The sequence below is a fragment of the Haliotis rubra genome, unplaced genomic scaffold (genome assembly GCF_003918875.1).
Source record: "Haliotis rubra isolate DU_JTF1 unplaced genomic scaffold, ASM391887v1 Scf107, whole genome shotgun sequence".
NCBI classification, from domain to species: domain Eukaryota; kingdom Metazoa; phylum Mollusca; class Gastropoda; order Lepetellida; family Haliotidae; genus Haliotis; species Haliotis rubra.
In genome coordinates, this window is record NW_025764970.1 from 517,472 (window position 1) to 641,051 (window position 123,580).

Here is a 123,580-nt window from a genome sequence, read left to right on the forward strand (position 1 = left end):
TGTAAATAGTGTGATCGTTGTAGTAGTTTTTGAAGTGGTATTTTTTAAAACATGATATTGATTATGAGTAAAAGTATTGTAATATGTATGAAGTATAAAATATGCTGAGGTTATTGACGTTTTTTAAAAAAAAAGCATTAACAGTTGAAATGGACTTTCCTTTGCCCATGTTATTGTATGGTGTATACAAATCATTCACCAGAAACAGAGTCAATTGATGATAAATATAATGTTATGCCTTGACTTTTTACTCCTGTTGTCTTTTTTTATAAAATCATTTGGGAAACCCAATCCTGGGATTCAGCAATCTGTGCTTCTCGTACGAGGAATCGGATGGTCAGGCTGCCTGGCTTGGTTGCTTCTTGTCACTGTATCCAACTGTATCCCAATTGCATGGATCAATGCTCATGTCAATCACTTTTTTGTCTGGGACATACTGTCGTATTTAGCGTAAATATTGCCGAGAGCAGCATTATACACCAATACAATTTCAAATGTGTGCATAGCGTAATATGTGTGTTAATGTGACAAGTGTTTGACGTAATGTGGCTGATGTAACTCTCTTCAATTATTGGCCAAGAACGGAGATGTTATTTATTCACACACATATCATGACCCATATATAATCCAGCCTGGTGCAGACAAACCAGTGGTTGATAGTATGAGCAACTCCTCCATCTTGTATTAGTTGTTATAAATTGGTTTGTCAGTTGGATTACAATAAGCATGGAGGATTTGGACACACTGTGCCAAGTATACCAATTGGGTGGGTTCGCCCTTGACAATCGATTCAAGATCTGATACTGGCAACTCTCCATAGAACTGCAGTTGTTGTGTACATATTTATGAAGCCTGTTGGTATGTGTACAGCAATTTATTCAATATTGCAGCAAAGATGTGTCACTTTCAGTACATCAAGGAAATAAATTAAACAGTGATGTTGTTTGCATGTTGAACACATTTCATTCTGGGCTCTCCATCACCTTGAGTCCAGTGCTGCACCAGGAGCCATTACAAAGAGACATGCATTCATGAAAGTGTCAGTAAATAGAGAACCTCTCAGATATGCAAGAAACAATATGGACATAACAGTAATCTCATTGTTCAGATGTTCTTGGATACATCAGTTAAAGGATCAAGGAAACTCCCTGAAGAGCAATCGTGGTCCAAATGGAGACTGTATGATTGACAGTAAAACTGCAGACAACAACACAAACAATGAAGCCATAATAAACAACATGAGGAAGTTTAAACGAGTTCTGCAGATGATGGAGATTTTGAGCAATGAAATATTCAGAAAACCCATCAATACATTGAATTTAATTTTTCTTTAAGAAACTGGTCCATGATAAGCCTGGGTCATGTAACTCAGTCAGAACTAAACTCTGGCATGATTACATTCCGGATGAAAAGATTCACTAACAAAATTTATTCGCAGCATCCAGTCTTGTAGTTTCCAAACACCATAATAATCCAAACTAATATTTATAAACGTAGCATATAGTTCCAATATAATACACCACCTTCCCACCTGTAACTCTAATTGACAGCCATTCACCTATAGCCTACTGTTTGTTGTTCAACACAGCACTCAGCAATAATTCCAGCCATTCAACTGTAGCCTAATGCTTCCACTGTTGGTTGTTTAATGCCAAACTCAGTATTTCAGCTATGACAGTGGTCTATGAATAACCAAGTATGGACCGTGATTACTGTTGGTTGTTTAATGCCAAACTCAGTATTTCAGCTGTGACGGTGGTCTATGAATAACCAAGTATGGACCACGATCACTTATTTATGTAAGTTGGTTCTAGTGAATCACACCATGTGGATCAACGGATACCTGGACTCCCAATCAACCAAGTCACAGAATCTGACAATCTCCTCCATTAAATCACCTTTAACATAAACTGATTTGGACCTTAAGTACTCAAAATCCCAACAGCATTGTGGCCTTGCAAAAACAGGATAGGTGGAGCTTCTTCAGTTGGAATGATAGGCTGGAATGTTGCTGAGAGAGGTGTCCAACATTATACAAAACCATCTAAAACTATATTCCAGGGAGAAGCTTCTATGCTTGTGTGAGTACACTTGTACTCATGTTACTGACAGGAAGAACTTCCTGCTTCAAACAGTTTTCTTCCCAAATTCCTAATTTGAAATCTAAGAACTGAGATTACTAATTCTCCATACATTGGGTCTGTTGAAACGTGTTGTTTTACTTCCTCCCATTTGAAGAAACATTTAAAATAAATAAATATATATATATGTATATATATATATCTGTAACTGGACAACCATGCTGGGTAGTAAATGTGACAATATTTAATTTGGTAGATATGATTTTCATAAAGTTGTTTTTGCACCAAAACACCAGTGATGAGTGCCAGATTATTACTGTCAAGTGAGTCAAGTTGTTGAAGACTGTAAAAACCATTTCAATAAGATCCCATACCACATTAGAAGGAAAGTAGACATGTTTTGTCTGGTGTGAGAAGGTATAACCTGCTGCATTTTCTCAGAAAATAATCAATATGAAAACTTATCAAAAAGTAGAAGAATGCTACAATAACACACCTTTGGCACAACTGTATCTAGTCTAACATTTCATTAAACAAAAAGTCTTCACCTAAACATTAGTAAAAGTCTATATGCTGCTTTGAGCAGTATTTCCGTGATCTCACTGCATCTACATATATTATTATAGCATATCAAAGAGTTACCAGTCAGTTCAAGGTTCCCCAATTGTCCTACCAAGAGACTAGACTTGTATATACAACAGGGCTCTAGACGATGTGTGTGCTGTACAGCCTGTGGTTCAAGGCCTACAGCGATCCACGAAGCGTGGGTACAAGCACACTTCACGGATGTGGTATCTGTTGAGCAGCCAACACAAGAAACGTTCCAGACCAAGACCATAGCCTCCATGGGGACAGGTACCAAACTTTCTCTGTGGATAGAAATGTTTTATTTGTTGGTTTAATTGGTGCTTTTGAATTTGTATGTGTTTTGCCAAAAAATATAGCTAAGTAGAGAGATACATATTTTAAAAACAGGTTTGAGTGGCATTATAGAAGCTGAGAAGTACAATATAGGACAAGTTTTTTATGGATAACAACTTTATTATTTCTTGAGTGCAACGTTTCGATACAGATTCTTGTAAAGGTAAAGGTACAAGAATCTGTATTGACACGTTGCACTCACGAAATAATGAAGTTGTTATCCATAAAAACTTGTCCTATAAGGTGTGACTTTGTTCCTCTAAGCAAAAAACTACAGCTGGCATGTCAACATATTGTATTGTCTAGCTTTAGTTCACTTTAAAAGATTCCAGTATTGGCACATGGCTGTAAAAATTTCTATGGCAAATACATGTTTAAGAAACAGACTTCCGTTCCACAATGCAACTAGTGCCAAGACAATTGCAACTCCCATACTTTAACAAAGACTGATAACACTTGTAGTGCTATGATTGTTTAGCCAAATGGAGCCCAAACTCCATCCAAGCACCTGAGGACAGGAGGCTTGGCATCAGCTCTTCATATGGACACGACAATAAGCATGTCCTACCTGATCAATGTACCAGTAGTAAGGCTTTGTGTCAATGCCTTCTCGTTTAAAGCCCTCCTCCATCTCCTCATGATGCCAGATCCTCATAGAGCCTCCAATAATCTCTCCAACATTTGGCATCAGCAGATCGACCTGTCACAACACAATTACAAGAGAACACGGGTCAACTTTGCAAAGCTCTAACCAGTTCTACCAGATTTATATTGGAGACTGAGCAGGGTATTTCACTGCCATAATACAGCAATGTCTACAACAGGACACAATATACCAAAGCTCTACCCAGTTCTACCAGATTTATATTGGAGACTGAGCAGGGTATTTCACTGCCATAATACAGCAATGTCTACAACAGGACACAATATACCAAAGCTCTAACCAGTTCTACCAGATTTATATTGGAGACTGAGCAGGGTATTTCACTGCCATAGTACAGCAATGTCTACAACAGGACTTCAAGAATTTTCTTCACACACAGAATATACCATGACCTATTAATGTAGGGAATCAAGCCTTGGTCAATAGCAAAACAAGCAAACACTTTGACCACCAGGCTACCTCACATGTAATTGATTACACCGGTGTTATGTTCATGATCACACAATTGATCTGAATTATTTTGTCATAAGGAAAGGATGCATTTAACAAGAATGTATGGATAAACAAAATGCATAAATGGCTTATGTGATGAATATATCCATACTCTATATTATGATGAGAAAGCTGTTTTAGGTTCTGTTACACTTACAGAGTCTGTTAGCCTGCGATCACCTTCAGTTCTCTGCATGTAGAATGACTTGATTTCAGCAGGGAAGCGACACAAGAATATAGGTTCGTTAATCTTATCGGTCATCTTCCTTTCCGGGGCTTCTGGGATATCCTGTAAACATTCATCTAAACGTTACTTCTCAAATACATGCAGATGTAGGGATAATTGTGTGTATACATTTAATGTTGTAATGAAATAATGTACTAACATTTACTGTGAAGTACATGTAGCAGTGCTTTTATTAACATTGCCCCAAAAGTAAGCTCAACTAGAAAGTATTTTACTAGTAAAAAGAGATGTCTCCCCCTTTCCCCAATTCAACGTTGAGACCTCAAACAATTCATTTGTTTCCTTCAATGTCAAAATCTGTAGGTATGAAAATACATATCATACATGTTTTATAGTAGTACATGTACCGGTATATGGTTGATGTTTCTAAGCTTACTAATAACAGGTATTTGTTTTAAGTATATAAAATTTAATGAAGATGGGTGAAGTGGTTTTAGAGTTTCAAACACAAACCCTACCCTTCAAAAAGACCAAGTCCAAATTTGTTGCCATTCAAACAGATAAATATAAAATTGAAAGAAAAGTTCAAACCGAAAAAGGCACATCTACAAGTATACCAATTTGGTGAAAAGTGTTCAAGTAGTTTTAGAGTTATGTTCTGGAAACAATGGGAATGCCGATGCCAATGCCAACAGAAACGCATCCTCTGGGCTTTCCCTATTCTATTTATAAGTCACATCAAAAGCTTCCTTTGATGTGTTAGCTGTCTTCTAATTGGCTATTGTGTCCTGTCTACTTCCTGTGGCATACCTGTCTTCCACCTCACTCCAATTGCTGTTGCTGAGGTGGAAACATCTTTTCTTTCTTCAGGTATGGCCATATTCTAATCCTTTTCCATCTGCCTCAATTTCATCTTAACTTCTATAATAAGGTGCTTAAGTTAATTCAAACTGTAATTTAAAACTATTGAGAGAAATATTTAATTTATAATCTTAACCTTTAAAGCAATTAATCAGTAATAACGTATATGCATTGTATTGACCATGTGCGTTCAATACATTTATAGATTTGTTTTGCAAGAACTTTATTTATTCCCTTGGCTAACTGTGATACTTATTTACAATGCATAATATAATATTTAATGTTAATTCAATATGAAGTGACTTATTTTATCACTCCTATTACTGTTGCTGAGGTGGAAACATCTTTTCTTTCTTCAGATACCTCGGCAACAGCCTCATACTCATAATAAACTCATCAAATCATCGCCATTGTCTTTGTCTTGTACCCAACGGCCCAGAGCCGATATTCCCAAGTGACCTATCTGGAAACTACTGCACTACAGCTATACAAATGGCTATGGCTACATACAGAATAAAATAAACTTGCTTTCTACTTAGCTCCTGGTTGCCTTATATATTATTTAACTGCCTTTGGGTAGCTGTGGGGTAAGATTGTACAGCTTGGGTCACACCTTTGTTTAAGACAGCTTAAGCCTGATTGGCCTTGTTCATAACACACACACAAGCCAGTGTAGACTGAGGCTGACCAGACATTACTACAGGTAAGTTATGTATTTTGTATGTTTTTACAATTATGTACTTGTATATAGTGCTGAATCAGTTATGGTACAATCATGTTTAAATATTATCTATATAATCAATATAGGTATAACCAAAATGTAATTTAACTAAAACAGTAAGTCTATACACAGTTTAATTCACCTAAACGTCAGCTTTTCACTTCCCTATTTCTGTCCTTGAGAATGAGTGAGCAAGTATTACTTTTTATCATTTATGTGTTTATCTATAACTATGTTGGCTATGTATCTATGTATGTTTTAAAGTGTTCATAGGTATGTCGTGGGTCATACATGGTATGTTACCCAGTCTGTCATTAGTATTTATATTTGTATATTTGTTTGTAATTAGATGCAGTTGATATAATCAACTGGTGCAGTCAGTCCATGACCCTGTACAACCCACAGGGTACACTTGTAACTCGTTTTGTGTATTCATAAAAAAACCTGGTCTATATGCATATCATATGTATACATAGCCAGTGTAGTTTATCCTTGAATGTACTTGATAAATGTATTGGTTAACTACATTATATCACGTCATCCGTTTGATTAAATGTGTGCATATAGATCATGACTGTGATTGTGAAGTACCCTTACATACCCATGTGTGTATATATATGTACTTATTGTTATGTATATGTTTCAGGGTGTTTGTTCTCAATTTGAATCCTCCGAAAAATAAATCCACTAAACTCAAACCCGACCTGTATGTCATTATTGAACACCCCGGGAAATAATGTAGTCAAGGTTGGTTGGTTTGTTGTTTAACATCGCACTAAGCAATATTGCAGATCTGTGGAGGGGGTCTGTAAATAATCGAGTCTGGACCAGACAATCCAGTGATCAGCAGCATGCGCATCATTCTACACAATTGGGATACCATGACATGTGTCAGCCAAGTTGGTCAGCCTGACCACCTGATTGCATTAGTTGCCTTTTACGACCAATATGGGTTGCTGAAGACCGATTCTAACCCGGATCTTCATGGGTCATGTGGTCAAGGGTGTGAAGAGATTGTATCATTTACAACATAAGTATACAGCTCTAAGATTATCATAAAAACAATACCCTTATAAATTCCAGACATCAGTCTTGAAACATCACAGTGGAATAAAATCGTATACATGAACTACAACCCAGTGTCAATGTGTGCAGTAACCTCTCTACCTCAGTGCACGCTCATGCTTTGAAAGTACTTCAGTGGAACTGCCTCCGTTTTCTAATGAATAGTGTTTCAGACCGGAGAGGAGGGCTGATGGTTCTCATGATTCCTAAAGATGGTACTTGGTACTGCCTGGGGCACAGCATTAACGATGTAAAGCATGGACTGGATGGTTTAGAGTCAGTGTAAGTCCATGTTAAATTGTTGCATGGTATCTCTGTGGGCCAGCATATAGTCTCGCGGAGTTTAAACCGTCACACAATATCGAGTATTCACATTGCAAAATACGTGCATTTATCAAGAATGTAACATTAAAATCCATTTCAACTCACCACAGTACAAAAGAGACACAAAAAACTCACCAATGGTACATGAAGACACAAAAACTCACCAATGGTACACAATGAAGACACAAAAAACTCACCTCTCCAAATTCATAGAAAGTCCCATCATCCTTAGTAATGTTATTTTCTTTAAGATAGACAATGGCATCTTTGTACTGCATTCTACGGAATGGCTTCTTTGGTGGCTTGAAGTCCTGAAGAAAGAGAATAATAATTATCACAAGCATGTTACCATGAGTTCACATAACTCTAAAATCATCATAGAAAATCAAAGATGCTGTCACCATTTAATTAAATACTTTGTCAAGCAGTCTCATGTATGATGATTTAACATGCACTCAGCAATATTCCAGCTGTGTGACTGCGACCTGAAACTATTTGACTCCAGACCAGATGTTCCAGTGATTGATTCCAGGTCATGACTGTTCGTGATTCATGCCATTTAGATATAATCATCCATGTCATCATCCATGTCTGACTATCCAATTCCATTAGTGACCTCTTTTGCCATGCTACCAGTGAAGATCCAGGTTAGAATTGGCCTTAGCAACCTATGCTTGTTGCAAGAATCGACTAACAGGATCAGTTGGTTAGGCTTGTTGACTTCGTTGGCACGTCATCGTATCCCAATTGTGGAGATTGATGCTCATGCTGATGATCATTGGATTGTCTGGTTGAGACTTGACTTACAGACGGCTGCATGGGTTGTTGGAGATCAATTTTAGCCCAGACCTGTACTAGAATGGTCTCATGCAGGGGTTGGTAGGTAGTAACGAGTTCTGCATGAAATCACAATGTTTTGTTGTACACCACAAATTTACAAACACCAACTTACAGGGTTAAGCTCATAAACAATCTCTCCATACGGTGTTTTAAGAACTCGATCCACGACATCACACACAAGGTCTTCAAGACGATCTAACAGACCATCAAAGTCTATAAAGCTACACTCTGCTTCCACGTGGGTATATCTGAAAAGGGAACATGTCATCTATACATTCAAACAGAACAAGATAATCTCTTCAACTTGTTCAGAGATTTGAATTTAATTTTCCATTATGCCCATGTGCAAACAAATGGAAATTGAGTGATGTATCATGGAGAGGATTTATCATGGAGAGGATGTATCATGTATCATGGAGAGGATGTATCATGGAGGAGGATTTATCAATGTATCATTGGAGGATGTATCAAGGATTCCGTGCCCTTAGCATTCAAAAGCAGCATTTTGGCCCAAACTAGGACTATTTCAAACTCCATACTTTAAGTTCAGTGGTATTTCAATATAATAGGTCAAAGTGAAAATGAGCACAAAAGCTCCATTTTGTCACCTTTGCAAAAGCCATTACATGAGTTACTGCTAGAATAACGTAACTTGGCACTCGCTCGATTCCAATTCTGGAACTTACGCTTACAACTGAATCGGTGTCATGGCCAAATGTCAGCCTCTGTGAAGGTCAACATAGACTGGCTAAAAGAGGTTAGCTGTTGTGAAAGGCCAACCAGACAAAATCCCAAACCATCATCTTGGGATGACAAATAATCGGACAGGTTACACATTAGCAACTTACAACACCTGGATGATACTAGCTACAAAACTGTCAGTGAAATGTTTAACCTTGTGTTTAACCTACTCTGCTAAGTGTCTCCTTGTCCTGGACTTCTCTGCCCTGTATGATTGAGCAATACAGAACACGTCTCCTAGCGACGGCAGGCAGGTCTCCAGATACAGCTGGGAACTCTGGGTAAGAAAGGCCTGGAACAACAAGTAGCAGTCACTGAGGAAAGTAACCCAGTTCTTGGTTAAACTCAATGACCTCGTGAATAGTCAATCATTGGGCAGTGAGTGAATGAGTGAACAAGTCAGTCAGCTAGTTAAGTCAGTGAGTGAGTATTGCAATATCAAGGCGGGGAACACCACAAATGGGCTTCACACATTGTACCCATGTGGGGAATCAACCCTGGGTCTTCGGCGTGACAAGTGAACGCTTTGACCACTGGACTACCCCACCACTCAAGTCATTCAGTGAGTCGATGGTTCAGTCAGTGGTTTTCAGTTATGAAAAAACAGAAGAGGTGATTGACTTCTTGGTAGTATCAGCATTAATGAAGGAATTTAAAATACAAATAATCAACTATACAAATATCACGATGTTTGTCATTATGCAAACTCAAGAATCCAAGCCGTGATTATTAAGTTACCTCTTCTCCGAAAAAGTCGAGTTTGAAAAGGGTAGCACCTCCCTCCACCTGTGTCTGTACAAGAGTGGGCGGGGTCACCTAAACAAAGAGAAATATCATCATGTTAACTCACTTGTATGGACATCTACTGAAACATGGTCGTATATATGTATATGTTTTTATTCAAGACACATCTAAACAATATAGCTGATGGATACTTTAACACACATAGAGGAGGGACACTTCTACTGACCTCGAAGTAGCCCCGGTCCATGAAGTGAGCCCTAAAGCACTGCATGACTACTGATCTCATCTTCAAAACCTTGGATGTCTGCAAACAGAAAACACAAACTGAACAATGTGTATACTAAATAAAGTGTATAATGCTTTCAATAGTATTTCAGCCATATCACTGTGTTCAGTCCTCAAGTAGAGCGGGTGAGTGAGTATGGTTTTACACCCCTTTAGGCAATATTCCGTTATTATAATGTAGGAGACACCAGTAAATTGCTTCACACACTGTACTCATAATGGGAATCAAACCTAGGCCTTTTGCATGACAAACGAACATTTTGACCCACTAGATTACTCCGCCACCTCAAGAGGATTGGTTGATTAGTTTTTGTTTAACGTCACACATAGCAATACATGGCAGCAGTCTGTAAATAATGGAGTCTGGACCAGACAATCCAGTGATCAACAGCTAACACAGATCATACCACTGACATGGAACCAGCAAGGACAGATGTGGATACATATTTGGAGGTGAATATTGAAAAACACTCTCCACCTCAAAGTTCAGTCAACTCACCACCCCAAGTAACATACCTAGTTGATATACACAAACATACAACAATCTACATAAAACACAAAGCTTATGAATCTATTTTTAGTCCATACCCATGTTAAGAATGCCATGTTGTTAAATTGCTGATATGCTTGCTAAGAGGAGGGTTATAAATGTCTTGGAACAACTGTCATGTATTACATTATGCATATTATGTACTCACATTTTCTCCTCTGATCATCATGTGTCGGTTGTCAAGCTGAACATCTACATGAGCTTCCTACAAATAAACGACAGATCAGCTATGAATCAATCTGCAATATAGAAATCACACTTGCAATATTGTTTGTATGTTGTTTAATGCACACATGGCAATATTTAACCAACTGACAGCAACCTGTAAACATTGGAGTGTGTCAGTATGTCTGACCTAGAGATCCATCACTTGACCAGTGAAGGCTGCTGGGAACACAATATGGGACAAAACTGTCAAACTGTAAAACTAATCTCCGTCTAACATTTATCAGCATAAACATTGTGGCATGAATATCAGACACGGCTCATATAATGATTGGTAGCAAAGTTTGTTGAAGTCATCCACTACCTCAATCAGTTTTTGTTGTCATCATTAAATTATCACCAAAATATTACTCTCCTCAAACTCAATGTTATTGTCAGAAGAGGAATGATCATCAGCCATCTTTATCCCACTGCCATTATTAATCATCATCAAATTAGCCCACTTGTCAATTACAGTGAAACCTGTCTAAACAAGCACCCCACGGGACCGAAATAAAATGCCGGTTTAGACAGGGTGCCAGATTAGACAGTTACGATCATTTTCCAACATGGCTGCCATTTGCACTCATCAGTCTCTTTATCTCTATAGTCTAGCGTGCCGAAAGAGGGTATTGGATTAAGGGACCTTGATTGGACTGCTTACACCCATGCCGGCTTAAAGCGTTTGATTCACCGCGCAATCACTACTTCCTAATTATCTAGCCTGCTAAGGGGATTAATTAGTGTGTTGGATTATGGGTCCTTGATTGGACTGCTCATACCCATGCCGGTTTAGACAGTGTTAATTACAGTTAAAATTGCTTGTTTGGACCGGAAAGTCGTGCTGGATTGGACAATGTTTTAATGATCATAATATCGTTATAAAATGGCGGGACCAAACTATTATGCCGGTTTTGACAGTTTGCCGGATTAGACAGGTGCCTATGTTGGCAGGTTTCACTGTAATTCAGAATCATTGACGTCAAGATCTTCCACAGACAAAATGCTAAACTTGGAACAAGGACACTTTAGAGACAGTAAGTCTATGTAAAGCTGTACAAAGACAGAAGCTATCAGCTCATCGGGTATTCTACAAGCAAACTCACTGAACTGGACCTCACTGAACTGGAATGTTCCAGCAGTCACTCACCTCGTTGAGCAAGTTGTCAGCACCCCCTGGTGGAGAGCCTCCCACCAGTTCCCAGAAGTCAACAGCCAACTCATGGTTATCTGGGGCCTGAAATACACATCAAGGTTAGACTTTACAGAGGAAGGTTAGACTTTACAGAGAGAAGTTAGGAAAGTTTAAGCAAAGAATGTTTTGCAGGCTTCACACCTACAGCAGTTCTACTCCTAAAGTTCTGTGTCACACATGTTGAAAGACATGTTCAGAGATGCCAACCCTATTTGGGGCCTAAGTGTAATACTAGATGTCAAAAAGTGTAATTTGGACCTAAAAAGTGTAATACTTGTCTGCCGATCGCTTCAACATGGTACACGTTTTCACGAAAGGAGGATTCTAGACAGAAACACATGTGACCAATCATTATGAATCTCCATACATCGAAAATTGTTGGTCATGTGACTCAACATACTTTAATTCCTTGCAAGTTAATTGGAATGAGTGCGATGCTTAGAGTAAGCAATATCCTATCGGTGCAAGGCCATTTCTGCACCCCTGCACCTGTGCGTTACGAAACACTTCCCTGTGAAAATTTATCCACTTAACTGATTTTTGGAAAACCAGTAGAAAAGCGTAATTTTCGCAGATTAAGTGTAATGGCGTAATTTAATGGTCAAAATCGTAATAATTACGCCTAAAGCGTAAGGGTTGGCATCTCTGCATGTTTCCCTAATTCACTGTATTACAAACTTGTACCGAAAAAAGAATACCAAGTGCAAGGTTTGGGAGAACACAGATGACTTTGTATTACCTAGCTAAATGAAACTAATAGGAACATTAACAAAGGATACAACTTTATGGATAACAACTTCTTGTTTATTGCACAGAGCAAACAAATCAAGCATCATTGCCCAATATTGATACTCCAAGGGGCATGAGAGTAACAAAGATTCCTGACTACCTACTGTCTTTCCTTCTGGGAGCTCCTTGATGACACCGTATACAGCAATGGCGGCTTCCGTTGACAGTGTCAAGGCATCGTATGTCTGGCACTAGAACAGAGACGTATACTCATCAATTTCCATTCAAATCCTATCGCATTATCATGATTATCCTTAGTGTACAAAAACAAAAAAACAACCCATTATCACCTAAACATCATCAAGTGTCATTTTGTGTCAGTATTTTTAACCAACAAACCAAAACGTCAAAGCCTGGTTGCAGCTGAGGGAAAACAAGCAGGTAGTCAGATCAATGAACATTCAAGTGAAGCAGGTACTGTACGTGTTATCTATTCTATAGAGTCAATCGTTCAATCATGAGCAATACACACAGTCCTTTTGTTACCTGACTTAAACTAACCCATCACATATTGCTGGATGTATTCACAGGAATCTAGTGAATGCAAACCAAAGAAATACTAATAATGAGGACCTATTTGTGCCAACATACTTCACAAGGTTTTATAACACTACCTGTTTGTCATTCATCACACACTGAACAAATCCGCTCCCATCACGGAGAACAACAAACATCAGGTTCTTTCCTAAAACAACACAAAACAAGAATCAGGATGTAGGTCTATGACTCCAACAGAACATCAAGATCTGTAGCTGCATGATGCACATTGTTAGTTGAACGCTACTGGGCCACTACCAGCTAATATGTGGGTGGGTGAGTGAGTGAGTGAGTTTGGTTTATGCTGCTGTCAACAGTATTCAAGATATATTACAGCATGTCAGGTCAGTGTGGAGGAGAGTCTGTAGTGAGGCAGGTCTCAGATGTGTAACACTCTAATGAAACCCAAAAGCACAGGTGGCTGACAAATCAGGGCTACCCAGGTTGCAACACCCATGATCGTTGGTCTCTGGCATTCCCGAGGGACTCAAGTCTGCAAGGGAGTGAGTATGGTTTCAGCCTGCTTTTAGCAATATTCCAGCAAGATCATAGCAGGGGACCCCAGAAATGAGCTTCACACATTGTACCCATGTGGGGAATCGAACTCTGGTCTTCGGCATGAAAAGTGACCGCTTTAACCACTAGGCTACTCCATCGTCCCTAACTCTGCAAGCAAATTGCTAAAGATAAGAGAATCAAACATTGAATCGTCACCTACCTTGACGCCTCAGCCGATGGACCCAACCAAATACCTTTACTCTGATGTTACGACTGGCAACAGAGTCTTGAATTTTTATCTGCAAGAATTAAAATTCATTCAGCTATTTCACATAAATGTTCACAAAAAAGGCATTATTCATAAGTGATTATTGGCACGATAATCATGGTAATGTGCTGAAAACTACCATGTTTCCACCTGGGCAATGTACAATGTACTTATCTCTGAAAGGAATCCATATATCTATCTTTTCATATTTACCTGCTTTGGTTCTGGCAAGGACTTGTCCATTTCAAGGACGATCTTTTTCGCTTCTTCAAGGTTCATGTCTCTCCTCTGAGCATCAGCAGCCTAAGCATACAAAGTATTTAGCATATGTATACCAAGGCAGTTATTAGGACACAAATCCCCAGGGCCTGAACGAATGTTGGCCTATATCCTTACCCAATGTTCTATGGAGCTGTACAGTACAAAAGTATCTGTTGCACATAATACGATCCAAATAATATGGTCATGATGATTTACTCTACCCCAGCATTACTATGAAAACATTGGTCAATGGGACACAGAATCAACACCATTATCACTGAGGAATATGCTGGTTCAGGGGACGGAATCTACCCAAGCATCACCATGGAAACCCTGGTTCCTGGGGGCAGAGTCTACCTAAGCATCTCAGAGGGAAAGAATGGTCTGGGGACAGGCTAAATTAGCCACAACACCAGACACCACCAGATTGAGGTGAAGATGGACTCACATCTCTCTCAGCCTTGTCCGTCTGCTTGTGCTGCTCTCTCTGCCAGATCTTCTGGATCTTCTTTACCTGGGACTTGGATACCACTTCATATTTCTGTGACATAAAGAGTTCAGGAGAATAATATCAGTGGTGACAGAATGAATATTGAGAAACTGGTGACAGTCATTCTCAACAATATATATGGTTATAAAAGAGGTTTTAATAAATTACAAAGACAAGTTAACCTCATCTATTTACGATATGCATTATGAAACAATGCTCAAATAATACAGCAACTGCCATGGGAACAATGAATTACTACAACTACAATACGATACAGAAGATTAATCAGTTAATACATGGAGTGATGATGTGACACATATGTAAAACACATTGCAGACAGCTTAGTCGACTCAACATATTTTGAAATACAGTACAACATGTTCATGCTATTTATATTACTGAATTAATCAACTCTACCAAACTACATAATTTTAATCACATACTTGTCCTTCTTTGCCATCAACATATATAGTTGGGAAGGGTTCTTTTCCAGCCTTCGCATGGCCTGTGAACATAGTGAACACATACATTATTGAACATTATAGACATGAAAAATATATCATCATGATTATTATGAAAATGATGGGGAAAAAGACATTAGTCTGTGGCATTAATCATGTTAACATGGCTAATAAGTAGTTATTGTCCATGATGTTATCGTACTAACCAAACAATATTAGAGGCAACAAAATTATACTGAGAGCTTCAGCTTGAACTGGTTCCAAACAATTGACATTTACAATGCTTTGTCAACGTGCTATATCTTCATGTTATGATCATGATAATAGTAAGTTTACATCTTATCAAGATCTTAGGTAACCCATAAAACCTGAGTATTTACCTGAAGGACAGTTTTGAAAGGCTTGCCTTCGGTCCCATCTCCTGATTCATCAGAACCAGTCTTTTCAGATGTGTAGATTTCAGCTGTATATAAAGTATGAAATACATCATTACAATGGATATCTATAAATGTTATTTACTAATCTAGTTTAGAATTAGTAAACTTACGGAAAGCATGTTCGCACATTTCTTCCCTGGTATGAATAATCTCCTATACTTAAACATAACGTTTGTCCAAATGTTGCATTCATTCTTCCTTACAATAGAATCTACATATAAATAACTTACCACTTTACTGCAAATAATTTGACATGAAAGTATGTATCAAATCTATCAAGAATGTTATCCAATTAAATTATCACTTCTCATATGGATATAAATGTTTGGGCAATAAAAAGGCACACCTCGACTCATTGTCAACCTGTGACATTTGATCTGCCATTAGACTACCAGTTTAAATACATAATGTACAATGGATATGTACTTATGTTTATTTACTAATTCAGTGCTCTCAGTTTGTATACGAGTCATTGAACTATTTGAAGTGTTTGGGTGACATACTGCCAGTAATTCAAAGTAGAATCAAACAAAGTGGAAACTTCAATTACATGGGAGTTATTCCAAACCACCTGCACATAACATCATCAGTAAACTTGAAGCATTTTCACATGTTCATTTCTTTCCTGGTATCTCCAAAATACTCAAATACTAGTATGACGTTTGTCCATATGTTTGCATTCATTCTTCCCTACAACAGAATCTACATATAAATCCCTTGCCGCTTTACTGCAAATCGTGTCAAATAACTCCGTATCAAATCCATACCCGATTAAACGACCAAGAAATGTTATCTAATGTAAATTATCAGCTCGAGACTAACAGACATATTATGTCGGCAAAATGCTCACCAAGACTCATCTTGTCAACTTGCGACTCAATCTCTGCCATTGGACTACCAACTTACAAATGATAGTTGTCACAAAGGGTTGCACTTATGTAGGAGACAAATTGCATAAAACTGAACGATGTGTCGTGTACACACACCCCTTGAAGTAGTGATGAAAACTTGGATGATGAAACTATCGCTAACCTGCCGGCCAAAACAGGACACGTGCGTGTTTCTAAATACCGAACGGGAATTTTCACCGAAACGAAGAAAGCGATTTATTTTATTTTCAAACAAAATCTCTCAAAAGACAAAATATATTAATTTTTAACGTATGTATACATTATAACATCTGAAAGGTACACCAAATGAACTTATTCGGTGAACATATTTTAATCAATCTATGACAGGTAAAAATATGTATGCATGTCAGTCTGATCGGTATAAATTAAATCAATTATCAACCCTTGTTTACAACCATATAATGTCTGTACCAAAGAATACCCAGTCTCGACTGTCCTAAGGAACGGATTCCTTTTGGTGTAAAGGGGAAAATAGCTGTGGAAATTTCATGGATGGACCGCTGAAAATCAGTGATGACACTTGGTGTTGGCAAAAACTGTAAGCATATCCTAATCTACCGGTAACATGCACCCATCATTCAGGCAATTTACCTAAAGATGGCAAAGGCACCATGAAGAATAATGTACTTTTCCTCTTACTGTTTTGGGGTTGGATTTGTTCATATGTTGACTAGATTTGTTTACTTTTATTAATCATGACCAACAGGTTTTTACACATCCTCAGTAGTCCAATGTATTATTGGAGTTCAATTTAAATATGCGAAGCTAATAACAGCTGTCCAGTCAGACACCACAATGTGCAAGAGAAGTTAAAAGTCAAGTTACCAATATGATAAGTGCAGATGTCTGCATCACTCGATAGACATTTCAGTAAATGTATGGTCCATTGCTTCTATTAACATGGACGAGGGATAATCTGCACCATCGAGGGTGGAGTTCATACAATAAGATTGGATATTTTATATGTTTCAAAAACCCATGGCATTAGTCAACAGAGGTAATTATGGAAACATGTACGCAATGAGTTTACATAAATGTAATGCAAGATTGAGAGCACATTTACAGGTGTAGAATAAACAAAATGTACAGATATGTACATATGTGTGTAATAATTTTATGTTCAGTATTGAGGAATATATATTGTTAGCCTATGAAATATGAATACCGAATATGAAATTACTAACTCATATTATTTCTTTCCGTATTGGTTGATTTTTTTACCAGTTGTAATGTCTTTGTTTATTATAGTCACATATATCTTTTCGGTATCTTTTCGATTCTACTTTTCTATAAATCAGTGTTTCATCCCGCGTGCGGTAACATGTTTACAACATCAGCTCATCCTACCGATAATTAATCAATATATTAAGTAGAAAAATAACTTTATTGTTCTATTCCAAGTCTATAGAATATCAAATATTGATTAACGAATCATTACAATGTAAAGACAATTTTTACGACACTGAAACCGCATACGATCAATCCATGCCCTCGCAGTTTTAGGAGAAGAACTGAGAGGCTCTCATTGTGAACTCGTACGTCGATCTGGTGCCACTGTGGCATCCAGTTCCTTGCAAAACGACAAATACACGAAATATATCGGCAACAGCCTCATGCATTTCACATACGAAGCGATAGGTGCTGCTGGAAGAGTCGGTCATTCTCTTCCTGATCCACTTTAGTTTTTCTACTGGCATTTCAGCTGTTCAGCGTACCTCTTAATTGATTTTGGATACCTCACTCAGAACGTGTTGAGGATCGAGTGAAAAAATATCAAAGTCGTAGTCTTGAACAGCCAAAAATATGGGGGATAACATTCCCCCATTGGCACAATGTGAATGATTCTTGATTTTGCTCTATGTGAAGATGGAAACTTTTTCTTCTGAAAAAACTTATGTTGTGTTTCATTTTGACATTAAGAATCCGGAAAGCATGTGATTACCTTCAAATTGGAGAGATATGTTGTAAAACTTTATGATCTGAAGTGCTTTGAAGTTGCAAAGAAGTATGACAATGGATACTGCAAAGCAACAGTCAAGAATGTTGACAACAAGTTCCATTGAACTGAAAGACGACCTGGACAAGGTGCTATATTTACTTTCTTCTACAAATTTTTCCAGCTTCCTCTTTTGTAGAGAAAGTATGAATTGTGTAGAGTAGCATTTTAATGTTAAGTGTACAGGTTTTCGTTAATGTCTGAAGCGATGCAGTGTCAGACATTTAGGTATATTTCTAAATGCCTCTCAAAGAAGTTATATTTAATTTGTTTCGAACATTACAAGCCAATGATTTGTCATTGTATATATTTTCTTGTGTTGGTTATATCTTCAGTATGAGTTATAACTTTGTAAACTAGTCATGCTGTTTCAGTTAATGGTACACAGTGACATTTGAAACTATCATTGCAACTTGTACAATTGCGATGGTGTAATGTTGAAAGAAATATTTTGATTGAACACTTAATTTCATCATCAGAATTTCATAAACCTTGAGTTGATAATTTCTGTTTTCAGAGACTAGAGAAATGTTACAGTTCTCTGACTTCACTTATAACTGGCCTATCAGAAAGAGAAATCAATGACACATTGAATGCACATGTAAGTACTGGTACACACAGAAGAGCTGGTGAAACAAGTGCCCCAATAAGCTGGAATATTGCTGAGTGCGGCGTAAAACTAAACTCACTCCCTCACTCACTCTCAATAGAACGGTGATAGTCTTGAGCATGACTATCAGGGCAGAAAGTTATTCCACATACAACATCATTACCGTGTCATCTTGCCGACCGGGCCATGTGGATAAGTCATCTAACATTGGACCAGAAGAACCATTAGTTTAAATCCTGTTCGATGGTCTGTTTGATTGACATTGTAGAGGTTGATAAGTACCGATGATAAGAAAGGTAGGATGCTTTGTGGATGGCAGATTCTTTATTATATTTTGATGCAACATATTGGTATAGATATTTAGCATAGATAATGTTGCATCCTACTATAAATATAGAGGTTTCCATGAAGCATGCTACGTTTCTATTGGAGGGCCCTGAAATTCTTGCCAGCTACACATATATGGCATCCAAACATTTCTGTTGCTAAACACATTTTTTGTCAACAAACAGTTGTACTGACAAGCTGACAGCCTCATCACTTGATGACATTGTTAGCTGATGAAGCAAGTTTCACATTACACCAGATCAAGGATGTATCTAGTTTTCCACACCTCGTGTCTTTGGTTGGGAAATTGGGAAATAGATTGATATTTTTAAAAATTTGATTTGTTTTATTGGGATTTTCTTTTATGAATTCTGAAAAGTTTGGGATTTATGATTCATTTTGGGACTTTTTACTGTCATTATTACTACCATTTACTGCAGACTTGAGGAATGAATGATAAATCCTGCCACAGCTAACACATTTATGTATGAATGTGTAAACCAGGCTTATATTAACAGAATAGTGGAGTATCAAGTTGATCAGTGTCAGCTTTCCAACAACCATGACAACAGATAGTTGTCCAATAACATTGACTGAAATATATGTAGATGGCCTAATTGTCATGTGGTCAAGTATTATTTTACATGATTGTTCTGCAAAACATTTGATAACAAGATTGACAGGCTGACTGTCGTTCAGTGTTCAGGCAACAGCCTCTGCTTTGCTGGGCCTAGAATTGAAGTCAGTATAATGTGTCTGAGTGGGGTATTCATGCTTCACTGCGGCATGGTATCTCAGTGGGCTAGCACTATAAAACCAGCTTAAGTCTGGGCTAGTACAAGCAGGTGCACATACACATACGCATGCACGTCGTCATATGAGCGAAATATTCTCAAGTACGACGTTAAACCCAGTTTCACCTCACCTACAAACATTACACTAATTGATAGGGCTGGCTATTGATACAGATCATAGGGATCGGTAATCAATCGGTTATTGATAAATATAAGGAGAAGCAACTTTGAGCAAAAATGCCAAAAACATCTGAAAGAAATTGACATATTACACATAATTGGTATGTGATGACATATTTAGGTTTTGATAACTAATTGAACATAATTTGGAGGTGAGGTGAAATGGGGTTTAACATTGCACTTAAGGATATTTCGCTCACACGACGACGTGCATGCGTATGTATGTGTATGTGTGGCTGCTTGTACTAGCCCAGACTTTAGCTGGTTTTATAGTGCTTGCTCACTGAGATACCATGCCGCAGTTAAGCATGAATACCCCACTCAGACACATTATACTGACTCCGAGCTGACCAGTCCTTGTTGTACCCATTAATGCCGAGTGCCAGGCAGGGACCAACAAGTACCATATTTTAACTTTTTTGGGTATGACGCGGACTGGGATCGAACCCACGACCTTCCACTGTCCGGGCGGACGTTGTAGCCACTACACCACGGAGGCAGTCAACATAATTTGGAAGTATCTCACGAATAAAGACCTAACTTTGTGTATTGTCTGTGTGAATTCAAACTCTATTTCATCACAATAGTGTATGTACAATACTATCGATGACACAATGCCCTTGTCGATAATCGTTAATAATTTTGTGCTGATAATTAACATGTGCTTATCACTAAGCATGCAAATGCCTACAACTGTGACATAGCATGGTTCCCCAGTATTGTTTGCCTGGTGACAGGTGAGCAAAGGCCAGCTTCAACATGAGGAGACACAACTTGGGCAGTTTTACTCCATCTTGGTGGACCCAAAGATTGCAGCTAAGGTCAGCAAGTATTCTTTCTGCTTTTATGAACTAAAAGATAGCGAATTTATTGAATGTTTCAATTTATTGTCCTTAGGGCTGCAACGATTCACCCAGACCTCAATTTGATTTGATTTTTTATATTGACCCCTCAATTTCGATCATTTTCGATTCGATTCTCTATACATGTAAAAACATCAGATTTCATTTAAACCTCAGACTCGGCTTTTTTAGTGTGGAATCCAACCAACATCAACTTGGCAATGTCTACTGACAGCAATTTTCATTGGATAATTAGCCCAGCATCAACCAATCATGTTCCGCCTTATTTCAGCACTCGAAACTGCTCGAGTTTGAGTCAATTACATTCTGGCTGTGGTAATGGAAAATCGAAAGTAAGGTGTCAGATTCGATTTTCGGTGAATTGAATCATGTCGTTGCAGCCCTATTGTCCTGGCTTGTTAGTATCTTGGATTGACTTATTTCATGATTTAATTATTGTAAAATTAAGTGATGATGATGTCTCTTCTCTCTCTCTCTCTCTCTCTCTCTCTCTCTCTCTGTCTCTCTCTCTCTCTCTCTCTCTCTCTCTCTCCCCTCCCCCATTGAATCATCATCTTCTTTTTTTCTCTCTCTGGTCCAAAAAAACCCCACCCCCCGCACCATAAATTATGAACGGTCCCTACTGGGAACCGAAACTTGTACCTTCACTAATGACTTTTACTCGTCTGGAACATAGTAACACTTGTCAAGGCAACCTACCTAGGATGGTAGACTCTAGGTTCTGACAGTCTAGAGCAACTGTGTCCGTGTTTTCAAGTTGTGGAAGGTCCAGGTTTGTAGCGTGACTGCTGTATTACTCTCATCACTGTTTCAGACATATCGCGACATGGTCCTGATATCTAGGGATGGGCTCACCATGGTGTTGACCAATGTCAACATGGTGATCCACGAAAAGTGGTTAAAACTTCAGGAAACTGCCAGAGCTCAGGTAATTGTTGTTAAAAGGTCATCATGAAAAATTTACGTGAAGGTGATTTGCTAATTGAAACGCAAACATTCAGAGACTCTAGATTAGCTTTACAAGTACATGAAGTTATACAGTGGGTAATATGTGGCCGCAGCTCAGGAGGCCCTACATTATGTTACTGCACTTGTAAGTATCCAGGCAGCTTCACTGCCTTGAGGACCCATGAAGATCCGGGATAGAATAGGTCTTCAGCAACCCATGTGCTTGCCATACAAGGCGACTATGCTTGTCGTAAGAGGCGACTAACGGAATCAGGTGGTCAGTTTCGCTGACTTGGTTGACACATGTCATCGGTTCCCAATTGCGCAGATCGATGCTCATGCTGTTGATCACTGGATTGTCTGGTCCAGACTCGATTATTACAGACTGCTGCCATATAGCTGGGATATTGCTGAGTGCGGCGTAAAACTAAACTCACTCACTCACTCACTGCCTTCAGTGAGTGAGTTTTAGTTTTACACCGCTTTTAGCAATATTCCAGAAATATCACGGCAGGGGACACCAGAAATGGGCTTCACACATTGCACCCATGTGAGGAATCAAACCGAGGTCTTCGGCATGACGAGCGAACACTTCTACCACTAGGCTACACCACCGCCCTGTCACTGTTTTGACTGGCCTGTTATTGTTCCTTGGATCTTGAATAGTTTTAGCAGCTATCTGGAATTCAGTGACAAACAGTTGACACTGCTCTGTAAAAAATAGGTACCGTCTCATCCTGACATATTTAGCTTAAAATTGTTAGCTGCCAAGACTACTTGGAACATGATTAAAAACCTCTAGGTTTCCGATCTGATCATTGTTCCTTAAGTACAGGTGCCTATATGTAAATGAGTGAGATAAATGTCATGTGAGTCAGTCAGTAAGAAAAGAAATAGTTCCTGAGTCCCTGTTTTCATTAATTTTTCTGGAATAATTTATATGAGGGAAATATTGTTGTCATTATTCCTTTGTCAGTGAATACAACACCAATGAGGTCAGCATGACATGTGTCTCAAAAGTGTCTGAGAACTTATACATATTTTCCAGAAAAGATCTTCCTATATGCTTTATCTGCAACTGAAAATGTCCTGTGACAGCCTCCAATTCGGAACCTGAGTCGATGGAGGTTGGGAATGTAGAGTGCTTTGAGGGTGCTTTCTGCTTTGCTTCAGCCTTGATTGAGGTGCTGCAACGTATAGCTGTCGTCCTACCTCAGGCTGCGGTACCGTTAGAAGGACATGACGAATTCCACCATCTGGGAGAGGCTCCTAGGCAGTCTACCCGGACTCAGCACCGCATTCTTCCATCGCTGGTCCGTGACGTGGTCGACCCCTTGCTTTCGGGCAACCGATTCCGCTTTGACTTGCCTTAGCTTGTTAATCATTACCAGCTTGGTGAAGATTCACTGTTTCTGGTTCCAGTGGTGGATAAATGTGTGTTGACCTTGGTCACCCTGGGGGAGTCTCAGCCTCCTCATCGGCTGCTCCGTCAGCTAAGCAGGGCAAATTGATTCCACCTTTTCCCCTTGCGGGGCCCTTCTGAGTGCGGCATATCGTAGCTTTGAGGAGCTCTTTCAAAACACAAGTCAGCAGATGAGGGTAGCGGTCCATGGCACGTATCTCTCCTCCCTTCAGAGATCCGCCCTGGAAACGGAGGGGAACCCCGGTGACGTTTCACCCAGTGGGATTCTCTTCTGGCAGTTAACTGGGGTACAGGTCCACTTGACGCGTGAATCCTTGAGGTCCACTGCGTCTCAGGTGATGTGCCAAGTCATGGGCATGCACAAGCTGTACATGCCCGGTACTCGGCAGCGACACAGCAAACCTTTTTGTCCCTTCCGTTTAGGCTGGGCACAACATTGTTTCTGGGGTCCCAGCAAGTGATTAGGGAGGCAGCTACGTCATTCAAGGACTCCTTGTTGGAGCAGTCGAGGATCCATGGCACCTGCACTTCCCTGGGAAGATCCTCCTCTGGGGCTAAGCCTTCGTCTGGTGCCGTCCTGTCTGGACAAGGCACGGATTCTCAAGGACGAAATCCAGGATCTGCAGGACAAGTCCGCCATAAAGCGTGTACCCTTGGGCGAGGAGCATATGGGCATGTACTCCACGTACTTCCTTATACCCAAGAAGGATGGTGGCTTCCGTCCCATTCACAACTTCAAGGGGTTAAATATCATGATACAGGTTCCATCATTCAAGACGGAGACACTTCGCTCGTTGATCTCCTCGTTCAGCCCGGCAATTGGCTCACATCAATGGACCTCAAGAATATGTATCTTCATGTACCAATACAGCCCTCGTTCAAGTTTTTGTTATCAGTTTCGGGTGCTCCCCTTCAGCATATCCACTGCTCCAGGGGTGTTCACCAAACTCATGTTGGTGCCGGCACAAATAGCACGGTTGCAAGGAAGGTGTTGCCGCCCTTACCTGGATAACTGGTTGCTGCAAGCACTGACTGAACCGGCAAGTCTGTGATTCTATGCATGTGGTGCTAGACATTCTAGTACGGCTGTGGTGGATTGTGAACCTCAAGAAATCCGACCTGGTTCCCACCTAGGATTTCGTTTTCTTAGGGGTGAGATTCACCACACACGAGGGTCTGGTCTCTCTCTTGCCTGATCGTGTCACCGGAGTACAGGAAATGGTGTCGTCGATCCTCCACGGACATGGCTCCTTCTGCTGGGTCCTATGGCGGCAACTGGGTTACAATGACATGCCAACCAAGTCTGCAAGCCTGACTACCAGATCCCATTAGTTGCCTCTTATGACAAGCATGGGTTGCTGAAGACCGATTCTAGCCTGGATCATCACGAGTCTTCAATGGATGGACTGTAGAACATTGCAGATTATTTGTTGTTGTAGTGTTGTGGTTGCAAGTGTTGTAGCAAGTGTTGTTTGTGTTGCAGCTGGTGTGGCTGTGTAAGGAGTTGGTGCGGAACAACGTGACGGGCGCTGACAGTGTATGCAGCTCTCTCATCAGACAGATTGCAGGTAGTCCTCTACGTCCTCATCTGTGCATTCCATTTTGAATATAGCTTTGTTACATCTACATCTCACCTAGCTGTGAATGGGACAGAAAAAGTCAATTATCTGTTGTCCTCTTCATACAATTACGATATTGCTGCCAAGACAAGATATACTGGAGGCTGCCAAAGACAGTGGATATGTAATACTTTTCCTTTATAGTGACAAAAACACTGTATGAATGGCATGAGGTACAGCTGTTAAGAAGGAAAATTTCTTCAGTCATCTGTTTCAGTGATGTTATTATGATTCCATGATTCTTGTGATGTGTTTTTTCTTCAGGTGGAGATGTCACTACAAAGAACATCTGGCTGTGTGAGAGCATGCTGGATATGTTCTTAGAATATAGGTGAGTTGACTTTTATAGTTACCTATTAAAACTGGTTGTTGTCCCCCGCCGCAACGCGGAACAGGGGACTATGTATTCAGCGGCATCCGTCCGTCCGTTATGTACGTCCCAATTCTTGTTAACGCGATATCTCATGAACTGTTGTACCCAATATCTTCAAATTTGGTGACAGCTTACATTGGGAGATTACCCACACACCAGTCGATTTGGGTGACCTTGACCTTATTTTCAAGGTCACCATGACACTTTGACCACTTTTCAAACTTGTTAACGTGATATCTCATGCACTGTAGTATCCAATCTCTTCAAATTTGGTGACAGCCTACGTTAGGGTATTACCCAGACACCAGTTTATTTGGGTGACCTTGACTTTATCTTCAAGGTCACCTCGACACTCTGACCGCTTTTTAAAGCGATGTCTCATAAAACATTGCACCCAATGTTTTCAAGTATGTTGACAGCCTACGTTGGGTGATTATGCAGACACAAGTCATTTCAGGCATCTTGTATGTGAACAAAAAATAAAAAGTAGTAAATATGGATATTCCATTCTTTAGCGGTTGGGGACATTGCCATATCAGTGGCAAACACTTGTTGACTTTGATGTCAGTGCGTCAAAAAAAGAGAAATGTATATCACTGTTATTTCCCATTTGTGTTATTTTTTGGGATTGAATTTTTGTGGATTTAAATCCCAGAGCTGCACATGTTATGTTAACAACCCTTTAATATCAGCTCCGAATCCCAAGGCCACATTTATTTAAGTGATCGAGTCACATTATAAATACGGAAAAACCAACAATAACCTCCAAGTGTCTAGCTTGTATTAAGGTGCCATGGTATTACAGGAGTACTTTGTAGCAGTGTAAATGAAACTCTGTGGTGTTGATAACCTTTGTGATCTTGCAGACAGTGGCTGGAGAAGAATCCTCAACTCATCCCAGGAGTGGTCTACACATTCTTGAGAGTCATTGTTGACCATGGGAACCCCAACCTGTCCATCGTCCGGCAGAAGGAGGTGGAGCTTTGTATTGGACTTCTCAGGGAGAAGGTACATCTATGTTCTCAACCTTAGCCCACAATTCTGAAGTAACACGGTAGCTTGGGGTATGTGGGTGGGGTGGGGTGGGTGGTGGTGTTGTGGGGTGGGGTGGGTGGGTCCAGATTAGATAAGGGGCAATGGGGTATCCTAGTGGTTAAAGTGTTCTCTCATCACAACACCTGGGATCAATTCCCCACATGGGCACAGTGTGTACAGGTAATTTCTGGTGTCGTCCCCTATGATATTGTTGGAATATTGCTAAAAGCAGAATTAAGCCTTATTTACACACTCACTCCAGGGTTGGGTAGTTTCCCAGTGCCCAATATGTGTAAGCTGACAAACGAAGATAGCAGCATGTGAGCTGGTTGACTGGAGCCACCATTGCCTGACTCCTTGGTCTGTTGCTCATGTTATCAATCATTGGTTTGCATGCCCCTGGGTCCCGATCCACAGAGCCTGTGGTAACTCTATAGTTTATCATAGGCTTACGAATGTCGTAGCGCTACCAACGTTTTGCGGATCGGGGCCCAGATCTGTATGTAGACGAAGTGTGGAAAACAACATGAGTAACTGTTTCTGTTGACTGACATGATGGTGTTGATGATGTTTTTGTTTCAGTTTGTTGATTGTATGGTGATTGGACGGGATCTCATCCGACTTCTCCAAAACGTTGCAAGGATTCCTGAATTTGATAAATTTTGGCGGGATATGATAAACAATCCAACAGCATTGTGTCCAGCCTTCACAGGTAGATCTGCTGCATCTTCTCATTGTCAGTAGTCAAAAACATAAATATCCAGTTGAAATATAAGTTAAGTTTGTGCTAAAAATAGTTGTGATGAGCTTTTCATGGCTCGATGTTGTTGCTGACCAGATAACTCACCAACTACTTACTTAATCTTAATCTGTCTACCTGTTTGGATTCCATATTATTCTGTGCCCTCCAACTCAAGCTTGACTGTTGCTAGACACTGTGAAGCCATCCGGATGGCGTTAGACCAACAAACTTGTAACTGAGAGTAAATTGTGTTTTCAGGCATTCTGCAGTTATTGCAAACACGTACATCACGAAAGTTCTTCATTGCACGTCTCACTCCTGACATGGAGAACAAGCTTGTCTTCTTGCTGACAAAGGTAGATATAATCCTGTCTCCTATCCTTTTTGTGTTGTGATGTCAGATACTGAGGAATTTTGAAACATTCTGACCACTATGAACAGTGCAGAGTTCCCTCCCATAGCACTTGCAGGAACAGCTGGTGATGGGTTTGAATCACAGAATCTTTTCTTTGATCCTTGGTATGTCAGCACCTTTCCTGTTTTAGTGATGGGAGTGATTGGTCTCTCCAACTCTCCAACCATGGGTTTACTTAATGTGAAGTTGAAACACCAGGATGAAACAGAAGTAATGAGGCTCTAAGCACAACTTCGCTTGTCGGCCGGTAGAAGATACCTTGTAAAAGAGGGCATGATTTAAGTTACAGTGTTTAATCATGATTCTCACTCGCACCATCATTCTTATTATTTGATTATTTTCTGACTTTCATTGATTTTACTATAGTTCCTTTCTGAATGTCTTTTATTCTGATTATATTAACAATTATCTTGCCTCACACATGAATGTCGTTTTCTGATTGGCTGAGCGCTCTTCTATTATTTTCAATGTACCCTGCTTACAAGTGAGTAACATTTTCTATGTACCCGATGGGAATGCCGAACTCATTTGGTACTTCGCAGCAGTAATTCTTTATCTCGAGTAACATTGCATCACGTATGATGTATGGAAATTACTGATGTTTTGCGAATGCAAATCGATGGAAGGGAGATAACTCTAATTCTTTTTCATATATTCCTTCTTGGGGTACATATAAGCATATAAGCTACGACAGTTGTAACAATATTTGAATAAAAATATTTACAAAACAAGAAACTACATTTTTGTCTTGTGAGACCACCCCTTCAAGGCCCCACGGACCCCTACAGCCAAGAGCAGGTAACTCTAGACTATAACCTCGTACCTCACTTTCCATGCTGTCGTTTGACTGACTAGACGTGTGTCCATATCAACAAAGAAAGTTGATTTTTGAAAATTCCCTGCTACGATGAGTGGTTCCGAAACAGCTACTGTATGTATGGTTCTCTTTTTTCCCTGCAGGGGTGATTTAGAGATTGTTTCTGAAATTTTTCATTCATCTTTTGTTATAACATTGTACCCGTCCCTGTCGGCTCGCCATGTGCTTGTCAAGATGGCGGATGGGTACCTTCGCTATGCTCACTTTTTTCATTGTATTCCCTTAGGGTTTATTCAATGTTTAGTGTAGTTATAGTGTGTCAATTGTATATTGGCGTTTTTACCTTTAGCTTGTTAGGGTGTTTTTTCCCGCTGCTAGCTTTTTCTATATACGCTATAAGTCGTATGTTGTAGTTATGTTGCGGTGGGTCCAGCCTATTATTATTTGCTGGTGTTCAGCTTAATGCTTACATTATCTGTCACATGTATGTGTTAGTTACATCAGCATTAGTTGTTATCGCCCATGCATGTTTTTATGTATATGTTATAAGGGCAGGTTGTTGCATGGTTTTTTTCACTTTTTGCAGTTTAAAACCTGCGCTTCGTGCCTATCGTCTATCCCTGTGAAAGACACTCACGATGTGTGTTTACGTTGTCTCACGGAGGTAATCATGAAGAAAGGGTTGCCCGGCGTGCGCCTGTTTTACACCCAAAACCATTAAGTCTCGAAGGGCAGATACACTGTTCTACAGCAATTTAATCAGGGCGGGGGGTGATATCTGGGCCCAGGATCCCCAGTCCAAGCGTTCGCACAAAAAGAAGGGGTCTTCTGGAGCCGCCTCCTACTGCACCTACTGTTGCTTCAGCACCTGTCGTAATATTTGATACTCTATCAACTTTGTTTCAGGAGCAGATGTCGTCCGTGAAATCTTTGATTGACACGGCGCTGTCTGGGTTCCGTAAGGAGCTCAGCACGCCTGTCGTCAGGGATGGATCGGACGCATCTGGGAGGGTTGGATGCCGCCCGAGTTTAGGCTCGGGAATGGCTCCTCCCTCCGGGCAGCTTGATCCGGGCTTGGGCTCAGGAGATAGTTTGCCTAGGGCACCTTGTGGCGACCTAGCTTCTGGCTCAGGTTCTTCACATGCGCCCGGCGCCGGCGAGTCTGGTCTTGACCTGTCTTCGCCTAGTGCCCCGACCGGCAGTCGCCCTGGCACTGACCGGGTCGGGGACACCTCGGCGCCCTGTGTGCAGTCTGGGTTGCCCGGGAAGCCTGTAGGGGCAGGTTCTTCTCGGGCACCTGGGCGCCCGGCTCGGGTTCCACCAGGGGGCAGGGCGACCCAAGCCTTCTGGCTCCACTTGACCTCCTGAGCACTTCGTGTTCGGCATCAGTGGCACCCTCGGCGACCTCTCTCAATTATGAGAGTACGGTAGCCAAGGAGTGTGTAGATGTCGACATGGAGGAGGATGAGGGGAGAGAGGAGTCGGAAGTCGGGGTCCAGTACTCCTTCGGGTCGTCCCTGCGGCAGGTTCATGAGCGTATCGCGGAGGTGCTGCCCCAGGTGGCTGTCACGGTACAAGGGCCCAATCCCGAGGAGTTTAGGCTCCCGGGGGAGGCTTTTGCGCCTAGCCGGGTCGCTGAGGTACGGTTACGCATTCTGCCATCACTGGTGGGTGAGGTAGTGAATCCTCTGCTGACTGGTGCACGTTCTCGGTTCGACTTGGCAAGGGGTATCATTTGGGAGAGGATGCACTATTCGAGCCGCCAGTGGTGGACGAGTGTGTGTTTGCCTGAGTTACCCTCGGGGGGTCTGTCCACTCTGCTTACCTGTCGGCCTTACAGGGGCAATTAGTGGATCAGAGCGTTAGCGCTGACGACTTGTCGGCACCCGTGCAAGCGCACCAGCTCACTGACGTTCACATCTCATCTGGATAGGGACAGCTTTAGGTGCTGTGCCAGCCTGATGATGGGTGCAGTCATGGGTATGCGCAGGCTTTGGCTTTCAGTGGCACGTTACTCTCCGGCCAGGCAACAGGCGCTACTTTCCCTGCCTTTCAGAATGGGGTCTTCCCTTTCTCTGGGGCTTTACAAGTAGTGCGGGAGGCCGCGGAGGCGGTGTCAACCTTCAAGGATTCTAAACCCTTGTTGGAACACCCCTCCACTTCTCGCCAAGGCCTTCCCCTCTTGCTGCCGCGTATCCTTCTGCCCTGGCGAAGGAGCCTGCAAAGTGGATTTCCCCTTTGCAGAGCAAGCAGAGCAAGAGAGCACGAGGCAAGGGCAGGCCTGCTCAGTCACAGCAGTCTTTTTGGGGCAAGGGGAAGCCAGCCTCGGCTTCCCGTTAAATCTTCCCTCAGAGCCCTTACTGCCCCCAACAAAAGCAAGCAGAGACTTGCCGACTGTGTGGGTGCATTGCCTTCTGCCAAACGTCCCTGTAGGCGTCCGGCTGTCCCTATTCCTTCGGAAGTGGGAGGCAGCCACTTCAAATCCCTGGGTCCTGTCCCCACTCACGGATGGCCATTTACCACAGTGGAGGCGAGATCCACCGTCCTTCTCCGGGGTTCGACACACACCAGTGCCAGCCTCCAGAGAGAAAGATGTGCTCCGTGCTGAGGTTCAGTCCTTACTGGACAAGGCAGCCATCGAGATGGTTCCGGAAGGTCAGCAAGGAGAGGGTTTTTATTCCACTTACTTCCTAGTGACCAAGAAGGTTGGAGGGTTCGGACCCATTCTGAATCTCAGAGGGTTGAACAAGTTAATAGAGGTACCGTCCTTCAGGATGGAGACACTCAGGTCAGTGATCTCATCCGTCGAGACAGGGGATTGGCTTTCGTCAATCGATCTTAAGGACGATTGAGCTTTCGAGGTTTTTAAGACTTGAACCATTTATCTGCCGATTTTAACTGGTGTCGGGTATCTAAACTTTCCTACCTATTCCCTTGGTGTCGGGTTTTATGGTGGTGGTTTTTATCCCATGTACTTTGCATTCCTCAGTACTGCTCTAGTCCTTTTGCCTTGGAAACCTTTGCTTGTATTATTCGGCAAAATTTTCTTGGGTTTGTTGATAAATTCCCGTATCTTCACTTCCGACTACTCAGGGAGTGGGAGGGAGGGGGGATTATCTGAGCAGTTTACATTAGCGAGGTTTTGCATTATCAACATAGTATGTTCGACCCCTGACCATGGCTCATGGAAAGTGAGCCATGGACAGCATGGAAAGTGAGGTACGAGGTTATAGTCTAGAGTTACCTGCTCTTGGCTGTAGGGGGCCGTGGGGCCCTGTAGGGGTGGTCTCACAAGACCACAAGAAGATTTGTTTTGTAAATATTTGATTCAAATATTGTTACAACTGTCCTAGGGATTTTAACTGGACATTTAAATGCTTATATGTACCCCATATGTACTATATTCAAAGAATCTGGAACCTCTACATGTTAGTTCGAATTTATTTTTCTTGTCGTCTGGTACTCCACACTATGATCCGATACCCGTGCTTCGATCAGTTCAAAATTACCATTGAGGTGTTCAGTAAGATAAATATGTTGTTCACCTGTCCCTCGTGGCCCATGGGTTGATGTACCCTCGATGTGTCTTTATATTCCCCGAGCCCATAAACAAACATCTAGGGTACATCAGCCCGTCCCCCTTGAGACCAGTCAGCAACTCACCATTTGGGTGATTGGTTGTTTACATGTGCCATGTGATATTTTCTAGGTAAAATTTGGGCAGCAGAAAAGATATCAAGATTGGTTTCAGCGACAGGTAGGTAACAATCTGACTTAGTACAGAACAGACGAACAAACAGATTTTTGCTCAAAGTATTATGAAATCATATATTAAATCTATTCATGTATATATGTAGAAGACTAATGATAAAACTGAACCACTGTATAAGATATAACACAGTAGGCAGTGTTTTATGCTATGGGCACATATCATACCTCAGTTCACAACATTGGTTTAGATAGTGTGTGGTCACATCTGACAACAGCTAATATGATTGGATTTGTAAATGGTGAGACTATGACCACTATACAGATCTCTATATTACCACACATGTAACTGTTAAATAGTAACATTTGACTCATTTGTCTAGTGTTACCCCAACAGTGGGGTAGCCTTGTGCAGCTAGTACACTATACATATCTCTTTATTACCACACATGTAACTGTTAAATAGTAACATTTGACTCATTTGAGTACACAGCAGTACTTGTCGTAAGAGTTACAGGATGACAGTGATACACTGATGTACACAGCAGTACTTGTCGTAAGAGTTACTTTCGATGACAGTGATACAGTGATGTACACAGCAGTACTTGTCGTAAGAATTACAGGATGACAGTGATACACTGATGTACACAGCAGTACTTGTCGTAAGAGTTACAGCATGACAGTGATACACTGATGTACACAGCAGTACTTATCGTAAGGGTTACACGATGACAGTGATACACTGATGTACACAGCAGTACTTGTCGTAGGAGTTACAGGATGACAGTGATACACTGATGTACACAGCAGTACTTGTCGTAAGAGTTACAGGATGACAGTGATACACTGATGTACACAGCAGTACTTGTCGTAGGAGTTACAGGATGACAGTGATACACTGATGTACACAGCAGTACTTGTCGGAAGAGTTACAGAATGACAGTGATACACTGATGTACACAGCAGTACTTGTCGTAGGAGTTACAGGATGACAGTGATACACTGATGTACACAGCAGTACTTGTCGTAGGAGTTACAGGATGACAGTGATACACTGATGTACACACCACTAGTTGTCGTAAGAGTTACAGGATGACAGTGATACACTGATGTACACAGCAGTACTTGTCGTAAGAGTTACAGGATGACAGTGATACACTGATGTACACAGCAGTACTTGTAGTAAGAGTTACTCGATGACAGTGATACACTGATGTACACAGCAGTACTTGTCGTAAGAGTTACAGGATGACAGTGATACACTGATGTACACACCAGTACTAATCGTAAGGGTTACACGATGACAGTGATACACTGATGTACACAGCAGTACTTGTCGTAAGAGTTACAGGATGACAGTGATACACTGATGTACACAGCGGTACTTATCGTAAGGGTTACACGATGACAGTGATACACTGATTTACACAGCAGTACTTGTCGTAAGAGTTACAGGATGACAGTGATACACTGATGTACACAGCAGTACTTGACGTAAGAGTTACAGAATGACAGTGATACACTGATGTACACAGCAGTACTTATCGTAAGGGTTACACGATGACAGTGATACACTCATGTACACAGCAGTACTTATCGTAAGGGTTACACGATGACAGTGATACACTGATGTACACAGCAGTACTTGTCGTGAAGAGTTACTGCGATGACAGTGATACACTGATGTACACAGCAGTACTTGTCATAAGAGTTACAGGATGACAGTGATACACTGATGTACACAGCAGTACTTGTCGTAAAGAGTTACACGTTGACAGTGATACACTGATGACGTAAGAGTTACAGGATGACAGTGATACACTGATGTACACAGCAGTATCGTCGAAGAGTTACAGGATGACAGTGATACACAGTACTTGTAGAAAGAGTTACAGGATGACAGTGATACACTGATGTACACAGCAGTACTTGTCGTAGGAGTTACAGCGATGACAGTGATACACTGATGTACACAGCAGTACTTGTCGTAAGAGTTACAGGATGACAGTGATACACTGATGTACACAGCAGTACTTAATAAAAGAGTTACAGGATGACAGTGATACACTGATGTACACAGCAGCAGTACTTGTCGTAAGAGTTACAGGATGACAGTGATACACTGATGTACACAGCGGTACTTGTAAGAGTTACAGGATGACAGTGATACACTGATGTACACACCAGTACTTATCGTAAGGGTTACACGATGACAGTGATACACTGATTTACACAGCAGTACTTGTCGTAAGAGTTACAGGATGACAGTGATACACTGATGTACACAGCAGTACTTGACGTAAGAGTTACAGAATGACAGTGATACACTGATGTACACAGCAGTACTTATCGTAAGGGTTACACGATGACAGTGATACACTCATGTACACAGCAGTACTTATCGTAAGGGTTACACGATGACAGTGATACACTGATGTACACAGCAGTACTTGTCGTAAGAGTTACTGAATGACAGTGATACACTGATGTACACAGCAGTACTTGTCATAAGAGTTACAGGATGACAGTGATACACTGATGTACACAGCAGTACTTGTCGTAAGAGTTACACGATGACAGTGATACACTGATGTACACAGCAGTACTTGTCGGAAGAGTTACAGGATGACAGTGATACACTGATGTACACAGCACTACTTGTCGTAAGAGTTACACGATGACAGTGATACACTGATGTACACAGCAGTACTTGTCGTAAGAGTTACAGGATGACAGTGATACACTGATGTACACAGCAGTACTTGCAGAGTTAGGCGATGACAGTCATACACTGATGTACACAGTTAAGTACTTGTCGTAAGAGTTACAGGATGACAGTCATACACTGATGTACACAGCAGTACTTGTCGTAAGAGTTACAGGATGACAGGGATACACTGATGTACACAGCACTACTTGTCGTAAGAGTTACAGGATGACAGTGATACACTGATGTACACAGCACTACTTGTCATAAGAGTTACAGGATGACAGTGATACACTATTCTGATTTCTTCCAGTATCTGTCAACCCCTGAGAGCCAATCCCTCCGGTGTGATCTCATCCGTTACATCTGTGCTGTGTTTCATCCATCCAATGAGCTCCTGTGTTCTGACATCATTCCACGCTGGGCTGTGATTGGCTGGCTTCTCACCACGTGTACAGTAAGTATTTAGTATCTTATACAGAATGATTACACGATTGTCTTTCAGCTTCTTTATCATGTGTTTGCAAATTGTTTGTATGTTTGTAACATGAGGATGATGTGGTAACTGTGACGGTAGTGGTAAGACTAGTTCCTCATGTCTACCACAAGGTACGTGGATAGCCCAGAGTGTGTACAGGCAGGTAAATCATCATGCCCAGCCATACAGCCATATTCAGGGTTAGGTTAGGGTGATATGAGAAGACCAAATGGATCATGTGATCAGACTCTATGACTTGCTTGATGGCATTTTTCAATACCATCCAACTGGATTATTAAGTCCAGACTGAAGTCTTTTCAGACTGCCATCAGCAAACTTGAATATTGCAGAGCATATTTGTGTTAATGAAGTTTGTAATCAGACCATCTTTCTCTTTTCATCGACAGTAATCATTATTTCACAGTCTGATTGAGCTGACATTTTAAAGTGAACTGTGATGCTATTGTTACTCCACTGAACCATTTTCCATTTTTAATGGGATGAACTAGACTTGAGCTTGTTCTTTATAAACACACAGTGTCCTGATTTTCCATCAAGGAAGAGGCCGCATATGATACATCAATGCAGTACTATGTTCCATTTTATATGTCCCATGTGTTTTATATGACTGTAGATAAGCCAAGTTAAGCCAATGTTGGAAATCTGTATCAGATTGGTATGTCAGACACACAATAGAAATCTTCTCATCCTGATATATCAGAAATAAAATAGCAAGAAATTGGTATTGAAATATGACGCCTGGATTACAGTCATCAGTCATATGAGTACTCTGTGGTATTGGTATGAGGTCTTGGTATGAGGTCTTGGTATTCTGTTCCAGTCCAACGTAGCAGCCTCTGATGCTAAGCTTGCTCTCTTCTATGATTGGTTGTTGTTTGTTCCTGAGAGAGACAGCATTATGAATATTGGTAAGTTCTCCAAACAAGCATGTCAACCTCTGATCCATTAATACTTGTAAACAATATTAGATAAAGATTTGTTCATGGAGCATAACTCCCTATCATGGTGAATGTGTTTGTGAGTAATGTGGGGTAGGGGTGGGGTGGTTAAAGCAATCGCTGGTCACGCCGACGTCTCAGGTTCGATTTCCCACAATGCATGATGCCCAATTCTGCCGGAACATTAGTAAAAGCTGCTTAAGACCACACTCACTCACGAGTGTCTGTATACAGAAATCCATTCGCAAAATCCTTTGAAATTAAAATAAGAACTTTAGTTGTTAGTTGTGAAATTAAGGTGATATTATGTTGACTAATGAACGTCTCTCCCTGCTGCAGAGCCTGCTATCCTGGTGATGTACCACTCAATGCGACCTCACCCTGCCATCACCGCCACGTTGCTGGACTTCCTGTGTAGGGTATGTGTTTTGTAGTCTTGTCAGTCTCCTGATTTAGTAATTTTAGGTTCATTGTTTTCATCTTGCATATTCATTAAGATCATACCTTTCAGTCAAAGTTGTGTTATCATTAACAAAAATGATTCTGTAACTTGGTACTATGTACATGATGTAAATGTAAGATTTAAAGCAGTTGTTTAAGCAGAAATATGTTTATCTACATGAGTAACAGGAGATGTGTGTGTTTCAGATCTTGACTAATTACTGTCCCATGTTATCGGTACAAGTTCGTCAGGGTATCTTCACATCTTTAAAAACAATACTGGAGAAAAGAGTGTTACAGTAAGTGTTAATGCTGAAAGATGTTATATGTGGTCTTGAATACTGTAATTCATAGACGTTATGCGAATATGAAATTAATGTGAAAAATGTCAGTTATAAAATGACACATTTTTATCCCCCTGGCATGTAATGCAGGGGGATATAGCCGACGCCTGGTTTGTCTGTCCGTTCATCCGTCCTTAATTATTTTGTTTCTGGAGCAAAAACCGTTCAGTATTTTTCAGCAAAAATTGGTAGACATATCTAACAGAACCTAAAGTGGTGCCTTTTGCTATTTAAAGATTTTTGTCGTTTTTACTTTTCCCGGTTTCCATGGAAACATTTTCGACAAAAGGGAGGGATAGGCCTCGTTTCCGGAGCACAACTCGAATAACTTTCATTATCTTTCAACAAAATTTGGTAGATGTATCAAACCGATCACCACAGAAGAAATGATTTGGACTTAGTCTAAAAAAGTCAAGTTGAACTTTAAGTAACTCTCAGATGATTTCTTGTTATATGAATATGTCAGAGTATATTGTCATATCATGTAAGAGAAAGCACAGTGAACGATGTAACATATGTTATATTTGGGATTACACTTTCTTTGTATAGTACAGATTCTAGTACTTTTGTTGGGTCGAGTCCCATCCGGGATTCGAACCCACACCCTCAGAGTTCGGCCGTGGGAGCCGTGCCAATTAACACTTATCAGAGGGGTACAAAAATTCCGCAGTCTAGACTACCAGTTGTCAGACTTCCATTTTGTGGAAGCCGCGGTGGCTGAGCGGTCTAGGCATCTGACTTTGTGTGCTGTCGATTAGGTGCCTGACTCTGAGGGTGTGGGGACTCAACCCAACAAAAGTACTAGAATCTGTACTTTACAAAGAAAGTGTAATCCCAAATATAACAAATTTTAAAACTTATCCTATCTCACGGTATGCACCTCTCTCTCTCTTGATTCGACACTGAGTGGAACGATGTAAACTTTTTCCCTAGGCCTCTCTTGTCCATCCACCCAAGCAGTCCATGCTACCCTCACTATAAGACAGCTTTCTAGCTCTCATGCAAAGCATGCAGCATGCACCACTAGCTGCCCACTCGTCTCTAGCTGCCAAATCATCATTCTCTTTTTTGTCGCACACGAGTGTGGATGTATTTTACTTTGCTCAATGTTTTCAACTTAGTCTACAACATGGGGAAAGTTGACCAGCCAAAGTAGAGGATAAACTGCTCCCGGTGTAATAAAGTGTTCTCCACGAGTGATCCACATGGGTATTGTGTTGACTGTATGGGACAGTGTAAATGGGAATCTCGTTGCGATAAATGCAAGGATCTTACCTTCGAGGCGTTTGGTGACTACACTCGGGCTTGCGCTCTTCGTGTTGCTGACAGGGTTCGTTATGCCGCTTCACTTGATGGACCCAGTCCCTCCAAGAAAGGAAAGTTTAAGCGTCTTGCTTTGTCTGCTTGGCGGTCACAGTCCCCTCACTCGAATGAAGAGGATTTCATGAGAGCGTCGTCAGATTCTTACTTATCGGGAGATGTTCAGCATTTGTTGGGCTCTCAACATTCCAGCCCCAGTCCTTCGTCTTTGACCACGTCCCGGGTAGTGGTTGTCAAGACTGCTACCACCCCTCAGGATACCTCAACACAGTGGGACCTCGAACTACGCTCTCTGTCTCTCGTTCACCGGACCAGTTATCTTGGCAACCTGGCATATCTGTTTCGGACAAGAATCAGCTGATCTCTACACCTGACTGCGCAGAACGCATACGCAGAAGCCGTTCTCGCTCTCGTCGTTCATCCAGTAGTGAGAGGAACCAGTCTACCTCGCTTCACCGCCTTTCAGTGGTTACTTCGCCGTCTCCTTCCCATTCAGCGAAAAGAAGTGTGTCTTGCGTCCAGCTACCTCGATCTTCTGCTTCGCCGAAGCCTGCCAGATCGAATCACAGTTTGTCGGATCACGCTTCGCCTGTCTGCTCCCCTCCACCTCGACTTTCGCCGAACTGTCCACCTTCCCCAGAATAAGACCAGCTCTCTACGAAACAGCTTTCACCGAACCGGTCTTCATCGAAACACCAGTCTAAGAGTCAGCATTCTCCGGATCGATCGTTTGCTAAACGGACTTCACCTAATCGTACTTTGTCGAAACAAAGTTTGCCGAAACGGAAGACTTCAACGAAACGGCATGTGGTGAATAGACTTTCGCGGAAACGGCATGTGGTGAATAGACTTTTGCCAAAACGGCATGTGGTGAATAGACTTTCGCCAAAACAGCCTTCTTCCAAGCGGTATTCAGCGAAATGCCTCTCTCCCGGAGTATTTCCCTGAACTCTGTTGGATCCTACAGTCACGCCTCCTCAGCACGGATGTGGCTTTCACCGAGTCGTCTGGATCAGTCTCCTATTATTATTCGGATTTGTTCACCGGATAGACTGATAAGGCTACTTCACCGCCGAGACGCCACTCTTCGACACATGCGCATTCAACTAAGCACACGCCTCCATCTGCTTCGTTGATCGGTTCTTCGTTCTAAGTCACCTCCTCGGAATTCGTGGGACTTTCGTGGGACTTTTGGTTCTGCGCACTCGACCCGTCAACCTAGATCTCCTACACAATTGACTGCTGCCTATCGTTCAAGATCCAGGGATCATCGTTATCGTTGCAATATCTCCCATCCTCGCTCCTGTTCTCCTTAGTGGGTCTCCATTTGTGTATCCTCTCCCGGTTTCATCTCCAGACATAGATATGGTTCTACGGATCGTCGATCTAATCAACGGTTTTCCGAGTTGCGATCTCAGCGTGCTATGCTTTCTGACGGGACTCCTGCCTCCTCGCGTCTCTCTACTCGGATTGTACCAGATTCCTGGACTCCGGCGCAGGAAACTACTCCTCTCCGTGATCTGGCTGCGATGTTAAGTGCTTTTACTACTGCATGGAATCAACAACAGGCTGCTCACTCTACAGGGAATGCTCCTCCCATCGGACCATCTGTTACGGCGCCTGGTCCTGGTGTTCCACCTGATCCTACGTCTCCAGCACATTCAGTTGTGGATTCCCCAGAGGGAAGTTTTGATTTTGTTGATGAACCTCAAGTTTTAGCTTGGATAGTGGAGAAACTCCACCTCCCTATGTCACAGAACCCAGGGGGATTTATCTCTTTCCTTCTCCATGAGACAACGAGACTTGACATCTATTGCTTTCCCATCACGGCCTTGTATTGCTCATCTCACTATGTCCTTGGATCATGCCTATAAAAACCTTAAACGGATTAAGGATGGCCTGTCTTCGCCTAGGTTTTCGCTACCAGCAGCTCACTCCCATGGTTTCTAGTCCTTGGCTACTACCCCTTCGGTGGATGAGGATGTCCAAACACTTTGCGGGAAGAGGACTTGTTCAGCTTTTCCAGTTGAAGACAGAGAACTGTCTCACATGGACACAGCTATTCGTCGTTCCTTACCCTCGATCAACTGCATCATCTCGGCGGTGGACACGGTTGCGGCATCAGTGGAGCACTCTTTCACCGATCAGGATGCTTACATCAGAGGCTGTATGTCCCTTATATTGGACCAATTTCAGATCGTACTTGACCAGCTGTCTCATTTCCTTGGCTATCTCCTGGCAGTTCGACGTCGCGGCCCACTCAATTTGTCTTCATGGGATGACAGGTTTAAGGCTGAACTCTTCCATCAACTGTGGTCTGCAGAATTCTTGTTTAATGGCATGATTGGGGAAGTTTCGACGAAGTAGGATCGGGACACTCAATTTCAAGTTTCAGTGGAATTATTGAAACTCCAAAAGTCTCATCTGCAAGTTTCCATGATACAGAAGAGGCCTCCATGGTTCGTGCTGTCTCATCCGGAACTGCATCAGGGTTTTCGTGGCCATTCGTCCCAAGCTAGAGGTAGCAGGTTCTCCCGTGGCACTTCTTCCCGACATCCTCCCAAGTCCGACTCCCAAGCTGGGAGTGGGGCCCCCAAGCAGTGATTCGTCGAAACAAGGGCAAGACTGGGAACTCCCACCTCCAGCCGTCCCCATCTACGACTCTCCAGTGGGCGGGAGACTAGGGAGGTTCGCTCCCAACTGGACCATCCTTGACGATCCTATCGTGACCGACCTCCTCGCCACAGGCTATCGCCTTCCAGTCATCGGACGTCCGCCGCTGACAGTGCATCCAGTACACCGCAGCTACCCGGCGGACCAGGTCGAGGTTCTTCACTCCACCATAGGTACGCTCATAGAGAAATGTGCAGTCCAAACTCTCAGTCCGGCGCCCAGCACTCCGGGGTTCTATTCCCCCGTCTTTCTGGTTCCCAAGAAAAACTCCACAAAGCTAAGACTAATTTTCAACATGAAACTTTTCAATGCCCACTATCTCCAGCGCCCACCTCACTTCTGGATGGTATCGATCGTCCTTCGCACCATCCTGAAGAAAGGGGATTTTCTTGTCAGCTTAGACCTTCAAGATGCTTATCTTCATGTGCCCATTCATCCGGATTCGCAGAAATTCCTCCGCTCCGTATTCCAAGGGATCCATAATCAATGGACCGTCCTGCCTTTTGGAATTTCCACTGCCCCGTGGCTATTTACCATGATCACCAAGCCGATCACCAGGTTTCTTCATCTCCACGGGGTCGTGTTTGAAAGTTACAAAGACGACTGCATTCAGGCACAGAAAGAACCAGTCGTTCTTCTACGTCAGTTGGAGTTCAGTACGAAGTTACTCTGGCAACTAGGATGGTTGTTAAATGCTGCAAAGTCGGAACTAACACCGACCCAGACCCTTCCATTCATCGGAACAACTTTTGACACGCACCAAGGCCTGATTTCCGTCCCAATAGACAGGTGGCTGAAGATTCAACGGCTAGTTCCGTTAGCACTGTCGCAGACCAGTGACCTTACAACAGTGGCAGGAACTGTTGGGCCTCTTGACATCGGCACAGGCATTGACACGGCGGGGACAATTGCAGCTGCGTCCATTGCAGCTCTTCCTGCGTTCATATCTCGTCTCAGAGAATCTCCAGGAGTTGATTCGTCTTGCTAAACCCTTACATCCTTTTCTTCAGTGGTGGCTTGTCGAACAGAACATTTGCACCGGAGTTTGTTTGATGCCATTCATTCCAATGCACCACTTAGTCGTCGACGTGTCGCTCAAAGGTTGGGGGGCTCACTTTCTTCATCATCAGACAGCTGGGCTGTGGTCGTCCGCAGAACGAGACTTGCACATCAACGAACTCGAGTTCTTGGCGGTTCTTTTCGCCATTCAACATTGGGAGACAGAACTTCGGGGGTCCTCCCTGCTGATTCAGACAGACAACTCCTCGGTCGTCTGGTACATCAACCATCTCGGGTCGACGGGTTCGGCGAACCTTCTTCAGTTGGCGTTTCGGTTCTTCCATCTGATCGACTCCGTCGCCATCGATGCTCGAGCCAGGCACATTCCCGGTGTCAGGAATGTCATTGCAGATGCGCTGTCCCGCTCAGATTGGCCGTCTCTGACGGAGTGGCAATTGAACCCACAGATGTTTCAGGAACTGGTCTTCCTGTTATCAAGGCCCCAAGTCGACCTATTCGCCACGCGGTTCAACCATCAGCTCCCGCAGTTTGGCTCGCCGATACCAGACCAATTAGCGTGGGATCTCGACGCTCTGGTGATTTCGTGGGAGGCACTCAACGCTTACGCCTTTCCACCTCCGGCTCTTCTACCAAGAGTCATCCAGAAACTCAGAGCGACCAGGCAGATTCTACTGATTTTGGTCGTGCCTTACTGGCCAGTCAGGAGTTGGTTTGTCGATCTCGCACAGCTCGCAGTCCTAAACCCAGTTCCTCTTCCCGATCGGGACGAACGACCTACGACTCGGATCGGCGTCATGTATCCCTTCACACCCTGTCTCTGCAGGTTTGGCGCATCTGCAGAAGTCCTTAGGGGTATTCGCGGAGAGTGGCTATGGCCATCACTTCTGCTCATCGTACTTCCACCCACTCACTTTATGATGAGAAGTGGAAATGTTTTGAGAGATACTGCATGGCATTACATCTCCTGTTTCTACTTCGCCTCAAATCATCGCTGAGTTTCTTCAGCATTTGCGGTCGTCTGAGAAGCTCAAGGGTTCCACTTTGGCCACTTACCTTGTTGCGATCAACTCGGTCCTGGCTACCACCACAGGCTCTAAGGTCTCCACGGTTCCTGAGCTTCAGTATTTGCTCTGGTCCTTCAAGTTGGCCGATCAGTCTAAGAAGTTTAGACCTCCTGCTTGGGATTTATCTGTGGTGCTGCATCATTTGGCCTCGGCGGACTATGAACCCCTAGCTCAGAAGGACTTTGAGAAGATCTCCTTCAAGACTTTCTTCCTTGTGGCCTTGGCTACAGCTGCTCGGATTTCTGAACTCCACGCTTTGGATGTTAGCAGAGTCCAGTAAGAACGGAAGAAGCATGGCAAAGTCTTCCTCGGTCTCCGTTGGGATTTTATAGCGAAGAATCAGTTGCCGGGACAACCCGATCGTACTTTTACCATCCCAACGTTGTCCACAATCCTTGAGCCGCATGACAATGAAGACCTGCAGCTTTGCCCTGTTAGGTCTTTGAAGATTTTTCTTGGTGTCTCTAAAGATCGCCGCCGTCTCTGCAAGCGCCTCTTCATTCCTTGTCCTCAACATTCAGGGCAGAAGTGTCTCGCCCCACTTTATCCTTCTGGATGAGAGCCACCATCCCACGGGCTTACACCTTCGCTGGGTTACCGCCCCCGACAGCTTCAATCCACATGAGACACGGGCGTTAGCGTCTACAATGGCTCTGCATAGTAACTGCTCTCTCCACGCCATTATGGTAGGATGTTTCTGGCGATCCGACTCGGTCTTCTCCTCGCACTTCCTTCGAGACCTCTCAGTCAAGGATGTCCAAGGCCTGCAGAAGTTTGGACCCCTTGTGCTGGCACAACAGCTGTCTATGGCAGATAGGAAAGGGTCCCTTGCGGTTGCTGCTTCCCTGTATTTTCTTGAATATAAGTCTGAACTTGCTGTCTGCCTTATGTTTTGATTGCTTATGGGTTAGAACTACTTCACTTAGTTTTATCCTAAGACACGGAGATACTACCACCTCGGTGGTTGGACGAATCTGGAGCTCGATTCTGTATCACGATGTGGAAGGGTTCGACATTTCACGTTTCCTGACCTCTACTTTTCGAAGCAATTACGTCAGTGAAGTGTGTCACTCCCGAATTCCAGTGGATTTCGTTGCGTTCCGACTCTGAAGTTGCCGGGCACATCCTTTGACTAAGCTTATGCAAAGGAGTGAGGGTCAATTTGATGCTGTTCCGGAACTGAACGGTAAAACTTGGAGTTCCCGAGTTGTGCTTCTCTTTCACTCGCCCCTGGTCGGTGTCTGTGGGCGTCTTTTCGAAGCAGGGGCTGGCCCGATTATTGTCAACTGACTTTAATTTACGGGGGTACCTTGGAAATCGTGGCGAAGTGACATACTTTCTCGCTGAGCTGCGTCCTTCTTCGGAGGTTGCGGCCAAACACCACATTGCTCAGGAGCACCCATCTATCTCCCTGGGAGACGTTGTGCTTAGTAAGCCAAGGAGTTCAAGAGAACTCAGCACAAGCATAGGAGTTGTGTGCATGCGTAACAGGCCTCCCTTGTGCATCGCTATCTACGGTCGTTTCCAGTCTACTCAGTTCCTGCTGTTCACACTGTCAAGACACAGGGTATCTGCGTCCCGCCATCCGACCGTGGGATAAGTGCATACCGTGAGATAGGATAAGTTTAAAAATTTGAAAATTTTAATATAAATTGTATATTTATATACTTATCCTATCTCACGCGACGGATTCCCGCCCATCCTCCCCGCTATTCAGATTCTCCAAGATGGATATAATCCAGTGGCTCCAAGAATGAGAATGATGATTCGGAGATAGTCACGTGGGTAGCTAGTGGTGCATGCTGCATGCTTTGCATGAGAGCTAGAAAGCTGTCTTATAGTGAGGGTAGCATGGAGTGCTTGGGCGGATGGACAAGAGAGGCCTAGGGAAAAAGTCTACATCAGTCCACTCAGTGTCGAATCAAGAGAGAGAAGTGCATACCGTTAGATAGGATAAGTATATAAATATACAATTTATATTAAAATTTTCAAATGTTACATTTGACCACTTTCTAAATGGCATTGCGTATTTCACACAATGAACGATGTTCTTACCCTGTTTCCCCTCAAGTTTGTGGCTTTAGCCAACAGTCTGAAGCCTGAGTCATAGAGAAGAATCTTGTTCAGTATTGTAAGTTCAACTAGTAATAATCCCAACTTATGTATTTCCACCATCACAGGTCTTTATCCCCGCTGTTTGATAATCCCAAACTGGACCGAGAACTTCGGACTTTGTTACGAGACAAATTTGCAGAGTTCTGTTCACCAGAAGGTAGGAAAGTTTGTTCAGTACATTTCAAATTCTTTAAACCTGCGAGTCCTTGCTTGTTCTTCCATTGAATTTCATGTTATTCTCTGACTTGTTTCATCAAGAAACTCTTGTTGGACACAATATACTGTCATGTGTAAGTATGTAAGTATATACAGATATAAGAAGCTCTTTTATTTTAGTCAGAGTTTTACCAAAAGTATTTTAGTCAGAGTTTTACCAACTAAACATTTAAATATGAGAGGAACTATGATTGAGATTACAAATACATTTAACACTCACAGTTATTGCTGTTTGTCCATTTTACACCCCAAGATAATTTCAGCTTCAACAGTAGCAAGTCTATGTAAATGGGAACGGTTTCATACAAAGGTTGCCATAGATACTGTCTTCCAGACTTCAGTCTGTCATTGTCTGTTGCAGCACCCAAGGAGGAACCAGCACTGAAAGGGGAGGTAATAGACTTGGATAACGGCAGCAATCATGTAGAGGACAACAACTTGTCCGATGCGAGATTCAGTGATGAGGAAGATGAGATTCCTCTAGGTAAATTCCCTGAAACTATTGGAATAGGTTCAAATCTTTTCTGTAACACATGAATAAGTAGTACTCACAACACATGGTTGTATTTTAAATGTCAGATTTTGATTTACTTTGGATTGTGCTGGCCTGTCTTCATATCGTGGGGCACACCCAGGATATAATGTTGACATTCTAGTAAGATACATCTCCTGCACTTATTTACGGCCTCAGTTCTGTTTCGAAAGTGACGTCACCATGTTGACTCCATATAATTACAAGCATGCCCACAGAAGATTGGTGGATGTCATGTTTGAGTATTTAAAGGAGAAAAGCCAAGTGCAATGTAAGAGATTGCCACATGTATCTGAGAAACAATACTGCTGATATTTCCTTTGTCTCTGTAATTAAAGAACAATGTAAGAGATTGCCACATGTATCTGAGAAACAATACTGCTGATATTTCCTTTGTCTCTGTAATTAAAGAACAAGAACAATGTAAGAGATTGTCTCCACATGTATCTGAGAAACAATACTGCTGATATTTCCTTTGTCTCTGTAATTAAAGAACAATGTAAGAGATTGCCACATGTATCTGAGAAACAATACTGCTGATATTTCCTTTGTCTCTGTAATTAAAGAACAATGTAAGAGATTGCCACATGTATCTGAGAAACAATACTGCTGATATTTCCTTTGTCTCTGTAATTAAAGAACAGTGTAAGAGATTGCCACATGTATCTGAGAAACAATACTGCTGATATTTCCTTTGTCTCTGTAATTAAAGAACAATGTAAGAGATTGCCACATGTATCTGAGAAACAATACTGCTGATATTTCCTTTGTCTCTGTAATTAAAGAACAATGTAAGAGATTGCCACATGTATCTGAGAAACAATACTGCTGATATTTCCTTTGTCTCTGTAATTAAAGAACAATGTAAGAGATTGCCACATGTATCTGAGAAACAATACTGCTGATATTTCCTTTGTCTCTGTAATTAAAGAACAATGTAAGAGATTGCCACATGTATCTGAGAAACAATACTGCTGATATTTCCTTTGTCTCTGTAATTAAAGAACAATGTAAGAGATTGCCACATGTATCTGAGAAACAATACTGCTGATATTTCCTTTGTCTCTGTAATTAAAGAACAATGTAAGAGATTGCCACATGTATCTGAGAAACAATACTGCTGATATTTCCTTTGTCTCTGTAATTAAAGAACAATGTAAGAGATTGCCACATGTATCTGAGAAACAATACTGCTGATATTTCCTTTGTCTCTGTAATTAAAGAACAGTGTAAGAGATTGCCACATGTATCTGAGAAACAATACTGCTGATATTTCCTTTGTCTCTGTAATTAAAGAACAATGTAAGAGATTGCCTAATGGATCCGATTTAATGACGTAGTTGATAGTTTATCACTATTCCCTAATGGCCTGGATTGCTGCTCACAATGTGATCCACTGGATTGTCTGGTCCAGGATCAACTGTTTTGCTGGAGTATTGCATTTGGATGAGAGCTTCTCTGTACACCCAAACGCATAGAGTAAGTGCATGTGTTCTGGCACAAGGCAACCTCAGCCCTAAGACCATAACTCCTCCTTTAACATAGACTTACAGTAGTCTTGCCACTTACACTGATTTGTGTAATTGGGGCTCAGGACATGAGTATATTCTACACATGGCAATAATTCTTACAGGAAAGCTAAAGCAAGAAATGAAATTCCAACCCATACCCGAGCCACCTCGTTTTCAACCTGTGGATATATCCGAGCATCTTCATCAGTTACCTGAAGAACTCCAGGGGTTCACTCAGGAGTTGCAGAATGAGACGTAAGTTGAACACTGTCACACCTTCTGTACACATTGTCGCTGTCCATGTTGACTACCAGAAGATAGTCTGTACAGTTCCTGAATGATTCACTGTTTTTACTAATTGTTATGTAATACTTCAAGGCACTGTTTAACAACTTTTATTTTAGATGCTAATTTTAGATGTTCTTGCCTTGTCAGAGACCAGGAGAGTCAGTGTGAAGTCATTGATCGTTTGATGCAGGCCGTCATACAACAGGTAGGTAGGAGTACTTCTCTGTCTGGCACAGTGGAGGTGACCAGTGATTACAAATATCCAAGGGATATGTTTACTTTATCAACATTTCGTGATAACATTTCGTAGAGCATTATGTAGTAAAGTCGGATGAAGTATATGTATTCTTTCTTGTTTTACATTTCGTAGAGCATTATGTAGTAAAGTCGGATGAAGTATATGTATTCTTCTTGTTTTACATTTCGTAGAGCATTATGTAGTAAAGTCGGATGAAGTATATGTATTCTTTCTTGTTTTACATTTCGTAGAGCATTATGTAGTAAAGTGGGATGAAGTATATGTATTTTTCTTGTTTTACATTTCATAGAGCATTATGTAGTAAAGTCGGATGAAGTATATGTATTCTTTCTTGTTTTACATTTCGTAGAGCATTATGTAGTAAAGTCGGATGAAGTATATGTATTCTTTCTTGTTTTACATTTCGTAGAGCATTATGTAGTAGAACATTATGTAGTAAAGTCGGATGAAGTATATGTATTCTTCTTCTTTTACATTTCGTAGAGCATTATGTAGTAAATTTGGATGAAGTATATCTATTCTTCTTCTTTTACATTTCGTAGAGCATTATGTAGTAAAGTCGGATGAAGTATATGTATTCTTTCTTGTTTTACATTTCGTAGAGCATTATGTAGTAAAGTCGGATGAAGTATATGTATTCTTTCTTGTTTTACATTTCGTAGAGCATTATGTAGTAAAGTCGGATGAAGTATATGTATTCTTTCTTGTTTTACATTTAGTAGAGCATTATGTAGTAGAGCATTATGTAGTAAAGTCGGATGAAGTATATGTATTCTTCTTGTTTTACATTTCGTAGAGCATTATGTAGTAAAGTCGGATGAAGTATATGTATTCTTCTTGTTTTACATTTCGTAGAGCATTATGTAGTAAAGTCAGGATGAAGTATATGTATTCTTCTTGTTTTACATTTAAGTAGAGCATTATGTAGTAAAGTCGGATGAAGTATATGTATTCTTCTTGTTTTACATTTCGTAGAGCATTATGTAGTAAAGTCGGATGAAGTATATGTATTCTTCTTGTTTTACATTTCGTAGAGCATTATGTAGTAAAGTCGGATGAAGTATATGTATTCTTGTTTTACATTTTGTAGAGCATTATGTAGTAAAGTTAGATGAAGTTTATGTATTCTTCTTGTTTTACATTTCGTAGAGCATTATGTAGTAAAGTCGGATGAAGTATATGTATTCTTTCTTGTTTTACATTTCGTAGAGCATTATGTAGTAGAGCATTATGTAGTAAAGTCGGATGAAGTATATGTATTCTTCTTGTTTTACATTTCGTAGAGCATTATGTTAGTAAAGTCGGATGAAGAATATGTATTCTTCTTGTTTTACATTTCATAGAGGATTATGAAGTAAAGTCGGATGAAGTATATGTATTCTTTCTTGTTGTACATTTCGTAGAGCATTATGTAGTAAAGTCGGATGAAGTATATGTATTCTTCTTGTTTTACATTTGAAGTAGAGAGCATGTAGTAAAGTCTAGGATGATGTATATGTATTCTTTCTTGTTTTACATTTTAAGTAGAGAGCATTATGTAGTAAAGTCGGATGAAGTATATGTATTTTTCTTGTTTTACATTTCGTAGAGCATTATGTAGTAAAGTCGGATGAAGTATATGTATTCTTTCTTGTTTTACATTTCGTAGAGCATTATGTAGTAAAGTCGGATGAAGTATATGTATTCTTTCTTGTTTTACATTTCGTAGAGCATTATGTAGTAGAGCATTATGTAGTAAAGTCGGATGAAGTATATGTATTCTTCTTGTTTTACATTTAAGTAGAGAGCATTATGTAGTAAAGTCCGGATGAAGTATATGTATTCTTCTTTGTTTTACATTCTCAGAGAGCATTATGTAGTAAAAGTCAGGATGGATATATATGTATTCTTTGTTTTACATTTAAGTAGAGCATTATGTAGTAAAGTCAGGATGAAGTATATGTATTCTTCTTGTTTTACATTTAAAGTAGAGCATTATGTAGTAAAGTCGGATGAAGTATATGTATTCTTCTTGTTTTACATTTCGTAGAGCATTATGTAGTAAAGTCGGATGAAGTATATGTATTCTTGTTTTACATTTTGTAGAGCATTATGTAGTAAAGTTGGATGAAGTTTATGTATTCTTCTTGTTTTACATTTCGTAGAGCATTATGTAATAAAGTCGGATGAAGTATATGTATTCTTTCTTGTTTTACATTTCGTAGAGCATTATGTAGTAGAGCATTATGTAGTAAAAGTCGGATGAAGCATATGTATTCTTCTTTGTTTTACATTTTAAAGTGGAGAGTTTATTATCTTCTTGTTTTAGTCAGGATGAAGATTATGTATTCTTCTTGTTTTACATTTCATAGAGGATTATGAAGTAAAGTCAGGATGAAGTATATGTATTCTTTCTTGTTGTACATTTAAGTAGAGCATTATGTAGTAAACTGGGATGAAGTATATGTATTCTTCTTGTTTTACATTAGTAAAGTCGGAAGTATGTAGAGCATTATGAAGATAGTATATGTCTCAGAGAGCAATGTAGTAAACTGGGATGAAGTATATGTATTCTTGTTTTTTCTCAGACATTATGAAGCAAAGTCGGATGAAATATGTATTATCTTTGTTTTACAAAGAGAGCATTATGTAGTAAAAGCCGGATGAAGTATATGTATTCTTCTTGTTTTACATTTCATAGAGCATTATGTAGTAAAGTCGGATGAAGTATATGTATTCTTCTTCTTTTACATTTTGTAGAGCATTATGTAGTAAAGTGGGATGAAGTTTATGTATTCTTCTTGTTTTACATTTCGTAGAGCATTATGTAGTAAAGTGGGATGAAGTATATGTATTCTTCTTGTTTTACATTTCGTAGAGCATTATGAAGTAAAGTCGAATGAAGTATATGTATTCTTGTTTTACATTTCGTAGAGCATTATGTAGTAAAGTCGGATGAAGTATATGTATTCTTCTTGTTTTACATTTCATAGAGCATTATGTAGTAAAGTCGGATGAAGTATATGTATTCTTCTTTTTACATTTCGTAGAGCATTATGTAGTAAAGTGGGATGAAGTTTATGTATTCTTCTTGTTTTACATTTGGTAGAGCATTATGAAGTAAAGTCGGATGAAGTTTATGTATTCTTATTGTTTTACATTTTGTAGAGCATTATGTAGTAAAGTCGGATGAAGTTTATGTATTCTTTCTTGTTTTGTGCAGGATGACTTCGACCTGGATGTAGCGACACCATTGGCTGTGTGCCTGTGCCAGATTCTCAGTCCCCAGTTCAACTTGAACCTCTTGCCTCAGGAGATAGATGAAGAGTAAGTCACATTTCATATTCACTATAAATACTAAACACACGACTCTCCCTGATATTATACACACTGGTCTTACAGCTCAGTCGGGTTTTACAGCCTGCACCACTTTGGGATTTGTTTTGTCTTCTACCATGAATGTAAAAAAATATTGGATTGTGATTGGTTTGTCATCTCAATTACCACCTCTGATCGAAACAGCTATTTTGACACTGCGCATTTGATTGTACCCCATGGGGGACTATGTATTCAGCAGTGTCTGTACATACGTCCCGATTCTTGTTAACACAATATCTCATGAACTGTTGTACCAAATGTCTTCAAGTTTGGTGGACCGCCTCCGTGGTGCAGTGGTTAGAGCATCCGCCCGGAGAGCGGAAGGTCATGGGTTCGATCCCCAACCGCGTCGTACCAAAAGATGTTAAAATATGGTACTTGTTCGTCCCTGTCTGGCGCTCGGCATTAATGGGTACAACAGGGACTGGTCGGCTCGGAGTCAGTATAATGTGTCTGAGTGGGGTATTCATGCTTCACTGCGGCATGGTATCTCAGTGAGCTAGCACTATAAAACCAGCTTAAGTCTGGGCTAGTACAAGCAGCCACACATACACATACACCCGCATGCATGTCGTCATATGAGAGAAATATTCTCAAGCACTACATTAAACCCAATTTCACCTCACCTCACCTCACCTCAAGTTTGGTGACAGCCTACATTAGGGGATTACGCAGCCACCAGTCTTTTCTGGGTGACCTTGGCCTTATTTTCAAGGTCACATGACACTTTTCAAAATCTTGTTATTTTTCTCATGCTAAATACTCATGCTAAATGCTTGTCTCCTTCTCTTTGTGAATGATAGTGGAACACTTGAAATCCCTTGAAGTTCCCTTCTAAAAAGCGGACGTGAAATCACCACTCACCCACGAGTTACCTCCCTTGCCTCCTTGGCGTCCTTTTGGTCACCTGACTGGCCATGTTTTGTCACTCTCTCCTTCTTCGCCCTTGAGGACGGTTGTGAGAGCACCTGGATCCCTATACAGCACATATCCTTTTCTATTTTGGACCTTTTACATCAAAATTATTGCTGTATACGGCTTTTAGGATTGTATTCTACTATATGGTTTGAAATTTGATCTAAATTATACGTTGTGTTTACATTTGATGAGAAACTTGTGTTCGTTGTCTTTTCTGGGTTGACCTGGGCCTTATTTTCAAGGTTACATGACACTTTTCAAAAATGTGGGTCAGACTGTCTGCGTCTGACCCACATTTATTATGTCCTGATTGCACTACTTCATGTTCTTTCAGCTCTCGCTGTAAACATTGTCTGGAATTAACCACTTTTGAATTTATTAACTACCTTTTTTCCATTCATAGACGTGCAATGGACTGGGTAAGAAGGTATTCACAAGTCATGTCTAAATCGAGTGATCGCGCTGATAACCGTGTGTTAACTACTGCTGCCGATGTTCATAATTCCAGTGAATTGCCGAGCGTTTTACGGGGGCAGGTCGCTGTTCCAGTGATGAACCCTGGAGCTAATAAGAGATCGTCGTCAACGGAGCTGACCTCTTTGCAGACGAAGAAGACACAGAAGAAGAAGGCTACTACCCCTAAGACTTCGTCGCAGTCGCTACACAGCTCTACGCAGAAGTCGAGATCCTTTTCTGCCGAGATTGTACCTCCGGAAGAAGCAGACGTGTATGGTGATCCCCCCCATCCTCATACCTGAAGTTTCAGTCGTCAGCAAGAAGACGAAGCCTGCTTCTACAGCTACATCGGCAACTTTATCAGCGCAGACATTGACAGAAGACCTTCTGTCAACACAGACATTGGGTACCAGAGATAGCAGCAGCGTCAACTCTTGACTAGTGCAGTGTGCCTTAGAAGAGGCCTCAACATTGTCAGAAGCATCATCATCCCTGCAGCAGTCTCTTCAGACATCGCAGAACTTCAACCCGGGACTGTTCATGCAACAGTTTACAGACCAGATGACGTCGATGATGGAACGTCGCTTCGAGCAGGAGAAAGCTGCTACGATGACTACTAGCCTGCATGAAGATTCAGCAGTCTCTCCAACACACTTGGAAGAAGAAGGAAGCCTGCGTTAAGGCTCACGCACCCGACGATCTTCCCCATCTGAAGTTTGGAGCCAGCTCATTCTTAGACGTCACTGAAGGAACCGCTAAGAATTCTCCACGCAGAAGCAGGTCAAAGCGTTCTCCCGAACCCTACAGACGTCATAGATACAGGTCCGGGTCTTCATCACCATCGGACTCAGACGCACATCGGGAACCTGCGCGCATGCACTCCACATCGTACAGAGGGGAGACTAAGAATCAACCTTCACGAAAGGCCTAGAGAGAGATCTCAAGACTCCAGGAAGAATACACGATCACATCGGGATCGTTCACCTGCGCGCAGTTCGTCATACAGATCTTCACACAGAGACTCACGTCGTCGTGGATTGTCAGAGCGGGAGATGTCTAAATCAGAGGAAGAAGGTGAAGTCATATTCTCCGATACGGACGTAACCTCATGGATTGCTAATGGCCTGGACCTAGCATCACCTTCCAAGGACACAGACAAAGTGTTTACATACAAGATGTCCAACGATGATTTCGACACACTCACCTTTCCGCTTATCGACCTGATCTCCCAATTACCGGACAACCTCAGCTCAGCCTTTGATAAGGCTACCAAGTTCCAGAACCAACATATCCCGACGTTCAACGCCAAGAAATTCCCCTTACATCACATGGAACCCTTCCTGAAGGCACCAGAGATTGATGAGGACTACAACATCATCAATGACTCCCGCTACAAGATAGAGGACAAGAAGAAGACGACCGGATGATATATTCTGCACTACTGACTCAGAAAAAGGACCACCAATTTATGTCGGAGCATCTAGCATCCACATCAGCGAGCCTGACTCTCTTGTGTAGACAAGGTTTATTGTCATCGTGCACCTGGAGTGAGCAGTTCACCAAGTCCTTATACAGTCCCATGGTCAGCATCATCCATCTTTGGAAGAGGGATTGAAGAAGTCGCCAAAGAGGTTACACACGAATCAAGGGAGGTCATGATGATAAAGTGCATAGATACCTTGGCAAATGTGATTCGCCAGACATCCCAGTGCTACTCCAACAAATCCAAGTTTGCAGGAGTCCAGAGAGCCAGAGAAAAGAAGTATTCCAGCTCAAGAGGAACCAAGTGCTGAAGGACAGGTTTGGAACGACTGGAGTCTTCCACCCCAAGCCGTTCCTGTACAACCTTCGAAAGTGGGTGGACGTCTTCAACGGTACTGGGGGAATACTACAGGACAACTACGTATCCCAGATAATACGCAGAGGGTACAAGATACAGTTGGAAGCCACCCTGCCACTTACAAGCAACCCGCTGGCCTTCAACTATGCAGCTGACCAGACAGAGAAACTGGACGACGCAATCAAGACTCTACTCGACAAAGATGCAGCAGAAGAGATAAATCAAGATCTCATCACGCCCGGTTTTTACTCCCCAATTTTCCTGGTACCGTAGAAGAATTCCAAGGAGAAGTTTTGGCTCATCTACAACATGAGGAAGTTCAACCAGGAGTACCTTCGCAGACCAGCAAAATTCAAGATGATACATCTCCCTCAGCTCCGACATGTCGTTCATCTATCAGACTACCTCGCCAGCATAGATCTACAAGATGTGTACCTATACATCCAGACTCAAGGAAATACCTAAGATTCCTTTTCAACAGACATAACTTCCAGTGGAAGGTGCTACCATTTGGAATATCGTCGGACCCCTGGTTGTGTACTCGAGTGACCAAGCCCATCGTCACATATCTACATCGTCGAGGTCTATGCAGTGATTTTTACCTGGACGACGGAATTCAAGTTCATCAAGATCCCAGTCAACTCAGACTGCAACTAGACTTCACCATCAGGCTTCTCACTCAGTTAGGATGGCTGGTAAATCTCCTCTAGTCTGAACTGGAGCTGAAACAGGATCTTCCATTCTAGGAATACGACTCATCACGCAGGTGAATCGCATAGTCGTCCCAGAGGATCATTGGGTCAAGATACAACATATGATATCTCAAGCATTGCTCTCTCCGTTGACACTACATGCTTGGCAAAGCATGCTCGGTCTACTCACCTCAGCTCAAGACATGACTCGCAGAGGGAGACTACAACTGCGCCCACTACAAATATTTGTGAACAGCCATCTCGACAGTCTGGATCCGCTGATACTACCGGACAGCCTGAAACCATACCTCTTATGGTGGACTCGGAAGTCGAATGTTTGCGGAGGAACCTTTTTGTCAGAGCCGGTTTGCAACACTCATCTCTATGTAGATGCATCGCTACAAGGATGGGGTGCCCACCTCGACAACGAAGTGGTAGCAGGGAAGTGGTCGAGTCAGGATCAGAGTCTACACATCAACCTGTTGGAGATGAATGCAGTGATCAACGCTTTACAACACTGGACCAGCGTACTGAAGAACGCAAGGCTCATGGTCCACACGGATAACTTCACAGTAGCGTTCTACATCAACAAACAAGGATCAACAAGATCAAAAGTCTGCTACAACTCAGCTTTCTCCCATTCAGCATCGTCGACGACCTGAACATCTACATGAAGGCATGCCACATTCCAGGAGCAAAAAATATCATAGCAGACACCTTATCTCGTCCACTTCAACCATCCCCGACGGAGTGGATGTTACACCCAGAAGCGGTCCGGTTCGTCATACGGACAACAGGATCTCCACTGATAGACCTGTTTGCAACAAAGTTCAACAAGCAACTACCAACATTCGTCTCACCGATTCCGGATCCTCAGGCATGGGCAACAGACGCTTTAAGCATCTCATGGGAAGGACTAAACACTTATGCGTTTCCACCTCCAGCACTACTACCACAAGTAATACAGAAAATCAAGCAGACGACAATGCTGCAACTGATATTGGTCGCGCCCTATTGGCCAGCGAGGGTATGGTTTCCCGTCCTCATTGAAGAACTCGGAAGTCCAACCCTGAAACTACCAGAGTGGTCGAACCTGCTCGTCCATCCACACACCAACCAAGCTCACAGGAATCCGGCATTGTTCCAGCTACACGCTTGGAGCGTATTAAAGCTTGCCTGAAGACTAGAGGGTATTCCGCCAGAGCAGCGAAAGCAGTGACACTAGCTCTACACAGATCAACTCACAACTTGTACGACGACAAGTGGCAGAGATTTGAACAGTATGCAACGAGGAAAGGCTTTACAGCAGTAAAAGCAACCCATCCTCAAGTGGCGGAATACCTGTGTCATCTGCGACAGACGAGACACTAAAAGGTTCAACACTCTCAACGTACCTGGCTGCTCTCAGTAAAGTTATCACCATGAAGACGGGTGTCAAGCTGACCAAAGTACCAGAGATTCTGGCACTACTACGCTCGTTCAAGTTGGAAGACCAACAAAATTAATTCAAGGCTCCTGCCTGGGATCTCAACATAGTTCTACAACATCTCACCAGTGATGCCTACAAGCCTCTAGAACGGACTTCCTTTGAACTACTGACTCAGAAAACGCTGTTCCTGATTGCCCTAGCAACAGCAGCACGGATGTCAGAAATACATGCTCTGGACTTTGAACGAACACGATTTGAATCAAGACATCATGACATCGTACATCTAGGACTGAGATGGGATTTTATTGCCAAGAACCAACTGCCCAGACAGCCAGACAGACAGTTCCACATCCCAGCACTCTCTACAGTCCTTGGGCCACAGGATACACAGGATCTATCCTTATGCTCTGTCAGAGCACTAAAAGTCTACCTACAAAGGACAAAAACAAGGAGACGAAAATTCAAGCGCCTATTCATCCCCTTATCCACTGAGACGCCCACGGAAGTCTCACGGACAACGATATCGATCTGGATGAATGACGTTATACTAAGAGCCTACAAAGCAGCAGGACTTGAGCGTCCACGAGCCTCCAATCCCCACGAAGTCAGAGGCCCTGGCGTCTACACTTGCTCTGCATGGAAACTGCTCGATTACAAGAATAATGGAGGGCTGCTTTTGGAAATCGAACGCGGTGTTTGCCAACCACTACATCAGAGACATTGCCACCGAAGACGTCTCAGGCATTCACCAGTTTGGGCCACTTGCTGTAGCACAACAACTAACAGGTCCACAAAGGAAAAATCTCACCCTTTTATCGCGTGACTTGTGAAAACCATCGCTCTGGAGAGCAAATGGTTAAAGTCCATGCACACGTCTAGGACAGGCTAGCATGAGTGATAGACCCTGTACTTGTATGGGACATACTCGTACATGAAGAAAGGTCGCATCTCCAGTGGATGCGCGCATGAAGAGATGGAGTTGCCATAGATAACTAATGGAACATTAGTATATCTAAAAATGCACACGAAAATGTCAGGAGAAGTTTCGGAAGAAATCTGACTCAGACTCATCAGAGGAAGTTGAAAGAACAGAATTATCAGCATTGCCGTCATAAGTTCCCATGGGGGGGTAATACATGACGTACGTCAACAGCCAGAGAATCCAGAAGTGGCCTGACCCACTACCGATTCCGACAGATTCTGCAAGCATTTAGCATGAGTCAGGATAAGGAAAATATGTAATTTTCTGACTAAAATTGATATTTTATACTTATCCTGACTCATGAGGTCAGCCTTCCCAACCTCCCCTCTCAGGGCACTCTGGATTTCCCTGTAAATCCGGGTGTCGGGCATGCATACGGAGAGAGTGACAAAACATGGCCGGTCAGGTGACCAAAAGGGCGCCAAGGAGGCAAGGGAGGTAACTCGTGGGTGAGTGGTGATTTTAGAAGGGAACTTCAAGGGATTTCAAGTGTTCCACTATCATTCGCAGAAGAAGGAGACAAGTATTTAGCATGAGTATTTAGCATGAGTCAGGATAAGTATAAAATATCAATTTTAGTCAGCAAATTACATTCTGCGATAACTACATCACACAAAAGGTAATCTATGTGACCAAAAGATAAATACTGTGTACAAAAAATGTTATGTTTCATTCTTCTTTAGCGGCGGGGACACTGCTATGTTAGTGGAGAATCATTATCAGACACTTTATAACATGAGACATTTTAGCTTTCAATTGTTTTTATGTGTTTTTCAGATCTATAGAAGATTCAATAGGAACGCCAATATTTGTTATGTTTAGGTAAGTATCTGATCCACGTATTATTTGTAATATTCATAAGGCTAAAGTATTTTGACTAAGACAAGATTTTTGAAGTTAAGTATGAACATATGTACCTCTACTAAGCTTATTGGTTATTGATGTTTTAGGTTTTTAAGTCAAATGTCGGAGGAGGACCCACGTCGACATCCGATACTGCAGTTATTAGGGGAAATGTATCTTCGGCAGCCCAGGATAGGCTACCATCTGCTGTACTTCCTCAAAGTCAGGTGAGAGCAAAGTCTGAGAGATGAAGATGTGCATGTGAAAGTCAAAGTCAGGATTGGGTGGTCTGAATGGTTTTGTTTAAATTGTAATGCTGCACTCAACGTTTGTTTGTTTGTTTATGTAGCCAACACTTAACGATCTACACTACTGGGATACCATGACATGCATGACCCTGGTCTGTGAGTCTGACCATCCGATCCCATTAGTCGCCTCTTATGATAGGAATTGGTTGATGAAGACTGATGCGTTGATCGATGCTCATGCTGTTGATCACTGGATGGTCTAGCTCAGACTGGCATTTACAGACCACAGTCAGATAGCTGGAATATTGCTGAGTTGGCATTATACCACAAACAAGAAATCATTAGTTAGGTATTGCAGATTATTTGTTCCTGGTGAATAAATGACTCATCTTTTGTGAAGAACTTACTGCATTCTTTTACGAGGGACTTATGATCTGCACTTCCTCACAGCTTTTTAGTGATAATTCTGAGTTTCAAGTAAGTTATTTTATTCTCTGCTGGTAATTTCCAAGCCAAGATGTCACCTCATGACATCTAAACTACAGTGGAAATCCTGTGTTGATGTTGTTCTTCTTTATTGCTCTTTTTTAGCAAAATGAATGAAGAAAAAATGGCAACATACAAAGATTTCTGTAAAAGTATGGATACAAAAGACCCCTCTGAATATTTGTTACAAGATTTAAAGGTAAAGTGTTTTCCACAGTAATGTTATGTTGATTGGATCTGTTTTGTTTCAGCATCTGTTAACTTTGCATCATTAAGACCCATGATTCAAGGACAGTAAATGTAACTATACAGACACTGACCATTTGACAGTAGATGTGTAAAGAAATACCCCCTAAACTGATGGAAAAATAGCAAATTACTCTCATGGTGATAGAATACAGTTTGCCTCTTGCCTTTCCCAATGTCTATAGCTGAGTGAAATCAGCTGCCCAGAACACACAGTTGGTCAGCTGGGGAGCTGCCCTTGATCGTCTCGTTTGAAATCACCTTCTGCTACAGATACGGTTTTGCTTTGCCTAGGCAGGATGTATCTGCGGTCTCACTTCTGCTGGGTTTCCTTACGTCCTGTCACTTTCCCTTGCAGAACCTGCAGACAGGTAATGCATTTACAGATGTTTCCTACCCTCCTTTGCCATTTGGCAGTTCGGTAAAGCTGTCTGTATCTGCTGGGTCTTCTTGTTCAGCCTCCATAGAACCCTTGTGGTTATTTTTGCAGTGATGTCCCTGCCATCAACAATTCCTGCATCTCCAACTGACTCTAGCCTGCCCCATATCTGGCCCTTCCATGAAACTTGATGCATCTGTTGTATTTTTGAAGATAACTACAGCTCACTCTCCCTAACTCGCTCACTCCTGAAGCGTCAGTTTCACAGAGCCTTGAATCAGACCTCAGTTCCTCTTGACAGGTGGTTGTGGATGGTTTCTCAAACTACAACCTGAGACATTCCAGTACAGTAGTAACATGCAGTATTGTGTTTATTATGTAAACACCGGCCAGTGGTCAGGCTGTGATGAGCCAGTCTTCTGGTGCTACTGAATCAGTGTCTGAGTCCCTATCTCCAATGAGGCACCCTTGAGTCGAGTGTCATTGATGGATACTTTTTGACAGACTTCATTTCCATGCTCACCTGAAAACTGGTTGGGGAGCAACAAATTCAGACTAGGACAGGTGTATTGTCAGACAAATTCAAGCATTGAAACATCAATTGTCATACATGCCATTATGATTGGGCAACTTTCTTTCAACAAAGCATTCATCAAATCCATACCAACATCATGAACTCCTTCCTGTCCTCTGATTTTACAACATTTACAAGAAGAAGACGGCATCTGACCCATCATTGGATGGGAATGTGGTGTCACATCCTCTCCTCAGTACTACTTTTGAACTGTCTGTGGCTGGGAATAATGATTATGGAGGCGTACCATCTAAACTGCTGCCCCCACAGGCCATAATCCTGTCCTGACCTTACTAATCATCAACGCCGGATATTATAGTTTGCTTTTCTCCTGATTTAGACTTGCTTCAGATGCAATTTTTTTCTATGGTGCCTCTTATCCTTAGTACAACCAGATGATTTTCATTAGACCCACGGGACGCACAGTGCACCCAGTTATGAAATCTAGTCCTACAATCGGGTCCAGTCACCCTTTGCTTTGTGCAACTCCAGCCCTTCAACTGCATTGTGGAATAATTCACAGAGTCACAGCTGGATAGTACTTGGAGTCTTCTGCCTGTTATCTATTTGGCCTGCTATGAGACCTGTTACACCTACCAAGAAGCACTCATGCTGTCAAGTGTTCCCATGTACAGTTGATGCTGTGGGAAGATCATGTGCAGGACTCTGTTGGTGACCGACTTCCAGGATGTGTTTGATGGTGTGGAAAGATCATGTGCAGGACTGTTGGTGACCGACTTCCAGGATGTGTTTGATGGTGTGGGAAGATCATGTGCAGGACTGTTGGTGACCGACTTCCAGGATGTGTTTGATACTGTTGGAAGATCATGTGCAGGACTGTTGGTGACCGACTTCCAGGATGTGTTTGATGCTGTGGGAAGATCATGTGCAGGACTGTTGGTGACCGACTTCCAGGATGTGTTTGATGCTGTGGGAAGATCATGTGCAGGACTCTGTTGGTGACCGACTTCCAGGATGTGTTTGATACTGTTGGAAGATCATGTGCAGGACTGTTGGTGACCGACTTCCAGGATGTGTTTGATGGTGTGGGAAGATCATGTGCAGGACTGTTGGTGACCGACTTCCAGGATGTGTTTGATGGTATGGGAAGATCATGTGCAGGACTGTTGGTGACCGACTTCCAGGATGTGTTTGATGGTGTGGGAAGATCATGTGCAGGACTCTGTTGGTGACCGACTTCCAGGATGTGTTTGATGGTGTGGGAAGATCATGTGCAGGACTCTGTTGGTGACCGACTTCCAGGATGTGTTCTAGCAAGCTGTTTTCTCTTTCGTCATAGCAGGAAAACATGTACAGAATAAAAAGATTCCTGTAATTTGTCTTCAGGTTTTATGAACTCAATATCTATGTCATTCACTCAACATCTTAGATGCTCTGAAAAATAACTTAACATGGGTCTTTCTTTTATGTAGGTGCATTTAAGGTATAATCTAGAAGTGTCCACTTGTAGTCTTCCATGACAAATGTTCAGTGATAAAGTTGATCTGTTTGTTTCTTTGCAGCAATGTCAAGAAGATGATGTCCGATTATTTACATATCTCATACCCGATGTCTACACACACGTATGTTATATAATCTCACTAACATATTTCATATCAATGTTCATACTATCAACCACTAGTTTGTCCTTTCCAGCTAACAAAGCAGGTCCTCATTTTAGTCTCACCCTTTTATTTAATGATGTACCACTTCCTGTTTAAATAGATTTGAACAGAGTAATGTCCCTTTGTTGAACACAGATACACTTTGTGATGGGCCCCAATTATGCTTGATATGGGTTTTAGTTCCGTTGCTTCAGCTGTGTTGCTAGTTTAAATTGTCCTGTTGTCATCTTTCAATTACCCTTTATCTTGTGCTAAGGTTGATAGGGTCAAATGAATATATGATTGGAGCACTGGCTTGGTGTTAGAGATGAGATAATGATTGGAGCACTGACTTGGTGTCAGAGATGAGATAATGATTGGAGCACTGACTTGGTGTCAGAGATGAGATAATGATTGGAGCACTGACTTGGTGTCAGAGATGAGATAATGATTGGAGCACTGACTTGGTGTCAGAGATGAGATAATGATTGGAGCACTGACTTGGTGTTAGAGATGAGATAATGATTGGAGCACTGACTTGGTGTCAGAGATGAGATAATGATTGGAGCACTGACTTGGTGTCAGAGATGAGATAATGATTGGAGCACTGACTTGGTGTTAGAGATGATGAGATAATGATTGGAGCACTGACTTGGTGTCAGAGATGAGATAATGATTGGAGCACTGACTTGGTGTCAGAGATGAGATAATGATTGGAGCACTGACTTGGTGTTAGAGATGAGATAATGATTGGAGCACTGACTTGGTGTCAGAGATGAGATAATGATTAGCACTGACTTGGTGTCAGAGATGAGATAATGATTGGAGCACTGACTTGGTGTTAGAGAGAGATGAGATAATGATTGAGCACTGACTTGGTGTGTTAGAGATGAGATAATGATTGGAGCACTGACTTGGTGTCAGAGAGATGAGATAATGATTAAGCACTGACTTGGTGTCAGAGATGAGATAATGATTGGAGCACTGACTTGTGTGTCGGAGATGAGATAATGATTGGAGCACTGACTTGGTGTTAGAGATGAGATAATGATTGGAGCACTGACTTGGTGTCAGAGATGAGATAATGATTGGAGCACTGACTTGGTGTTAGAGATGATGAATAATGATTGGAGCACTGACTTGGTGTCAGAGATGAGATAATGATTGGAGCACTGACTTGGTGTTAGAGATGAGATAATGATTGGAGCACTGACTTGGTGTTAGAGATGAGATAATGATTGGAGCACTGACTTGGTGTTAGAGATGAGATAATGATTGGAGCACTGACTTGGTGTTAGAGATGAGATAATGATTGGAGCACTGACTTGGTGTTAGAGATGAGATAATGATTGGAGCACTGACTTGGTGTCAGAGATGAGATAACTAGTACAGGAATGTTCCACATTTGACATTATTGAACTTGAGGGCTTGGTTTCATCGATCTCGATGTTTGGTAGTTGTAGAGAAGATAGTCTGTCAAAATTGAATGAAATGTTTTAGTGATTTAAACATATTTTATTCACAAATGTGAGTGGGATTGGGGACAAGTTATCCAACTTAAAATACCCACTCCCTGTTTTAGTATGTCCAACACCCATGAAGATCCGGGTTGGAACTGGTCTTCAGTGACCCATGCTTGTCGTAAGAGGCAACTAACGGGATCAGGTGGTCAGGCTCGCTGACTTGATTGACACATGTCATCATCTCCCAGTTGCGTCAATCTATGCTCATGCTGTTGATCACTGGATTGTCTGTCCCAGATTCGATTATTTACAGACTGCCACCATATAGCCGGAATATTGCTTAGCGTGGAGTAAAACTAAACTGACTCACTAGTATGTCCAACACTCACATTGTCATGGTGACAACAACAATTATGTATCTTTTCCTCAGTTTCCTGCCATTGCTGTTGGTAATGCAGAACTCCTCCATGTGTTGGTCTCCTGCATAGATGGAACTCAGGTAGGAATCTCCTCAACCCTTAAAATTGGTAATTAATTTGGATTTAGGTAATTAGAAATGGTAGTAATTAGCTGAGGGATTTGAAATAAAGTAAGGTTCACAGTATTAGTAAACTATTGATGTGTTGTTAGTAATGTGACTGATGACTTACTGTTGGTTTCAGCTCCAGGATTTGATTTGTCAGATACTTCAAGGTCATCTCATCATGTTCAACAACAAGGAGACCTTCCTCTCTGTGCTCAGTAAGTCCAACACATTGTGGCAGAACCAGTTACAGCAGCATTGTGTCCGTAGCTCTTGGAGTAGTATCTTTTGTATCCTGTTTGGTGACAATGCCAAGGAGGCTGTATAACAGATAATAACATTGAGTTTCTTTGAGGTTAATTTACTCCAAAAAGGCTTCCATGAATTGACAAATTATAAACATGATGTTAAATCTTGCATTATTGACTGCTAGCCTTTGATTTCAAAATGCGTTATCCAGAAAAGATAAAAATGAAGACAAAAAAAGTCTGGTTAAAGGGCAGAAAATGATAGAAAGATTTCCCGAACAGTAACATCCCTTAGTCACCTCACTACCTGTGCTTGTGGTATTCTGGATCTCTGGGCTGCCTCCAACATCAATCTTTACTGAAATTGAAGTTATGGCAGCATTTAAGTGAGCTGTATGTGTTGAGAGATACTTGATGATGTCTGTATCTTCTACAGATGAAAGTCTGGACTGGGAAACAATCGAGCAGTACTTCCTGTGGCAGCTGATCATGTCTCACAACATACAGATCGAACACATCCTTCCAATATTACCCAAACTAGAATTTGGAGGTGAGGCTGAATTCTTCCTCTATTCTGTGTTTTTAGACATTCATAGATTACATGGAAACCTGTAATAATAAACCAGGTTGATTTTCTTCTGAGGTCTCAGATGGAGCATTATTTCTCTGGCAATTGTGTTGGCAAAGATTGTGTTCCGCTAGATTAAACTGTGAAGATTTGTAAGACCTTGACATCTATGATGTCAACTTCCTGTGCTGAAAGTTAACATGTGATTTGACTATATTAATGAGAAATATATATCGGACTGTTTGTTGCAGCTCATGCCGAGGCAATGACAAGTATATTAGTGTTACTTAAGCAAGAAAGGTGAGTGAAATTGTCTCATATTTATTCCAGTAACTGAAGTCAACTCTATGCAGTTGTCTCATATTTAATCCAGTAACTGAAGTCAACTCTATGCGGTTGTCTCATATTTAATCCAGTAACTGAAGTCAACTCTATGCAGTTGTCTCATATTTAATCCAGTAACTGAAGTCAACTCTATGCAGTTGTCTCATATTTAATCCAGTAACTGAAGTCAACTCTTTGAGGTTGTCTCATATTTAATCCAGTAACTGAAGTGAACTCTTTGCGGTTGTCTCATATTTAATCCAGTAACTGAAGTCAACTCTATGCAGTTGTCTCATATTTAATCCAGTAACTGAAGTCAACTCTTTGCGCGGTTGTCTCATGTTTAATCCAGTAACTGAAGTCAACTCTTTGCAGTTGTCTCATATTTAATCCAGTAACTGAAGTCAACTCTATGCAGTTGTCTCATATTTAATCCAGTAACTGAAGTCAACTCTTTGCGGTTGTCTCATATTTAATCCAGTAACTGAAGTCAACTCTTTGCGGTTGTCTCATATTTAATCCAGTAACTGAAGTCAACTCTTTGCGGTTGTCTCATATTTAATCCAGTAACTGAAGTCAACTCTTTGCGGTTGTCTCATATTTAATCCAGTAACTGAAGTCAACTCTATGCAGTTGTCTCATATTTAATCCAGTAACTGAAGTCAACTCTATGCAGTTGTCTCATATTTAATCCAGTAACTGAAGTGAACTCTTTGCGGTTGTCTCATATTTAATCCAGTAACTGAAGTCAACTCTATGCAGTTGTCTCATATTTAATCCAGTAACTGAAGTCAACTCTATGCAGTTGTCTCATATTTAATCCAGTAACTGAAGTCAACTCTTTGCGGTTGTCTCATATTTAATCCAGTAACTGAAGTCAACTCTTTGCGGTTGTCTCATATTTAATCCAGTAACTGAAGTCAACTCTATGCAGTTGTCTCATATTTAATCCAGTAACTGAAGTCAACTCTTTGCGGTTGGTACAGTATAAATTATGCCACTCATTAAAAATACGACCCAGTTTAGATTCTGGTTTAGAGTAGTTCTGCAGCAACTGATGCCATTGAGTAGAGGTGACTTAATGCGTCTGCTCATGGTACGACACAGTTGGTCAAGTCATTCTTGTCGGCCGACCATCAATCACTGGACTGACAAGGCCACATACAAGTATTTACAGGCAGCTGCCATATCTCAGGCCCACAGTATTCTTGTTACCATGTCATGTGGACCTGCATGTTTTATGAAGACTATATGAATGACCTGTGTACTATTTCAACCTACAGTAGACACCTTAAGATGTCATGTGGACCTGCATGTTTTATGAAGACTATATGAATGACCTGTGTACTATTTCAACCTACAGTAGACACCTTAAGATGTCATGTGGACCTGCATGTTTTATGAAGACTATATGAATGACCTGTGTACTATTTCAACCTACAGTAGACACCTTAAGATGTCATGTGGACCTACATGTTTTATGAAGACTATATGAATGACCTGTGTACTATTTCAACCTACAGTAGACACCTTAAGATGTCATGTGGACCTGCATGTTTTTATGAAGACTATATGAATGACCTGTGTACTATTTCAACCTACAGTAGACACCTTAAGATGTCATGTGGACCTGCATGTTTTATGAAGACTATATGAATGACCTGTGTACTATTTCAACCTACAGTAGACACCTTAAGATGTCATGTGGACCTGCATGTTTTATGAAGACTATATGAATGACCTGTGTACTATTTCAACCTACAGTAGTCACCTTAAGATGTCATGTGGACCTGCATGTTTTATGAAGACTATATCACTGACCTGTGTACTATTTCAGCCCAGCAGTGGACTTGTTGAGACCAATACTGGTTCGAGAGTGTAAGAAGAATGACTTCTTCACAGTATCAATACTGAAGTATTGGGCCCAGGAACATGAAGACAGGCTAGCAGAACTCATAAACCAACAACTTACAAAGTTCAATGGAACCCCAAAGAAAAGACAAAGGTAACATGTGAATAGAGCAGATTTTCTAACCCTATTGAGAACAGCTTGACCCCACTAATGAAATGACTACCTTCATGTTATTGAGATACAGGTGTGTCTTGTTATTATAGAGATACAGAGATACATGTGTCTTGTTATTGAGATACAGGTGTGTCTTGTTATTGAGATACAGGTGTGTCTTGTTATTGAGATACAGGTGTGTCTTGTTATTGAGATACAGGCGTGTCTTGTTATTGAGATACAGGTGTGTCTTGTTATTGAGATACAGGTGTGTCTTGTTATTGAGATACAGGTGTGTCTTGTTATTGAGATACAGGTGTGTCTTGTTATTGAGATACAGGTGTGTCTTGTTATTGAATTACAGGTGTGTCTTGTTATTGAATTACAGGTGTATCATATTATTAAGATCTTGGTGTGTCTTGTTATTGAAATACTGGTGTGTCGTGTTATTGAAATACAGATGTGTTTTGTAAAATGTACCAAAGGTGAGTTCAGAATTCATAGCACATATCAGGTGTCTTAGACAAGTATATTGTGGGCTATTGACTTTTTCGTTTGTGTAAGAAAATATACCGATAAGTCGAACATTTCTATAATTCAAATATGACCAGTAGCAAAATGGATATTGACTTTTTTTAACAGAACTGGATCAGCACTGAAGAAGGACAATCCCTCAGTGGACCAGGTGTTGTCCCATTTAGACCACATGCGGCAAGTGTGTCGCAACATATCATGTGAGTAGACATTCTCTCACACCGGTACTTTTCAATTAAAAGATTGTTTTAGCCTAGGGGTCTATTTTTTACATGTAGCTCAAAATGAGATCACATAGCTAAAATGAAGGTAACATAGCTAAGATAGATTGCACAGCAAAATAGAGGTCAGAGAGCTAGATCACAGCTAAAATTGAGATCACGTAGCTAAAGTGGAGGTAACATAGCTAAAATAGAGATTGCACAGCAAAATAGAGGTCACAGAGCTAGATCACAGCTTCATTGGAGATCATATAGCTAGAATGGAGGTCACATAGCTACATCACAGCTTCATTGGAGATCATATAGCTAGAATGGACGTCACAGAGCTACATCACAGCTTCATTGGAGATCATATAGCTAGAATGGAGGTCACATAGCTACATCACAGCTTCATTGGAGATCATATAGCTAGAATGGACGTCACATAGCTAGATCACAGCTTCATTGGAGATCATATAGCTAGAATGGAGGTCACATAGCTAGATCACAGCTTCATTGGAGATCATATAGCTAGAATGGAGGTCACATAGCTACATCACAGCTTCATTGGAGATCATATAGCTAGAATGGACGTCACATAGCTACATCACAGCTTCATTGGACATCATATAGCTAGAATGGAGGTCACAGCTACATCACAGCTTCATTGGAGATCATATAGCTAGAATGGAGGTCACAGCTACATCACAGCTTCATTGGAGATCATATAGCTAGAATGGAGGTCACATAGCTAGATCACAGCTTCATTGGAGATCATATAGCTAGAATGGAGGTCACATAGCTACATCACAGCTTCATTGGAGATCATATAGCTAGAATGGAGGTCACATAGCTACATCACAGCTTCATTGGAGATCATATAGCTAGAATGGACGCCACATAGCTACATCACAGCTTCATTGGACATCATATAGCTAGAATGGAGGTCACATAGCTACATCACAGCTTCATTGGAGATCATATAGCTAGAATGGACGTCACATAGCTAGATCACAGCTTCATTGGAGATCATATAGCTAGAATGGAGGTCACATAGCTACATCACAGCTTCATTGGAGATCATATAGCTAGAATGGAGGTCACATAGCTACATCACAGCTTCATTGGAGATCATATAGCTAGAATGGGCGTCACATAGCTACATCACAGCTTCATTGGAGATCATATAGCTAGAATGGAGGTCACAGCTACATCACAGCTTCATTGGAGATCATATAGCTAGAATGGAGGTCACAGCTACATCACAGCTTCATTGGAGATCATATAGCTAGAATGGAGGTCACATAGCTAGATCACAGCTTCATTGGAGATCATATAGCTAGAATGGAGGTCACATAGCTAGATCACAGCTTCATTGGAGATCATATAGCTAGAATGGAGGTCACATAGCTACATCACAGCTTCATTGGAGATCATATAGCTAGAATGGACGTCACATAGCTACATCACAGCTTCATTGGACATCATATAGCTAGAATGGAGGTCACATAGCTAGATCACAGCTTCATTGGAGATCATATAGCTAGAATGGAGGTCACATAGCTAGATCACAGCTTCATTGGAGATCATAGACGAGAATGGTGATTGCGTAGCAAAATGGAGGTCACATAGCTACATCACAGCTAAAATTGAGACCACATAGGTAAAATGGAGGTCACATAAGCCACATCAAAGTTAAAATGGAGGTTACCTAGCTCAAATTGAGGTCACATAACTAAAATGGTGAATATCATGGCTGAAATGGGTTAGTTCCTGTATGTGTGTGTTGCTTTGTGAGGATGTTATTTTTTATTTTTTATTTGCAAGACAGCTAATAATCATGATATATACTTCTGTTTCAGTTCTCAACAATGAAAGTGTTCAGCATGCCTTGCAGCAAGTACAGTCCTTTGCTACAGAATCACAGAAAACAAAGTGAGACAGGGTTTCTTAAAGGACAAACAAGTACATCACTGAGTCAGAAGAATATTCTAATTACAGTAGAACACGGATATAACGAACTCCAAGGGACCAAGAAATTTAGTTCGCTATATCCGTTGTTCTTTATTCACATTTGACCGCCATCTTGGATTGTAGAGATGTAGAGACATGTATATGCTGAGGCTACAAATCTTTATTCTTGTACATGTACATTGACATAACATTAAAATTCTGAATTTATCATTCAAAGACATTAGCTAGAACAAGTTTAACAATCACAACAATCTCAACAATACATGTATATAACTTAATTACGTTTAACAAAGTCCACCAGTATACCAGTCAAGCTTTTAAACACGACATGTTTGTTTTGTTAATTAATTAATGACCATCAAACAATGTTGATTCGCCGCCAACAAGGTTGATGTATACCGCTAAGTGGCTGAGCTCACACTGAGCTGACACTGAGTGAGTTTCGCTAATCACGTCGTTAATTGGGTCTTGGGGGTAGTAAATCAGTTCGCTATAGCCGTTAATTCGCTACTCACGAGTTCGTTATTCGTGTATAATTTTAATGATATTATAAAGGACTACTGACGGGACTTTTAAATTTGTTCGCTATATCCGTTTGTACGCTATATCCGTGTTCGCTATATCCATGTTCTACTGTACTAATGATATGTTCATCATATGACCATTAAGCAATCATAGCTATGACTTGGCATGATTCACACGGATGGTGTACTACCCTGACTTGAAAAACTGGGGGTCCATAGGACCAGCAGAACTCCTAAACCAACAACTTACCATGTTCACTGGAACCCCTTGCTACGTACATCTCAGTCAACTGCAGTATCCAGCGAGTGAAATTTGATGTTGGCCTGTAACTTTCAAGGCCTGCTAGCATCCCTGGCCAATAAGATGTTGAGATTATTTCCCACACTGCCTGATATTGGTATACCTGACACCTGGTGATCGAGTTGAGTGAAGATGAGAAAAGTTTAGGGATTTGGGACAGATAACTCCAGTTGGTAACCAAGGGCAAAGGATTTAGGATCAAAGTTAAGAAAGAAATTACAGTGTGTTGTGTAAGGATAAGTAGACAATATCAGGAAGATCCAAATGCATGTAGTTTTGTACTTTCACATGATGTGGGGCTTTAGGCAGAACAAGGACTTTAATTTGGATGACCACCAAAAGAACATGTGGTACATTGTCATGTGGGCCTGTTGTACAAATGCAAATGATCCTAAAGAAAGAACATATTTTGACCATACTTTGTCTTCATTTCACCAGAGTTTCATAATCATTTTGAATGATTTTTGTCACAGATACAGTGATCTTCTTGCGTTAGCGGAAGATATTGAAGACATCAAGACAACCCGTGTGTTGAGGGGAGGACGGAAGGCATCCAACGCTAGTCCCAAGGCCAACAAGTACAGGAAGGCAGTGGTTGATGAATCAGAAAGTGAATCTCTTAGCAGCGAGGTAGGATCTGGAGTTTGTACGAGTACTATACATTGTACCACATAGGAATCTTAAGATTATCTATGAAGTCTATGTTAAAGTGGTACAGTGAGGATAGTCTTAACACTAAAGGACAAGGTATGATAAGGGTGGTTTTGGCCCACAAACAGAATTGGCTGAACACATGTTATTTGTTTAGAGACAAGATGGCTTTGCATAAAAAAGCTATTTTTAAATGATCTGAGGCCATAATTTCAATGCAAAGGGGCCAAAAATGGGTTTTATCAGTTCCCATGAAAAAATAACAAGAAATCTGAAATATCAGTGTGCCATAATGACTTATATACAACTATCAGTTTATTTACATACAAACAGTATCAGTTTTGCAACAGGTATTCATGATGAAGAAACATGTCAACATCAATCATAAGGTTTTAACTTCAAGGGGCCCAATTAGGGTTGCAATCCATTGTGGACAGTAATTCAATTACTTGCCAATTGATTACAAAAAAGCTCATTATTCACAACTTTCTTTGCAAACATAAACTATAGGTCAATTTTACAACATGTACTTATGATAACCAATCATGTCCCACAAAATATCACAGGGGGCCCATTTTAGGTCTAATTACATTTTGGGCACAGCTTGATTTTAACAAGTAAGTGTTAAAAGTCAGTATTCACAACCGGTTTTAGCAAATATACAGTAAACATCTCATTCACAACATGTTATTACAATAACCAATCATGTTGCACTAAAAATCACAGGTCTTGACCTCAAAGGGGCCTATTTCAGGTGAAATTACATTCTTGGCACAGCTTGATTTAACACCATGTAAGTGTTAAAAGTCAGTATTTACAACATTCTTGCAAATATATACAGTAAACATCTCATTCACAACATGTTATTACAATAACCAACCATGCTTCCCTAAATATCACAGGTCTTGACCTCAAAGGGGGCCATTTTGGGTGAAATTACATTCTTGGCACAGCTTGATTTTAACACCATGTAAGTGTTAAAAGTCAGTATTTACAACATTCTTGCAAATATATACAGTAAACATCTCATTCTCAACATGTTGTTATAATAACCAATCATGTTGCACTAAAAAGCACAGGTCTTGACCTCAAAGGGGCCTATTTCAGGTGAAATTATATTCTTGGCACAGCTTGATTTAACACCATGTAAGTGTTAAAAGTCAGTATTTACAACATTCTTGCAAATATATACAGTAAACATCTCATTCTCAACATGTTATAATAACCAATCATGTTGCACTAAAAAGCACAGGTCTTGACCTCAAAGGGGCCTATTTCAGGTGAAATTACATTCTTGCATAATTACAAAGATTCTCACCTTTAGAATGCTGCCTGATCATATTTTGAAAAATCTTCTGATGTCTTCTTATTTTTCCAGCAGTGATCAACAGGGTCTCTAAAACTACCCTTGTTTACCTCAAAGTAATCAGCCTTGAGAGTCCCTTACGATATTGAAATTTTTAATAAACATGTTTGATAAGTTCATTTTAGTGCTCTTAAACATTCAAAATAGTAATGAATCATGGTATAGTTGTGTAAATGTGACGGATAGTTTTCAGAGATATTACATTACGCCAATGTTTATTTTGAGATGTTGTATGGGGCAATTTCATACAACAGAAAAAATGTACTTTTTAAACATTTTGATATGAGCAAAAGCGTGACCCACCACAATATTTTAGGAGTGCATTCTAATTTACTCTCTTCATGTGTGGTGAAAAAATTGGAATGGGTCAAGCTTTTTGCTCACACTTTTTATCACTCTGAAAATATGAAAATGCAGGTTTTCGAAGATATTGTAAAATAGGTTAACTTTGAGGTCTTCAAAGAAGAAAAAACAGTACTAAAACATATAAAAACATATGGAGGTAATTTCAACAATTTATTTAGCATTTTTATGCTAAAATTATCATGTTAATAGAACTTTGAATATCATGAAATTTTGTGGGCCAATAAGGGCCTTTATCATACCTTAACACTAACTTTGCTTTGTAGAATATGGCCTTGATTGGTAACTATATAAACATTGGATTTGAGGCTTAATGTGTTATATTCAGTTATATTACCAGGTTGGTTTGTGTAGAGTGATAAAGACGAAGACTATTTTAACTCTTATATAGCTCAACACAAACATGCCATAGTTGTGGTAGCCTACTGGCTACAATGTGTGAAGCTGTGATATTGTTGGAATATTGCTGTATTATTGCTAAAACTGGCTTAAAACCATCATCACTTGCAGTATATGTAGCGTTCAGATTGCTAAGAGCATGTAGGTCAGAACTAGTGAGAGAGTTAATATCTAATGTCACAATGGCAATATTTTAGCCATGACGAGAAGGTCAGAACCATGATCTTGAACTGAAAGCACAACCATGAGATACTGTTTTGTGATAATTGACGCCATTGCTTCTTCCATGGATGAAAATTTTCCGTGGAATTTTGCGGATTTGATCGCGTTGAGGTCATGGGATCTGGCATGGGGACCAAGACCTCTCACTCAATTTCCTCTTTTTCAGTCATACCCATTCTCATCCCTGTTCTTCTTAAGTGTTTGTCTAACATGATTGTGTCTAACATGATTGTGTCTATTGAAGGATGAAGAAATGAAGCCAAAGGCTAAGAAGCGGAAGAAGGCAGCGGCCCCATTAGAGGACGACAGTGACTGAAAGTCTTGACGATCATATGGATGGAAACTTAGAACATCTGTCTGTGCCTACCAGTGTTGGAGCAATGCCAGATAATGGACTTCTGTGAACCAGAGACGATTAGACCAGGAACATGTCTTACGATACTGTTTGAAGATTTGCCCCGTGATTGACAATGAATTGTTAATGTCTACTGAACCACATTTGGTATGGTCACTCGTCTCCACATTCCAGTCTTGACAAAGGCTGATGACCTTCAGGAATGGGAGATAATCTGAACTGAGGATGAATGTCCCTGTGGCAGCTATCTATAGATGTGTATCAGTACACATGCACCAACTTCATTTACATTGTGGACAAGTCTAAACATGAACTACTGCTATCCTAACAACCATGTATAGCAGTTAAATCCAAACCTTCCTCAAATCATCCACCTGTATGACTGCTTGAGAGGATCATGTGTCGATTTTTAATGTAGATGCCTACCATGATAAAACATTGGTCTGGACCAAGTTAGGTGATGAGAATGCTTCAACATCTTACCTACCGTGTATACCAAGTATAACAGGTGCTGCTTTATTACGTTTGGATGAGACTTGGGAATGACAAGACCTTGAATGAAGTACTGTATGACAAAGGAAACTACGCAAAATTCATTCATCTTTGTGTGCTACACACAGACTGTTTGTGACAGTGCTGACTAGTGAACTACTTGAAGATTTCAAGTAATATCAAAACCCATCACGTGATTCATCGTCGTTTCATAACGAGAATAACCATCGTGAAGATGTAATTGATAATGTCAGGATGTTAGATAAAGGAGGATGAGAGTTGACCAGGTTGTGTTTTAGGATACAGAGCAGCTGGTATTAATCTTGAAAATCTAAGGCAGTATTCATATTTCATGTTAATGAACAAAAGGCCCTTCAGGGGGCATTAGGTGTGCGAGCTCTGTGAGCTCTTAGTTTCAATGAATCGGTCTGTCATTTTGTTATGCTGCAGGTATAGAGTCGAGTTATGTGACAAGCGTCAACTTGTGTATACGCGTCAACTTGTGTATACGCTTACTATGATGAACTAAAATCACTTGGGTTGCATCCCAAGAGTCGGTATTGAATGTTGGTCCCTATGTTTGTTTTGGCTTGTTTACCTTCAACATATCTGTCTGAATACTTTCTTATTATCTACGCCATAATTACTACTGATGTTTACAATTTCCTACTGTCACTGAACTGCAACATGTTTTGTCTCCTTGAACACAACCTAGGTGTCATATGTGTATATCTTCCGAGGACTGTGATGGAATTAGCTATGATTCTCTCCAGTGTGATCCTATTGAATGTCATGCTTGTACAGTGGTCTGAGTGGACAGTCATCACTATCATCCCCCATACTGTTGTTGGACAATTGTCTTTTTACCATGCATACGGCCATTGAAATGTCTTCATATACAGTAATTAACTCGCACGTGCAGCCTTTGGATTATCTCCCCTTATTTTGTTTGGATTATCTCCCCATACAGTCTTTGGATTATCTCCCCTTATCTTGTTTGGATTATCTCCCAATGTCGCCTTTGGATTATCTCCCTTCACAGTGGCATGATTGTGAAAATGAATTTCAATTCTTGATGGGTCACATCCATCCCCATATATATTTTTCATCCATCATTATTCTAATACATTTGTACCCTATCATCACATCAAAGACATTTACTGAAAGGGATGCTGGACCCATATCAACAGACTCGTTTCTTCGTACAAGGTTGGCCTGGATGTTTTCTGGTATGCAAGAGAAGGCAGTTTTGTGCTCAACCAGAAAGTTCCATAGACAGAAAGGATTGTGATTACTGTACGATCACAACCTGCCAATTGAAGCTGCCCCTGATGTGAATGATGAATGGGATGTGTCTCTGCTAATCCCTGTGTGGCCACTGTTCACTGCGTTTCTTCACACCTGGTCTCTTCATCATTTTGTTCAGTGATGTTTTGTTTGTTAGATTAAATCTGTTTCTGAGAGTGCTGAGACTGCCCCATTTCTTTTTACAACATTGGTTTGTAACCATGGTTACAAGGAACAAACAGTCCTACGCTTGTACCCACCATCGGATGACTTGTATACTGAGTGTTTATGTATATTACGAGATCGCAGTGGTGGATAGCTTTATTGAAAGAAATTCTCATGGCTCATTGTGTATGAATCACATCATGTTTCTCACCGTGTTGATAGCTGATTCAACTATCAGGGACTATGGACTTGCAAACTTCTCTGCATTTGTATCATAGTATGTTTTAGCAGATGTAAAATGTATATGAATCATGAATGTTGCGTTCTGTGGTGTTTTCAACTCAAATGGCCCTTAGGGTTGTTTGAGACAACTTCTCACAATGTTTACACAATCTCAATCAAATCAGATCTCGGTGGCAGTGGGGTAGCCTGGTGGATTCACTCGTTATGACCGAAGACCCGGGTTCGATTCCCCACATGGGAACAATGTGTCAAGCCCATTTCTGTTGTCTCCTTTGGGATATTGCTGGAATATTACTAAAGTGGTGGAAAAATAAACTCACTCAAATTAGATCTTGATTTAGGTTGATACTCTGTGTGAAGACCTATACAGGAGGGGGTGTCAGGTGGATTTCTTATTGAGAAAATTCTTAGAGAAACTTGTCATTGTGCTGTACAGGTGAGAGAAACATTCAGACATGCACATCACATTTCTGGATTTCAGTAACTGAGGCCATGCAACTATCTTTTTGCAATGTTTTATACACCATCTTTTCTAAACGTGGAAAAAAATGAGTTCCATCAAGGGAATATTTGTGTGAGGGGTTTCTTTTGTTGAAAGTCAAAGTGGACATCTTACGTTTCAATTGGGCTGTTATTGTGGGATCCGTATTCACCTGACACCTGAGACTTGTGTGGAAGTGTTGTCAGATCTTCACCCCGATAGGTATTTAAGTGGAGTGAAAGATTTTATTTAATGAGATTATTGTCATCTTTGCCAAATATTCTGTCTTCCTTCTGCATTCATTTTCCTTCAACTTTTGTCTTGCCATAACAATGTGTCATCCTTTTACAAAACTTCGAAACGAAAGTTCAGGATCCCAGAGGTTCGAAAGAGCATTTTGTTTAGGTTATAGGTTGTTAAATACAACTTTATTAGAAAACATGTTTTGTGTCAGTATTCAGCTAATTTCCTGAGGTCTCTTTAGGTCAATAATTGAGTCTAGAACAAGCTACTGTTTTCTGGCATGAACAACAAATTTAAGTACTTGATCATCCTTATAGTTGTCATACAGGTTTTGAAACTACATTTCGTTTTTCTGCTAATTATCATGCAACAGTATAGACAGGCTAGCCTAGTACATCAGGTGTTTGCTTGTCAAACTGAGGGCCCTGGCTTGATTCCCCATAGTTGTACAATGTTTCAAGCCCACTGTTGCTCTGTGCCATGCATCCTCGATAATCTCCAGGGTATACGTTACGATAACTCTCCACTATACCGTGGATGCATCCACGGCTTAGCCCGATAATTTTATTACCTCCCTTGGTTGGCTCCACATTCTCACAGTAGCCAATCAGCTAAGCCGCCGTTACATCCGAGCTTGCCAGTGTCAACAAAGATTGTGGTCGCGAAGGTTTGTTCGCAGTGCCACTCAGATTTTGTGGGAAATTATACAGACAAATTGACAGATCTGTTTATAAAAAAATATGAAAGAACTCCTACCTCTTTCAGAGTACCTCTGCATCAATTGTGTTGCTACCCTCCGACACCTATATTAATCATTGGTCTGCTCGAAACTTGATTATGGCTCCATCGTATACTGTGTTTTCAATCCTCTTTATGGGGATTTATACAACAAAAAGTCTTCTCTTGTTCCGCCTCATGGGCTAAGAATTAAACCATTCATTTCTGCTGCCGGCATTGAGCTGCAAAATATATCTCCTTCCCGTCTTCTTTCTTCTCCTCCTTGGCAACTGGTGAGGCCTGAAGTTGACCTAACTCTGACAAAGTTTAAGAAATCAGAAACTAATGAATTACAATATAAACAAGAATATAATCAATTAAAAACTAATTATGATACATACAAATCCTTATTTACAGATGGATCCAAGGATGGTGGCGCGGTGGCATGTGCCACTGTCATTGGATCCAGAACAATATCTTCTCGACTACCAAATAACAGCTCTATTTTCATAGCAGAAGCTAATGCTATATTAACAGCTCTTAAATATATACACCTGTGCATTAATTAAGCACCACCCTATTTTGAAAATAAGATGTGATGCTTCAGAAAAGTTAGGGTATCGCCATCAATTTAATCAACCTATAATTAAAGAAGCTTTATTCACTGACAGTTTTACGAATACCATAACTTTTTCTATTTTTTATGAAAGAACATGTTGATGAAAATGTGATGGGACTGAATTTTCGTCCAAAATAACTATTCCTCTCATGCTCAAACTACACAATTAAATTAAGTTTTGACTAAAAATAACAATTCTGTTATATACCAAGATGACATTTACACATCAAGTAAGCTTTAATTATGCATAATCGGGAAGAAACCGAATGTCAAAGATTCAGACTTTTTTCCAACAATTCAGATTACTAATTGACAAAAACTGAAAAAGACCACATTTGATAAGATTTTGGAATAAGTTTTTATGATTTTGAGTTTATTGTAATGAATACACACTTCTCCTTGCCGGATACTGATAATTACAGCTAAAATCTGTTTGTTTTATTTGTAAAGCAACTTTTACTGCATTTTAAAATTTTCCTTTTCTTTAGTTTGACTGTAACTTTTCCTAAATCTTAGTTTACAAACTTTCATCCATTCACAATAAATAACGAATTTATAGGCCACACAATAATCAATTATTACTTTCACTTTTCAAAATAAGGTAACTTGTTTTAGGACAGAAAAACACATGTTTTAAATATAGGCAATTATCATAATTAAAATACATGGTAATTTCAATGATGTTTTCGTTTTTGAAATGTTAAATGCTTGCTCTATCAAATTATAAGATTAGTTTTTGGAAAGAGTTTAGAATTTCCTTTCAGACAAATTTAATTGGTAAAAATACAGGGTGGTGCTTATTTAATGCACAGATGTATATTAATGAACACCGTACATATAAACAATACATTATCTTTTCCGATTCTCTTGCGTGTCTTCAGGCTATTAAAAATCTTTCTTGTAAACATCCACTTTTATTAGAAATTGTTGAATTGTATAATGAGATTGCTACTGGCCAATCGGACATCGTCTTTTGTTGGTTACCCAGCCACGTTGGCATTTCTGGGAATACAATGGCTGATCTTGCTGCCAAGGCAGCACTCAATAAATCTGTGACACCACTTCTTATCCCATACTCTGATTACAAAGCTAGCATTAGAACCTACATCCGTGATCTGATGCAAAAGAAGTTGGACGCCCAAGTAGGTATCAACAAATTACATGGAATAAAACCCTATATTGGTTACGCCAACTTGGGTTGTCAGTCCAGATTTGAAGAGGTCATTATGCGACGATGTCGTATTGGCCACACAAGATATACTCATGAATACCTATTGAAAGGTGAGGATCCTCCGTTTTGTATCCCTTGTGATGAGAGAATCACGGTGAAACATGTCTTGCTTGGCTGTTTTGAATACTCCATCACAAGGGATAACTATTTCAAATCACGAACTATGAAGGATCTTTTTAACAATATCAGTTCTCATTTAATTATTGCATTTTTAAAAGAATTAGATTTGTTAAATGATTTGTAAATAGATAAATATTTTATGAATGGAAGTTTAAATTAGTAACTAAGATTGTTAGTGGCTATACCCTCAAGGGGGGTTGAAGTATTGTAAAATTGTCCTCCTGAGAGGGTACGTAAGTCCCAAACAAAACTTTTCAAAGTCAATTTGAACTTACCAGGATTTTTAAACGTAATATTCTTGTTATTTTAATTTTGGCTAACATTTCTTACAATCGCCAGCAGCTGAAGGGCTGGTGTAAATCCAGCTAGGGTCCATGCAGGTAGCCAAGGTACTGTAAGTTCCCATGGTCCCTAGTATGGTGATCTACCTTCTGTTGTTGGCGATCTATAGCCTGTGTTTATATTGTATCGTCCAAATAGTGCTATTAATTTTAACTTTCCACACTAGTTTTAATTCTAATTGTGATATTCTAGTTGTTTTACTGTCCTTCGTTGACAGGTTTTTATAATAATACATATATTCCATTTCAATGTCAAATATGTTCTCGTCACGATATGGCTGCAATATTGCCGATGTGACATTAGATAATAACTCACTCACTCACTCGATTGTGTTGCGAAGTTTAATCGGTTAGATAATTTAAGAAGCGAATGTGAGTTGTGATTGGTTCGCTCAACTTCCCCAGCGTAGACACCTGATTGGATAACAAGCCAGCAGAGGGAGGTAATAAAATCATTGGGCCAAGCCGTGGACACATCCAGGGTATAGTGGAGAGTGATCGTAACGTATACCCTGGAGATTATCGAGGATGTGTGCCATGATGATCTCGTAAAACTATACTCAGGTCTGTCAGTGCCTGCATCATGAAGAGTTGCATAATCTCGTAAGCCTAAGATCTCGTAACTTTTCTCGTACCATTCGTACTTCCTATACTGTAACATTGACTTACGATAGTCGTAGCGCTACGAGAGCTTTGTGAAACGGGGCCCTGGATCAGACAATTCCGTGATGGTCATAAGCGCCCCAGGCAACAGACCACCCAGTCCAGTAAGTTACGACAAGCATGGGTTCCAGTTCTAGGCAGGGGGGACTACCACTGGACGGAGTATTGATGATGAGTTGACTAAAGGCAGGATAGACTAGATGACGAGTTGACTAAAGGCAGGATAGACTAGATGACGAGTTGACTAAAGGCAGGATAGACTAGATGATGAGTTGACTAAAGGCAGGATAGACTAGATGATGAGTTGACTAAAGGCAGGATAGACTAGATGATGAGTTGACTAAAGGCAGGATATACTAGATGACGAGTTGACTAAAGGCAGGATAGACTAGATGATGAGTTGACTAAAGGCAGGATAGACTAGATGACGAGTTGACTAAAGGCAGGATAGACTAGATGATGAGTTGACTAAAGGCAGGATAGACTAGATGACGAGTTGACTAAAAAGGCAGGATAGACTAGATGATGAGTTGACTAAAGGCAGGATAGACTAGATGACGAGTTGACTAAAGGCAGGATAGACTAGATGATGAGTTGACTAAAGGCAGGATAGACTAGATGACGAGTTGACTAAAGGCAGGATAGACTAGATGATGAGTTGACTAAAGGCAGGATAGACTAGATGACGAGTTGACTAAAGGCAGGATAGACTAGATGATGAGTTGACTAAAGGCGGGATAGACTAGATGATGAATTGACTAAAGGCGGGATAGACTAGTACAGATAAATGATGGGTTGATTAAGGGCAGGACAGTCTAGAGAGAGAGTTTACTGAACAGGTTCGACTCGATGAGATTATTAAGGATTCATGGGCAGATTCACACCATGTGTACACACGTGTTTCTTACGCTGGTACCCCAATAAACGCAACTAAACGTGAAGTCAGTTATCAAGGAAGCAATATTCGATACATATGTCCTATGGGGAGGTGTGTCTATCTACAATTTGAGTTTATTATTGACATATTGTCCAAACTCGCCACAGACAATATATTGTTTACATCTGAATCTGCAGTATCTACTAGGTAATACTGACCCAAGGTTTTGTCTCTATCTATACTGTTTGTTTGAACATATTTTATTCAGTGTTGAAATGGATTGGGCACAAGTTATGTAACTTATTACCGCCCGCTCCCATCAGAAACATGAACAATAATGAACAATAATGATTGGACGTAATGGATGGACATAATAATATTGAGACATATTATTGATTAATTGAAGCGCTTACTTCGTACAATGTATTTATGCACATGTCTAAAGATATTTTCATTGATAGTATTTGGCAGAGCAGGGCTGCCGTAAAGAATGGTATCAATGTCTAACTGAACTTTTGATAGTTCAAAGTCTTTCTTCAGATCAAAACGGCAACTGACAAATTTTGGACATTTTAAGAAGAAATAGTTAGCATCTTCCACCGGAGCACCACAATTGCAAGCTCTGCTCTCTGATAGATTAACACGAAACAGATCTGCTTGTAATGAACTACACGAACGTCCTAACTTCGTGTGTAGTATATTTGTCTTTCTTTCACCAAATAGAAAATATTTTGGAACCTTGTCATTTTTTCCAGATAACTTTGATTTAAACGATGGTAATGAATTTGTACATTTTGTTGTAGAGGAGAGAGCATTCCATAAACTTGCAGAATAATAAATAAATGACTTTTGGAGAATTGAGGTGCGAAATTTAGGAACAGCCAAATCTGATTTGTTACGCAAGTTCTATCCGGAAATGGTTTCAGTAAAAGGTGGAAGTAAATCTATCAGGTAATCAGGAGCTTGCATGTTAACAATTTTGTAGAATGTACAGAGTTTCCTTTGTGTTCGTCTAACTTTCAATGGTAACCAACCAGTTTCACTGTATAAACTATATCTTGAAGCGAATTTAGGCAACCCGGTTACAATTCTTGCTGCTTCAAGTTGTAACATTTCAAATTTATAACAAATATAGCTAGGGCAATTATCCCAGACCTCAGATGCATATTCTAAAATAGGCCTAATATACATTTCGTACATACTAGAAAGGATATATCTAGGTAATACGTACTTTAGCGTCCGTAATGAGGAAACAATTTTTGCGGCCTTTTCTATTGATGAGACCATAACTGATGAGACCATTTTGTATTATCTGAAAAGATGACACCGAGGTGTTTATGTTGTACACGTTCCAAATGTTCATTATTGAAAATCAAGTCAGGAACTTGTGGACAATTTCCATTGGTAAAAAGCATGAATCTGGTCTTGTTCGGGTTAAACTTAACTAACCATTTGTCAGCCCATTCATTCAATTTTGCTAAATCATAGTTAAGAGTAGCTTCTATGGTTTTTACATCTTTTCCTGCAACACCAATTGAAGTGTCGTCGGCAAACAGTCTTGTGACATTTGTTAGAGTTTCAGGTAAATCATTGATGTACACAAGGAACAAAAATGGACCAAGGACAGATCCTTGAGGAACTCCGGCAGTAACATTTAATTCTTTTGATAATGTACCATTGATGGAAACACTCTGTCGTCTATCAGATAAATAGTTTGTTAACCAACTATACTGTCTGTCTGTCTCACCACTTTCAAAGTGACACAAAATAGCTCCCGTGTTGATTACAGCCGAGATAAACGGAGCATAGGGTCTACTCTTCCTTTGAAGGAAAAGTGGGATCTTTGCCAGAAAAATGTTTGTCTTCGATCAAAGATGTTTGTTCGTAGTTTAAAACACGCACATAGTTTCTGTGCATGGAGAAATTCAATTCCCTCTCGTATCGTAAGACATTATTCAGGTCACCCAACATGCCGTGCGCAAAAGTTATTTCTGAAGACAATTTCCAGGGCTGGATATTGCCCTGATTCTCATATCGCGATATATTGCAATAATGTAAGAATATTGCAATACATATTGTGATATATTGACTGGAAGGTTTCTGCCCAAGTGCGTACATCATAAATTCATAATAGCTCTCTGTGTGCGACATCATCTTCTTAGTTGCTGTTACACCATACTTTTCAGGCTCCCAGTCCCCATTGTGTATGGCTGTATGCCAATGGTTTACAGATAAATGAAATGATATAGAGTCTTAATGTGGAATGTTTAACTGAAGTACTGTATTTCAACAAAGTTTTGCGAACATAATGATAACGGTTATAGTATAACAAGATTTACATGGTCAGTGTTGTTTGCTTCAACAGAATGCACTTCAGTGCAGTATGTAATTATTGTTATTGTTTGTCAGTGATTCATTCAGATTCAGCTCCAACATAAACATGTGTTAACATGAACTGTTGTAAAATGAAAACAAAAACATGATTTAGGTGAACTACTTGAGCCTAAAATCTCATGTGACATCCAATAAGTAAGACCCTTGACTAGAATGTCATTATACAGTCCTACAAAATGTGTAAGACTTCGGCCTTTATGATAAATTGATAACATATGTCCCATTATAGAACAAACAAAATGGTCACTCAGAGCCAGAGGCTTTGCTAATAAGTCCAAATAAAAGATTGGTCAAATCTTTTAAGGGCATTTAGAAGTTGAAGGCATTAGAAAAGCAAGATTTATGGATGTCACCTCCTTTACTGTGAATAGCACGACTCTATGAAGGAGCAAGCACACACTCCGAAACGTCGTGTTATTCACAAAAAGAAGTTGACATCCATAAATCTTGCTTTTCTTAAACGATTGGTCCATTTGAGGCCACTTAATTCCTCCAAAACGTCACATATGAAACCATTCAACCCCACAGAACTTAAATCATTTGGTAGAATATTTGGCTCTTTTGGAGCCACTTATAAAGATACTTCCACTTGTAAAATGTTACATGAAAACAACAGAAATAAAATGTATATTTGGTACTTTTAGAGCACATGTTGTTGCTATGGCAATCAAGGGCAGATAATTCAAAGGGAGCTTAGTCTGGATGACCCAATATATTGCAGAATCTGAACCATGTCGCGATAATCGAATCGCGAGATACTGTACCGGTATATACCGGATTACCGGTAATATTGCACAGTCCTAACAATTTCCCCGTCTGTGCGTGCTGGCTGACCCAATTCAACATTAACAAGGTCGCAACATACTGACTCCCAGTCAACCAGGGGTCGAACCACCGACCTTCCGCATTCCAGACACTCTCCACAGTGGAGATCGTTTAATCGTTAAGACTTTATTCAGCATAAGGCCTGCGACCTAAGTACCTAAGTAAGGCCAGACATGCTTGGAAAATGCTTTTTGGCAATTATTTGATAGGCCTAATGGTTGATATTTCAGATTCAAAACTCATATATAATCATTCATACCACCTCGACCTAATATGGCGTATGAGTAATCACGATGTACCATTCCCTAATCATAATGATTGCTCGTAAAATATCGAAAAACTTAGAAAAATTCCATGGTAGAAACACTTCAAAGAAACAAACTATACTGTGACCAACCTGGCAGGCAGACAGGGTGACAGCGTTCATGTAACGCACTGGCAGCACATGACAGGGACCGTCTCAAAATATCAAGTGTCAGTATCACTGCTGGTGGAGGACTCTAGCGGAATTACAACAGGTGCAACTCGGCTGACGTTAACGCCGTCCCGCAGACGGTATTCGTCCTCGATTTCAGCGTCTTCAGCGTTTGCCACATTTCTGGGGTAATTCTCGCAAAAGAAGCATACACAAGCTCTTTAACGTCTGAAAGCGTGAATGTGGTATTATTGCGAGCAATAAAATTCTTACAGTTACCCCAGATCAGCTCGATTGAGCTCACAGTGCCGTACTGGTGTACGCAGAACTACGTGGCCTTGTTTTGCAGCTAGTTCGTCAGTGATGTACTGGATTGGCTTTTTGTGCTGCCGGATTTTTTTCCACGAGCTGGGGCTTAGTTTCTGATTGCCTGTGTCGTAACCGGGTTTTGGGTGTTAGTAAACCCTACTACCAGTTACCTATTAAGATGGCCGTTCCGCATTGTCAGGGGTGATGTGAGCTCAAGTTACATACTCGCTTGGTCCGTCCGGGGCTTCTACGTTTAGGAGTGAGAGGTCTGACGACCGTGACTCCTAACTACAACATTGCATTCATGTACTGGCACTCTGGCATACAAGGAATAACTCGACACTAGGTTCTATACTCACATAGGTTTACTCGATCTCTCTCGTCATTACAAGGTGACGTGGTCAGGACAGGATAGGGCAAGCTCTTCACCAGATATGGAACTGATCGATCGCGATGCGAACGTTCTGCTGACTTTGTAACCCGCACCACTTTCTAGTGCTAACCCATCTTTTTAAGGTGTTCGAGCCTGCTCCACCCTTGTCACATGACCAGATACAATCCCTCTGATTCGTTTAAAGTTACATCATTCCATGGTCTCATGTCGTACCTCGTGATCAGAGGATTACTGTAAACTAATCGATGATTCACCGTTGATTGCTACGTTTCTGTCCTGTCACTGACAGTAATCCTGTTCTCTCTTCCTTGATTTATTGCCCATCAGAAACAGTATTGATTTTATGAATAAATACTCGCAATTCTTAATAATAGATTTGTAATACGTTTCTTGAGTCACGTACGCATTTTCGCCTTATAACACCTGTAAGGCACGTTACAGGAAGTGAGAAAATCCTGCAACTGAGCCTTGAGATTGCTCAAGTGAGTGTTATGGTACCAAGGACACGCAGGTTATGGTAACTGGCGTTATCCAAAATGATAACGCTTGGTTCGTCCAGCTGCGGTAAAAACTGATGTTCGAACCAATCCAAAAATACCCGCCCATTCATTTCGCTGCCCCATTCAAGTCACAACCCCCAATCAGTCCCTTGCTACGGGTACCAGCATGCAAGATGATCAGGCGTCTACCTTTGCCTGATTGGTAACACCGGTGCCTTGGAACAATCTAAAGGACGCCACATCCGATCGGTTGAGTAATTCTTATTACATCAGGTTTCATCAAGGTATATACTTTGAGACCCCAAATTTCGGTATTCTCCAACTGTTCTGAGATAAGCTGATTGCATGGACAGGATTGAGTACTTTTCTCTAAACACAGCTCTGTCATCTCCCCCTTTTGGTGTACCTGAACCCCATTTCTACCAGAGCTACAATAAGTGTTGTTTTCGAGGCATTTATTGTATCTTTGATCTCATCTTGTATTTTAGCACACGTCGGTGTGATTTTGCGTTCATACAGTTTATAAACTGCACGGCGTATGACACCCTTATCCAGTTTGTGTTTCCTACCTGGTTTTGATTCTGACACGACCCCTGAGGTAAGTTCACTCAGGTAACTGATTTGTTTACAACTTTTAAACCTGACTATGTGTCAAATTAAGGGCTTTACACATTCTATAGTAAACCCTGTCATAGCTGACGAGAGGTTTCTCCCTTTGTTTCTCCAGTATGAAATACTGGTATAAATTTGAAATTAATTGTTCTAGAGAGATATCAAGTCGCATGTTGCCAATTCAATGCTCATACACGAAGTGAAACTTCTATGGGTGAACAAGATTATCTATGCGATTTGAATTAAGACTTTTTTACGTAATTATTTTGAATATAACCACTACAAGAGTTCCATCTTTTTTACATATAGATGTTAAAAAACAACAACTTTTTACAATCATTGATGTAATTTAATTAGTTGAGGCTATATGAATAATTATAGTCTGTGTTTCAAAACTACGGTTTTTACTTAGAATACTAACGAATGTTGTTAACACGTGAAGTCACCCCTCAAGTGAATTTTTTCATCTGAGCTTTAATACCCAACTAGGTAGAGTCGTACATGTATCATATTTGTGCTTTTGTCTTGTGTCAAATTCATCATATTGATATAGAGGCCAAAAAGCATTTTCCAAGCATTTCTGGACTAACTTATTTTTTTAGTGCTAATGATTTAGAAGACACATTATGCGTTAATGGTTTCTTGGAGACTTTATTCGGCATATTATGCACTAATGGTTTCTAATTTCCAAAACTTTTTTATCTCATTGAAATACGCGGCATTTTACATATAATGTCCATGTGTTCAGTGAGTGGATGAAAAGTATTAGCCCCTTACAATCCCAGTCAAGTAAGACATGCTTTTCAGTTTCCACCATTGGATTTACAGTGTACAGGAATATGTACATACACCCTGTCATAACGACCAGTTTCAACAGCTGTTATATATATTTGGATGTATATTTCTACGGCTGGATAGTCCTATTTTCTATTTGTGGAACTGAATGTGTAAGACGGTATGATGGTAAAACTCTCTCTAAGCTTTGCTCCTGTAGATACTTCTGAAGATCCGAATTAGAATTGGTCTTTAGCGACCAGATGCGGCACACATGAAAATTGCTGGATCTGCCTGTGCATGCCATCGTATGCTACAGTCCGTTTGGCTCAAAAGCGGACCGATGAATTGCAATCTAACTCGGTAGACACTAACTGCAGAGAAAGGGACAGCCATGTGTTCGAGAAGCACGTTCACAGACAAAGTTATTTATTCATTAACCTGTGCTGTGCCGTCTCCATCCGTTCTCGAACACCTGTCTGTCCCTTTCTCTGCACTCCTCCCTCGTAACAAATAGTCAACTGTGTCAATATTTTAATGATAGATTGTTAAACAACTTTTTATTTTTAGGACAAAAATTCTGCAAAAACCTCACAGAGTGGGTATGATGTTTTGATTATGATCAGCGTTATATTGAGTATTTTATGTTTATTAGTTTTCGAGTTAGATTGCAATTCATCGGTCCGCTTTTGAGCCAAACGGACTATATAGTCTGTTTGTGGAGAAAACGTACCGATGAATTTCACTTTAAACAAAAATGTAAATCGAATAAAGTGAAATTAAGATTGCGAATCCTCATAATTTTACATTGCCAATTGAACATTTAAATCTCAGAATTTTATTCAACTTAGGATAAAAGTTGTCTAACAAACGATCATAGTTTCAAATCTCTTTATTTGTTTGTATTACAAGGGGTATGCAAATTAAATAAAACACCGATAACAAGTAGGGTTGGTCTAAGTTAACGATCATCACGTACCGCACGTGCATTTGTTTCACTGTTCCAACTACTGCGCTTACCCCCTTGTAATACAAACCGATAATAACGATTTCAATCTATGATCGTTTGTTAAACAACTTTTATCATGTTAAATTTCCAACTGGCAAGGTAAAATTATGAGGACTCGCAATCTTAATTTCACTTTATTTGGTTTAGTTTTTTGTTTAAAGTGAAATTCATCGGTACGTTTTCACTGCAAACAGACTATTGTTGTGTACAAAGAGAAGGGCATTTCTGGTTTCCCCCGACGTGATATTGCTGGAATATTGCTGGAATCATCGATTGGTGGAAGCCGCGTAAAACGAGGGAGTGTGTGAGTTTGGTGAAACGTACTTCCGCTATATCACGACCAGTCAACTATAAGTGGCAGGAAATTCCGAACTGACGCAGGTTTCAGGCGCTTACTGCCTTTGTGAACCCCAAGATCAAGGAACGATGCTGACAATTCAAATTCATTTATGTTTTTATCTTTTAATTGTGAATTTATATTTCAGAAATCCTTCTTATGAACAAGCAAGGACTGTACAATCTTCCTGCATAAACAAATAACTACATACACACGGATTCTGAATTTTAATTTTTTTATTGAAATAAATTTATTGAAATAATTTTATTTTTTTTAACGTCAACTGACTCAATAGCCAGCCAAAAACATTTATCATCGCCAAAGAAAATTACAGTCATTTTCACTCACCTACATCAAAATACAACCACTTTTTCCTATGAGTGCGGTTTCCCTATGGCTTGTTTGTTTGCATGTACACAGCGCAGTGTGCCGCTCTGGCGTGACTGACCTACATGGCCCTCATACAAATACCCTGCCCTAAAGATCGGCACATGCATCAGATGTCGTCAGTTATAGCTTCTTGATACATTACACGACCTCTACTGATCACCGTAACACTTGGCGGCATCTGCTCAAGCATGACCAAATATGGACCATTTGTCAACTCCGATTACAAGGCAATATTTAACTTAGACTTCACATCAACGAGACAGAGAAGGTTACCGTTTCGGCTAGGGCTGGGACGGGTCCAAATTTCCTACCCGGGTACCCATTCTCTTCCCACAGAGGTTACTCCTGTCATATCTTCCTACGTAACCTCTGTTCTAATACGGCCCTTTCATGGTGTGAGCGTTCAAGACTCGTGATTGGAGGCAATCAGATTTAGTTGTGCAATCAACGACGTTGTTTCAAAAGTGATCATTCGCAAGGCCTCGGTAATTTCCGTATGCTTCGAGAAAACTAAACCTTCTTCCCCTGCGCGATGCGCAAACGTTTCTTCTAGACAGAACTCAGTCATGTTATGGCGGATCATCCACGTCGACAACGGACAAGGCATTAAACGTCTTGTGTGTAATATCAACACAAGTCCCCGGCAGATGGGGATATTTTGTGCACAGTGCAAGTTGAGCTAAGTCGATGAAAGAAGAAAGTAGGTAATCGATCGTGGAAACATCTTTGAACCTCAAACATCCCTCCGTAACAAACCAGGAGCTACAAACAAATGCCGTTCCAATCTACAGGCAAAATGCAATTGAAGGTATAAATAAAAAGTGTATACCATTAAACTAACAAGTAAACAATGTAATGTAAACATAAAGTTTTCAAAATAAATACCTCTCTCCCTCTCCCGTAGACTGATAATCTAATCACAATAGTCAGTCAGACAGACAGATTGCCTATTTACGTCTCACCATATGTACATTAAAATAAATAATAATAATACGTATAAAAATATACAGTAGATATCATAAATGGAGTTATGAGAGACGGTTGATATATTGGAAGCATATGAGTAGATAAAATGACAATTAAACTTGCAAAAATATATACAAAAATATTAACATGAAATGTTAAACTTTCATATAAATTTGGCGGCGTCTTAAAAGGGTTTTAAAGCAGTTTTTGGAACGTACGTTTATAAGATCAGGTTCCGATAAGAGGGTAAAACGTGGCATGGAAACCTTTGCTGATGTTGAAAGGTCTTCTCTTAAATCGTCGTAAAGTGGACATTTCAATAAAATGCTGTTCCGATTCAACTCGATTTGGGCAGTGACAACATCTTCTATCTGTGAGTTCGATTCCTTCATAACGGCCGGTATCAATACGCGGAGGCGCTGTACCCGTCTTGAACAAAGCGAGGGCACGTCTGTGAGACTTTGAGGTGTTAAAACATAGGCCTCTGTTATATCGAATATTGATTTATGGATTCTGTAGCACAGGCCCTCGTGTCTATGCGAGGATTAAAGATTTTTTTTATAAATATATAAAGATTTGAGATGACCCCCGACTGGAAATGCTTCTGTGAAGCTTTTCGAGTCGGGGGTCATCTCAAAAACAATATTTTAAAAATCTTTAATCCTTGCAAAAACACGAGGGCCTGTGTTCTGTAGTGCCAGAGTCTGTTTTTCCCCGAACCCCGTTTTGCGTTCTCCAGGTGTGATGAATTTTCCCTTGTTTTTTATCAAAGCTTGTAACGATAGTTCTTCACAGTCTCTTACAGTGATGATGTTGTTTAAAAGAGTTTCTTTGGTGATTCCCAATTTGTTCATTCGCCGGTAAAATGCTAAGTGCCAAGGCTTGTGTCTGTTCCGTGCTTGATTATTTTCACAATTAAAAACATAGGGCTCTATACGTTCTTGGTCCATATTCATCATTCTCCTCCAGTAACGAATCAAGCATATATCTTGTCGTACACTTAGTTGCAGGGTTCCATCCCATGTCACCAATAACTTCTTCATTAGCCTCGACTTCAATAGCCTAGACCTAGGTCAAATCTCATAGCACGGTTTTGTATATTGCGTTGATTGATGAATAGTCCTCTGTTCCATAGATTGAAATGCCTTAAGTTATAACTGGCCAAATTAATGCATCGTACAGTTTGGTAAATGTTTTGAAACCGAGTTGCCTAATCGGTAACAATAGGTCTACCTTCGCGGTTTGTTCAGACTCTATTTGAGGCAGACGTCTGCGTTCTTGAGTCTTTTTACATGTAAACAGTTAACTACTGGGCGTACTTGCAACCTATGTTACACGAGACATGCTTAGTTGTCGACAGTTGATATCTTGTGCTAGTTTAGTCCACAATCTCAAACATCAGACAACTATCTCGTTGTAAAGATATATAATAACTATAAAAACATTCAATTAAGTCTTCATTTATTAGTCACGTGATCAAAGCGGGCCCGGGTAACGTGACGGGTACCCGGGTCCAACTCATTACCCACCCGTCCCGGATACCCGGGTTACCCGTCCCAGCCATAGTTTCGGCCGATGACATTGGCAGAGGTACCTGCGATTGCGATTGTCGTTTTCTCATCCTGACCTTGTCGTTTCAGCCTGTTGACTCTAAATAACTACTCTAAATAACTATTGTCGTTTCAGCCTGTTGACTCTAAATAACTACGTCGTTTGCTGACTCTAAATAATTACGGTTGTCGTTTCGGCGCATGACAGGAATCTCTGCCATTGTTGCTCGTTCATCTGTTCCGCGATGCTCCCATAACAAATGGTGGTTATCTGTTATTAAAATCACGTATAATTTGAGACGAAAATAGCAAACTGTTGATACACTAATTGTACTGAGTAATAATTCTGTACACAAAAGCCATATTTAGGTACCCCATGAAGAAGTGAGTGTAGTGTCTTGCTGCTCTTGCTAAACACTTGGAAGAAATATCTGATGTTCACTGACCTGTCATAATCTACAAATAATATGCTATGAAAATGTTAAGGATTGTAAAGTCCAGTTGAACGAGGCTACCCTTGTGGTCGAGAGCAGATCAGTAGTTCCTAGAGATGTTAAGAGATGGTACTTCTTCTGAGCCTGTTTGACCCGTGATGATCCCTGGTAGAATTTATCTTCAGCAACCCATCGCTTGTCGTAAGAGGCGAGTAACGGAACTGGGTGGTCAGGTTTGCTGACGTGGTTGACACATGTCACTGTATCCCAATTGCGTAGACCTAAGCTTATGATGTTGATCACTGGATTGTCTGGTCTAGACTCGATTATTTACAGACCGCCGCCATATAGCTGGAATATTCAAACTCAAACTCAAACTCTTTATTCTCCACAAACTGCTGAGTGCGGCGTAAGACTAAACTTACTCACTCACTGAACCTGTTTGATGATGGGCAAAGGGGGAGGAAACAAGAACTGGTCGGCTTGGAGTGTTGCATGCTGGTTGTAAAGTGCACGCACCCACTTGCATATATGTCGCTACAAAAGTGCACTAATCCTGTAGGTTAAACCTGGTATTCAGTTCACCTCACTTCACCCCTCTTCACCTCACATCATCCCACTTCACCTTCACCTGAATGAATGTTGTTGTAATTATATATCCCAACGCAGCATGAGATATCTGGCCCTAACAGTCACCTCTACAGATTATATCATGTAGAATCAAAATTATATTAGTGCCGGGTGGTAGGGTAGCCTAGTGGTTAAAAGCGTTCGCTCGTCACGCCGAAGACCCGGGTTCGATTCCCCACATGGGTACAATGTGTGAAGCCCATTTCTGGTGTCCCCCGCTGTGATATTGCCGGAATAGTGCTACAAGCAGCGTACAACTAAACTCACTCACTCACTGTATTAGTGCCGTGGAGAGGCATCGCTGTCACAACTACAAATAAGTTGGAAAAACTCTTAACCTATACTTTGGTACTTACATCTTAAAACATTACAAGTGGGCAAGTAAAGCCTTTAATCTACGCTCGGCTGGCTGAAGACATACACCAGAAACTGTGATGTTTTACGCCGCACTCAGCAATATTTAAGCTATGCGACGGCGGTAGATAAACAGTTTAGTCTAGACCAGAACATCCAGTGATCGATGTTGTCAGGGTGCGATGTCACACAATCAAACAAGTCTTCGAGTCTGAAGGAGCGCTGGAGTAGCCTCGTGGTTAAAGCGTTCGTTCGTCACGCCGAAGACCGGGGTTCGGTCCCAGTTGGGTACAATCTGTTTGAGCCCATTTCTGGTGTCCCTCATCGTGATATTGCTGGAATACGTATATTGCTAAAAGCGGCGCAAAACTAATCTCACTCACTCCTAGAGTCTAACCAGCCAATCCACTTTAGTCACTTCTTTCGAGAAACCCACGGGAACCGATTCTAACCCGGAATCATTAGGGGGTGAGAAACTGTCTACATCTAGTACAATGACATGAATGTATAGCTTTACATTTGTACATTCATATCCTACTAATTTGTGAGACCTTGATTTTTAAGAAGAATATTTCAGCTATCATTTCATAACATTTTTGCAAATCAAAACGCGGAAGGTTTACTTTTTATTTAACCAAAATAAATAAATGATCACCAGATTCGGGTCAGCTCTGGTAACAGTGACGTGTTGCAGATATCGATGTATAGTATATGTACGACCATCATAACTCCATTGTGTAAGATCTTGGGGTAATTATGAAACGTATATGTTTGGCAACTACCTGCGACATGCACAACATTGATTTGGCTCGAAAAACAACAGGTATCCGCATGATCATTAAGACAAATCGTACGTTTCCCCTATTTATCAGACGACATATGTCAAGTCAGTTTGTGGCATAGTATTAAGTGTTGTGACGCCATTGAAGTTCCTTGATTATAATCTTCACCAAATACCTTCATCACCCTACATGTTGCCTGTTATTGCGACATGGGTTGTCTCCCGTTCACATTTCAACCATCGCCCGACACGCAACCCATTGTATACATGGTACAGGTAACCAGACTTATTTCTATAGCTTGAGTCACCGCATGTACACCCCTCAGAGTCTCAGACGTACGCTATTAGTAATCAAATCCTCATTAAGAGGATTAACAGATTAATGTTTTGCTGAAATAGGCTTTATTAGACCTCGAATTAATCCAATATTAAATGCTACATTTAACCCGCAACTGCGACGTGAAGCGTTATTCTGAAGGAAGCAAGTGCTGCAGTGTGTGTACTCAGATCGGAGGGCTCATCCACGGAGGGGCACAGTAAGGTAAAGTTTTACCTTATTCTGAAGGAAGCAAGTGCTGCAGTGTGTGTACTCAGGATCGGAGGGCTCATCCACGGAGGGGCACAATAAGGTAAAGTTTTACCTTCTTCTTTCACCGAGCGGTGTTCAGCGGCCTTGAACAGATAACGTTCACTTCCAAATTGTGTATTTTGTTCAGCATACAACTATTGATAGATCACATGTGTCATGATCCTTCTATAAGATAACAGGTTACATTATATTTTAATAGGGTCATTGACTCTGAGTGAAATTACTTGGAAATATTATGCATCCACATCTATCGGGAATAGAAATGCGTGATGTATTAAGGCGATCTGAGTGCTTTACCTGGTCTGTGTGTGATGTATTAAGGCGAGCTGAGTGCTTTACCTGGTCTGTGTGTGATGTATTAAGGCGAGCTGAGTGCTTTACCTGGTCTGTGTGTGATGTATTAAGGCGAGCTGAGTGCTTTACCTGGTCTGTGTGTGATGTATTAAGGCGAGCTGAGTGCTTTCACCTGGTCTGTGTGTGATGTATTAAGGCGAGCTGAGTGCTTCACCTGGTCTGTGTGTGATGTATTAAGGCGATCTGAGTGCTTTACCTGGTCTGTGTGTGATGTATTAAGGCGAGCTGAGTGCTTTACCTGGTCTGTGTGTGATGTATTAAGGCGAGCTGAGTGCTTTACCTGGTCTGTGTGTGCTGCTTACATGTTACATACAAACATGTCGGTGTAAAAACCTGATGGCTCCAATTATTTTTGTATCAGGATATCGTTCAAATAATTATTATATCAACATGTAATTGCGTAAAGTTAATTTATTGCCATCTCCACAAATATGCTGTTAAAAGAAACAACATAAATATTCCATAGAGACATCACCGACAGGGAGGCTCTGATGAAACACATGTTGGTAGAAATCCTCCCTCAGGTCACATTCAAGGCGTTGTCCTCATCAAATATATAACATTAACCTGTATGAATGGTCTGCAACCTTCTAGGTACAGCATGAATAACTGTTGACTTTGTTCACGTTGTTAACATACCCGTAGCCTAGATGTGGGAGGCGCCTGAAGCCATCACTTCAGTACGTGTAACCTACAATCAGCTCCAAAGGATTCAGCTCCGACCTACTGCACAAGTTTATTACAAATGTCATGGGATGCTGCGTCGAGTTCAATGTTATTGAATAGCGTCGTGCTTGTGTATTCTATGTGCCTGTTTATAGGGATATCTCACGCATATTACCATGCCGCAGTTCAACACTCAGACAGATTATACTGAACCCGAGTCGAATAGTCCCCATTTTCCACGCTTAAAGTTGTACAACAACTGTAACTGCATCGGAACACTTATTATTCACATGTGTAATTTATGTTGATATTTCCCGTGTGAAGATCCTGGTTGGAACGGGTCTTCAGGACCCATGATGGTCACAAAAGGCGACTAACGGATCGGGTGGTTAGTTGGCCTACCTGATTCCTGTGATTGTATCCCATTTGCGCAAATCAATATTCATGATGTCAATCACTGGATTGTCATGTCCAGACTCAATTATGCATGTTCGGCCATCGTCGAGCTGGAATATTGCTGTTTGAGGCAATAAACAGCAAACAAACAAATCATACTGATATTATGTTTTAACAGAAATGAAAGAAGAAGAATGGACGGATCGGTGCGAGAGGTATTTCACGTCAATAGCTGACAACGAAAAGCAGGTTCTTTCACAGGCTGAAGCAAAGTCGACTAGCGTTCCTTCTGTGGAGAAAGGGGAGCGGAAAGAGAAGGGGGATACATACTCCACCGTGATACAATGGATGTCTCTCATGGATTTACACGGTGCGGCGCTGGCTGGGAACTCAAAGTCAGTCCCAGTTAAGATTTTTTGGTTGTGTGTGTGTGCGACAGGGATAGCTACTCTGTCCTATCTTATTTCCGATAGAGTCGCACATTACAAGAACAATGATTCACATTTCGTTCTTGTTTCATCCGACACAGTAGCACCAGCGTTGCATATCCCTTTGACAATTACGGTGTGTAACATAAATTTGTTAAGAAAATCAACGCTGAAAGGCACTCGTTTTGAGAGTTTATTGGACATTGAGAACCACGCAGAAAATGTGTCGTTGCCATTTCGAGACCTGAGGAAAGACGTTGAAGAGGATATCCTGAAGGATACCAAACTTCAACAGTTTGGCCGTTCATTCAAACTGTCGCCCTTGATCGAAAGCACAAGGGGTGAGTTTGAGGCATTCCGGGGGATGTTGTCCCCAACTGACTGGGAGATGCTGTACCAGAATGCTGTGGACGGTGACATGGAAAGCTTACGACGTGCGTTACGTTTGAGTCGGGAGGAATTACTCCGCCACGGCGTCAGGGTCGACGACGACATCGTGCACTGCTGGAAAGATGGGAAGGCTTGTGTATCGGGGTGAGAGGATATTTCAGTTACAGTGTGAGATTGGATACAATGCTTTCTTATAAAATATAATTACGTTAAAACGGAAAAATTAAATAAGTGTGTTTAATGAGTGTGCTGATAGTTTTGTCTGTAACTGAAATGTTGGAACTAATGAACGTCAATACTCAACCATTAACCCCTCAAACAGTGAACGGTTGTATTTTATAATTAGATTCTCAACTAATTAACAGCTGTGTTTTATAACAAAACCATTAACTAATTAACAGTTCTAATTAATGATTTAACTCATGAACAAATGCAATGATAATTAAATTATCAACTAATGAACTGTTGTAAGTGAAAGTTCACTGAATAAATGAAAACCTAATCAATGCTACAGTCGATTTCAATGTATGTACACATGCGATGTATCTTATTGTCAATATATCTAATATATGTAAATTTTCGTTTGCTAACATATGTGATGAAAGTCTAAATTATGATATATATCAACTTGGAAAGTTCTACAGATATGCAACTATTATTAATGTAAGCGATGTTTCGGTGTAGATGCTAACACCGTTATCAAGCCACATGGTAGATATCGGCCCAGCAGGGACGTTCGCAAATACAGTGATGTCAAAACACTTTCATGGAGAACACATTCCTGGCGACTGGGATCTTATTGTTTGGGTGATTCGTGGAGTTTGTATTGAAGTCGTACATGTTGTGTGTCAGTCACCACGTCAACGACGGGAACAATACAGGATTAAATCTATAGTAATTGGCACCTGCGTAGCTTTACAGTATCGAGCTAGGCTCAGGTATTACACGCTAAATGGCATTTAGATTATGCGATTACATCTTCAGGCTAATCGGTCCTAATAAATCACCGTGATGAGTGACTATATAGTTAATCGGATGATAGGATAAGCGTATATACGGACATAGAAATGTATTAGACCATCTTTATTATGGAATGTGATAACCTAGTATATCACTGTCGACCAGACCATCTTTATTATGGAATGTGATAACCTAGTATATCACTGTCGACCAGACTATTTTATTATGGAATGTGATAACCTAGTATATCACTGTCGACCAGACTATTTTTATTATGGAATGTGATAACCTAGTATATCACTGTCGACCAGACCATCTTTATTATGGAATGTGATAACCTAGTATATCACTGTCGACCAGACCATCTTTATTATGGAATGTGATAACCTAGTATATCACTGTCGACCAGACTATTTTTATTATGGAATGTGATAACCTAGTATATCACTGTCGACCAGATATCATCTTTATTATGGAATGTGATAACCTAGTATATCACTGTCGACCAGACTATTTTTATTATGGAATGTGATAACCTAGTATATCACTGTCGACCAGACCATCTTTATTATGGAATGTGATAACCTAGTATATCACTGTCGACCAGACCATCTTTATTATGGAATGTGATAACCTAGTATATCACTGTCGACCAGACCATTTTATTATGGAATGTGATAACCTAGTATATCACTGTCGACCAGACCATCTTTATTATGGAATGTGATAACCTAGTATATCACTGTCGACCAGACCATCTTTATTATGGAATGTGATAACCTAGTATATCACTGTCGACCAGACCATCTTTATTATGGAATGTGATAACCTAGTATATCACTGTCGACCAGACCATGTTTATTATGGAATGTGATAACCTAGTATATCACTGTCGACCAGACCATCTTTATTATGGAATGTGATAACCTAGTATATCACTGTCGACCAGACTATTTTTATTATGGAATGTGATAACCTGGTATATCACTGTCGACCAGACCATCTTTATTATGGAATGTGATAACCTAGTATATCACTGTCGACCAGACCATGTTTATTATGGAATGTGATAACCTAGTATATCACTGTCGACCAGACCATGTTTATTATGGAATGTGATAACCTAGTATATCACTGTCGACCAGACCATCTTTATTATGGAATGTGATAACCTAGTATATCACTGTCGACCAGACTATTTTTATTATGGAATGTGATAACCTAGTATATCACTGTCGACCAGACCATCTTTATTATGGAATGTGATAACCTAGTATATCACTGTCGACCAGACCATCTTTATTATGGAATGTGATAACCTAGTATATCACTGTCGACCAGACCCTTTATTATGGAATGTGATAACCTTTATTATCATTTTTATTATGGAATGTGATAACCTAGTATATCACTGTCGACCAGACTATTTTTATTATGGAATGTGATAACCTAGTATATCACTGTCGACCAGACCATCTTTATTATGGAATGTGATAACCTCGACCAGTATATCACTGTCGACCAGACTATTTTATTATGGAATGTGATAACCTAGTATATCACTGTCGACCATCTTTATTATGGAATGTGATAACTAGTATATCATCTTTATTATGGAATGTGATAACCTAGTATATCACTGTCGACCAGACCATCTTTATTATGGAATGTGATAACCTAGTATATCACTGTCGACCAGATGGAATGTGATAACCTAGTATATCACTGTCGACCAGACTATTTTATTATGGAATGTGATAACCTAGTATATCACTGTCGACCAGACTATTTTTATTATGGAATGTGATAACCTAGTATATCACTGTCGACCAGACCATCTTTATTATGGAATGTGATAACCTAGTATATCACTGTCGACCAGACCATCTTTATTATGGAATGTGATAACCTAGTATATCACTGTCGACCAGACCATCTTTATTATGGAATGTGATAACCTAGTATATCACTGTCGACCAGACCATCTTTATTATGGAATGTGATAACCTGGTATATCACTGTCGACCAGACTATCTTTATTATGGAATGTGATAACCTAGTATATCACTGTCGACCAGACCATCTTTATTATGGAATGTGATAACCTGGTATATCACTGTCGACCAGACCATCTTTATTATGAATGATAACCTAGTATATCACTGTCGACCAGACCATTTTTATTATGGAATGTGATAACCTAGTATATACTGTCGACCAGACTATTTTTATTATGGAATGTGATAACCTAGTATATCACTGTCGACCAGACCATCTTTATTATGGAATGTGATAACCTAGTATATCACTGTCGACCAGAGTATATCGACCTTTATTATGGAATGTGATAACCTAGTATATCACTGTCGACCAGACCATCTTTATTATGGAATGTGATAACCTAGTATATCACTGTCGACCAGACCATCTTTATTATGGAATGTGATTTATTATGGAATGTGATAACCTAGTATATCACTGTCGACCAGACCATCTTTATTATGGAATGAATGTGATAACCTAGTATATCACTGTCGACCAGACCATCTTTATTATGGAATGTGATAACCTAGTATATCACTGTCGACCAGACTATTTTATTATGGAATGTGATAACCTAGTATATCACTGTCGACCAGACCATCTTTATTATGGAATGTGATAACCTAGTATTCACTGTCGACCAGACTATTTTTATTATGGAATGATAACCTAGTATATCACTGTCGACCAGACCATCTTTATTATGGAATGTGATAACCTAGTATATCACTGTCGACCAGACCATCTTTATTATGGAATGTGATAACCTAGTATATCACTGTCGACCAGACCATTTTTATTATGGAATGTGATAACCTAGTATATCACTGTCGACCAGACCATCTTTATTATGGAATGTGATAACCTGGTATATCACTGTCGACCAGACCATCTTTATTATGGAATGTGATAACCTGGTATATCACTGTCGACCAGACCATCTTTATTATGGAATGTGATAACCTAGTATATCACTGTCGACCAGACCATGTTTATTATGGAATGTGATAACCTAGTATATCACTGTCGACCAGACCATTTTTATTATGGAATGTGATAACCTAGTATATCACTGTCGACCAGACTATTTTTATTATGGAATGTGATAACCTAGTATATCACTGTCGACCAGATTTTTATTATGGAATGTGATAACCTAGTATATCACTGTCGACCAGACTATTTTATTATGGAATGTGATAACCTAGTATATCACTGTCGACCAGACTATTTTATTATGGAATGTGATAACCTAGTATATCACTGTAACCAGACTATTTTTATTATGGAATGTGATATAGTATATCACTGTCGACCAGACTATTTTTATTATGGAATGTGATAACCTAGTATATCACTGTCGACCAGACCATCTTTATTATGGAATGTGATAACCTAGTATATCACTGTCGACCAGACCATCTTTATTATGGAATGTGATAACCTAGTATATCACTGTCGACCAGACCATCTTTATTATGGAATGTGATAACCTAGTATATCACTGTCGACCAGACCATATTTTATTATGGAATGTGATAACCTAGTATATCACTGTCGACCAGACCATCTTTATTATGGAATGTGATAACCTAGTATATCACTGTCGACCAGACCATCTTTATTATGGAATGTGATAACCTAGTATATCACTGTCGACCAGACCATCTTTATTATGGAATGTGATAACCTAGTATATCACTGTCGACCAGACTATTTTTATTATGGAATGTGATAACCTAGTATATCACTGTCGACCAGACTATTTTTATTATGGAATGTGATAACCTAGTATATCACTGTCGACCAGACTATTTTTATTATGGAATGTGATAACCTAGTATATCACTGTCGACCAGACTATTTTTATTATGGAATGTGATAACCTGTCGACCAGACTATTTTATTATGGAATGTGATAACCTAGTATATCACTGTCGACCAGACCATTTTTATTATGGAATGTGATAACCTAGTATATCACTGTCGACCAGACCATCTTTATGTATGGAATGTGATAACCTAGTATATCACTGTCGACCAGACCATTTTATTATGGAATGTGATAACCTAGTATATCACTGTCGACCAGACCATCTTTATTATGGAATGTGATAACCTAGTATATCACTGTCGACCAGATCTTTATTATGGAATGTGATAACCTAGTATATCACTGTCTATTTTTATTATGGAATGTGATAACCTGGTATATCACTGTCGACCAGACCATCTTTATTATGGAATGTGGAACTGTGACTATCTTTATTATGGATAACCTAGTATATCACTGTCGACCAGACCATCTTTTATTATGGAATGTGATAACCTAGTATATCACTGTCGACCAGACTATCTTTATTATGGAATGTGATAACCTAGTATATCACTGTCGACCAGACTATTTTATTATGGAATGTGATAACCTAGTATATCACTGTCGACCAGACCATCTTTATTATGGAATGTGATAACCTAGTATATCACTGTCGACCAGACCATTTTATTATGGAATGTGATAACCTAGTATATCACTGTCGACCAGACATATTATTTATTATGGAATGTGATAACCTAGTATATCACTGTCGACCAGACCATTTTTATTATGGAATGTGATAACCTAGTATATCACTGTCGACCAGACTATTTTTATTATGGAATGTGATAACCTAGTATATCACTGTCGACCAGACTATTTTTATTATGGAATGTGATAACCTAGTATATCACTGTCGACCAGACTATCTTTTATTATGGAATGTGATAACCTAGTATATCACTGTCGACCAGACTATTTTTATTATGGAATGTGATAACCTAGTATATCATCACTGTCGACCAGACTATTTTTATTATGGAATGTGATAACCTAGTATATCACTGTCGACCAGACTATTTTATTATGGAATGTGATAACCTAGTATATCACTGTCGACCAGACTATTTTATTATGGAATGTGATAACCTAGTATATCACTGTCGACCAGACTATTTTTATTATGGAATGTGATAACCTAGTATATCACTGTCGACCAGACTATTTTATTATGGAATGTGATAACCTAGTATATCACTGTCGACCAGACTATTTTTATTATGGAATGTGATAACCTAGTATATCACTGTCGACCAGACTATTTTTATTATGGAATGTGATAACCTAGTATATCACTGTCGACCAGACTATTTTATTATGGAATGTGATAACCTAGTATATCACTGTCGACCAGACTATTTTATTATGGAATGTGATAACCTAGTATATCACTGTCGACCAGACTATTTTATTATGGAATGTGATAACCTAGTATATCACTGTCGACCAGACTATTTTTATTATGGAATGTGATAACCTAGTATATTCCTTAGCTGCTGCAGTGTTACTTATGTTTAAAAGAAGAAAATTATTATAACATATGATATTACACCATCCATCTTATCTCTAAGTTTTACTATGTGTGTATAGGGATTTATTTTATCTATGCATTGTTTAATGGATTTTATGTGTCTCAAGGCCTGTAAAGGCCGGGCAGATGTTTCATATGTGATACAGAAGATTTTATATATTATGTAAACTCTCTCTCTCTCTCTCTCTCTCTCTCTCTCTCTCTCTGTATTTCGATAAGCTTGGTGGAACATAGACAATTATTTCAGGCGACAAACTGAAAGACTGAAGAAAGATATTTTTAGATTGAAAATTAATGCACTATAGACGAATTTATAAGAATATGGATTGTACTTGAAACTGTTACAAGAGTCAAATCTGTATTGACTATGAAGTAACTGTGAAAGTATAAATCTACACCCCTTAAATAGTTTTGGCTGTGAGAAGTACGTATTCTTTTCTGCTACGAGTTGACGAAAATACTGGTCTATTTACCTTGACTATTATTGGTTGCGAGTTGACGAAAGTATTGATCTATATACCTTGACTATTATTGGCTGCGGGTTGACGAAAGTATTGATCTATTTACCTTGACTATTATTGGCTGCGGGTTGACGAAAGTACCGATCTATTTACCTTGACTATTACTGGCTGCGGGTTGACGCAAGAATTGATCTATTTTACCTTGACTATCTATTTACCTTGACTATTACTGGCTGCGGGTTGACGCAAGAACTGATCTATTTAACTTGACTATTACTGGCTGCGGGTTGACGCAAGTACTGATCTATTTACCTTGACTATTCGTCGCAACTATCGTTGAGGATGGTGGACCTTAGTTATTATTTGATATGTATTTAGATTTACTATTTTGGGCTATAAACTCAAGAAAGCAGGAATTGTTATTTGAATTGTTATTGGCTATAAACTGATTTAAGCACGAATCTAATTACTACGTACTTATGAACTGATTTTAACAACCATTTTGATAAATGTACCAATCATTAAACTCAATGTGTTCGTCCTCGCGCCACACTGTGATAGTAAGTGTCTGATGCAATCCGTGAACATGTACTTCAAATAGTCTGTCTGTTTGAGATAGTAGTGACCTGTTTTCTAACCTGCCCGTTATAGTCAATATGCCAATATATTTTCAAGTACTTTATCTACAAAATATATTAATTTTCAGCTGAATTCTAGGAAATTGTATTCTAGAAATAAGGCAAGCACTGTCGGCCAACTTTCACATTCATCGAATATCCCTCATACATTTTAATCATGTACTTTCTTCTTCATAGTAGAAAATAACTCACATGAAGAGAACGTCAAAAAATAAATAAACAAACAAATAAATGCAAAGAGACGATGAATATGTTTATTTGTTGATGGAGTAGCTCATGAAGATGTTGATAAATATAACAAACTAGCCACGTTTGCATTCAACTTGTTTAGCCAAGTACGGTTTTATTTGATAACCCTACCAATCTTATTATGTTGTAGTGAAATGGCGCTGCATAGTGATGGTTTCCATGGCAACTGTTTGGAAATGACTTTGTCAACCCCTGATTCATTGTTTGGTGAGTATCAACATACAGTTGTAAAGTGAGACTCGTATTGTACCATGTATGTACCATGTATGTACCATGTATGTACCATGTATGTACCATGCATGTATTAACACTGTCGTTCTCGAAACCTGTCAGTGTGCTCGTCGGTTCGATTCCCAGATCCGCTCTGCTTATGGTTCAATATGGAAAACTAGTATTACACCGGTCCTGCTACTTTCTTCAGACTTGAAACAGTGTTTAGTGTTTGATAGTATCTAGTAAAAGGGAGCATATACAAGTAACATTTTGCCAACACTGAAACATTCTGTGTTGATTCGCAATGATAGCAATGAAGTGTCGTAAAATATTGCACGTAAACTGTTCATAATATCGCCTGTAAGCCTCGCGAAGCGCTAGTTCCGGTACTAAGCTGGATCCCAGTTACTTTTGCACACGCCAACTTGCGATACGGGGAACAGCTTACTTCCGGTACCAGAAAAAGCGTATATTCCAGAACCAGTTCTGGTTCCAAATTGCGCAACCGCCAAATATGACTTTACTAGACCGGACCAAGTGTACAACCATGTTTGGCTGTCACAGCTGTTGACAGTCGTAATAGTTGGCTAATTTGGGGATGGTTAGATCGGAAATTTCTTATTCCTGCAAGGATTGTTGGTTCCTTACTGTCAACTGACAACCATGAGCCCAGTCGAAAAGGTATGAAACGTTGTTTGTCACCGGAAGTACTAAGGTCTCGCGAAGTGCCGTGACCTACATGTGGTCCCTATACGAAACCATTACCAGTGTTAGTCTGTCTGAGAGAAGGGCACATACATCGGTACAGTGGATTCCCCGTCGGTGCTTCACGATACAACGGAACCCTCTATATCCGGACACCAAAGCACTTAAACCTTTACTATAGGCCCTGGTTAGTTATCGATCATCATGCCCGGCCTGCGTAGCATTCAACTCATTTAGAATTTCCAAATTTGAGATTTTGCGCCATTAGGGACTGTTGTCTTCATATATGTGTGGAGTACCTGTCTACTTCAGAAACAGGTTCATGCCATTCTTGGTCATGAAGATTTTAATGTCCAGCACAGTGTCTGGTCCGTCTGAAACAAAGCATGCCGTCAGTCAATGAAAATAGATCATAAGTACATCATACATATGGACAACTCTTTAGTATATACTTTAGTGTCTCTAAAGTGTCATATCGAACAATGTTATGCCCTCTTCCAGTGACACTCCATGCTACATATGCTGAATGTCATTGTGTACATTGTAATGTCAACTGGTAGTGACCAGGATAATCCCACATGGACACCCTGATCTAGAACCGGGGTTGGTACCACCATTAGCAACCAACAACAGCAGGCTTTTATCGCACTCAACAGTATAGAATATAAGGTTCTACATGTGCAGACTTCAAGAGCCCTTCTAAACACAGTTTACTGCACTGCTTGACATTCATGTGTGTTTGCTTCTGAAGAAATGTCTCTTTAGCGGCGTAGCTTATACTCGAAATAAATGAAATTATTGTCCAAGTGTGGTGTATGTCTTTGTCGTTAAGATGCAATTTTTAGATTCTGTTTTTAACCACAATATCCCACAATATAAAGAAAATCAAATATCCTCTGAGTAACCTTCGTGGTTTTATTCATAAGGCAGTTGAGTCCCTTTCATATCTACTTGTACTAACGTGAGTTGAGTTTTCGTCGAAAGGAACTCTTGTGTAGAATTAATTACAAAATTATATATAGAATATAATTTAAAAGCATCTCTTTGTTGTATTAGTATTCTTTCCCGTTTACTTAATACTACATAATTGTTGTGTATGTTCTATACATGCCATTGTATCTTCGCAACAGAGAAAGCCTCTCTAATCTTCAATGCCAGGCCCGGAGACTACCTTGGCCTCATGGCGTCGACAGTAGGGTTCAAGGTCAGAGTTCAAGCTGCTGGATTCAACGATTCGGAGACCGCAGAAGAGTACTTAGTAACGCCCGGAAACAAACTTCAGTTGAATTTACGAAAGGTGAAATACTTCGAAGCACAAAAATATTACATGATACTTTCAATATTGCAATCAGGAAGGTGTTAACGTATAAAACTAAGTCTTTGGGGATTATTATCGGTATTGTGTATATTGTGAGAAAATATACTAACTCAAACCGGTCATTAATCTAATTCATACCATTTCCGGACTAACCGGAAGTAGTATCATGAGCCCCTCTCCTATTGTTGTTGGTAATTAAATTATGTTTACCTTCAGGTGTACGACTTCAGACGTGAGTCTTCCAGTGGTGGACAGGAAAACCGAAAGGTCAGTCATATATGTACAATACCCACGGGGTTGCCTGGTCAGAGTAGGTCCCCAGAACCAATGTCTGGTTTGGTTATATCCCAAAACTTCCACATCCCAATACTACCACACATTGTTAAAACAACAACTCCTCATAACCCCTATGTAGGTAATAGGATAGCCCGGGAAGTACACTGAACTGAAACAACAGATAATGACCTGACTTAACAGAGTAGAGAGTTTAGTAGAGAAGAGAGCAGCTAGTTAACAAATCTGAAATATATATAATATAAATTCAGTATTCTGAATATACAAAACATAAATTCTGCGTACATGTATATTAAAATAAGTAGTTTTACAAACTAACATTTCTAATGAGTGTTGAATTTTTTTATTTATTGCTTAAAAAGGGGCCAACAAGCCAAATAATTCCTTTCAATTCTGATTTGCAAATATAAAGTAATATGTAGCAAAATGAGAATGTGAATTATGCTTACTTGAAGCTCTACTACCAAACATACTTGAAGCTCTACTACCAAACATGCACTTGAAGCTCTACTACCAAACATACTTGAAACATACTTGAAGCTCTACTACCAAACATACTTGCACTACCAAACCCAGGCATAAACACACAAATCAGTCTGAATTAAATAAGGAAATTGATAATGTTATGGTATGGACATTGGCATTAATTGTTATGGTAGTGACACAATAACGGTAGTGACATTTTTAGTAGTAGCCAGTTTTATATGTTTACTTTAAAAGATGATTTAATGAAATTTGTCAGTCAGACATTTTAGAATGTTCAAAGAATATGTAGTATAGGCAAAAGACTGCATGTTACGGCAGTGACACTGTGAAAATCTGTGAAATCTTGGACACTATAGGATATAAGTTCTATATATACGTTCTACATAGACTGTTATATGTAACTAGAAATGATATGTACTTTTGTTAATATCCCTACCTTAATAAAATATATAATTTATTAGTAAGTGATTGTTTGTATTAACTACTGATTAATGGGTTAAACCATTACAGACTGAGGTAATCAGTATGCTAAATTGTGTGCAGTCAACCAGAAATAGTGTTGTTATAAGCTGTGGAAGTTTTGGGATGTGGAATTTTTTTGGAGGACACATGGCATCGGTTCCCAATTGCGCAGATCGATGCTCATGCTGTTGATCACTGGATTGTCTGGTCCTGACTCGATTATTTACAGACCGCCGCCATATAGCTGTAATATTGCTGAGTGCAGCGTAAAACGCACTCACTCACTAATAGCCCTTCATGTTACACCGACATGGATAGTTGTTATGCAATATCTCATCGGTTCTCTATTACTGTTTTATGACGCTTACTGCAGCCATAAACAGCAGTCATTCACTGTCAGTTGAAGTGAAATGGGTTAGGACATCCGGTTCAAGATTAGTGAATTAAGACAGCGTGCTCGTGTCTTCTAATCCAGACCACTGGCGGTTCTGACAGTGCTAACCCACTTAGATACCATGACGCAGTTTTATATGTACGTGACCGGTCTTTATCCACATGATGCCGAGCACCACGTGGGACAAGTACCACTAGTTTTCGGTAGGTCGCGCTCGGGGATCGAACCAACTTTACGTCCGCTTTCCGGGCTGCCACGCTATCCACTAAACCACGTAGGCTGTGGCGCTCACTGTTATAGTGTCTCATGGCATAATGAGTCAATTGACTCTGACTGAATAAAATGATCACATTCCTTCCATAGCTGCATTAACAGTGTATGTGTCTATTTCAGCAGTGCCTTGAGGACTGCCTGGACAACCTGACACGTGACCTGTGCGGCTGTTCTGCGTCCATTGATGACTCACCTGCCGACAGATGCCGGGTAGACCATGAGTACCAATGTACGCTGTATTCCTAGCTCTAAGGCATATTACCTTATTGGATTAACACTATCGAACAAAAGGGTGGCCCAGAGGTTTAGGCTGCTACAGTTCTCTTTGCATAGTTATGTCCCCCTACCGTGGGACAGGATCTGATTATTACGAACTCAAAACCAAAACCTCAAATTTGATTTTATTAAGATAAAAACGAAGTCAAAGGATCCACGTTTGCTTATACTTGTATACCTGTTTAAACCTGCACCACCTCACGCATTCCAACATTAAAGGTCACATGCAACCAAAAAATCAAACATAATTAAAACACAATTATCACTTCTTCATGACATATAATGTACATTGCTGGTTATGAAAAAACATATAAACAAAATTATAAGCGTACAATCGCAAATCAAAAGTGCAATATTGTGTACTTGGGTTTACTTCCCAAGAAACGAAGCAGCCGGGATACCGAACCCAGTCAGAGCGGGTGGGTGTGCACTCAAGTGTAACGGCTGGTTCATTTGCAGATGCCCTCACGGCTTATTGTGTGTGTATATATAGAGATGTTGGGTTTTGTAAATACATGCTCATTTTTTTGTGTATAACATTTTGCAATCAACAGACATCATAACATGTCATGTGTTCAAGTATCACCCCCTGCCTGTCTGTGTAATTACATAGTGTGACAGAGACCGAACTCGGGCCATAAATCAAAGCATTTTGTTTATGGTGTATAGCCTGATTGGTGTTAAGTTCAAATTGCATGTGGTCAGTGATAGCAGCTGTGTATTGAATATTGTCATTAGCAGACAGGCAGGCAGACACACAGGTGTCAATAAAACAAGACATTGTGTTTTGTCTGTGACAACGACATATCTATATCACAGTTAGAAATTCTGTCAACGCTGAATAATTCTTTTAAGTATCGAACTGAGAAGTGACTCGGTAAGAAGAACGTGTGGTGAAATAGACAAATGAAATTGTATAAACAGTTAATTTACTGTCATAACATATAAAAAGCTCGCGCCTGTGAGATATCAACAAAACATTAGAAAAATAGCTCACACCAAAGCCTTCACCGAGTATTCACCGGACAACCCGTTTCCAAGCTGCGCAAACCTATTTCACTGCGCACATGCTATGAGCGCAGCCCAGCTGTTGAAACCCGTTTTCCCCAGAAAAGTCTGGGGAAATTTAGTGAAACGTTTGAACTCCGATTTCGCGCGTTTTTTTTCATCGCGTTATTTTTCAACTTTATAAGTTGAATTTGCATTTTTGACGATTTGTTTCGGTAAGTCCATACCGAAAGGTATCAGAATCTGCAAAGTTGTGTTTTACGTTGCATGTGACCTTTAAGCAAGGCACATCTGATAACATTGAAATACAGTTTCAGAGCGGCTTCAAACCTTACTCACTAACTCACCAAGTATCGTAATGTTACAAGTAGCGGAGAAGAAAGTGTGGCACCATTGTGTCCTCCTCCAGTAATGTCTTCTCTACCTACAGATGTGTGTTCCCGGGTACTGGCGAGGATGAAGACTTCAGGTCAGCTGCCGTGTCCCTGTCCGAATAGTGGCAGGTTTGTACAAGTAGTGACTGACTGACTGACTGAGTTTAGTTTTACGCCGCTTTTAGCAATATTCCAGCAATATCACGGCGGGGGACACCAGAAATGGGCTTAACACATTGTGCCCATGTGGGGAATCGAACCCGGGTCTTCGGCGTGACGAGCCAATTGCGCTTTAACCACTAGGCTACCCCACCGCCCCTGTACAAGTAGTGAACAACGGCAATTAGCAGCAGAGGCGGATCCGTGTGTGTGTGTGTGTGTGTGTGTGTGTGTGTGCGTGCGTGCGTGTGTTTGCGGGGGTGCACCCCCACCAAATCTTAACTGAAGAGCATTTCTCCCTAACCTTTGGACTTTGTGATTTATGTGCAACCCCCCCACCCCCTGAGATTAGCTGTGCAGGGAACTTTTTTATTTATTTGGCTGATAACAAAACACAAACATATACACGTATTTTGTCAATGTGCCGGGCTATTTAGATCGTATCGCAAACCGTATTGTTTGTATGGCGGTGTACCGGAGTACTAGTAATGCCGTACTAATGTAATATCTTAACCTTACCTTGGCAGATCGACAGAAATTTAATTTGAACGTCATCTGTTATAGTTATTCTGTATAATCTCTTGTACTCGTTCGGGAGTGATTGATGGCTACACTTGAGCCTGGTCGGCTACCCAACACCCTTCACCATATGAATTTTGTTTGTTTTACAGAGAGCGTCGCGTTACAACTTCCGGTTCCATCACGACGTGGCCTTCGGAACAACATCAGGTGAGCACATACCTGGCGCTCGTCTGTCGACGCTATGCTGCTAGTTCGTGAATTTTGAAAACATTAAATAAAGAAACAATACGCCGGTTTCTCAAAGACAATAGTCGTGTTGAAAGAATGCATTATCTACCATACTTACCACCTCATCTACCACATCAAACTTATACGCCATGTTCCTTTCTCTTTCTTCTTCGGAGAATATTACAGATGTAGCAAGCCCCCTTACAACAGTATTGTATATTTTGCATGTAACAGTGCAGAAGTAGGTATATTATTCGAACTCGTTTTAAAAGTATCGGAGGGGCGGTTGGACAGCCTAGTGGTTAAAGCGTTCGCTCGTCACGCCTAAGACCAGGGTTCGATTCCCCACATAGGTACAATGTGTGAAACCTATTTCTGATGTCCCCCGCCGTGATATTGCTGGAATATTGATAAAAGCGGCGTAAAACCAAACTCCCTCGCTCGTTTCAAAGTATGGGATCAATGTCTCATTCCTCATACGACATGTAAATCGTCTAAATCCACCAACATGATGTTCAACATGGATATTTTTGTGTGTATTACAGGCCCACTTGATGAAGAATCTGCAAGAGAAAGGTTACTACGGAGATGCTTCCAGTTTAAGGTACATATATGTAAAATGCGATGGATTGAAAAGGTTACGGTAGTGATATTTACAGTACTACCGATGATGTTGCTTATACGTTCATGGTGAAATGGTTGTAGCAGGGCGTTGAGTCATCCCACAGATGACATCCTTACCATGTCAGCTTGCGACGGGGTTAGCCTCTTTGGTCATGTGGACAAGGAGCCCGACTTCGGATCAGAAGGTCCGTGGTTCGAATCCTAGCACGGAACTCGGAAAGTTTATGGCTGCTACATAGTGAGAATGTTCCCATGGTGATATTTGTAGATTAAGCTGTGCGTGCGAGAGTCTAGTTTAACGCCGCACTGAGCAATATTCCAGCTATATGGCGGCGGTCTGTAAATAATCGAGTCTGGACCGGACAATCCAGTGATCAACAGCATGAGCATCGATCTGCGCAATTGGGAACTGATGACATATGTTAACCAAGCCAGCGAGCCTGACCACCCGATCCGACGATGGTTATACCGTCATGGTTCCATACTGAGGAGGTTACCATGGTGATATTTACAGTTTAAAGTAGGACACGTTCATGTTGGTTATATGTAGTAATAATATTACCATGGTGATATGTACAGTTTAAGCAGTCTAAGTAAACTTAGGCTCAGTATTATTCGTTACACTGCTATACTGAGTCTAACAAAACCTTATGGAAGGTCGCGGCAGGTAACCTTTTCAATTGACCAATCAGAACACAACTTACCAAATCGCGAAAGTTGCCATTTGCACATACCTTTTGAACTTTACCTCGAAAAAGGTTTGAGTTGACGTGACATACCTGACGTGGGTTTACGGGTGATATGTTTATGATTAATGGTGCAATATTGAGAAGGCTGCTATGTATGTTTTGAATGTTTAATGCACTCTGGTGCGGTGGGGTATCCCAGTGGTTAAAGTGTTCGCTCGTCACGCCGAAGACCCGGGTTCGATTCCCCACATGGGTACAATGTGTGAAGCCCATTTCTGGTGTCCCCCGCCGTGATATTGCTGGAATTTTGAGGCGTAAAGCCATACTTACTCACTTAATGCACTCTGTGGGGACGTCAGGTGATATGTGCACGGTCAAGTACAACAGCATGAGCACTACATCGCAGTAGGCCTACTTCCTGCACAATCGCCTACCTGTGGGATGTTTAGTTGAGTTAGAGGCGCTGGATAAAGTGGCTTAACTAGTCTGTGCGTGAAGCGCATTCTGCAAGAGACATTTGCACCCAGAAATGGGCACTTATTGTCATCAAGTGGTCGTCATCTTCATTACCATACACGTACAATTACTTCAACAATATGATTGATTGGCCTTACAACAAAACCTGCATTTTAGACTGTAAGCAGGTCCGCCATTGTGTTGCTCACAGGAGTGCGGACTCGACCGGAAACACACCCATTACGCCTCGCGGAGGGACACAAAGGATTCATACCTCACTACTGCCTCGTGGTGCCTTCCGCTTCTCTTAAAGACGTACTATCACAATCTATGTCAGCAGATTTGCTGCGTTCGTTATGACACACAGTCCCTGGTTTATTTTAGAACGAAATATACGTTTATGGAAACTATCTTCGTGTCAGAGTATCGTGGAGGAGGTTATCGTTTTAATGACCTGGGTGACAGTAATGAACATATTGCTATGATTAACTTTATTCAAAGGGGCGGTGGGGTAACTTAGTGGTTATAGCGTTCGCTCGTCACGCCGAAGTCCCGTGTTCGATTCCCCACATGAGTGCAATGTGTGGGGCCCATTTCTGGTGTCCCCCGCCGTGATATTGCTGGAATATTTCTAAAAGCAGTGTAAAACTAAATTCACTCACCTTTATTCATATTTAGTTAAGGTTATTTCAAATATCTTGTATTTATTATAACTGAAGTTGAGATGAAGTACATCTGATTCTTTAAGGTACCTTTGATTTCTCGAACATTGTTAAGATATGTCATAACGTCTGACTGAATTCGTTAGTTAATATATTCCAACCGGAAGTGACCTGCAGGAGCCGGAAGTCCCCTGATGGATGGCTTATTTGGAGATCAAATCACATTGTCAAAAGTCGGAAACCGAGTTATTTCGATGAAGGGAACGCCTTGATTCGATCAATAACTTGCTTAAAATAAATCAGTGAGGGGTGCATACAGAAACAAGAAAATCTGCTTCAGTTGTTGTCGCATGGAATGGCGTTATGGGCATTGTTCACAAAGTTTATTGCCACTTATTTGGCGCTTCATCGATCACGGATGGTATTGTTTGCTTCCCATCCAGTCAATAGCGTTCAAATATCTCGACAGACCTATCCTAGGAAAAAACACGACCTGCTTAATCATGTTATATCATTTGCACACGAGAGTGATGATTTGCTTGGCAATCTGATATATAAGTCAGGGTCTGATTTTTAAATTCTACGGTATTGTCACAAGTGCGCCTCTTGCGAGAAATAGAATAATCTGTATGTATATATTTAACTTGATACAACAAGAAGGAACCCTTTGATGCCAAGATAAAATAATAGCTGGCATTATTTGCTTGATTACCAGATGCCAAAGGCGTTATATGTACGCGATAGAGAAGCAGGGCACTTCACGCTCACAGACACTTGTAGTGTTAGAGGCAATGTATTTGGTACATTTATTCATGTTTTATTCACATTTCAATTCTGAAGACACAAATACAAGTAGACCAATTAATGCTATTTGTACAACTGCTCAGTTGCTGAAATAAAACATACGAGGTGAGCGCAGAGAAAGAAAAACATGAAAATTGTCCAGTTCTTCCAAATCCAACGCGGTGAACTTGTTTATGGCGGAAATGCCGATGGCAGACGGGTGAGCGCTGATTGCGGCTTTGTTGGCTCAACTTTGATGCTGTTTACAGACGCGGTGATGAGCAGCGGTGAGGTGTTTACATTTGACGGTCTATTGATTATAACTAAGCCGTTTGTGTTTACACACTTTCTGTGTAACTATTACTTGAAGCGGACTTCGTTATTGTATATGCTTTACAAATGCTGTCATGAATAGTTACACACCTATGGTCTATATGACTCGCATTAATTCTGCATTGATTTCATATATTTTTCGTCTCGATATCCTGTTTAAATAGATATCAAATAAGAAGAACCACGATCCGAATTTCGTTGATTGTGTGAAAGCTCTGTATACCGTTATGACGTCTTGTGAAGCATTCCGCCATGTTTCCTTTACGCGTCTTATGACAGTGTATTCTGTAACATACAGTTACAATATGTCTTATGACAGTGTATTCTGTAACATACAGTTACAATAGGTCTTATGACAGTGTATTCTGTAACATACAGTTACAATAGGTCTTATGACAGTGTATTCTGTAACATACAATTACAACAGACCTGTGCTGAGATCGCTCTGGCCCCTCTGTTCATTGTTGTTCTGGCTAGCGGTCTGTATCAGCTGCCGTGTTTCATCTCGTCGTATCATGAAGGTCTGTTAAACAAACCAGCCAGCGGAGCATTAAGACACAATTGAACGGTTTGCACATAACGACCAACCGATCCATAGTTAAGCCTGCTTAGCAAGTTGCCATCCAATCCACATTTGTGTCCACGTAGCGAGATGCCACCCAATCCACACTTCTGTCTACTTAGCGAGTTGCCTTCCTTTCCACATTTCTGTCTACTTAGCGAGTTGTCATACTTTCCACAATTTTGTTTACTTAGCCAGCGGACATCCCATTAACATTGTGTCTACTTAACGATTTGTCATCCAGTCCGCATTATTGTCTACTGTGCGAGTTGTCATCCAATCCAAATTTCTGTTTACTTAGTGAGTTGTCATCCATTCCAAATTTCTGTTTACTTAGTGAGTTGTCATCCATTCCAAATTTCTGTTTACTTAGTGAGTTGTCATCCATTCCAAATTTCTGTCCACTTAGTGAGTTGTCATCCAGTCTTCATTTTTGCCTACTGAACAGGCGGTCATAACTGATGTGGCTGATTACGGCCGATTGTATCGGCCAGCCCTGTCGGCTGGGTGTAAAGCGGACCTAATCATTCTACGTGTTTTCTTCTCTTCAGAGCAGAACTGGTACAGGTGGAGATCACGGCACATGACACAGTGTACGAGAAATATCAAGAAAAACGTGATGTCACGGTGAGTGTATGCAGGTTGAAAGGCTGTTTTAGTGGTGAACGCTTACGTAAAGAGCAGCCATATGACAGCAGCCTGTATGTAATCGAGACTGGTCCAGAAAATCCAGTGATTGAAATACCAGCAAACTCCACTCCGTTTTGGTACGGTAACACACCATCACGTCACCGAGCCTGACCACCGCTCCTTTCGGAGCGGACACCTGATTGGATAAAAAGCCAACCAAGGGAGGTAATAAAATCATCGGGCTGAGCCGTAGATGCATCCAGGGTATTGTGGAGATTTATCGGAACGTATACCCTGGAGATTATCGAGATTGTTGGCGCCGTGGCTCGAACTCATGTTGCCAGCTTGAAGCTAAGCAAGTTAATCTAGCTCCATCACAAATGATTAGTGCTCTTTTACAGCCCCCAAGAGTTACTGTGGCCATTGGTGGCTGCCCAATATGTCATTTCTCAGACTTGAATTTTATTCCAAATGTAATTCTGTAAACACTGTAATTGGATATGCTTTCAATAATTCAATAAAAATTATTGTGATAATTTGGTAAGCGTGTTTTCCCCTACCCAAAACTTAGAGATCTAACTGTACGTATTAAGTTAATTTTGCAGAAATTCTGCAGTAGCCACAATGTTAAGTTGAATGGTTTGTCGTAGTTGGAGCAAGTTCATTTCGGCTTGATCCGGAAAATGGCGAGTTTCTCCGAATGGCCATTAAATCGATGATGACATTTACCTGTTCGAAACTGACATTAAGAGCAAAGTCATTTTAGGAGAAAGCTAATTTAACCAGGTGCTAGTTTGATGACGAGAAAACAAGCGCTGTGCCTTTACACTGGAAAATACCAATATCCAGATAGCACATAAATATTTAGTGAAAGTATTGCGTAGCTGGTTAGGTGACATACTGACTATGGCGATATCAGTACTTCACTTCGCGTGCATTATCGACTATTTCATTTCTGAAGAGAACAAAATGTGGCCCTATGGCATGAAGCCACGTGACAGCAAGTCAATTCATTAGTGACGGAGTACACACCTGTATTTTAAATATTTGGCAACACATTTATATTGTTGACATTAAGAAGAATAATCATGTTTACATCAACAGAAATATATTTTAAACGCATGGATTCAATTTTTTCACAAACGTATAACACTTGGAATTCATCTTCTATGACTTACATAATACATTAGAGAGATAAGGGACCGTTCATAGTTTATGACAAGGGTAAGGGTGTGGGGGTGGGGGTGGGGGGGGTGGGATTTGATGATGATTTTTATGGAGAAGCATGTACAATGTAAATCATACCCCCTAAAAATGTATGTACAAAGTGACACCCCCCCCACCCCACCCCACCCCACCCCACCCCATGCATGTCATGCACAAAATCAATGACCCCCTCCTCCATCCCATAATTTTAAGCATTAAATCTTCGATGTGGATATGTACAAAATTGCTGACTAAATGGGTGGAACCCCCACCCCACCCCCTCAATCATCACCATCTCTTCTTTCTCTTTCTCTCTTCCATGAGAATGATTGATGCAAAAACATTTATAGACGCTTTGAAATTATCTACTTTAAGACAGTATTTCAAAAGAGGTGATAAGAATAATCCATGCAATATACCTTTTAAAGACATATTTAATTTTGGAGCAAATTCTGAAACTTACTTTAAGATTGAAAATCCTTTTTGGCGTGATGTGGTAAAAGCATGGCAACTATTCCACAAAAAACATTGTATTGACCCTAATAACATTAATGAAATTCTATCCCAACCATTATGGTTTAATCATAATTTAAAAAATTCATTAAACTTCATAAAGAACTGGGCAGATAAAGGGATTATAAATATTAGGGATATTTGTGATGAAACTGGATTATTGTCAATGGAATCTTTAAAAGAATTATATGGTATCAAAGGCACTTTTTTAGATTATGAATATTTACTACATGTATTACCTGACTCTTGGAAAAATACTCTTAACCACTGTCATTAAATACCAGTCAGGGATTTAAATATTAACCAATGTCAGATATATCTAGTAAAAACATCTAAAGGCTGCAGGACTTTTTATGATAAACTTATTTCCAATGATATACACCCAAATATGTGTAATAAATGGCAACTGCTATTTCCTGAAATAGACTTTGATTGGAAAAATATATTTACAGCATACAGAAAAGGATTGCAAGACACAAAACTTTTAGATTTTCAATATAGATTTCTACAAGGAGTTATTTATACAAAAAGAGAATTGCTTAAGATGAAAAAGGTTGATAGCAGTCTATGTTGTTTCTGCAATGATTTAAATGAGAGTGTTTGTCATGTGTACTGGGAATGTCAGGAGACACAAACTTTTTGGAAAAACCTACAAATTTGGCGTAACAATTTATACCCTCATCCACTGCTATTATCAAAACATATGGTTTGGTTTGGTACTCTACATCATAATATATTACTAAATCACATCATCATTGCAGCAAAAAGACACATTTACGTATGCAGTATTAAAAATACGCTTCCAAACATAGCTCTATTTATAAAAACTTTGAAAGAAATATTCTTTGTGGAAAACCATATTTGCAAAAGAAATAATAAAATAGAAGATTTCAATCATAAATGGGGTCGTCTCTTCCCAGTACTTTGATGAATTTAAAATGTACCCAACCCCCAATTTACCTGAGGTCATATTTTCTTTTATTGACATGATATTGACATAATACCTGTACATCATCCATCTGTCTGTACATCACTGTTCTACATATGACATTGTAATCCTGGGAACCAATAAAAACAACAACAAACAAACAAAAAAACAAAAAAAACTTGAGCAACAGAAAACACATGTTTTGATGCAAATTTTCCAACTTTAAAAAATCATTCATAGAAAGACACATGTTCATTTACAATAAGATTATAATATTTAGTTTCAACAAGACTGGAGGACACAATGCGCGACACAATGATACTAGCTATACCACTGTTTCTAACATATTCCTATTACACCGTTCTGAGAAGAACAATAATATTCGTACTGATACAGCATTGGAGTTCATCATCTGTCTTTTTATTCTGTCTTTCAAAGGTTTACAACATGTAAAGTATCTTTATAAAAGATGATCTTGTTACAGGGCGGTGTTTGAGGAGAAAGTTTAGGAACTGCCCCTTTGTATTCTTGAATTCATTTTAACAGTTCATGGTTTTAGGTCATATTTTACAAACACTATGCTCCAGACATTCATCATATCAATTAATATATTACATGTTTTATAAGAAATAATTGTTTGGGTGAGGATAATTGTTATCCTTTTTCAGAATTGTATGGAAAAATGTATATATTTTGCATCTACTCGAGTTGTATCACTGCTTCACCGAGCAATGTTTTTTAAAATTTCCATGCTGTTATTCCTGTTTTCTGCTGTTCCCAGATATTCGGACTGCTGATAGAAGTTGGGGCGTTCTCTGCCTTGATATGTGGCATGTCTTTCATCACGTGTCTCCAGCTCCTTGTCGGATTGGTCAGCCTCATTTTCAGAGCGTATAGATGCAGCTTCCAGAGGTAGGCCTAGCTTTCTCTTTATGTCGTATAAGCGTTGTGCTCGAAAACATTCTATGTATCTCTTTTTTCGGCCACAATCTTCTTATCATAAGAAAATTCACTTGAGGAAATTGACCCGTTTATTGTGAAACCCGGTTTGGCCAGAAAGGCCGTTTGAAGACGATTGCAGTTATATATATGTTTATTTGCAAAGGGTACATGTAGGCCATCGGCCCATGGTACACTGATCATCTGTCCACAGTTAGTCCTACATAATACGGTCAGTGCAACACGTTTCATAGTTGTAACTTAAGTAAACATACATCGTTGATAACAGTTCAGTTTGCGGCACATTTCATGATTTCAATATTAGTATTGGCCCATAGTACATATATCATTGGTCCATAGAGTTTCGAAGTTTGCTTGCACGTATTACAAACATTGCAACACGTCTCATGATTTCAACATTGATATTGGACAATAGGAGGTTAAACTGATGAATTGTAGGGTTTACGAAATACTAATGTGGGATTAACTGATTTCTAAGGTTACTGTAAGCGCTACATACAAGTAGAAAATGAAATTCATTTTCGACATTACCATTACATGTATTACAGAGTTTACAACCCTTTGATTTCTTGGAATATTATGATACCTTCCCATTTCGATGTTTAAAGAATGAGAACTGCAACGGAAGCGCTCCAAAGCTGTTCTGAACTTGTCAAGATTTAGTAATAGTAAATAAGGTTCAACAGTGAAAGCAGTCTTGAATTGAGAATACAAACACATCTTAGGGCTATTTTCAAGAGCGGAATGCCAATTCTGTTCGTAAATGGCTCTTAATCTAGATTCAAATTCTGCCAGAAAAGAGACAGGGGAATCTACACTTTGGGCTTCCCAGATATAGCCAAAACCAAAAGTATAAAGCAAGGATTTAAGTTTAGATACCCAGTTAGTCTTCCCACGAGAGGCCTCGAGATACAACATATTATACCCTTTCCTAGGAAACCGAGAATAGGGCATATTCAAAAGTTTACACCTGTATGTCAAACAGCGTTTGAAAACTGAAATATAGAAGGGATATCTTCCACACTCACCGCGAGCGCAGTTGTCGGCGGTAGAAGTTTTAACTCCTAAAAATAGCTTACAAGCCAATAAATGAACTGATTCTATTTCCTCGATGTTATCTAGTCCCCATATTTCAGCCCCATATAAAAGGTTAGGAACAACCTTTGAGTCAAATATCTTGAAGAATACGTTATAATCTATTGGTTTCACATTATTAAGTGACTTGCAGTTAGTCCTTCTATAACATGGCAACACTCCGGATTTGTTAATCCGGAACGGCTGAAGTCGGGACAGTTCCCCAATGACAGAATGGCTGGATAAACGAGGAAACAGCGATGGCGAATCCACACAGAGGGTTCAGTATTTGTGATAAGGGTTAACAGTTTGAGTCTACTGATGCTTGTCGAGGCATGTCATCGAGTTCCATCGTAGATCGATGCTAATGGTGTTAGTCTTTGAAACTGAAAACCTCGTTAAAAAACTATAAATGCTGAAATATTGTTGAGCGCGACGTTAAGAGGTAGACAAAGTTATTGGTACATAAATCATTGTTTTACCCAGTGATGCATGTATGTGCCTCTTTACGTTTCAGAGATCTTCCCAAAGAAGGAGCCCACAGATTGAGAGATGCCGACATTCAGACAGTCACGTGGTCTCAGAAGGGAACCAGTCAAGACAAAACCAGGCACCAATCAACAACCACCTTTCTCTCAACTCTCTCTCCTATTGGTCAGTCATACTTGGATCCAATAAATGAAGTAGACACACCAAGGACCGAGTCTCACACATACGAGGCTATCTATTCCAGAATCAGCCCTCGAGATGCTCCGTGCAACGCTCTCAGTAGATCCAACAGGAACTTCAGCCAGTGGCCCCCTTCTAGGACCTGTAAACAATGGAACGCCACTGATGGGCCTTCTGCGGGAAGGGAACGATGGAAAAAGCCGACTTTTGGTTCTCTTGGGAAAGCGGGATTCGAAAATAAAGTATTTTATGGTTCAAAGGACGATCTCAACAAGCAGTTTCCCGCTGTCGACAATGGTGCTGACCGTTTGAAAGCTATTACATCGCCTCGTCGGAATTCTTGGTCCGAGCGTCCAACTGTTCCGCCACTGGATCTCACCAAAATACAAACGTCGGATGGGTTCTGGATGCGAAATGGGAAGTTAGTCTCAGCCGAGGATTACTTTAAACGTTCCGGAAGCGGAAGTCACGTGCTCACGTCGAGCGATTTCGCGAGACGATACGGAGTTCCCAATGTTCAAGACAACAATGAGAGGACAAAATCCAAGAATGTGTTTTATATGTAGTCTGAAGCTCAAGACTCATATGGGTTGTTATCGTGACAGAGATGTACATACTGACGTATTAAAGATGAAATATGAAATATATATGTAAAGTTATATTCTGATCCATGATATATTTAAGAGATATATTTTTGCAGTGAAGACTGAGCACAACATTTTATATAATATCTCAAATAATATTCATGATTTTTATGAATTTTTATATTCAGCGTATATTATCATGGGAGGATATGTCACCACTGCTAAGACCGCCACAGTATTAAACCTACAGCACTGACTATAATTTCCGCTTCAACGTTGCTGTATCAAGTCCACATGTAAATAACCATGTACATACCACCATATTTATGATATTTATTTTACAGGGTAAACTGTTACGATACTTTGAATAAAATGATTTGAAAAATGATGTATTGTCATCTGTATCATAACCATGGTGTCACGATCAAATAAACATGCAAATGATAAACAATGATGTCAACAGTTCCTTAACAGGGTTTGGTTGGTTGGTTGGTTTAACGCCGCACTCAGCAATATTCCAGCTATAAGGCGGTAGTCTGTAAATGATCGAGTCTGGACCAGACAGTCCAGTGATCAACATTATGAGCATCGATCTACGAAACTGGGATACGATGACATGTATCAACCAAGTCAGCGAGCCTCGCCACCCGATCCCGTTAGTCGCCTCTTACGACAAGCATGGGCTGCTGAAGACCAATTCTAACGCGGATGGGTTTGTCAGAATGTGTGACATTGTGGGTCCTCTGGCAGGAAGCACTATTTATAAGGTCTGTATATCTTTGCGGCGTTTACTTGCTCAAATAGTTCAACATATTGTTCCCCGACGTTTTACATCACTGATTATCGTGAGTAGGGTTTTATCTCTTATATTAATGTTTAAAACCTCATCCAGCAACTAGGTGACGTTTGATCTAAACCAGGCCGAGTTGACCCTCCACCCGTGTTGACCCTCCAACCGTGTTGACCTCCAACCGTGTTGACCCTCCACCCGTGTTGACCCTCCAACCGTGTTGACCTCCAACCGTGTTGACCCTCCAACCGTAACAAATGAGTTCTAAGCACATTTTACATTGCAAGACA

At 40.4% G+C, this 123,580-nt stretch overlaps 3 protein-coding genes across 4 annotated transcripts; 2 read left to right on the plus strand and 1 right to left on the minus strand.

Moving 5' to 3' along the window:
• Window positions 1-859: 859 nt before the first annotated feature.
• On the minus strand, window positions 860-16,668 carry LOC124279447 (asparagine--tRNA ligase, cytoplasmic-like). 2 transcript variants are annotated; one of them, XM_046715281.1, is made up of 18 exons: window positions 16,467-16,668; window positions 15,560-15,642; window positions 15,162-15,223; window positions 14,677-14,769; window positions 14,181-14,270; window positions 13,920-13,998; window positions 13,279-13,349; window positions 12,769-12,855; window positions 11,831-11,917; window positions 10,625-10,681; window positions 9,868-9,945; window positions 9,636-9,713; window positions 9,068-9,189; window positions 8,269-8,404; window positions 7,514-7,627; window positions 4,316-4,447; window positions 3,571-3,702; window positions 860-2,950 (listed from the first exon to the last, which is right to left on the minus strand). In XM_046715281.1, exons 5-18 carry the CDS (start codon window positions 14,244-14,246, stop codon window positions 2,819-2,821), a joined length of 1,371 nt encoding a protein of 456 aa, XP_046571237.1. In that variant the 5' UTR covers window positions 14,247-14,270; window positions 14,677-14,769; window positions 15,162-15,223; window positions 15,560-15,642; window positions 16,467-16,668; the 3' UTR covers window positions 860-2,818. The 2 variants fall into 2 exon arrangements, with proteins under 2 accessions (XP_046571237.1, XP_046571240.1); XM_046715284.1 differs by having other exon boundaries at window positions 15,162-15,212; window positions 15,548-15,642.
• A 1,258-nt stretch (window positions 16,669-17,926) lies between these two features.
• On the plus strand, window positions 17,927-76,638 carry LOC124279468 (integrator complex subunit 3-like). The gene is made up of 32 exons (XM_046715289.1): window positions 17,927-18,612; window positions 19,041-19,124; window positions 21,172-21,255; window positions 22,112-22,225; window positions 25,152-25,236; window positions 25,552-25,618; window positions 26,527-26,668; window positions 27,278-27,407; window positions 27,696-27,793; window positions 32,379-32,426; window positions 35,398-35,541; window positions 36,404-36,491; window positions 36,861-36,940; window positions 37,170-37,261; window positions 45,564-45,655; window positions 46,076-46,198; window positions 47,880-48,012; window positions 48,193-48,250; window positions 51,507-51,610; window positions 58,756-58,800; window positions 58,929-59,048; window positions 59,661-59,754; window positions 62,278-62,337; window positions 64,252-64,320; window positions 64,484-64,562; window positions 65,029-65,142; window positions 65,412-65,460; window positions 67,322-67,489; window positions 68,132-68,223; window positions 70,086-70,158; window positions 71,496-71,652; window positions 74,268-76,638. The coding sequence occupies exons 1-32, from the start codon at window positions 18,535-18,537 to the stop codon at window positions 74,337-74,339; spliced, it is 3,036 nt and encodes a 1,011-aa protein (XP_046571245.1). The 5' UTR covers window positions 17,927-18,534; the 3' UTR covers window positions 74,340-76,638.
• Window positions 76,639-94,838: 18,200 nt separating this feature from the next.
• Window positions 94,839-122,871, plus strand: LOC124279935. Its single transcript, XM_046715814.1, has 12 exons — window positions 94,839-95,072; window positions 96,715-97,498; window positions 105,246-105,322; window positions 107,164-107,330; window positions 107,568-107,618; window positions 109,381-109,489; window positions 110,975-111,047; window positions 111,749-111,806; window positions 112,373-112,431; window positions 116,488-116,563; window positions 119,995-120,125; window positions 121,765-122,871. Exons 2-12 carry the CDS (start codon window positions 96,717-96,719, stop codon window positions 122,480-122,482), a joined length of 2,301 nt encoding a protein of 766 aa, XP_046571770.1. The 5' UTR covers window positions 94,839-95,072; window positions 96,715-96,716; the 3' UTR covers window positions 122,483-122,871.
• The last annotated feature ends 709 nt before the right edge of the window (window positions 122,872-123,580 follow it).

What these genes read in the sequence shown, in the direction of transcription:
- LOC124279468 (XM_046715289.1), top strand. Translation starts at nt 18,535, where the DNA reads ATGACAATGGATACTGCAAAGCAACAGTCAAGAATGTTGACAACAAGT. An exon ending in GATATGTTCTTAGAATATAG is followed by an intron (nt 25,619 to 26,526) that starts GTGAGTTGACTT and finishes GTGATCTTGCAG; the next exon opens with ACAGTGGCTGGAGAAGAATC. An exon ending in GTGTTACTTAAGCAAGAAAG is followed by an intron (nt 65,461 to 67,321) that starts GTGAGTGAAATT and finishes GTACTATTTCAG; the next exon opens with CCCAGCAGTGGACTTGTTGA.
- LOC124279935 (XM_046715814.1), top strand. Translation starts at nt 96,717, where the DNA reads ATGAAAGAAGAAGAATGGACGGATCGGTGCGAGAGGTATTTCACGTCA. An exon ending in GGGAAGGCTTGTGTATCGGG is followed by an intron (nt 97,499 to 105,245) that starts GTGAGAGGATAT and finishes ATTATGTTGTAG; the next exon opens with TGAAATGGCGCTGCATAGTG. An exon ending in GGAGATGCTTCCAGTTTAAG is followed by an intron (nt 112,432 to 116,487) that starts GTACATATATGT and finishes TCTTCTCTTCAG; the next exon opens with AGCAGAACTGGTACAGGTGG.
- LOC124279447 (XM_046715284.1), bottom strand. Translation starts at nt 16,506, where the DNA reads ATGGCAGAGATTGAGTCGCAAGTTGACAAGATGAGTCTTG. An exon ending in CGGACAAGGCTGAGAGAGAT is followed by an intron (nt 14,271 to 14,676) that starts GTGAGTCCATCT and finishes TTGTATGCTTAG; the next exon opens with GCTGCTGATGCTCAGAGGAG. An exon ending in TGGACCGGGGCTACTTCGAG is followed by an intron (nt 9,714 to 9,867) that starts GTCAGTAGAAGT and finishes CTCTTTGTTTAG; the next exon opens with GTGACCCCGCCCACTCTTGT.